The sequence below is a fragment of the Rhododendron vialii genome, chromosome 7a (assembly GCF_030253575.1).
Source record: "Rhododendron vialii isolate Sample 1 chromosome 7a, ASM3025357v1".
Lineage (NCBI taxonomy): Eukaryota > Viridiplantae > Streptophyta > Magnoliopsida > Ericales > Ericaceae > Rhododendron > Rhododendron vialii.
In genome coordinates, this window is record NC_080563.1 from 20,886,868 (window position 1) to 21,030,082 (window position 143,215).

At 38.5% G+C, this 143,215-nt stretch overlaps 11 protein-coding genes, 3 long non-coding RNA genes, 1 other non-coding gene and 1 pseudogene across 18 annotated transcripts; 9 read left to right on the plus strand and 7 right to left on the minus strand.

The window, feature by feature from the left end:
• Positions 1–11,355: 11,355 nt before the first annotated feature.
• LOC131332782 (protein ANTAGONIST OF LIKE HETEROCHROMATIN PROTEIN 1-like) lies at positions 11,356–15,298 on the plus strand. The gene is made up of 5 exons (XM_058367079.1): positions 11,356–11,766; positions 13,380–13,475; positions 13,558–13,783; positions 13,866–14,926; positions 15,005–15,298. The coding sequence occupies exons 1-4, from the start codon at positions 11,356–11,358 to the stop codon at positions 14,330–14,332; spliced, it is 1,200 nt and encodes a 399-aa protein (XP_058223062.1). The 3' UTR covers positions 14,333–14,926; positions 15,005–15,298.
• On the plus strand, positions 14,582–15,427 carry LOC131332783 (uncharacterized). Its single transcript, XM_058367080.1, has 2 exons — positions 14,582–14,926; positions 15,005–15,427. The coding sequence occupies exons 1-2, from the start codon at positions 14,582–14,584 to the stop codon at positions 15,425–15,427; spliced, it is 768 nt and encodes a 255-aa protein (XP_058223063.1).
• A 2,884-nt stretch (positions 15,428–18,311) lies between these two features.
• On the plus strand, positions 18,312–20,740 carry LOC131332276 (uncharacterized). Its single transcript, XM_058366408.1, has one exon. It carries the CDS (start codon positions 18,647–18,649, stop codon positions 20,543–20,545), a length of 1,899 nt encoding a protein of 632 aa, XP_058222391.1. The 5' UTR covers positions 18,312–18,646; the 3' UTR covers positions 20,546–20,740.
• Positions 20,741–25,678: 4,938 nt separating this feature from the next.
• Positions 25,679–30,533, minus strand: LOC131332277 (uncharacterized). Its single transcript, XM_058366409.1, has 4 exons — positions 30,280–30,533; positions 28,539–28,590; positions 26,477–26,638; positions 25,679–25,991 (listed from the first exon to the last, which is right to left on the minus strand). Coding segments are annotated over exons 1-4 (297 nt in total). The 5' UTR covers positions 30,362–30,533; the 3' UTR covers positions 25,679–25,990.
• Positions 30,534–33,377: 2,844 nt separating this feature from the next.
• On the plus strand, positions 33,378–35,176 carry LOC131332784 (protein FAR1-RELATED SEQUENCE 5-like). Its single transcript, XM_058367081.1, has 2 exons — positions 33,378–33,507; positions 34,221–35,176. Exon 2 carries the CDS (start codon positions 34,229–34,231, stop codon positions 35,174–35,176), a length of 948 nt encoding a protein of 315 aa, XP_058223064.1. The 5' UTR covers positions 33,378–33,507; positions 34,221–34,228.
• Positions 35,177–35,191: 15 nt separating this feature from the next.
• LOC131332785 (protein FAR1-RELATED SEQUENCE 7-like) lies at positions 35,192–36,017 on the plus strand. The gene is made up of 3 exons (XM_058367083.1): positions 35,192–35,332; positions 35,493–35,642; positions 35,700–36,017. Exons 1-3 carry the CDS (start codon positions 35,192–35,194, stop codon positions 36,015–36,017), a joined length of 609 nt encoding a protein of 202 aa, XP_058223066.1.
• An 8-nt stretch (positions 36,018–36,025) lies between these two features.
• On the plus strand, positions 36,026–36,980 carry LOC131333320 (uncharacterized). The gene is made up of 3 exons (XR_009201773.1): positions 36,026–36,494; positions 36,588–36,647; positions 36,743–36,980. It is a non-coding gene; the product is annotated as an uncharacterized LOC131333320 (long non-coding RNA).
• A 2,075-nt stretch (positions 36,981–39,055) lies between these two features.
• On the minus strand, positions 39,056–40,070 carry LOC131332442 (uncharacterized). The gene is made up of 3 exons (XR_009201665.1): positions 39,939–40,070; positions 39,490–39,710; positions 39,056–39,387 (listed from the first exon to the last, which is right to left on the minus strand). It is a non-coding gene; the product is annotated as an uncharacterized LOC131332442 (long non-coding RNA).
• Positions 40,071–49,937: 9,867 nt separating this feature from the next.
• Positions 49,938–82,269, minus strand: LOC131332443 (receptor-like kinase LIP2). Of its 3 annotated transcripts, XM_058366662.1 has the most exons (12): positions 81,876–82,269; positions 74,474–74,613; positions 74,255–74,381; positions 71,012–71,179; positions 69,769–69,821; positions 69,372–69,406; positions 68,259–68,349; positions 66,307–66,412; positions 66,145–66,214; positions 64,592–64,661; positions 63,964–64,026; positions 63,209–63,280 (listed from the first exon to the last, which is right to left on the minus strand). In XM_058366662.1, the coding sequence occupies exons 2-10, from the start codon at positions 74,602–74,604 to the stop codon at positions 64,636–64,638; spliced, it is 807 nt and encodes a 268-aa protein (XP_058222645.1). In that variant the 5' UTR covers positions 74,605–74,613; positions 81,876–82,269; the 3' UTR covers positions 63,209–63,280; positions 63,964–64,026; positions 64,592–64,635. The 3 variants fall into 3 exon arrangements, with proteins under 3 accessions (XP_058222648.1, XP_058222646.1, XP_058222645.1); XM_058366665.1 differs by lacking the exons at positions 68,259–68,349; positions 69,372–69,406; positions 69,769–69,821; ... (2 more) ...; positions 74,474–74,613; positions 81,876–82,269 and adding exons at positions 49,938–50,227; positions 52,939–53,058; positions 55,019–55,093; positions 63,003–63,104 and having other exon boundaries at positions 66,307–66,376; XM_058366663.1 differs by lacking the exons at positions 68,259–68,349; positions 69,372–69,406; positions 69,769–69,821; ... (2 more) ...; positions 74,474–74,613; positions 81,876–82,269 and adding exons at positions 52,686–53,058; positions 55,019–55,093; positions 63,003–63,104 and having other exon boundaries at positions 66,307–66,376.
• On the plus strand, positions 55,100–63,074 carry LOC131332445 (uncharacterized). The gene is made up of 2 exons (XR_009201666.1): positions 55,100–55,400; positions 62,650–63,074. It is a non-coding gene; the product is annotated as an uncharacterized LOC131332445 (long non-coding RNA).
• LOC131334920 (small nucleolar RNA snoR100) lies at positions 61,347–61,454 on the minus strand. The gene has a single exon (XR_009202324.1). It is a non-coding gene; the product is annotated as a small nucleolar RNA snoR100 (small nucleolar RNA).
• A 133-nt stretch (positions 82,270–82,402) lies between the features above and the next one.
• Positions 82,403–84,174, minus strand: LOC131332444 (uncharacterized). The gene is made up of 3 exons (XM_058366666.1): positions 83,847–84,174; positions 83,547–83,580; positions 82,403–82,492 (listed from the first exon to the last, which is right to left on the minus strand). The coding sequence occupies exons 1-3, from the start codon at positions 84,136–84,138 to the stop codon at positions 82,453–82,455; spliced, it is 366 nt and encodes a 121-aa protein (XP_058222649.1). The 5' UTR covers positions 84,139–84,174; the 3' UTR covers positions 82,403–82,452.
• A 5,464-nt stretch (positions 84,175–89,638) lies between these two features.
• Positions 89,639–99,619, minus strand: LOC131333068 (probable protein phosphatase 2C 22). 2 transcript variants are annotated; one of them, XM_058367393.1, is made up of 5 exons: positions 99,213–99,269; positions 98,913–98,995; positions 94,217–94,417; positions 91,581–91,792; positions 89,639–90,445 (listed from the first exon to the last, which is right to left on the minus strand). In XM_058367393.1, exons 2-5 carry the CDS (start codon positions 98,928–98,930, stop codon positions 89,878–89,880), a joined length of 999 nt encoding a protein of 332 aa, XP_058223376.1. In that variant the 5' UTR covers positions 98,931–98,995; positions 99,213–99,269; the 3' UTR covers positions 89,639–89,877. The 2 variants fall into 2 exon arrangements, with proteins under 2 accessions (XP_058223376.1, XP_058223375.1); XM_058367392.1 differs by lacking the exon at positions 98,913–98,995 and having other exon boundaries at positions 99,213–99,619.
• Positions 99,620–102,960: 3,341 nt separating this feature from the next.
• On the plus strand, positions 102,961–103,947 carry LOC131332786 (uncharacterized). The gene has a single exon (XM_058367084.1). It carries the CDS (start codon positions 102,961–102,963, stop codon positions 103,945–103,947), a length of 987 nt encoding a protein of 328 aa, XP_058223067.1.
• Positions 103,948–114,908: 10,961 nt separating this feature from the next.
• Positions 114,909–120,733, plus strand: LOC131332787 (probable indole-3-pyruvate monooxygenase YUCCA4; annotated as a pseudogene).
• Positions 120,734–126,774: 6,041 nt separating this feature from the next.
• On the minus strand, positions 126,775–131,224 carry LOC131333295 (pentatricopeptide repeat-containing protein At4g31850, chloroplastic). Its single transcript, XM_058367749.1, has 2 exons — positions 127,587–131,224; positions 126,775–127,242 (listed from the first exon to the last, which is right to left on the minus strand). The coding sequence occupies exon 1, from the start codon at positions 130,932–130,934 to the stop codon at positions 127,602–127,604; it is 3,333 nt and encodes a 1,110-aa protein (XP_058223732.1). The 5' UTR covers positions 130,935–131,224; the 3' UTR covers positions 126,775–127,242; positions 127,587–127,601.
• Between the last annotated feature and the right edge of the window lie 11,991 nt (positions 131,225–143,215).

Sequence of the window (143,215 nt, forward strand, 5' to 3'; positions counted from 1 at the left end):
TCAGTGCTCCATATTTTGCAAAGAGATTGTTGACACATACTGCCAATTTTCTGGTAACTCGATCAATCTGTTCTGGAGAAGTGAAGATTATCTGCCTAAGGAATCCATAATCTAGTAGGGTCATTGGACTGACTTGGATAATCTTCCCCTTATATAAAAGAACAAGGTATTGAAAATACTGCATGTCAATACAAGCTTTAGGGACACTAAAGATTAACTGACACGGGCAATCCATTCTTTCTAATGGGATTTCTTGGCATAATGGATTAGCTTTAGGGCAACTGACTCTATCTTGGTCTTTATAATAGTGGGTTTCCCAAATGATGGATAATCTTAGAGGTGGTTGACTGGCTATTTTAGTAAGAGTTTCAAATAAATTTTTTTGAAAATGGTGACCATCCTGTCTAGCTAAATGTTGAATATGGTTTACTATTTCTAATGGTAGTGAATCAGGAATGATGGATAAGGATTTTGATAAAGCTAGGGTTTTGGAGGCCTTCTTTGAAAGGTTTCAAGTACACTGGATGACTGCTTTTTTTGTACTTTTACCAGTAGGGTAAAAGAGGTCTTCTTTTTTACTCTTTTTGATTGGTGCTGTAATATATAGACTTCTGCTTTGTGCTATCTTGGTCTTTATAATAGTGGGTTTCCCAAGTGATGGATAATCCTAGAGGTGGTTGATTGACTATTTTAGTAAGAGTTTCAAATAAATTTTTTTTGAAAATGGTGACCATCCTGTCTAGCTAAATGTTGAATATGGTTTACTATTTCTGATGGTAGTGAATCAGGAATGATGGATAAAGATTTTGGTAAAGCTAGGGTTTTGGAGGCCTTCTTTTGAAAGGTTTCAAGTACACTGGATGACTGTTTTTTCTCTACTTTTACCAGTGGGGTAAAAGAGGTATTCTTTTTTACTCTTTTTGACTGGTGCTGTAATATATAGACTTCTGCTCTGAGCTAGTTATTCTCATTCAGCTTATGGTGATACCTGTAATTTAAATCTATGAAATTGCGAGCCATTGTTTCACAATTCTCACAAGAAGAGAAGTTAGTATATGAACTATTGCTGGTGCTGACTAGGGATGAGTTTAAGGAAACTCCACCCAAAAAACTAAGGAAAACAATTCCACTAGTGTATTATTCTTATTTTGCTGATTAAAATAAATACTCAAGCTATTTAGGCTGTCTAGAAATCTGCAATTATCCCCACGCGTGTTTCAGAGGTTATCTAGGAGACATTGCTGGGTTTCATCAATACTGTCTAAGTAATTTAGCTTCTTAAACTTTGTATTTGCTCCATCAGGAATCACTGACAGGATGATTTTCCCAAATGGGATGACTTTCTGTTGATTTTGGGACATCTATAAAACAATCAAATAAATCATTAGTAGGATAAATAGAACAGTTTTTTAATTGAATTAATTCACATTGTTCTGGTGTGGATAAAAATTCAAAATTTATTTGTTGACCAAAAGATGTAGTGGTAATTTTATCATCAGTGGCTGTGAACGGATAAAGCAAGTAAATAAAGGGTATTCCTAAGATTACTTTGTCAGTTAAGTTTTGGACTAAAACAAATGAGGTTTTGAAACAAACTTTATTTTAACAAAAACTAACTTCAGGTAATTTATATCTAATTCGCATTTTACTACCATTTGCAGAACTCAATCGTTTAGTTGTTTTTTTGATAATATTGACTTGGTATTATCCCTTCTTGGATACAATTTAGATTTGCTCCTATATCGATAAGAGCAGTAACTTCAATTTCATAATTTCCTATTATTAATTTGACACGAGCATGCCATTTTTGTATATTTATCCGATTTATTTTGTTTAATCTTTTACTTTCTAGATCACTATTTGGGTGATTGATGAGCACCCAATATTGTAGATATTTGGTACAACTAGTCCCACTTTATATTGTTTTATCTTGCTTTTATTTAGTCTTTATAGCGATATTGCACGTAAGGTAAGTTTTTAGTGTTTTCAGGTAAACCATGCAAATAAGGCATGTTTTGATGCCAAGAAATGCTCCGGATGCTTCCAAGTACCCGAAGACCCTGTCGGCTCCTTAAAATCTGTCTAAGTATGGAAAAATGACATTTCTGAAAAAGTATCGATTTTCAAGATAAAAAATGACAGTAATTGATCCTTGAATTTTTCTTAGAGTACCTACAAAGTTGCAAGGTTTTATTTGAAAAGTAAGGTCATGTTTTGATCCATTTTCTCTTGAGAAAAATGTGCAATTTTCCATTTTACACTAAAAATGGGGGGTTGACATTTTGATTTAATTGGAATTTTGAAATTCTGGTAATGCCATTGTTTCCAAATGGGGGGTACTTTCTTATTTTCATTAAATAAATTAAAGTAAAGAAAGTCTTTACTTTACTTTAGAGAATGAAAATAAGGTGATGTGGAGCTGTGGAAGCTGCTGGGAGCTGTCTGCTAAAGCTGAAGGCAGGACTGGAGATAACCTCCTCGTATCGATACAGCCTTATTCTGTATCGATACGCATTACCTTCGTGGAGTTCCAGTGATTGTTGTATCGATACGGATTAAGGTCGTATCGATACGGGAGCGTTACGGGAAAATGGTCATTTCAAACTTAGCAGTGTGGTATCGATACTTTCCATAATTATACCACGAGCCTTCGGCCAGATATTTGCTGCTTTTTGGACTTTTCATTTATGGAATAGTTGCTACTTATAGTATGTTTATAGGATATTTGTTGGGAGAGAAGTTGAGTTGTATAAATAGTCTTCTCCCTCACTTTAGTTAATAATCTACTTTATGCTCTAGGTTAGTTTTCTTTCTAGTCTTTTTGCCATTGTTGTTCTTAGTTACAAGCTTCAATACTTGTAAGTTTAATTCCTAGTTTGATGTTTTCTCATTCATTAATGTTGTAGCTACGGACTAGATTCTCCTTAATATCAAGTTTATTTTCGTTTCTATCGCTTAAACATGTTTTCCAATTTTAGCATGCTTTCTAGTCTTTTAATTATGTGGGAGTAGTCAACTAGGCTTGGCCATTGGATGATTAATGTCTCGTGACTTACGTTAATCTTGTTTTTCTCAATCTTAGAACTTGAGGTTTGGTTTGTAAATGTGCGTGGTTCACCTTTTATGTAACAAAACTTGTCGATGTTAACCTCCGGTGATCATGTGCTCGCTCACATAGTTCTGTGAGCTATGTCTCGCCTCGTGTTTGCCAAAAGAACCAAAGAACTTACTCGCTTTCCAAACTATGCTTTTAGTTCATGACCTTGATATTTAGTTTGAATGCGAGTGTTGGCGTTGTTAACCTCCGGTGATCATGTACTCGCTCACATGGTTCTGGGAGCGATGTCACGCCTTGTGTTTAGCTTGTTATTCAAACTCTATATCAAGTCTAACCATTTTCATAGCTAAATCTTTCGGTTGATAGCCTATGCCGTGCGATTCAACCGTGTTTTCGTTGAGAATTGTTAGATGGCTTAAGTTACGGGCGTTAGTAACTCCATTGCCTTGCCGCTTTTAATTCTTAGTTAAAACTCATTTCTAATCTTTTCCATATGAGTGTTTCTCCACCTTTCAAAGGAAAACCAAAAGTTGGCCGCCTAAACGCCACAAACCCTTATATCTACAATCCGAACAAGCAATATTCGAGCTCCCTGTGGATCAACTCGGACTTCCTCGCTATACTATGCAAATCTTTAGTTGTGGTCCGATTAATAAATAATTGAATTTGACGGCCGTTTGGTAAATTTCAACAACTATTGGGATCATCAGTGATCAATATCTTTTTCTTGACCAGAATATTGTTCTTGATTACTGGTTTCATTATCTTCTAAGAATTCATCTGAAGATGAACAGTCCATTTTAAATTTAACAAATCTTTTACTTGGTTGTGGAAGTTGATCTTTGATTTTTGTAATTTTTTTTTAATAAGATCTATCTCTTACTGTAGATCTTGTAAAGTAATTTCTTTCTGAATTTTACTAAATCGTTCTATAGTAGCATTAAGACTTACTATTGCTTTATTATATTGGGTTTTTTTTACCTTATTGTACTAGGAGTTCTTTGAGTTTTTTAAGATATTATTGTTTTAACTCTGAATCCTCTATCCTACTGATTAGATCAATTAATAATTCTTCTTCTGGTAATTCTTTGGTAAGTACATTTATTTTTTTGCAGCAGTTATCAGTACATCAAATCTCAATTTGATCGTCACTTGAACTATCATTAAGAGAATGGTATTCTGAAGATTTAATAATTTCTTCTCCATCGTCTGAATTACTTAGATTTTCTATCCTAAAAATTTCTAAAATTTGTTGTTTATCAGTATCAGATATATTAAGTTGATTGATTTTTGCTTTAACTTTACATTCATTTTTATAATGTCCTTTCTTACCACAGTTGTGACATGTAATATTACTTTTGTCATACTTTACATCACTGGTTGAATTTTTCTTTTTATTCTTTTGACTTTTAAGTTTTTCGTAATATTTATCTTTAGAGGATTATGATTTATTATTCCTAGAATACTTGTAATTTTTACTTGTATTCTCAACTTTCTTATGATGTTTATGTTTTCTTCATGATGGTGCTACCGGAGGTAGACCGTATTGTTTACCAAAGTTTTCTAACTCATATTTGGCTTTATTTTTATCTTTCTAGGCTTATTTACTAATTTTCATATCAATACACATTCTTAATCCTTCTTTCTGAATGGTACTAATAATGTCACCATATGTGAACTTATCATATTCAATAACTCCTGTAGGTTGACTGAGGACATCTCTAATTTTGTGGGCAAATAAATTTGAGAGTCCGTTAATAAATTTTTCTTTCCAAAATGACTTTGTACAATCATCTCTAAGCATTACTCTAGATATAAAAATATCTTTGTACCATCTAAAATCACTTAGTGTTGGACAATGTAAATTACTTAACTGATCATGTATTCTAGAAGTAATGTTACTAGGTTTTCCAATAAAAATGTTTAATTATGGTATAGATAAGAGTATTAACTCCATCCGGTACTCCTGTGCCGACATCATTATCAAAAATTGGGAGACCATTTTCATCGATTTGGACGGCATGTTTTATCTCTTCATGTGACTCATTGGTGAGGTATTTATCCCACCATGCTTTTAACATTCCAATAAACCCAGAAGTTAATAAATCAACAATTTGTGATTGATTAAGGTTAGTATTACCCAAGTAACTATTGGCAACCATTGATATGTGATTTAACTTTTCTAATATTTGGTGTTCACTTAGATCATCAATATTCCACTCAAATAACTTATTTGAGGAAACAGAAAATTGATTAGTAAATTATTTTCTTCATACTGTAGGTTAGAGGGGGTTGGCCTAGAGTACCAATTTTTGGTGAGACTGGTAGGATTTGTTGAGTGATTAAAAAGACAATCTATTTCTTGACCAGAGAATTGTCTTTGTAGTTGTGAAATTTCTTCATCAGACGAAGTGGGTGAACTTTGACTAGAAGTACTAGTACCATGATTCTTTGTAATTGTGGTAACTTGAAGTGTTTCTGGTTGATTTAAAAAAAAAAAGTGTTTCTGGTTCCGATTTGATAGCCAACTTTGTCAATATTTTTTCAATTTTTTGAATATTTTGATTCTGATTTATACTAATTCTTGATCTTTTTTCAGGAAGGTGTATAAGGGGTTTTTTTGTTTTACTAGACGAGGGGATGCTGCTAGATGATTCTTCCTCAATTTTAGTTTCTATTTTATCTAATTGTTTACTTATAGTCTTGAGACATTGATTAGTGTAGTTAATTTGTTCAACTATTCGTTTGCACTCAACTCTCTCATTTGGCAGTTTGAATGGAGATGCCGTTATAGATGATCCTTTGTAGGGGGGTTGGCCTAGAGTACCAATTTTTGGTGAGACTGGTAGGATTTGTTGAGTGATTAAAAAAACAATTTATTTCTTGACCAGAGAATTGTCTTTGTAGTTGTGAAATTTCTTCATCAGAAGAAGTGGGTGAACTTTGACTAGAAGTACTAGTACCATGATTCTTTGTAATTGTGGTAACTTGAAGTGTTTCTGGTTGATTTTTTTTAAAAAAAAAAGTGTTTCTGATTCCGATTTGATAGTCAACTTTGTTAGTATTTCTTCAATTTTTTGAGGATTTTGATTCTGATTTATACTAATTCTTGATCTTTTTTCAGGAAGGTGTATAAGGGGTTTTTCTGTTTTACTAGACGAGGGGATGCTGCTAGATGATTCTTTCTCAATTTTAGTTTCTATTTTATCTAATTGTAAACACTTATAGTCTTGAGACACTGATTAGTGTAGTTAATTTGTTCAACTATTTGTTTGCACTCAGCTCTCTCATTTGGCAGTTTGAATGGACATGTTGTTATAGATGATCCTTTGTAATCAATAATTATTGAATCTAAAGGAGGATGACTAGAAGTTATGATAGTGTTGTCCGACTTTTTCCATTTCATTTTTGTAATAGTGTTGACTTTTTTTTATAGTAATGCTCTAAATAATCGAAAAAATAAACTTCCGCTCTTGTGTCTTCCATAAATCTTTCCCAATGAGCTATTATTTTCTCTTATTGACAAGGTGTATATTTATTAGCATATTCTTTTCTTTTTTGCTTATTTTCTTTTGACTTAAATTCTAAGAATAATTTGTCAATATAAATATTAAAATCTTTATTTAAGACAAATAAAGACGAATCAACAGGGTTTGAGGTTACCTCTTCAAAATCAGTTTGAGTTGGAGACCCTTGGGAGGTGCCTTCTTCAAATTTTGACTGTGTAGAATAACAAGGTTTACTGATTTGTGAACTTGATTCAACACCTTTTAGTTTAACTCTAGGATCAAGTAAATTTCTATCTTGCTTAGGTATAGCAATTGAACTATTTGATCTGCTTAGTTCTTTAATTCTAAGAAGATGATTTATTCTTTGTTGATCAAAACTTATCTTTAACTGTACCATCTAGGTATTGTTGAATATAGTCTAGATCAATAGTATTATTTTGCATTTTTTGTAGGTAACTTTCATTTTCACTAAGCCAACTGGCTGGTAGCTGGATATCACTCCAGGAGATAGTTTTGGGTACTTGTATATTAGCATTAGTGCTACTTTGTATGAGTACAGTTTTATCCTTTGGACTTTCGACTATGGCATGAATATTCAAATTAGTTTTCATACATTTATAATAAATACGGTAAATCAAGGCAATTGATTGACTTCCTTCGAGCATTTGAGTAATTGCTCCGGCAGTTTGAATATTTAAAGTTAAGGCTTTCAAAATATTCTTGTCTTTTAGACTAAGAGGTAAATCAGGGTAACAGTTAAAATAAACTGGACCATTATGTAAGCTTGACTCCATTAATCCTAACAGACTATCACTGTAGACTGTGAATCTACTATCTCTTAAGGATAATAAGACTGAAGAGTTTAGTCCTTTTCTTGTAAGGGGTTTAATGAATACTTGTACTAATCCTACATGAATATAGCTATATCCTCTTTCGAAGTGTCGTTTGACTGATTCGTTACTAAAAAGTGTGCTTATTTCTTCTTGTTTAGTAATAGCATAAACATGTTCTACAGTTTTTACTGCTTGATTAGTTCTAAAAGTATCTTCTAAAAAACTTGTTTTGTAAATTTCTTTTACTGGGGTTTTGGGTATATTCTAATTTTCTAATTCTGTATTTAAATCTTGGTACTCATGTTCTTCTTGATTGACTATGTCTGAAAATTCAAATAACAAAACCATTGAGGAGCTAGCTGAAGAACTACACTTGAATAATCTATTTATTGTGCTTAATCCTAGAGATTTTTCTTTCAATATTTTAATCTTAGATTACCAAGTTTAAGACCTATCCTGTACACACTCATACCCTAGTTTTAATCCTATTATTCTCGACTGCCTCACAATAGGACTTACACATACTGATAGATAACAACTTAGGTGACCATTGACAGAATGCTCAAACGATGATAGCAAAATTAAAATACTAATTGAAAATTCAATAGGAATAAAAACAACTTACAGATATATATATATATATATATATATATATATATATATATATATATATATATATATATATATAAACACACACACACACACACACACACACACACACACACGGCTAATGATTTTGTCACTCATTTTTTTGTTAACGTCACTCCTCAAGTGTATTTTTGTACCAAAAATACATTTACAGGAGAGTGACGTTAACCAAAAAAAAGGAGTGACTATATATATAGACACACACACACACACACTACGGATCCTATAAAGGATCCCTTATTTTAATAAAATGCGGATCTTTCCTTTCCCGATCGAAGTTCGATAATCCGAACCACTCAATGTGTTTAGATTGTGATTTTAAGGATTCTCGTGAGAAATCACCAAAAAAAAAAAATCTAGAAAGTGCTTCATTCGAGTAGTTTTTATTGAACGGTTCAATGAAAAACTGTTCGAATGAAATACTTCCCTTTTTTTTTTTTTCTAATTTCTCGTGGAAACTTTTAAAATCATGTTTTGAACACATTGAACGGTTCGGATCATCGAAATTTGATCTAAAAAAGGGAAGTCCGCATTTTAATAAAATAAGGGATCCCTCATAAGATATATATATATATATATATATACAGTCAGGTTCCGGTGAGGGATCCCTTACTTTTTTAAAATGCGGGACTTTCCTTCCCGATTGAATTTCGATGATCCGAGCCGCTCAAAGTGATCAGAACGTGATTTTAAGGGTCCCCGCGAGAAATCAGCAAAAAAAAAGACCGGGAAGGGCTTCATCCGAGCAGTTTTCATTGAACGGTTCAAAAAAAACTGCTCGGATGAAGCCCTTCCCGGTCATTTTTTTTGCTGATTTCTCGCGGGGACCCTTAAAATCACGTTCTGCACACATTGAACGGTTCGGATTTTCAAAATTTGATCGGAAAATGAAAGTCCCTCATTTTAAAAAAATGAGGGATCCCTCACTTGATAATTTGTGTATATATATATATATATATATATATATATATATATATATATATATATATATATATATGATCAGAACACACCATAGATATGATATGTATATATATATACGGGGCGGTTCCGGGGACACTAAAAAAAACACCTAAAAAAACACCCCATAGCTCCCGATCAAATTTTGATGATCCGAGCCATTCAATGTGATCAGAACGTGATTTTAAGGGTACCCGTGAGAAATCAACAAAAAAAATGACCGGAAAGGGCTTGATCCGAACAGTTTCGAACAGTTTTTTATTGAACGGTTTAAATAAAAACTGCTCAAATCAAGCCTTTCCGTGTCATATTTTTTGCTAATTTCTCGCGGGCACCCTTAAAATCACATTCTGCACACATTGAACGGTTCGGATCATAAAAATTTGATCGGAAACTATGAGATTGAGATTTGGGGTGTTTTTTTAGGTGTTTTTTGGGGTGTCCCTTGAACCGTCCCGATACATACATACATACATATATATATATATATATATATATATATATATTCTTCCGTTTTTCATGAGAGGTCCTCATTTTAGTTAAAATACGAATTTCCCCATTTCTTCTATTTTCCAATCGAATTTCGATGATCCAAGCCGCTTAATGTGATCAGAACATGATTTAAGGGTACTCATTAGAAATCAGTAAAAAAAAAAAAACCGAAAAAGGCTTCATCCGAACAGTTTTTTATTAAATAGTTCAATAAAAAATTGCTCAAATCAAGCTCTTTCCAGTAATATGTTTTATCGATTTCTCGCGAATACCTTTAAAAAATACCTTTAAAATTTTATTCTGAACACATTGAACGGCTTGGATGATTGAAATTCGATCGGAAAAGGGGGTCCGCATTTTAAGAGGTCATCTCTTAAAATGTGGACCTCTCAATTTCTTCTAATTTTTTGATCAAATTTTGTTGATCCAAGCCGCTCAATGTGTTCAGAATGTGATTTTAAAGTTTTTTTTTAGAAATCGACAAAAATAATGACTGGAAAGGGCTTAATTTGAGTAATTTTTTATTGAACCATTCAATAAAAACTACTCAAATCAAGCCCTTCCCAATCATTATTTTTGCCGATTTCTCTCAAGTACCCTTAAAATCACGTTATAAATACATTGAGCGGCTCAGATTATCGAAATTAAATCGGTAAAAGGGAGCCCACATTTTAAGAGGTACTCATTTCAAACTTTCCCTATATATATAAGGGATCCCTGATTTTGTTACCGTCCGGACCTTGTGCAGAAGTCCACTTTTTCGATCAAATTTCAATGATTCAAACCGTTCAATGTGTTTAAAATGTGTTTTTTAGGGTACCCGCAAGAAATTAGCAAAAAATATGTCCGGGAAGGCTTGATCTGAGCAGTTTTTCCTAAAAAACGCATTTTATGAAAAACTACTCAGATCAAGCTCTTCCCAGTCATATTGTTTGTCAATTTCTCCTGGGTACCTTTAGGGCCCATTTGATAACTGGCTTGTGGGTTGGGTTGGGATTATGAATCCCATGGGTCTCACAATTCTTTGTTTTGTTACACATTTGAGGTTAGGATTGGAAAGCCCAAGGGACTACCAGTCCAGTCATTTGGGGGTATTGGGAATCCTCTCATGGACTTGGTATTGGTAGTCCAATCCACACTTCTCCAATGTGAAAGACAAAGATAGCCTTGCTTAGTCCAGTCCACACTCCTGCAGCTTATAAGCACAAACCCTAGCCCCCATCCTTTTCTCTCACGATCAGACAAAAACAATAGCTACTGGTAACATACGACATACGACACCATCTTGGCTGGAAATTCGAAATACCTAGCTCCAACAAGTAAGAAAACCTAGTTATTTTTCTAGAGAAAAAGATCACAGATTTTAGTTCTTGTTTTGAGTTCCATTAAACACGAAAAAAATAGCTGAAACTCTTCCCTTTATTATTTTTCTGAAGAATGTTTGAACGATGATTTCTGCTTTTTAAGTTGTTAAAATTTGGACTTGTACTATATACCTTTGGAGAATGCATGCTGTGAATGTTTTTTTTAGATCGGCAAAAAAATTTATCTTAAAAACCTTGATAGGGTACATTAAGAAAAAGAAGCGAGAAAGAGAATCAAGCCAAACTTCATAATGTTGTGAATGTTTGTGATTCAAAATCATACTCCTCTAAAGTTCACAAAATTTTTAATTGCTCATTCCATTTTTTATCTTATATTTCACAAATTGCTAATCAACTGACTTTTGAATACCCATAGTTATTCTCACTTTGTTTTCATAGTACTGGATTTGATTGACCTACTCACATGTTCTGTTATATGTGTATGAAAGTATACCTGTAGTCTATTCCTTTTCACTGTATTCATCGTTGTATAGATGGACAATGACGAGGAGGAAGTTGAGCAGATGGAACTAATGCATGCATTCTTGGCACTACAATATCTTGTCGCTTCCATAAACTTTGTGTGTGCTCTATTTGTGGTCTTCATGCATGTTGCATTGGAAAACCCCCGACCTAGGTTTACTATCGCTAGGTCTCCGCATCCATTCCGAATTCAATTAGACAATTTGAATAAATTGTTTAAAGGTAATGAATCATATTGTTTTGACCAACTTCGATTGACAAAAGCGGCATTCATGACGTTATGCACAATGACAAGAAGTGTAGGGTTATCTGATTCAAGGTATGTTGTATTGGAGGAGAAGTTAGCAATGTTTATGTCAACCCTAGCCCATCACAAAAAGAATCGGGTCATCAAGTATGACTTCACAAGAAGTGGTCATACTGTTAGTAAGTACTTCTGCTTAGGTTCCGAACCTCGCCTTCCAATAAGGTTGAAACACCCCAAGCGTAGGGCTAGGTCGTCGATAGCATAATATCCGGAAGTCCGAGATCGTACCCACAGAGAATCGAAATATAGCTAGTTTGGATTGTAGGTTTATATGGTAGAGTCTGGCGTTCAAGACGGCCAACTTGATTTTGCTTTAAAAGTGAAAACTAAGGAAAAGACTAGAAATGAGCTTAATTAACTTAAAAGAGGCAAGTCGAGGGATCATCCATCCCTTGACAAAGGCCGCTACCGGTTCTCGATTATAACTCAAGCGAGAGTCACGATCACGTGCTCACACCCGGAACATTTAACTTTAATGACTACGTTTGTCAAAAGATGTGATTAAACGGAACTAAACAAACCTATTTTTGCTAATGTATCTAACACGTAGGAGGCCACGAGCCCTCGGTACGTCGCTTGCCAAGACCGCTTGACTAAACTTCATACCAAGGAGTTAACACCCCTCGCTTAGACCAAAATGACTAGGTTAATCCAATTCCAAAAACCATGATTTTAAGCCCGAAGTTTCGAGAACCAAATAACTGCCTAGATCTTTAGGATAGATTAGCCCAAGACTTAGCCAAAATACTACTCACACATAGCTAAAAGACTAGACATGGTAAGAAAATGGAGCGAAAGATTTAACCGAAGAAAACAAAACTAAACTTGATTTATGCAAAGATCCGAAGCGTAGCTACAACATTAATAAACGAGAAATTAACATAAGACAAATACTTACTTGAGTTCTTGAAGAAATTAACACAAAAGCTTGAAGAACAACAATGGAGTTCTCTAGGAAAAAAGAAAGACTTAGGCCTAAATCTAACTAAAATGGCCCTCCCTACCATATATGGCATATAAGCCTATTTATAGGGCCCTAAAGTTAAGTTACAAAGGACTAAAAAGTCCCCAAAATATTCCAAAAATATTCCATAAATGGAAAGTAGAAAAAGTAGCAAAAACGTGAATATTTTCTACAGGATGAACCGGTGCTGGCCAAATCCCAGTACCGGTACAAGGCCTTCAATAATGCTAAAAAACACCAACTCTGGACAGCATGAACCGGTACTGGGCAATCCCCAGTACCGGTACAAGATTGACAGATTTTTTGGGCAACTTCGCAGGTTCACTCCGGACACTCCCAAACTCGGATTTAGGCGTTCTTTGAACCGTTGGAAAGCTCGTCAAGCCTACTTTCTAACCCAAGTGGTTTGGATCAAAAGTAATTTTTACATCAAAAGTTATGACAATTCTACCCTCAGCACGTCGGAAGATGAGTAGCTTTAGTAAAATCCTCACTTCTTCTTCAATTCCCTTGACTCTTGAGCGACCCGAGCAACCTCCAAACCATTTTTCGAGCACCACAATGGGCCTTGAGTACTTGGGTGCACCTGGAGCATTTCTTGGCGTTCAAACGCGCCTTATTTATACGAATTACCTGAAACACACAAAAACCTACCTTACGTGCAATATCACTATAAAAGCTAAATAAATGCGAGATAAAACAACGCAAAATGGGACTAGTCACACCAAATATCTACAATATTGGGTGCTCATCAACTTCATGAGGTACTTCTGGCTCTAATACGCCTCCACGGCGTTCTTTTTAAGGCACCAAAGCCTATTCCAGCTAATTGTACGGATGAAAGGTGGAAGTGGTTTCAGGTAATTGTCTGAAAATCGTGTCAGTTACAAATTAGCCTTAGTTCAATAGTTGGTTTACATATTTTTTTCCCCATTTTGATAGAATTGTCTTGGAGCACTGGATGGGACATACATTAACGTCCGCGTTGCAGCTACGGATAAACCCAGGTATAGAACAAGAAAGGGGGAAATAGCCACCAATGTTTTGGGTGTTTGTGCCCCAGACACCCAATTTATTTATGTATTGCCGGGGTGGGAAGGTTCTGCATCAGATTCTAGGATACTTAGAGATGACGTCACTAGACAACATGGCTTGAGAGTGCCTACTGGTATGATTTTTTCATTGTCAACATTATAAAAAGTGACATTCCAAAACTAGTTCTATATTCTAAGTATAACATGTGTTCACAGGTCACTACTATCTGGTAGATGCGGGGTACACAAATGGGGAGGGTTTCCTAGCACCGTATAGAGGTCAACGATATCACTTGTCCACATGGAGACACGGGCGTACCCCTACTTCTCCCCAAGAGTTTTTCAACATGAAACACGCTTCTGCTCGTAATGTGGTTGAGAGAACATTTGGCATTCTTAAAGCGAGGTGGGCAATTTTGAGGTCTCATTCTTACTTTCCTATCTGGACTCAATGTCATATAATCACTGCATGTTGCCTTCTCCACAACTTCATAACACGCGAAATGCCCAATGATCCATTTGCACAAGTAAATGATAACCAACAAGAGGCACATGAAACCGAAGAAGATGAGTTCATTGATGTTGTGGAACCCACCAACCAATGGAGTGAATGGAGGACCACATTGGCCACTCAGATGTTTAATGAGTGGCAGGCCAACAGGGCTCATGGGAATTTTACTTAGCCTTAGTTCAATAGTTGGTTTTTAATTACTGTACCGTATCACGTGGCTTGTATTTGACATTCTTAAGGCTTTGCCATTTGTATTCTATGTGTGAGTTGGAATTTTTCTTATTGTAATGAATTATGTGCTTTGTATTATTTTAATTTTCGTTTTCCTCTTAGACATTTGTATTCTATTTATGTGCGAGAGGTGAAAATTTTTATAGGGTAATGAATCATTTTATACTTGTGTATTCGAAACCACATAGGAATGCCTAAGAAGAGTGATGGAAAAGCAGCTAGGAGGTTTTGGAATAAGCGTGAAGAGGAATTCCTCCTGAATACTATGAAAGATTTGGTCATTGAGAATGCTATGTGGAAGCTTGATTGTGGAATGTTTAAGGGAGGCTTCTTCAAAGAGTGTGAGAAAAAAATCATACTCCGTTTTCCTGGCACTGACCTGAGGGCAAGTCCTCACATTGATTCGAAGATCAAGACGTGGAGGAAACAATATAATCTACTGCAAGACATGATCCAATCCAGTGGCTTTGGGTGGGACGATAGTGAGAAAATGGTACTTGTAGACAGTGATGATGTATGGGAGAATTATGTCAGGGTATATACCTAAACTTTAACTTTATTTTATATACTTTTTGAACTCATTTACATACACTAAATGAAAAATATTGTGTAGAGGGTCTCTGATGCCAAGGGAATGAGGAACAAGCCCTTCCCATACTATGATGACTGGCTCACTCTCTTTGGCAAGGATAGAGCCAATAGAAATCTTGCTAAGGCACTGGCGGAGACCGTTGCTGCTATGGTGGGGGAGCCATCTACTACCGAGCAAGGGTACTATTCCCCTGTTATGGACTTCTCCTTGGGTGGTGACACAGAATTTCCTCTGGGTCGTGGTACGGAGTTTTCTGTCCCCCATAATACTCCTCAATCAGCTGCACCTAGCTCCTCTAACATGGTGGGAAAGAAAAGAGCAAGAGCAGATGACGAAATATCAAAGGGGCTCTCTAACATGGCTGAAGCTTTTGGAACTTTTTTTCAGGATGTGAACAATACGATGGCTGAAATTGCACATAGGGTAGGCTATGCTCACGACTAGTCCAAAACAAGGGGGCTAGTGAATGACGCACTCACAAAATTGCCACTTGATGTCAGCGATAGGTTGAAGGCTGCATCCATGATTGTGGACAAACCCCAACGTGTGGACTTGTTCTTCAGCTTCAAAAAGGAGGAGGATAAGGTGGAGTGGGTGAACTTGTTCTTGATCGGGCTTGTTTGAGAAAGGTAACAAGTGGTCCTATGAAAAACTTATATATTTTGTATATGTTGTAGTTAGGGAATGTTTTTGGCTAAATATTCGCGCCCACCCCACCCCCCCCCCCCCCCCCCCGCGGGTTAACTTATATATTTTGTATATGTTGTAGTTGGGGTATGTTTTTGGCTTATTATCCCCCCTCCCCCCGCCCGGGTTATGGCTCTTGTGCATGATTGGCATAGTCTTTGCCAATTTTTTTGACTTTTAATTGTTGCTATGATGAAATTGTGATGGAACTTATGCTGAATCCAGACTTAGTATTCTGCTGATGGACATGGAAAGATAAAGGATATGCTTTTGCCATTTATTGGAATGCTTTTAGCCGTTTCATGTTGTGAATGTTTTCTTGAATTCACCTGGGTTTTTTTTCCTGGGTCTGGATTTGATGTTAGGAAAGGTTAATCTTTTATTGGGTATTTCTACTCATTGTCCCTAGAAAAATTATTTAACATACTAGATGTGCTTGTGGTGAGATCTAGAGAGGCCTTTCTCTCCTCCATGCGATATCCCCAATTCGACAGTTGGGGCATTTGCTTCGGGCGTGGCTAAGTCAAGAAGACGGAAGTTTGAGAGAATAAAATGCTAGTTATGAACTTTTGTGGCATTCCTAATGTATTTCAAATAAATAATTATATTTATTTGAGCGTGTACTTAATTTTCTCTGTTATGTTTGTTATGGAACATGAATAAAAAGCTTATGTTTGCTATATTTTAATATTTTGTGCACATGAATAATCAAATCAACCACTCTTAAATTAAAGTAATCAAAATTTTCATCTAGATATTAAATTTTTTTCAAAAGTATTTGTTTTTCATTTTTTGATTATTTTCTAAAAAATTGGTTTGATCCAGAAAATATCCATCCAAAAATTAAATCAGTTTTGCATAAGGGCAAAAGCGGAAATGTATACTATCAATCCAATCCTATCCCATGTGAAACAAACATGATATTAATAATCCTATCATCTAATCCCATCTCAATCAAACATACTCATCACCAATCTCATCTCCTTACCAATCCCTTCTCATTACCAATCCCAACCATCTATCACTGTTATCAAACGGAGCCTTAAAAAATGTTTTAAATACATTGAACGGTTCAGATCATCATCAAGAACAATAAGGTGCAGATCGTAACAAAATCAAGATTCCCTGATTTGAACCAGACTATGTGTGTGTGTGTGTGTGTGTGTGTGTGTGTGTATACATATATTGTAGTGGTGAATTTTTAATTGCTATTGTAAGGGGGAAAATCCTCTTAATATAGTGATGAGTTTTTAATTGCTATATATATAATTTAAAATATATAGATGACCTCATGTACAAGAATCATCGTAGTCGCCACTGGTCAAACATTTGACATTTGACACTAACCTTCTTGAATGTAGAATGTCACAACAGATACACCTTTGAATTCAGAAAGACATCTTTTAGTTTCACCTAATGAAATAAAGAGCCCTTAATTGGAACCCTCAAAATAAGGTTTGCCTGGCTAGTCTAGCTAATGGTACCAAGAAGCTAGTAGCAACATCCTTCAGATATTCATTTTGGAGGACTAAAATACTATTTTATAATTAAAAGTAGTAGATTCCATCTAGCCGCCTTAGGATGACACAGGTTCTAAATCAAGGGGACGACAAAAAAACAGAACCGATGGAAACAAGCATGAAACAAGCAGAAACTGGAAAACTGCACCTTCGACTGCTCCAATAAGCACGCCGGCCAACTCTGGTTGAGGAGGGATGCGCTGACGACAAAGCCCAAGCGGATCCTTGAACCAAAGCGGCGGGGATGAACTCCGGCAAGCCCCCGTTGACACTACAGGCTCCGGGCGTGGAGACTGAAATAGAAATTCAATGTGGGCTAGGGTTCCGATCAAAGCGACCACGACGATCGATGATAGCCCTCCCTTCTCGGCCTGATCAAATCCCAAGGCTAACCAAACCAAACCCATGACCAAACTAGAGAAAAAAATAGATTAAGTGCGAAGCCCTGATCCTATTAACCCACCACTGCAACCCGTCGGATTTGGGGGAAGCCTAGATTAGAAACAAAACCGAATCTGGGAAAAATCCAGATCGGTGACAGAGCTGAACTAGGGAAAGCCAACCGGACCAACAGAGAAAGAAAACAAACGAAAAAAAACCTTCACCAAACCGCACACCTTATTACCTCGTCGCCAGTCCAAAAACATCAGATCTGAAGATGCCGAACGTGAAAACTAGCCTAGAAAATCACCACATGCTGAAACGCGCCGCCAATGATAAGTTCTCACCGTTCAACAAGTATTGCCGCCTCAAAATTGGGGAGTTTGGAAGCTCAGTCGGTGAGAAAAAAGAAAGGCAAGGAGGGACAAGAAGGGAAGCTCAGTCGGTGAGAAAAAAAAAAACAGAAGGCAAGGAGGGACAAGAAGGGAAAGCGGGAGGGGGGGGGGGGGGGGGGGGGGGGGGGGGTTTGTGGGGGAGTTTAGGGTTTTTCCTTCTAGAGAGATCTGTTACGCTGCGTGGGAAATTTTTGAAGTTGGGCTAGACCTGGAAGGAAGGTAGGCCTATTTTTCGTACCGACCCATCAATAGCCCGAGACTCTAACCATTAGAGCAGGTATTTATCTCGGGTCGCCCGAGCCCGGCCCACAGTCAAATGGACTGTCCATGAGCTCTTTCTATGGAGAGGCCTTCAGGCCTTGATTCCTTCTCTCTCTGTCTCTCTCTCTCCCTCTCTCTCTGTAACAACGATCGTTCTACCAGAGATTCTGACCTTCCATTTCCATTATTACTTTGGGACCGTCAAGTAAGTATTCTCACTCCTCTCTCTCATCATATTCTTCTCAATTTCTGTTCAATTATCCTCAATTCACAGTTTCAATCTCACACCAGAGATCCATCTTCACAACACAACCTTGTAAGAAAATCCCAGAAAACAGGAACAAAACCCTAGATCCAACCAAAACCTAGATCAAACTCGAAACCCTAACCCTTGATCCAGCAAAACCCAAGGGTTAGCGATGTCCTGTTTAGCTCTCTCTCTCCAACCCACCAATGGATCCGACATTCTGCTCCAAACCCGTGAATGGTTCCCTCCAGCCCGAGCCCTCGTCGCCCTCTCCGCTTTCCGCCACACCCGTATGGCTTTTGCCACCGGGAAACACCAATCAGCCGAGGACGGTGACACCTCCCTTGGCGATGACCCACTCGCCGCCTCCAGCGGCCAGTTGATCGTGGGCGTCGAGAGCCGCTATCGTGTCGTATACCGGTTGGTCAATTCCATATATGTATTGGGAATCACCACAGCGGATCAAGATGATAGTATGAACAATGTGTTTGAATGTATAAGCATAGTGAACCAGGCAGTTAGCGTGGTCGTTACTGCATGTCGTGGAGTTGACGTGACGCCGGAAAAGCTTAGTAGGAAATATGCGGAGGTATATTTGGCGTTGGATATAGTTCTGAGAGGCGTTAGTAACATTAGGCTGGCAGCAATGCTTGCTACAATGCACGGCGATAGTATTGCCAAGATGGTGCATTCGGCATTTGATATGGAGAATAAGGTTAGGGGAGCTGATAGTTGGAGCATTGTGGAAATGCAAGCAGCGGAGCAACAGGCGGGAGTGGAGTCATTTTCTAACGCTAGCTTTGAATTACCGCCGGAGACGTTGGAGGCAGGCGATGAGGTGGCGGTGGCGCTCGCTCCAAATGTTAGTAGCACATTAAGTGAACAACAGGATAAGGAGGTGAAGTCTGAGGAGGGGGAGGGGGAGAAAGACCCATTTGCAGCCAGCAATGCTCTTGGAAAGCCTGAGGAGCTTTTGGGTGGATTTAAGAAAGATAAGGGTCAATCGGGTACTGATTTGACCCTGGCATTGGCTGGTCTTGAGGTTACTTCACTACCGCCTCCGGCGGCAACAGAATCTACCCACATTGGTGTTGAGGGTTTTGAAGGGGAATACGGTGGTATAGAATTTAGCAATGATGGGTCGACATTGGCTGAAGATTTTGAAGGGATGAATCAAGCTTGGGGTGGTGGGTTGGATGCTTCAGAATTTGTGGGTCCCAAGAAAGTTCCCAAGTCCCAGGGACTTGGTGGGCTTGAATTGTTGCAAACTGGGAGTGATGCACCACCAACCGTGCCAGCTGGAGGTGCCACTCCTCTTGAAAACCTTTTGGTGAAGAAAACTGAAATGAAAGGTCCTGAGATGTACATTTCAGAAGAGATTAGTGCAGAGTTCAGGGAATCGTTGCTCACTAGAGTTGGCTTAATGGGTGTAGTCTATTTAAGAACGCTGCCCCCAAAATCTTCTGGTGATAAAGAAACTGAGTTTTCTTTTAAGATTGAGGGCACAAGTGGGGTTAAGAGAGTGGTTATGCAAAGCTCTCGCGTTAGTAGCCTGGGAAATGGGATGTTTCATGTTAGGACTGCTCCCTCAGAGAAACCTATACCCATATTGAAGTATAGTTTTCTACCCCGTTTGACTCCACTGCCTTTGAGAGTTCGTCTCATTAAACGGCATAGTGGAACTTTACTTTCAGTGATGGTGCAGTATGTCTCGAACCCTGATTTGCCGGCACCCTTGACTGATGTAACATTTGTTGTGAAACTGCCGGTGGATCCAACTTTATTGAAGGTTTCACCGAAAGCTGTACTGAACCGGTCTGAGAGAGAACTGAAATGGCACATTGAAGAAATTCCTCTGAAGGGTTCCCCTGGAAGGCTGAGGGCACGGATGCCTGTAGACTCGAGTGAAGAAGATGGTGGAGAAGAAATTGAAGTTGTTGGTTATGTGAAGTTTTCCATCCAAGGAACTCAATCGTTTTCTGGGATTTCTCTATGGCCTGCTTCGGAGGGTAAGACAGACTTTTATCAGATTAACCACAGGTATGAGAGTGGGGTTTATACGTGCAATTGAAAACTTGAAGTGCTTTCTGTTGAGTTTCTTTCTTTTTCTGGTTGTTTGTTGGATGAGTGTGGTTTGGAGTTGTCTGTAGTATTCTTTGAACTGTACCCTGGAACTTTGCCTTCACTGTGATGTGAAAGTTTTGTAATTTTCAGTTACCACTTACCAGCCAATGGCTTTGCAATAGATGGTAAATTTTGCTTTATACATACTTGTTTCTATTCTAAACTTGCAACTTTGTACTCAGCAGATGGGAAAAAAGCTACTACTTCATCCAGGAGTCTGAATTTGGCACTTTAAAATCTGCAAAAATAGTAGTTTTAGTAAAGGTAGACGCTTGAAAAATGACCACCATGGTGTTGGTATAGCTAGCATATCATTTGAGCATGTGTAAGCATAAGACTAAGGTGATGCTATGCTGCTATGGGCTTTGCGTTGCAGGCATTATAGTGCTTTCAATCAGGAAGATTGGAAGGTGCTTTTTCCTTTTTGTATGAATTCAGTTTTAGTTAGGTCATGATTGCATGAACTTTATGTCGTGCTTTATGTGATGATTCTGATTGTACTATTATACGAAACCTACTAAAGGTGTGGGAGTGGTGTTTTAATTGATGGACCTTCTTGGGAAGTTTTATGGGGTTGATTCCATTTGGTGAGGGGATAGAGAGGATACATTGAGATCGAGGTTGGTCTAGTAGGGGGCTTCTTGATGCGAAATCTTATTATGTAGGTGATTTAGAATTTAGAAGCCTCTTCTTCTTGAAAGGGGTTTGGGTCCAATAGGCACCTGGAAGTTTTCTTTTTCCCGAACTCCAGCACATGAAGGCATGACTACTTTCAACAATTTGCTTCACAGGTACATACATTTTTGTTAAGAACCACAGCGGATTTCAGATGCATTTGAATGGAAGATGTATAGATTGTTTTGATGTAGCTTCTCTTCTGTTGGTGTGAATTTACTCCTAATGCTCCTGTACTATATGTACGTCCATCTTGACACTACAAAGCGTGAATTATGACATACTGTTTATCGTCTTTCGTCCGGATCCCTGATCTCTTATTGTGTGCGCTTCAATTTGATCAACAACTTTTGGGAAATAAGAGAACTTATTCAAAAGCATGTCTGCTCTGCCGCGTCTGGTGCTTCCACGTTCTCTCTCTCTCTCTCTCTCTCTCTCTCTCTCTCTCTCTCTCTCTCTCTCTCTCTCTCTCTCTCTCTCTCTCAGAGAAGCCATCATCACACCAACTGCAAAGCCACCATTTAGGATATGATGGATTCAGCAGAAGCATTATGTTTGTAGAAGTATGTTCTTTGGCACTTTTCCATCTTTTCATGGGGTTTTTTTTCCTGGTTTTTGGATCCGTGGTTCACGATTCTTAGGGTTATCCTGTGGGATAGAAGCACCCTTCTTTGTTCTTTACTACTCTGGAATGGGCAGATGGTTTTCCAGCTTTTTATTCGGCAAACAAATTTCTGGGGTAATCTATCTCTCTCATGCTCCATAGTTCTACACTCCTATTTGGTTCTTAAAGTACAGAACTGCCAAAAGTTAGGGCTTTTTAATTTTTCATGTAGGGTCTTATTAAACTGTAGTTTTGGTTCTATTTAGGTATTTGAAATGCTCTTGCGTTTGTGCAATTTTTTTTTTGTCCGGGAAGCCCTAATGTTTCAAGCTAGATGCATTTTTTAATTGTTGGTGATTAGAACATATAGTCTATCAATATAGGTTAGTGGAGACTGGGCATATTTTATGAGGCGATTAATAATTAGCCCTTAAATTATATGATTCTGCAAAGGGTTTGGTTTATTTTTCGATTTCCTGTCAATTTTAGTCATCCGAATATAGTATAGGATAACTTATGTTAGATGACAAAATGCCATTTAGTTCTTAATTTGATAAAATATCGCACCTGGTTAGAATATTTTTGGAACTGTTTAGTTTTTCTTTGCCAGTTTTTAGATGAGAATAATGGAGTTAATGGTAGGTGCTAAGTGGATCGATAATTTCAGAAACCATCCAAAGCTGCATGTATAAGTAGTGGTGATCTAAGAGGCACGAATATGGACACGGTACATAGATACGACATGATAGGGACAAACTGATATGTTATTTCTCTAAACAATATAGTACACAGACATGTTGGGGATACGATGAATTATGCGTATCAGTGTATCCATTATCCAAATTTATGGTTATGCTTGTAGCCTGTAGATACATGTTACCAAGTCTTCAAGATTGAAGGAAACAAGGTAACCTCAAGAACGAAGGTTGTCCCTTCTTCTTATGTGGGAATGTAGATGCATTTATGTATTCATAACAATCTTACGGAAGATAACAGAAACTAGGAATGTTTGAACAAATTATGAATGGGTGATAGGAGAACCAAGATGGTCTTAGTGTGTGCAACTACTGCTAATAACAATATCTTGGGGAGGTTTTACACCACCACCAAGGATAATGTTTGGAAGAGGAAGGGGAAGTTGAAAATCAAGAAGGTTGTACACTTTCAAGGATTGGGTTTAAGTTGAAATGTCAGCAACACAGTGATGTGGTGGAATAAGATCCATGTATCCAACAATATTTAGTTCCGCAAATAATGATGAGATTATAGAAGGAAAGTAAACCAGTAGCTAAAAATATTCTTGTACTCCTTTTATAGAGAAAAATGCCGGACTCATTGGACCTCAAGATCTTGTCAAGTTTTGCAGATCTTGTCCTGTTTTACTATAGTAAGCCTTTTCCCTTCAAATTTCACATGTTGTAGCTGTAGTGTGTAACTGTGTTAAATGGTTATCTATGATAACAATTATCTTTAAATTCTTTTGGCTTGGAGAGTGCTAAGCATACACTTATAGGAATACCGGAGGAGAGGTATTGCATGGAATCATTCATTGGTTGAAGAATCCTGATTTTCCTAATGGGTGCATGCCAATGAGGCATAGCGATGAAGTTAATAGTAGTATTTGTAAGGAGTACCCTGAAATGGGCATTGTTAGCTGAAATCCTATTGAAACTGAGCAGCTTTGCTTTACGGGCTACTGATTCTGGGAGTTTTTGTTTTTGTTTTTTGGCTGTGCGTGTGGACAAATTTATCTTTTAAAGATTAATAAAATTCGTTTTCGCCGTTCAAAAACATAGTGATGTTTTTCCCACTAACCACGTGAATTTTTCTATCTTCAGAAGAGCCCCAAAGTAAATCCCGATTGATTTTGTCTTAATAGACTCGACCACATTTTTAGGGAGAAATTTACACTGCCAAGGGTAAGATGGAGTGGTTGCATTGACAGAGTTGATGAGATTCACTCGCCCCACCATGGAAAGACCCTGTTTGCATGCCGGAGATGAGGGTGGATTTGGCAAGAGCCCTGATTTGCAATCCTGGCCCTACACCATCTCCGGTCTTTGGCATCTCTTGTGCGCAAGTGGATTTGCGTAATCTTCTCCGGTTGGAAGGTGGATTTGTAACGATGGGGGTTACCTCTTTCGTTGCTAATCCGGGTGGTTTTGGGACGATTTTGCCCTCACAAATATGGGTGAGGTGTATTCCTCTCTTCATCTCCCCATATCGATATGTAACGAGAGAGAGAGAGAGAGAGAGAGAGAGCCGGGGGGGGGGGGGGGGGGGGGGGGGGGGATACTATTCGTCTCCGCCGCCCTTGTTGCTGGTAGTAGGGGCAGAGATGTACTTACATGTGGGCATAAGGGGGGCCACGGTTCCCATGTTGTTTCGGGGGTTTTTTTTTTAAATTTAATATTAGTCACTTTTTTATTTGTTAAGAATTATATTTTGTATTGGGTGTTATTTAGACATTTAAATGTTTAAGAATGTCTTTGTTTTGGGTCCCAAAATCCAATTTTCTCTCTCTGCCTCATGGTCTCCCATAAGTTTTTTTTTCAATTATTAATCTTATTTCTCTTTCTATCCCCTCTGATTTTCCAAAAAATCTCCCTCAAAATCTAAACTAAACAAACTATTAGATTTCCTAATCTTGAAAGTTCAAAATCTTGTTATTCATAATCCGGCCTCTGGGTCTATGCAATCTTGGCTCCGTCCCTAAGTAGGGGAATCAGTAAAATTTTTGGAGAAGTGGATGGAGAGAGGTAGAAGGAGTAGTGATGATCGGAGCAAGAGGCTTACGGCCGGAGTGGTGATGATCGACGGCGGCGGTGGCAGCGGCGGATGGAGAAGACGAGGCATTGCAGAGGATGGGGTTGAAAAGGGGCGTGGGTGGGTTTCGTACACTGTTCTAGATCTATATTGACATACACATATATACGTTATTTTAATTTTTTAGAGAAATAATATTTTTTCTAATAAATTATGGTTTACTTTTAATTTGTTTCGGATAAAATATTTTTCTAAAATGAAATTAAGTTCAAACATTTGTGGGGGCAATTCAATCATTTAACATATAATCCCATCAAATCCACCCTCTAAATCCCCCTTCCCAACAAAATCATCCAAACACTGGATTACAAATCCACCATTCTTAGGAGGTAGGTCCACCCTTCTACATATCCACCCTCCTCTTATATCCACCAAAAATCAAATCCTCCATCCAAGTGGGCCGTAGTGATCTTCCATCCCTCAAGTTTAATGTGAAGTTCATCACTGATGAATGGAATGGAAAACTCTCTATAGAAGGTCTGCCATGATGCAACGGAAATCCCAGGAACGTACTTGCTCAAGTTATTGGCGTGGCTATTATTAAGGATGCGTGAAAGATGATCCCGGCAGCCCTCCTGCTGCTACATTAATTCCTAGAGAAGAAACCTTTGGACTTGTCAAATTGAACTTCATACCAAAGCACTCACAAAAATCCCTCAAGCTCATCGTTGCCATAATCTACGTTATTAGGACTTGTGAGTGGGCGGGCCACCTTTGGAGGAGCTTTCGGCAAATTTGACATTAGGTGAGCAGAATGCAACGAACTGTGGGAAACCATAAAACTGTAAATATATTTTTTGTCATCATAAATCAAATTTTTAGACTCCGAATAATTCTGTTTCGGTTGCACAACAGGTCCCACAAATCCATATTGCCAATAGTGAGTAAATATCCATGGAAGCATCAAACAAAGGCGGTTACCTCAGGAGGAGCTTTGGAACAAATTTCACTTAAGGTGAGCAGAATGCAATGAAATTGCCAGAAACCCTAAGAAAGCTTCATGTAATGGTTAGAAACCTCATGAGAAGTCCACCTAATATCCCAGAAAATAGCTAGCATCCATGTAAAAATCACAATATGTGGAAATTATACTAGAATACCCTATATTCAACTAAGGGAGGTGCGAGATGATCATAGGAGACATGAATGAAGAAATTCTCGATCATTGACGAAAAATAATGAAACCCTACAATTATAATATCAACTAGGCATCTCACGACTCCCACTGTGTGCAATCTCATCCTCGTGCCATAATAAACTGATTGCTTGTCCTTATTCCAGTAAGATCCTGCATTAGAAAACATGTTTAAATATGGGAGAAGATTACGTTATGTTAAAGTTGTGTCTCAATCATGGATTCGCAGAGGAATTTTTTTAGAGCAAGAAAATGATAAAGATGACGATAAAGAAGATAATGAACTGAAGAACTTAACTTCTACGTATCCATGGATAACAAAACAATGATGAGTTTTCCTGAAAAATACAGGTTCATTTTTTTTTTTTCTCATTTTCCTTTCTTATCCAAAATTTTCTTTGAATAGCACATTTTTATCTTTGGATAGCACACAAACATCGTGTGAATATCAGTTGAAAGTACTCGGTCATCTAATTATGTACAATTATGATACGTGTGACAATGCAAAACAATTTATAGTTTTTATAAACAAAGCTAAGAGAGCCATGAAAATACCATTCTAGTTACTGCTATACTATCACAAGTGAGTTTTGCATTTCAAACAATGAAGCCTAGCAAAGGAAAATGGTAGACCTTACTAATTGTATCCAATATCCTTGTTGTTGAGCATGTCTAAAACACTGAATGCAGCTTTCTGAAAACTTTCTTTCTGTTCCTCTAGAGTTCTCTTCCTCTCCAGAGCTTTGTTTTTGCAATTCTCTATGTCTTCCATGATTTCAGTGGAGTTCTCATCAATTTCACTGAGGAGATTTTCAGTAAGGTTTAGATTACAAGGGACCATGAAAGATAGAAAGTGGCATAAACATAACAATCTCAGAACTACAATCAACCTTAGGTGCATATAAACTTATTCCACCCGCCAAAATGACAGTGTGTGTGGAAGAGCGCACGTGTCGGAGTGTGCAGTTAAACAGCAATTTAAATCTACGGTTGACTAAAGCAAGGGCAAAAAGGGTATTAAAGGAGAATCAATGGGACTGCAACTGACAAATGGAGGAGGTACTGCAAATTTTGGAAAATAAAATAAAATAAAAAACTTTACAAGTTCTGAAGCCAGAACAAGGGCAATGTCTTCGATAAGACAGGAAGGAGAGGATATTGATAGTGATTGTGAGAACAAAAACAAATAGACTTGCATTTAGTGAAGAACATAAAGAAATAAAATTAATAATCAGATACTCTATGGCAGGAGGTTGGTGTTCAATATAGGAAGGTCCTTGGCTGCAAAGGTGAGTTCACCATAGACGGGGGAGGTTGGAGATGGCCTAGGGCTAGGAACCCTGTTATTCAAGAGATTAGAGACAATATTCCTCCTGCCTTGGTTCCTGATGTTTTCAAAGAGGACGAGGTTAGATGGAATCATTCTGGGACTGGTCAGTACTCATCAAAATCTTCATGGGTGAATGTTAATAATACCTCTTGTGTGCTTTGTGAGGGAGGTGATGAGATCATGAGCGATGTTTTCGAAGGCAATTCTGGGGGTCGCCTCAAGGCACGGCACAGCAGAAACGCCTTTGGGTGTTAATTTTAAGGCAGAGAACCACAAAAACGTTCGCCCATTCATCAAGGCATACAGAGGAGTACGCTTTTCATGCCTTTTTTGCCCAAATGACGGAGGTGAATGGCACCTCAGAAGAGTCGGTTCTTTTTCTTTTTGTAAGGCAAAAGTTGGTTCATTTAGGGTTGTTAGGGCAAAGACGCCATCTTTTTGCCTATTTGCGAGACAATTTAGAGTGCTTTTAGAAGTTGGATCTGTTAATGCACTATGTTTTTACGCCTTAACATGTTTTTTTTTTTTCTTTGTGAATTCTACCTACCTTTTTCTTGTTTTGTTTTGTGGCACCTTCGTATGGCGCAAACACTATTCCCTTTCTCTCTTTTTTTATGGTATCTTTAGTTAATTTTATTTTCTATAAATAATAAGTAAAAGCTTCAAAGGCTTATGCTTCAATGCCATGTGGCTTACGCCTCACCTTGCGCTTTCACCTCTCAAAACTTTGATCATGAGAGTCATTCTCACTTGTTTATCGTTTGTCCTTTCTCCAGCTGGGTAGGGCAGTATCTTCTTGTTCAATGTCGGGTGACAAGGAGTTCTATGGGTTTCTATGAAGAATTAGAGTGGATGATCGAGAGGGGCTACCAAGGGGGTCTGAAATGAATTCTATGTTTTATCTCCTGCTTTCTGCAGCTATGTACCACTTATGTGGGGAAAGGAATTCAAAGATTTTCCAAGCTAAGAAGGGAGACAGGGAGAACTGCATTTGCAGGGATATTAAAGCCTGCCTTAGCTCCTGGAAAAGTGCCAGTAGTTCTGTTTTACAGCAGCAGATAAGGGTAATGCGGGCAATCTAAGACCATTGTCAGTTTTTTCCTAGTTGCAGTTTGCTGATGTAGTCTGACCTTCTTTGTAGCTGGTTTTCTTATTGCTTTTGTTGGGGTACAAGGCTATCCCCTTGCCTTCTTTTTTGGTGTGTTTCTATAAACAAATTACTTACCAGAAAATAGTTAATAATCAGATATTCATATTAACATTCTGGTAGAAAACATCATCCCTTAATCTCCATTACAATATAGCAGATTCGCATCAGTAGCTAACAAAACAAAATTTGAACCCTAAGTTAACAAAGCATATCAACTCACTTAATCATCTTAAGCATGTTCACCATTGCTGTTTGTACCTGCTGCGAGAGATCTGCAATGGTGAAAAGAATGAACTCACTTCTTATACCAGCTGAAACAAAATGAATAAAGCAAACAAAAATCCTCACAGATCTGGACTTCAACAATACTCATCAGAAACTATTTGCATAGCCACATAACTAGAACTATTCGATACACTCAGCATAAGATGGAAATATTGTATCAGTGAATTCAAATTTTTACATGACATACCAAATAAGAAAGATACAAGTGACAAACTCTCACTGCAATATCCATGACTTTGTGATTATTATAACAAGCATGTCTTAAACATTCAACAAAACCTCACATGGAACTTATCACTGGCAGTCTGTTACCTGTGAATGATAGTTCTTTGCAAAGTACAAAATGGGGTGACAAAAGTCACAAAACTGATCAAATGGGATAGGCAACTGATGAGTGATTTCAGAGAAGTCTCATCATATATCGTCTTTCTTTTACCAATGGGTCAGGTGGATACATTAACCAAATTTGCAATAACAAGATCATGATGAGCCAGGGCAAGGGTGGAGCCAGGATGTTTAGTCGAGGATGGCCAAACTGAGAAGTAAATTTATATATACAACATTTCCCAATAACTTTTATATAATTGATTTTCTATAACAGACATTGTATATCTCATAATCATATCCCCGAACTCGGATCTTTTTAATAAGGTTTCGTCATCTGTGAGCATTAGCCATTCAATTGAATAAATAAGTACCTTCAACATAAAAGAAATACATTAGCACGGATCCTATTCCAATGACTCTGGAGTTGGTGTCACCAAATCAGTCTTGCAAGGTAGCATAAGTTAACTACCTCAAGAGATATCAAATCTCCTAGCTTATGACATTTCTAACCATTCGAAATCAAACGACAACATGTCCCACCAACCTTACATCATCTGACAGTTTTAATTCTCTAGCAGTAATCACATGCCTTGCTGGCTACCTTGGGGGCACCAGAAAATTGTCAATCGACAGCAATTTCACCACGTCTCGTAGGCCGACCCCCCAAGCTCTAATGGCAACCCAAATGAAGGCCACCTTCTCTTGTTCTCTTAAAATTCGCAGAATTACACATTTTCTGAACGTATTTTAGTTGGTGAAAAAGTACTTACCAGATCTACGTATTTACAATGAACCATTATTTACAGAGTTCATAGAGGAAAATGTTGAACGGAAACCATACTCAAAACAAACAAAAAAAAGAAAAGAAAAGAAACATTCGTCAGTAACACAACAAAATCCCTTATAAGTTATACCACCATTATAGGGAAAAGAGTCTCACCACGAGGAGAACTGACAGTTAACAAATGAATTTACCAAATACGATGATGAAAACATAGAGGACCGGAGATTCACCAAAAATCATACAACTACTGTTTGAGAGTTGTTGATTAATCATGGAGTTGGAATAATTCTCACTCTCATAGATTGTGTAACCGAGCATTCGTAGATAAATCTCTCACGTCGTCAACAAATAATAGCTTGTTTCGTACCAAATTAACACTTCGTAGTACTATGAACAGCGCATTTCAGGTTTATCTGATTTTGTCGCGGTCACATTAAGGTAATACAGGCTACAGCTAGATGCGTATACACAACCAAATAAATAAATAAATAAATAAATATATATATATATATATATATATGTATGTATGTATGTATGTATGCAGAGAGAGAGAGAGAGAGAGTACCGAAGACGAGAGACGAGAGCTGAGAATCAACTTCTGAACGCGGAATGAGCTGGTTTTCGGAAGGAGAAGGTGAAGACGCCATTGTAAATTTTAAAGGTTGGAGAGAGAAGAGATTCGAGAGAGAGATTCGAGAGATTAGTCCACTGGAGACAAGTAGCTAATGGCCCATACAAAAAGCCTGGGTTTCCCCAACTGAGTGGAACTCTCGCAAAAGCAGAAGGAACAAAAGCAACAAAACACAAAACAAAGGGAAATATAAAATTAAAGGAAAATTAGCTATAAGTATGATAAAATAATTTTTATTTAGAGGAATAATGCCAGCAAAATAGTTTTCAGTGGAAGTCCTTTAACTTTTTAAGTTTTTAACCATAACACCAAAACATGTTTTCACATATAAACAACTTTAGGGTACTCTACAAACGAAAGGTACCTTAGGGTTGTATGGTACCCTAGGGTTTAGACTTGTTTATAGGATTTTAGTGTGCACTTTACTATTATAGAGTTTTGACACTTTCATAAATATGGTACCCTAGGATTTTAAACACTTTCATTTTCATAGGGTACCTAGGGTTGTAGGTAGTTTCATAAGGCACATTTGTCCTTATGTTTGATTGCAAAAGGTTCTTGTCCTTGAGCTCAAAAAATGTAAATATGAATGATTTTGGCTAAGTCTCCCTATAATTATTTTGACACTCTTTTTTTTTTAATAAATGCACTCCAGTCTTCTTGTCTTTTAATAAAAAAAATTACACATAAAAGTTTAAGTAAAGTACAAAAAATAGAGTGCATTTATCAAAAAAAATAGAGTGTGAAAATCACTATCCAAAGCAAATTGGAAGTCATTGAATTAATCAAAAGAGGAGAAAGTATTTGAGCACGACTACCTGCACAGATTTATGTGGCACATTCAAAAATAGAAACCACTTTCCAAGAAGATTCCAGTGGTGCAGCCAGAAATATGTATCAATGAGGATGTAGTGGGCCAAATAATACAGCTTGGTCAGGTCAAGTGGCTCAACGACCAGGCTAGCTAACTGGGCTCAAATCAATTGGGCTGGACCCCACAATTTGAGTTGCAAGATTCAACTATGGCACTGGCTATCAAATCAAATCTGAGTAATCAAACCTGAATCGTGTAACTCGGAGGATGTGTCTTATCGCGTTTGACAGTTATGATCCAAGGGATTTACGAATGACGGCTCGGTCACATGCACCTGGTAGGACCTGGATCCTCTCCACACCTCTCTCTCCAAAGATCTATCCCATCTTTTCACAGGAAGCTGACAACGCATTAATAAGACCATTGAACGGTTCAGATCAAGCCAGTGTTTCAGCCTTCCAACCCTTTAAGCCATGCGACGTCGTCTCCCTCTTTTCCTCAAACGGTAGATTAACCCCCATTTTTTCCGTTTCGAATCTCCACTCACAGCCATCCATCTCTCTCTCTCTTAAATCCAAACCAGAAAAATTTGTTGGGAATGTAAAATCAAAGGTAGTCTGTCCATGGAAAAAAAGTTAATTCGTGGATTTAAATCCTCAGTAAATAGATCAGCCCTCCAATGTAAAAATTCATCAACATCCAGTGTAATTTCAAAACAAATCTTGCTCCTTGATTGCATGTTGAAAAATCGAAGCAAAGGCCATTTATCAAGAATCAAAACGAAACCAAATATAGTTAAAAAAAAAACAAAACCAAATCAACAAAACCCTAATCTTCTTTTTATGGAAAAAAAAAACCTCAAATCAACCACAAAGCCGAGAGATCAATGAATTAAGTTACCGAGATGAAGAACCAGAGTGAAACATTCGTAGTCGCCGTAGAATTGTAGTCGCCGGATCAATTGGTAGTGAAGCTCTATTCCTGTACCCTCATAACCCTCTACTCGACAGAAGCACTAAAATGGATGCAAACGGGAGTGTCAATCTGCCGTTTGGTGAAAAGAGGGGAAATCGGTGTCGCATAGCTTAAGGGTTGTGAGGCTGAAATGCTGGCTTGATCTGAACCGTTCAATGGCTTCATTAATGCGCTGTCAGCTTCCTGTGAAAAGATGGGGTAGATCTTTGGAGAGAGAGGTGTGGAGAGGATTCGGGTCCCACCTGGCAGTATGGCTCCGCCATTTCTTGTAATCCTAATTGCTTTGTGTTTTCCTCTACACTTGCAACTACTTATTTAACCATCAGACTGCCTTGCCGATTGCCAGCCGATTGCAACCGGTTAGGACTGTCACACCTTCGATTTTAAATATAAATAAATATAATTTTTCATAATTAAAGAGTCAACACCTCTTTATATAATTACCCATAATCGTCCTACCATGTCAATACCACAAACCAACATCTTTCATACTACGAGTCCACTTAATTACAACCCGACCTTTCATAGTAATGCAAAAGAGAAAGTTATAAAATCCATTGCATTCCTCCAAAGTCAAAAGATTCATAATAAAAATTACATCCAAATATAATCAAACTAGATGATAAAGAAACTCCGTCAATATAAGCCTTTAAAGACATCCGGTAATGCATCCCCACACTCCATGCTATACACATAGATTTGTACCTGAAAAAGAAAGGGTTGAGTACACACTCGTCCAGTAGGAAAATCTCCACTAACTCTAAATGCATATGAGGTGATAAGTGCAAGGGTATCTATGACATGAACGATGACAGTTTAAATAAACAAGAACTTGAGGCACCATTTTGAATTTAAAACCATGACTCACACACACGAGTCAATTCTTCCAATGTCAAGTTAACATCTATCGTATCCCCCTAACATTACCCTTACTATCATATTTTTCATTTCAACATCAACTTATCATGAGTGACTCACATTCACACGCACACAAGTCTTTCATTTGAGTCTCAAGTTTATCATCTACCCAAAATCCCTTTTTATCAAGTTTCCATTATAAGTCTATATATATATAGGGGCCGGATCCTCCCACACAAAATTTAACACAAAAGTTGACACTCCATCTCAGCCATTAAAATTGAGGGCTGATATTAAAACTTAAACACCCCCTCTCTCTCCTCCCTCTAACGTCGTTCCTTCTCCTGGTTAAAGAAAATTAACACCGTTCTCCCTTCTCCTCAACCCCTCACGCCTGTTCTCTCTCTCTCTCTCTCCCTCACGCCTTTTCATCTTCGTCAAGCCACATTGCCACTGCCGTACGACGACTCCCTCACATAATCAACCCAAAAGCTCCACTCCAGTACATTCAACAGGTATTCTTAAACATCCGTGTACATAACTCTCTCTCTCTCTCTCTCTCTCTCTCTCTCTCTCTCTCTGTACATGTACATGTACAGTTTAAGTGCATAGCACTGTAACAGAGATGAATAGTTCCAGCCGAGTAAAGATATTTGATTTATGCGTAGGGTTTAAATGATTGGGTCTTGGATTTTTGTTGGGGGTTTAAACAATTTTGGGTTTTGCATCAAACACATTGCCATGCATACCGGTCTTTGTTCACATTGATTTTTTCGAACATTTGGACTACTTGACGTAGCTCCCCTATTTCCAACTCTTATTTATCCTAAACCCCTAAAAAAAATACACGAGTTCTGCACAGAAAGCATTGGTTTGATTAGCACTATTATATAATGAATGGGTTTGATTCGGTGTGATTTATGAGTTTTCTTTGTTTTTTCAATCATTGATTCATTGCACAGAAATCAATAAATTGACATAAGCTATAGTTTATTGGGATTACATTGCATTGATATCAATAATCTAGTTAGCGAATCAAAAACAAAATCTAGTTTATTGCGAGTACATTCAAAAAGTTAATTGGGATTACATAGAAAGCAATAATGTATACCTCTGGGGTGTCTTAGTTTGAATTTTTTTTTTAAGTTTTTACCCTATATGTGTTGTATATTGAATAATTTGTTTTGGGCTGAAATTTCACTATAATAAATGTTTGTCCCTTGTCAAGGGTGAGCAATGGAAGAACATTTTGATTTAGATGATTTCGAAGTAGAAGATTTTCAGGCTCCAAATAACGATGTGGAAGTTTTAGAATCGCCATCAAGTGAGATGTCTTTTGTGACAATTGATGAAGCACGAAAGTATTATGAAGATTATGGTCGACAAAATGGTTTTTGGATTCGTACTCGAACTTCATCCAAAGGACAAAATCGGTCAAATGAAGTGACTAGTATGCTATTTGTTTGCGCAAAAGAAGGAAAATATTGTGCCAGGCCAAAGAACGATGGTGTCGTGGAGGGGGATGATAAGAGAGAGGAAGATGAGGAAGTGAAAACGAAGAAAAGATTTAGAAATCGTTCAACTGTTAGATGTGATTGCAAGGCTCATTTGCGGATTAGATATGACAAATGGAGTAGTAAGTGGAAAGTAACAGTTTTCAATGACACTCACAATCACCAGTTAGTGACTCCATCTAAGAGGATGAAAATGAGGTCAAATCGATACATGCCCAAACCAATTAAGGATTTGACCGAAGTATTTCAAAAAGAAAATTTGGAAGTTTCTAAAGTTGCTTCAATTTTCGGTGGCGAATACATGGGCTTTGATAATAGAGACTGCTACAATCACTTGAGAAATGTGAGGCATAGAGAGCTAGATGGCGGGGATGCACAATCAGTCCTCACCTACTTCAAGAACAAACAAACACAGAATCCACAATTTTTCTATGCAATTCAATGTGATGAAAGTGGGAGAGCAGTGAATTTTTTTTGGGTGGACTCTCGATCTCGCATGGCGTACCAATATTTTGGGGATGTAGTCACATTTGACACAACATATCGAACCAACAAATATGATATGCCTTTCGCACCATTTACTGGAGTAAACCACCACATGCAGTCAATACATTTTGGATGTGCACTTTTACAGGACGAGACTGAGGTAACATTTATATGGTTGTTTTAGACATGGCTTGAAGCTATGGGAGGACGTCCTCCAACTTCTATCATTACGGACCAAGACTTGGCAATGAAAGGAGCGATTGCCCAAGTCTTTCCTAATACCCGTCATCGTCTATGCCTTTGGCACATTAAGAAGAAATTTGTTGAGAAGTTGTCACAAGTATACTATAAGAAATCAAAATTCAAGAAAGATGTGAAAAAATGTATTTGGTTGACATATAAGAAAGAGGATTTTGAAGAGAGATGGATGGCATTGATGAAGGAAAATGGGTTAGAACATAATGAATGGCTTCAACAATTGTATGAAATTCGTGATTCAGGTACCCGTTTACAATCGTGGGACATTCTTTGCCGGTATGAATACTACCGGACGTAGTAAGGGTGTCAATTCATTTTTTGATGCTTTTGTTACTTCCACAACAAATCTTAAAGAATTTGTTGTCAAGTATGACCAAGCCTTGAAAAGGATTGTGAAAAGGGAAAGTGATGAAGATTTCGAGTCTGAGCATAAGTTTTGAATTGTGAAGGACAATGAATTTTTGTTGAAGCATGCGGCAAAAGTTTATACTAGAAACATCTTCAACAAGTTCAAGGATGAAATTAGTGAAGCCTTTAATTACAAAGTTGAAGAGATGACAAATGCCGATGGATTTCAATCGTTTGTGGTGAAGTCCAAAGTTAATGAACTTCAAAAGTTCACCGTGACATTGGATTCGCAAACCTACGAAGGTATGTGTGAATGCCAATACTTTGAGTTTGTTGGTATATTGTGCAGGCACATTTTTAAAGTGTTTGTCCGACTTGACATTGATGCAATACCGGATCATTTTATTCTTCCACGATAGAGGCAAAAGGCCAACAAATTTAGGATAATAAATTCTGAAGGTTTGGTGCATGACGATGGGAAAGAAGAATCCGAGGCGTTAAGACTTAGTCATATGTGTCAAGAATCTACCAAATTGGCTTGTTTGGCTGCCCTATCATATGAGAGTTACAAAATTTACATTGAAGCTATGAATGATCTATCCGAGAAGCTCCTAAAAATTTCATCTTATGTGCCTCCTCCAATCATTGTTTGCCATGAAAAGGATGATTTACATTCCACCGAGCAAACTCAAGTGTTGCTTTTGGATCCGAACATCTCGCAAACTAAGGGTAGGAAAAAGGATGTGAAGGGAAAAGATGCTACTATACACTCCGGAAGATTGAAAAGCGGTATAGAGTTGGGATTAAACAAGAAGAAAAGAAAGTGTAACTTGTGCAAAGGATCGGACATGATAAGAGAACTTGTCCTGAGAATCCGATGAGTAAAGCTAACAAAGGTAAGTGAATTACAATTTTTTTTGTGTAAAATGTTCTTATTTACTTGTCATAAATATCCTTACTTATTCCTTATTCGCAATTTGCTTCCACAGCCTTAGAAACGGAAGCACAATCGTCTGATAGTGACCAAGAGATGACGTAATGAGAATATGGTAATCGAAAACTTGCTTAACCTTCTTGATGTTTTCGCTAATTATGTTTCATGCACAATCTTTACTTAATTAAAGTAACCTTGTGTTTTGTACAGGGCAAAGCATCTTGATGCCAAAGGATTGCTTTGAATGATCATGGAGTCTTTTTGGATATTTGCTCATGGAGTTTATGTACCTTTTTTTAATTTAATGATGGAAAACTCAATTTTTGGGAACTTTTGGATGTTATTTTTGTGTAGTAAGGGTGGACCAACGCTAGATCTATTTTGCCAAATCATGTTTTTGTTTGCATAGTTGACTTTGTTGTTAACGTACAGGATTGTTCAAGTTGAATTGTTTTTTTGAAGGGTTGTTATGCTTCCAAAAGTTGTGTATGACCCTTGTTTGTAGTTGAATTGGAGTTTTTTTTTCAATTCATGGGATTATGTACTATGCTGTTGAATCATGAGTTTTTTTTTGGCATATTTGAATCGGAGGTTGCCTTTACAAAATCGTTTGCTATATATGTAACAGAATTGTTCAGGTTCAATTGTAGAATTGTTTGCCTAGGTTGGATCTCAACCATATGAAAAAAAATAGGGCTAATTTTTTTACACAATAAAAATAGGGGAGGAGAGATGGTGTTCTTCGGAAAAAAGGTGGAGAGAGACAAGAATAATTCAACTCCAAAAGATGGGGAAGAGAGAAGCTGCAAATCTTGCAAATCTTTGCTTGGGAACACGAATAATGTTTGGATTCATTCACAATTCAAGTAGGCAATTGTCGAGCAAAAGTATAAATCATAAGAGACATACAAACTGTGCAAAATATAAATTGCGCGAATAAATGAAGCTACATAATTCAACTCCAAAAGCACCATAACTCTCATTTTATTACATCATCAGTCAATCTAACAAAAGCACACAATTGCAAAGTTAGATACAACACAAAAAAAAAAATTTCAAAAGCTTGAACTAGCCTGGTTCAAGCTAGTTCAAGCACACAATTGCACTGATGATTGGTTCTTGCATGAGCTTTTATCACAATAGTATCAGTCAATCACAATGGGGAGTTGGACTTCAAAAACTTGAATGTATGAGAAAAGTACTCCTTGCACAGACCCTGACCCACCCTGCAAAAGTATATTAGAACTAGGTGAGAATGTCGGGTTGAGTTAGTAAAAAAATGGCTTTTTTAGGTGAACTTCTATGATATAGTACAAACTCCATATCGTCTGAAAACTTAATTTTACTTGAGTCTTTTTAGCGATTTCTATTGGTGAACAATTGGTTGCTTGGATTTGAGACTTTTTTGGTACTATGAAATCGTATCTGTTATCTCAAATTCGTTTTCAATCAGATGAGTTCCAGATGGAATCTTTACCTACCATGTCTTTATCCTGACACCATTCATTGTGTTATGCATATTGATATCACGAACAGTAATGTTCGAGACACATGCCATACTCGCATCCTTTCCTAGCCCGACAATGTTGATTCCATGTCCGGATCCACAGTTCACATTGTGTATGTACACATTTGTGCATCCAGTTTGTATAAAAACACAGTCATCTCCTGCACAAAAGCATTAAAACTTGAGATCCTAGCATACCATTTACTTGATGCACTGACATTTTTTCATTGCCTATGACTGTTGTAAACTAGTTTTGTTGCGAGTTGTTAGCAAAAGAACACAAGGAGAAAAGGGAAGAAAGCATGTTCTTATTTGTAGTGAAGACAAAAATAAAATTTTAATGACCGAAAAAAAGAAAAATGTCTTCCTGTGAATCCTGTCTGTGGGGCACGTGGGTTCAAACCTAATCTCTCTCAAGGCTTGACGCGTGTTCGGCCGGCCACAGCAAGCTTATACTGGACAAGGATTATATGACAGATGACTTGGTGCCATGTGTCTCAATATTAGTGGTTGAAAATTCAGTTATGTGTTTGGTATATATGGTGGCTTTTAAAAGGATAAGTTTGGGGCATGATTTGGACGAATTTATCCCAGATGTCTTATCTCAATTTACCTAGGGCTCGTGTCAGTTAAGCTAATAGTGACATTTATTGGACACTAGTTCATATCAGATAACCTTGATTTTGGACTCTAGAAGTCTTTTCAAGACGAGTAACAGAGTTTAATGAAAAAACTAAATAGGGCTGGCTTAGTTGGCTAGAATTTTGGTGAGGCCAACGGTTCGAATTCTACCATAGGCAAGATTCCCTCCTCCATGCTACAGATAGCCTCCTGATGTACGAAAAAAAGGGGTTTTTTACTAGTTCACTAACAGAGTACAATGCTTTCTATTCAAAACAGGACCCAAATTGGCATAAATTCCAAATTTTTTGCTTTGATCACAACATCCATGCACACGATCTCATGCTGTAGTGCTTTTATCTATTATGAGCATAGTGAATTTTGCTTATGAGGAATGCACAACATAGGAGAGCTGACGATAGTGGATATACAAACAGACGTGAATTCCCAGTCGGAATCCATCAAACTTATGTTTACCTAAATTAAACTCCAGAAAGATAGATGGAACACATTCAGTTTCAAAAGAAAAAAATTAAGCAATGGTTCCAATTTTGCATCTGCATTTTCTGAAGACTAATTTTACTGTTGAACCAAAATAAGGAGACCTTAACACTTACAATGTCAAGAGCAAAATGATAGAAAAAAGCGTAAGTACTCAAACACAAAAGGCCAAAACCACAAAAGCATACTTCTTGTATGCAATAAGTTTGGCCAATGCAATATTTTCCTGGTTCATAAATCCAAAACATGACACATTAGTAAAGCTAATATGACCATTACAAGAAAACCCACCACATGAAATTTGGAAAAGACCCAAATAAGATTATACCTTGACAAGATGATCAATGTGTTCCTTCGCCGAGGAATCGGTCTGTGAGAGCTTTTTATCGGGGAAAGGGGACTTGGGTTGTGGAATTAAGTTGGTTATATCTGATAGCCTATTCCTTACTACACTCCCAATCCCAAAAGAAGACCTCTTCGCCATTCTTTCCCCTTTCAGCATTATACCCAGTAGCCCAATAAAACCCTAAGTAAAACCCACAACCCAAACTGGGAAAATTGGCAAAAGAGGTTCAGATAGAAAACCCTAGAAATATGGGGGAAAGAAAGCAATGTCTACAAAAGATATGGGGGTAGAAACTTGTTTAGATTTAAAAGAAATTAAAAGGGTTACTCGGTTGAAACTATTCATCTCTGTTATAGTGCTATGCACATAAACTGTACATGTCCAGAGAGAGAGAGAGAGAGAGAGTTATGTACATGGATGTTTAAGAATACTTGTTGAATGTACTGGAGTGGAGCTTTTGGGCTGATTATGTGAGGGAGTTGTCGTACGGCGGTGGCAGTGTGGCTTGACGAAGATGAAAAGGCTTGAGGGAGAGAGAGAGAGAGAGAGAACAGGCGTGAGGGGTTGAGGAGAAGGGAGAACGATGTTATTTTCTTTAACCAGGAGAAGGAACGACGTTAGAGGGAGGAGAGAGAAGGGGTGTTTAATTTTTAATCTCAGCCCTCGATTTTAATGGCTGAGATGGAGTGTCAACTTTTGTGTGGGAGGATCCGGCCCCATATATATATATACATATATATATATATATATAGAGGAATTTTCAAGTGAGGGATCACTCATTTTTTTAAAATGAGGGACTTTCATTTCCCGATCAAATTTTGAAAATCCAAACCGTTCAATGTGTGCAAAATGTAATTTTAAGGGTCCCCGCGAGAAATCAGCAAAAAAAATGACCGGGAAGGGCGTCATCCGAGCAGTTTTTTTTGAACCGTTCAATGAAAACTGCTCGGATGAAGCCCTTCCCGGTCATTTTTTTTGCTAATTTCTCACGGGGACCCTTAAAATCACGTTCTGATCACTTTGAGCGGCTCGGATCATCGAAATTCAATCGGGAAGGGGAGTCCCTCATTTTAATAAAATAACCATACCAAACAAGCTACCAAATAGAGATCAGGACAACATACCACCATAATAAGGAAGTCCAAGCCTCCAAAAGAAAACCATTATTTCCAATCAGAATTCCAATTGTTTTATCAATACTTAGCTTGTCACATGAATTTTCTAGCGACACACCGAATGGTGGACTTAGAAACATTCTGGATACTCAAGACCCCGTATATCCATTCCATGTTCCGAGTGGTTGGGACCCTGTATATTCGTTTCACGTTCCAATTTCGTCGAATAAAAAATAACCATCTACTTCACATTTCTCATTTCATCTCCACAATTAATCATCAATCAATTTATTGTACCAACGTTAACCATCATCCATACCTCGCAACACATTATGTCAAAAATGCTCCTATAATTCAAATAAGTCAAAACAATCAAAGTCTAAGGGAACCATCCATTTTACAACTCATAATCTCATACTGCCATTAAACTTATTTCATTGTATAACTACGTAGCAAATAGTTGTTCAAGAGTCCAATTTCATATGATAAAGTACAAAACAATATTGTACATTCGAACCATGACCTTAGAATCTGCACCACAGGAGTTTTCAAAAATTTCCAGATTGGTACTGGTACCGTGGTACGCAGACTTCTAGATCCAAAAATGTTAGGACTAGTGCCAGTACCGCTATAAAGAACCGGTACCACCTGGGTTTTTGACTGCACGATTTTCAATTTCAACAGATTTCACCCAACTCGAAAAGAGATGATCCAACACTAAAATCTACACTCAGTCAATACATAAACAAGTAAAGAAAAAGGAGGAATCCTTACCTCATGGATTTTAAGCAAAACCCAAGATATGAACAAGCCCTAGATGATTCCAACTTGAATTCCACCAAGAACGACTCCCTCCAACCTCTGCTACACGATTCAAAGTCTAGATCATTAGGTGTGATGGATTTCGTGTGGATCCTCAAAGATTCAAGTGTTGGAGGTGGATCCATGTGAGAGGGAGTGAGAGACCGAGAGAGAGAGAGAGAGAGAGAGAGAGAAACGTGAGGGAGAAGAGAGCCTCCAGCTGTGATGCCCCAAAGTGGTATTGGGGCATCATGTCCCCAAGTGTTACCAGCCATTAGATTAAAGTAAAAACATCACAACCATTCAGGGAAAAGTAAGAAAAACTTGTCCAGCCGGTGAAAACTCAAAAGTGTACTCTCTTTTTCTTTTCTTTTTTTTATCTCGACTCAAAAGTGTATTTGAAAACCCAAACTCCTATTCACAAAATCATCTCCTCCATATTACGCCCTTGTGCTCTCTCTTACAGCGGAAGGCACAAAAATTATGGTGAAAAAAGTAAGTTCATTTACACTGTTTATGGTGAAAAAATTAACTTTTTTTAGACTGTTTATATATTAAAAAATATGGTGAAAAAATTAGGTGCTCTAATTTTTAATTTGTTTGAATCGGTACGAAAATTTTATTTTTGATTATAAGAGTCGTGAAGACAAAAATTATGACCCTTTAGGATAAAATAATTAAAAAATTAGATCTTCACATAGGTTTAAACATATTGAAAATGGAAGCACTTAAATTTTAATCATATTTTTTAGTACATAAATAGTCTAAAAAAATTAAGTGCTCTAATTTTCAATCCGTTTGATCCGGTACGAAGATTTTATTTTTCTGATCACTTATCCTAAAAGGTCATAATTAATTTTTATCTTTAAAACTCTCATAATTAAGTTTCTACTCTATATGGTCCCAAATAAAGTGCAGATACTTAATTATGAGAGTCCTACAGATAAAAATTAATTACGACCATTTAGGATAAAATGATCACAAAAATAAGATTTTCGTAAAAGTTCAAAAGGATTGAAAATTGGAGTGCTTAATTTTTAATCATATTAAGTGCTCCAAAAAAATTAAGTATGATTAAAAAATTAATGATTTGAATATATAGATAGCTATCGTATCAACGAGATAGCTTGGATGATTTTTTGCTAAACAAAATCCATTGTGTTCAAAACTTAGCATCACCGCATCTGTTGCCGCTACGAAGATAAGTAAGCAAGACTCTAGACTTGTTGCACCTAAATTGAATTGGCAAATACGCCTAAACATGTAGTCTGTATTTCCTTTCAAAAAGGCAAGTACTAGCAAAAGTCATGGTATGTTTGCATGAAGAAGTAATGGTTGAATGTTATAGTAATAATGATCAAGTTTTGTGGTATGCGTAGCCTTATTCTATAGTAAGTATGGTATTAACAATGATCAAGCTCTCTGATGTATGGAACGTGAGGCAAGGTGATTGATGACTTTCATACAGGAGTTAGAATTGGTTATGGGACGTGGGAAAATAACTAATGCTGGCTATCATTTTTCAAGTTTAGTGAACTCGTTATTCAATTCAAGATGTTGAGTTATCAGACTAATTAGTTTTTTTTTTTTTTTGTTGAATTGAACAAACCAATTTTATTAACTATAATGAGTTTATTGGATCTAAGATGTGGTAAAAACGTCGTTTCTTAGAACAAACCGATTATCGTCATTTCCATCATCATCGCTAGTGTCATCACTAATGTCTATCATTACATTCTTTCCTTTTGAACGAACGTTGTCATCCATCTCTCCAAATCTGGTCAACTACGACCACAATCAATGGCAAGTGTTTTCTTATATAGTGGTATAAAATGCAATACATTATGGTCAACATGATCTAAACAAACAAAAAAGGTAATCATAGAGATAAATTCAGATTATGGTCAAATACGACCATAGTTTGTGGTAAGTAATTTCATATATCGTGGTAATCGATTGATATATATTATGGTAATTGTTATCTATACAAACAAAAAACGTAAGCATTGATCTTTTGTGGCAAGTGTATCCTTTTCAAAAGGTAAGTACTAACATAAACCGTGGTATGTACACATCATGAAGTAATAGTCGAGTATTATGGTTGTAATAATGATCAGGTAGTGTGGTATGCATAGCCTTATTTTGTGGTAAGTATGACATTAATGACGTGTAGATACACATTTTTCTAACATAATTAATGTACCATAATAATGGTAGTTAATAAGCTAACTACCACAACAAAATTTGATGTCACTTAGTTCTACTTAATTTGTGTTACCTTGTAATTAAAACATCATACCTAACGATTAATGAAACTAAATGATTTATTGAATGTGGCATTAGGGATCAATAGTTAGCGGTTACTTTTACATTAACCAATTGTATCAGTCACTCATTGATCGCAATCAACACTATAGTTAACTACTACATCTACTAATGACTTTGACCACTATCAACCTACATTAACCATTTCATTTTAGTCAATTATTAATGCTCAATCATCACTATAGCATTATTACAATTGGCCAATGACTCGACTACTATAGTCAATCATCACTCATTATATATGATCAATTAATTAAGCTTTTAGTCAAATGACTCTAACTACTATAGTCGATTATAGCGATTAATCGTTACACTACCACGAATTGAATAGTATAATGTCATATTATAGCTACTAATCGTTATAATATCACGTCAATCAATTGCAGAAATTATTTCAAATAAATTTTAAATATAATTTGGAGATTATTACAATTATATGGTTTATATTTTTAATTTTTAAAAATTTGTTATAAGAAACATATATACACAAAGTAAAAATTTAATGAAATACATTAACATTAATGGTAAGTTATTCAAAACAATAAATGAATAATTATTTTTACAATAATATTTGTTAAATACGTAATTATAAATAATTTAATAGAATATATTGAAAATTGAATATAAAATAAAGGAAATTTTTTGGCTTAAATAATTAGTTTCAAATGGTTTACAAATTAAATATTATTAAGTTATAGTTATATTTTCACCAAATATTTGGTAGTATATTACACAAATGATTAGAAAATGTCAAAAAGTAGGGGGAATAGGACAAAAAGTGGTGTCAATTTATAAATTTTTAATAATTAAAAAAATTTCTGCAGAAAGGTTCATTTTCCCGCCGAAAAAAAAAATTTTCCTGCCAAACCGGCTACCTGGAGAACTGGTCAAAGAGAGAAAGGGAAAAAAACGTTGAAGTGTAGCCTTTAGTTGTGGTAAGTATACAATATTTGTGTGGTAAGTATCAGTATAAAATATGGTAAGAAGAGTCCCTTTTCATGGTAAGTATAATTACGTTTTTTAACTGAAAAAATGCAAAACCACTTCACTTTTTGGGGGTGGTTTTGATCCAAGGGCTTAGATTCACCTAAAATTTGATCTAAAGGTCCATATTAAATGGGGGCATCATGCCCCAATACCACATTGGGGCATCATAGAAAAATTGGAGAAGAGAGGAAAGGGAAAGTGATTTTTCCTGACCTGATATTTTGGCATCCGGCTGTGATGCCCCACAGTGGTTTTGGGGCATCATGCCCCAATTGTCAAGAGTCGTTGGATCTTCTAATTTAATAACAACCATTGATTGAGTCATCTTCTCTCCTGTTAACCTCTTCTACTGGTTGAAAAAAAAAAAAACTAAAACTCACGTTTCATATTCCAGAGTCCAGACCTAATGTCCAGAGAGAGAAAGGAGGAACGATCGCCCGAGCCAACACCGGCGGCGCCGACCATCACCACCACCGCCGGAAGCGCCTCAACTCCAGCGCCGGCAACCACCGACGCAACACTTTTCGAAGATCGCCTCCCTCGGGCGCAACTGTTCACCGACGCCAAACCCACCCACCGGCCACCACCAAGGGGTCTCTCTCTCTCTCTCTCTCTCTCTCTCTCTCTCTCTCTCTCTCTCTCTCTCTCTCTCTCTCTTTCTTTATCTATATATATATATATATGCTCTCCTCCTCAACTTCAATTTTCACACACAAACTTGTTCTGACCAAAAAAAATTAGGGTTCCATGTTGAGGTGAAATTGGGGATTTCGTTTTTTGTCTTAATTAATTTTCTGGTCCGAAGTTTAGTTGATTAGGTAATGGATTCTCATTCTATTAAGCCAAAAAAAATTAGTTGATTCTGCTCCGTGCCGTGTAGTGTGTCTTGATTTGCTATATAGCAATGCTGGAGATGCTTATTTTGTTAACTTCCAATATGCAAAAATGAGTTGAAACCACTTCGTTTAGTTGTTTAGGTTTTGTAGCAAACATCGGCATTGTGAGACTGACCAGTCTTTTTTTGTTTGCTAGATTAAATAATGATGCATGTTCTAAATTTCCAAACATAGCCTAAACAAATGCCCTTGGTAGTTCTAAATTTTCAATTATGCATGTTCATGTTTTCCTGGCAGAATTTTTTTTCAATATGAAGTCATTCAAGATGTTTACTTCCACATAGAAGTGGTTTGAAATGAAATAATGAATTGAACTGATATAACATCTGTTAGATGACCAAATTGCTTTGCTCGGTGTCTCAAGTTCACTTCTTTGCTGTGAAAGAAAGGAAAAACTAATGAATACTCTTTTCTGTTTTGCACTGCAAATCTAATGTTGTTTCTGGTGCAATTTTGGCAGGTCATCCACATAGACCCCACCAACGAAGAAGAGTCGCAATTTTAGGAAGAAAATAATGGTCACATAACCGCCATGGCAACGAATACTTTTGCAGTTAGTTGATGAGGACAGAAGTATCATTTTGATGATGCTGGTTTTGATACGCCATGGCAAGATCTTATTCGAATGGTTCAACTAAAATATTCAAACACTAGAAGGAAAAACTAATGGCGCTATTTTGTTGTATGGTTCATGGAGGATAAACAATGATAGATGTGTGTATTATTTCGGATGTAAATTGCACCCACTTTTTTGTTAATCTGACTCATGCAGATTGCAACCATTGTGAACCTTTTGCTTATCTGGATCATGTAAACTATATCCACTATTACTAATAGATGTTTGGTGGCTCTTTTTATTTTGTCAATGTTGATAAATGTGATACCTTGGTGGCTCTTCTTTGATTTGATAAATGTTATGCCTTCGTAGGTTTTGATGGTGTGTCAGCTGATTGTGAAATCCGGAAGACTCAACAGAAATATCTCGACACTGGAAGAAAAAACTAATGACATTGTGGCTAATTTTGTTGTATTGTTGATGGATGTAAATTGCACCCACCTTGTTGGTAATCTGGGTCATGTAGATTGCATCAATTGTGACTTGATCCTTTTTGCTAGCCTTGGTGGCTCTTTTTGTTAATAGATTTCATGCTTCACTGGCTCTTTTTGTTTGATCAATATTGGTACTTACCATGTCAATGAACATACTTACAGCAAATGTTGTATGTATTTACTTGAAATTGGACATACTTTACACAGACTTGGAAAGAAATTCTTGGCAACTAAAGCTACTTACCATATCAATGAACATACTTACCATGGATGTATTGACTTCAAACTGGACATACTTAATGGATAAGGTTGATAAGCTTGAAGGATATAGTTGAAGAGACTATGGTAGTTCTGAATGGATAAGGTTAAAGAGTTTAAGGTAGGTAGAGAGAAATTTAGTACCATTAATGCCAATATGTATGGTAGGCAAGCAAAACTCCATGTAATGCCAATATGTGTGGTAGGTAAGCAAAACTCCATGCTTATTGCACCTAAGAAGTTGCCAAAATGTCTAAGTATGTAGTCAGTAGATCCTTTTAGAATGGTAAGTAGTAGCAAAAATCGTGGCATGATCGCATCAAGAGATAATAGCCGAAATTTTATTATTTCAAAATAGAGATACTACTCTTCGAAATATTGATATAATTAACTAGAGGTATATACTATCCAAAACCACAATATATTTTTCCAATTTATTTTGGTAAGTAATTGTTACTAATTGGTAAGTTTGATCATACTTTGTGGTAAGCGTGACCTTATAATATGGTAAGTATGGTAAGTAAGACTTCAAACTTGTTGCACCTAAGAAGTTGGCAAAAAAATCTGAATATGTAGTAAGGGTATCATTTTCAAAAGGTAAGTACTAGCATAAACCGTGGGATGTTTACATCATGAAGTAACAACCGAATGTCATGGTGGTAACAATGATCAGGTATTGTGGTATGTATAGCCTTATTCTATGATAAATATGACATTAATGACGGATAGGTACCCATTTATATAACGTAACTAATGTATCATAACAAGGGTCGTTAAAAAGATGACTATCACAATAAATTTAATGTCACTTAGTTCTACTTAATTTGTATTACCTCGTAATTAAAGTATAATACCTTGATGGTTAATAAAACTAAATAATTTTTTGAATGAACATTGGGAATCAATAGTTAGTCGTTACTCTTACATTAGCCAATTGTAGCATTCACTCATTGATCGCAACCAACAGTACTGTTAACTAATACATTTACTATTGACATGACCACTATTAACTTACATTAACCAATTCATTTTAGCCAATTGTATTAATGCTTTACAATCATTATAGTGTTAATACAATTGGCCAAGAACTCTGGCTACTATAGTCAATCATCACTCATTGAATATGACATGATAGTGATCATGTCATCTAGTAATGACATGATCACTATCAACCTACAGTAACCAATTTATTTAAGCCAATTGTATTAATGCTCAATCATCACTATATTATTAATACAATTAAGCAATGACTTTGGCTACGATAGTCAATCATCACTTATTGAACATGATCAATCAATTAAGCTCTTAGTCAAATGATTATGACTACTATAGTTGATTATAGAGATTAATCGTCACTCTACCACTAATTGAATAGTCTAATGTCAATTATAGCTACTAATCTTTATATCACGTTAATCGATTGCGCAAACTATTTTAAATAAATTATTTAAATATAATTAGGAGATTATTACAATTATATGGTTTATATTTATTGTTTTTTAAAATTTGTTATAAGAAACATATATATGCAAAGTAAAAATTAATGGAATATATTAACAACATTAATTGTAAGTTATTCAAAACAATAAATGAATAATATTTTCTCAATAATATTTGTAAAATACTTTTTAATTAAAATAATTAAATGAAATATATTAACAACATGAAAAGTTTGTTTACAAATTAAATATTATTAAATTAAATTTATATTTTCACCCAATATTTGATAGTTTGATAGTCTATTACACAAATGATTAAGAAAATGATAAAAAGTAGGGTGAATATGACAAAAAGTGGTGTGAACTTATAAATTTTCAATAATTAAAAAAATTCTTGTAAAAAGGTACATTTTTCCGCCAAAAAAATTATTTTCCTGCCAAACCGACTACCTAGAGAACAAGTTAGAGAGAGAAAGGGAAAAACCGTTGAAGTGTAGTCTTTTGTTGTGGTAAGTATATAATATTTTATGGTAAGTGTCAGCATAAACTATGGTAAGTAGAGCCAGTGTTCATCGTAAGTATAATGACATATTTTTCTAAAAAAAAAGGGCAAAACCACCATACTTTTTTGGGGGTGGTTTTGATCCAACGGCTCAGATTCACCTAAAATCTAATCTAAAAGCCCATATTAAATGGGGGCATCATGCCCCAATACCACATTGGGGCATCATAGAAAAATTGAGGAATAAGAGAAGAGGAATGAACACGTCCGGCTATGATGCCCCAGAGCGATTTTGGGGCATCATGCCCCCAAATGTTTTTGGCCGTTGAATTGCTCATTTAGTTTCCAGCCATTGATTTCAGAAAAACTCTTACCGGCTGTAACAGTTAATCTCTCTCTCTCTCTCTCTCTCTCTCTCTCTCTCTCTATTTTCAACCCATGTTTACCTCTATCAGCTCTCACGTTGTCTTCTCTTTCTCTCTCTACTCCATTCCGACTCTAAATCCGGTAGCAACTCCAACAACGGCAACTCCCTCAATTTCGACAACACCGTGGGTTCAATTCATAGTCTATGCAAGAACTCGAAGGATTTTAGTGCAAAAAGGTTAAGGATCTCAATAGTAATCAAACTTGGAAATGGAGTTATAAAATGGGGTTTTGCAATTTCTTGGAAGTTGCAGAAACAAAATAAGTTTAATAAATTTGATATTCAGTTCAAGATCTTTAATTCCAAACTAATAAGTGAAAAGTTTGGACATTTGGGAAATAAGTTGTCGACATGTTCATCGAGCAAAGCTTATATTGGCATTCAAAATTTAGAATGTTGTAAATTTGTAATTTGGGATTTTTCTCACATTAGAAATTTTGAACTTTTGGAATTTTTTTGTTTAATGAATGATGTTTACGGTAAGCGAACGATTTGAGTTAGTGCAACTTGATTTGCAGACTAGGGTGTATGTTTAACTTTGCATTCTCTGTTGTCTGGTATTCTACGATGAGCTTGAAGCTTCGACCAGCCATGGATGGACCTCCCATCCATTTTATACGAGGAACATACTTACCACGAATAATGGGCATACTTAACAAAAACTGGACATTCCTACCACAGTTGTGAAAAAACAAATCGCAACTGAAGATACTTACCATGTCGAGGAACATACTCACCGCGAATTAAGGACATATTAAACTTAAATTGGACATTCTTACCACAGTCGTGAGTCTCCCCACTAAAATTGGGGGATTCCTACTAATATGCGGATGAGTCTCTCCAGTAAATCATCGCTACCGTCATCAAAAATGTCACTACATTCTTATCTTTCAAACAAACACTATCATCCATCTCTGAATCTGGTCAAATACGATCACAATTACTGATAAGTATTTTCATATATCATGGTATAAAAAGCCATAAAAAGATGGTAAGCATGTCCATAACAGAAAGTAAATACACATTCTTACAAGAGTAAAAACTAAATGAGTTTTTATGGTATGTATTATCCTAACTAGTGGTATGTAGTTCCCTACAAGATGGTAATCATGGCAAAAAGAAACTGTACAACAAATTTTTTTACTCAAATCCAATCATTTTGTTAAAGAGCAGATAATCGCAATTAAAATTAGTTTCTTGTTGTGGAGAACGTACTTGTTTAACTTCTTCAACTTATTGTCTTGGAAAGTTAGGAAGCTTCTTCATTAGTCATATCTTGAGAGAAGGAAGGAGATGCATGAGATAGTGAAAAAATTGGTAAAGTATATATTTTTTTGGATAAAATTGAAGATTTTAAGCTAGGTATGGAGAAATCTAATAAAATTAATACTACAATTTGAGGTAGGTAAGCTTGAAAATTTGTCAAATAAGTGGTTCAATTATAGTCATTGTTTCGTTTCAACAGGGTAAGTATTGACAAACAACATGGTAAGTATTACCAAAAACCATGGTAAACTTGAGTCCTATAGTAATACATTGGGTAAGAATAACCCCAATTTTTAGTATTTGTAGCCTTATTGCGTGGTAAGTAAGACACTAATTACGGGTGGGTAAGTATTTTATGAATCTTCATTAATGCACTACTATAAGTAAGACACTAATTACGGGTAGGTAAGTATTTTATGAATCTTTATTAATGCACTACTATAATGAGGTACGGAGTAGTTAATAAGACACCTACCATAATAAATTGCTTTATGGTTAATTGAATAAAAGTGTATTACCTTCTTAATAAATGAAAAACATAATTGATTGAATGAGTTATTTCAACTAAACAAACTAAGCAATTCACTTTAATTAATTTTGTCGATTCTCATTGGTCACTTCTACCAACATCATTGTTAACTACCACATCTGCTAATTATGTCATATTGACCGAATCAAATGGTTCAATCACTTGATTAAATTCTTTTAGTCCTTTGTATCTATGATCAATGATCATTGTCAATCACATATATTATTAAGTATTAGTATATCTATATTCATCCTTATTAATTGATCAATATCTAGTTACCTGACTCATAACTACCAATCGTATCGATGCTCAATAGTTGGTGGTTACTCTTACATTAGCCATGATCAGTATCTAGTGCCTTAGACATGGATAAACACTAGTCATCACTATATTATTAGTACAATTAGCCAATGACTTTGGCTACTATAGTCAACCATCACTTATTGAATATGATCAATCAATTAAACTCTCCGTCAAATGATTCTGACTACTATAGCCAATTATAGAGATTAATCATCACTCTACCACTAATTGAATAGTCTAATGTCAATTATAGCTACTAATCATTACAATATCACGTTAATCGATTGCATAATTTATTTAAATATAATTAGGAGATTATTACAATTATTATTACAATTATATGGTTTATATTTATTATTTTTTATATATTTGTTATAAGAAACATATACACACAAAGTAAAAATTTAATGGAATTTCTTAACAACATTAATTGTAAGTTATTCAAAATAGTAAATGAATAATTGTTTTCACAATAATATTTGTAAAATATTTTTTAATTAAAAATAATTTAATGAAATATATTAACAACATGAATCTAAAATCAAGGCAATTTTTTGGCTTAAATATTTAGTTTCCAAAATTTGTTATAAAAATTTGTTTATACATTAAATATTATTAAATTATATTTATATTTCCACCCAATATTTGATAGTCTATTACACAAATGATTAGAAAAATGACAAAAAATAGGATGAATATGGAAAAAAGTGGTGTGAACTTATAAATTTTCAATAATTAAAAAATTTATTGCAAAAAGGTACATTTTTCCGCCAAAAAAAATTTATTTTCCTGCCAAACCGGCTACCTAGAGAACAAGTTAGAGAGAGAAAGGGCAAAAATGTTGAAGTGTAGTCTTTTGTTATGGTAAGTATATAATATTTTGTGGTAAGTGTCAGCATAAACTATGGTAAGTAGAGCTAGTATTCATGGTAAGTATAATGACGTTTTTTTTGAAAAAAAGGGGCAAAACTATCATACTTTTTAGGGGTGGTTTTGATCCAACGGCTCATATTCACTTAAAACCTAATCTAAAGGCCCATATTAAATGGGGGCATCATGCCCCAATACCACATTGGGGCATCATAGAAAAGTTGTCTTGATATACTCCATATTGAAAGTACCCCTTTTTTTAAACTTGCTTTGGTTTAACCTCACTGTAAATTACTATATTTATTGTCAGAGGGTATAAAAGGTGTAATCCTATCTCATCCAGACCTAAACAAACATGGCATTAATAATCATATCGTCCAATCCCGTGCAAAACAAATATGAAAGAGTCATTTAACATCACTATTAATCCCATCTCATTATGAATCTCATCCATATCCCATCTTATTACGAATCTCACCCCATCTATCACAGTTATCAAACGAGGCCTCAGAGTTTTCTAAGACGCAGTCAATCACTTGTGCATGATTGATTGCTCGCAGCATTAACTGTCAAGGGCACATAACTTAAGGAATAGAACTTGTAGGGACAAGTCCACTCTATATATGCTAAATTCAATAAATACTGCCAGTAACAATTACTCACTTGGATTGGATCCACCAACTGCGACTCTTTCTCCGATGAATCACCATCAGTAGTAATAGTAAGGTCATTTGACATTTCTGCTATCAAGCACTCACAAGAGGCCAGAAGGACCTGAACAGCCTGAATATAAAGAACACAGAAATAAGGGTTTGCAACATAAGCAAAAATAACGAAAACTTGTTCGGGATGATAAGCTAATGGGCGGATAGAAAATAAACAACACTCATAAAACACCCATTTAACAAAGGCCAAACTTTGAAGAGTCAGAATCATCACAGGAATAGTCGACAATTATCCTACACGGTCAAAGGTCAAAATTACAAAAGTGAACCGTTTATTACAATAGTAACATGTTTTACAAACTGGAGAGCCAACTCGGCAATAAAAGTTAAAAGGAAAATACAAAGTCCAAAAGGATAGCATCGCGGACCCCAAGGAAGACCTTCCCGACAGCAATTGGGGCTTTTTTGAGGAACATCAGTGGAGTTCTGTTACCGGCCAGATGCAGCCGAACGATGCTTCCAAGGCCTCCCCATAACCCGAGCTGGAATTGGCGATGGGTAGGGGCGGTGAGTATCCACCTCTAGTCATGTCAAGTCCCTGTCACCCGAAGAGGAAAAGGTGAAATAACACCCAACCTCTACTGGCTAGAGGAGACCAAGACAATCCCTACCCTACAGGGTCAGGGGAGATCCAGTGGCTGCCCACCTGACTCTGCTTGATGACCTTGGCGAATTGCATGACTCTGCTGGATGACCTTAAGGCATTCCCAAACCCCCAAGCCAGAGGTGGGTACTCCATGGCTGATAGACAACAACATTATGTAAAGTGGAAATACCCCTCCTGGATGCTCAACTGACAAATGCAAGATAGATGAAGCCAGTGGCTCGAGCAGAAGTGGAGAGGCCCCTCAGAATGAATAAATATGGAAACAACGATACCCAAACACCTCTATTTATAGGAGGAGTGGGTCCATAATACATGCACCCAGAGGAGGACTGAAGTAGTCAAAAGTAAAAATTGACAAGACAAATCACAAATCAAAATGACGGGTCACTGACAGATCACGTGGATGTACTATACCGACCGGCAAATCACAAATCAAAATGACGGGTCACTGACAGATCACGTGGATGTACTATACCGACCGGCAATAGCAGCATCCGGGAATCGGGAGTATAATGGATTTCTGATGCGAATAGGGAGTCTCAGCAGTCAGTGCACAGCTTGGAAAAGAGTTGGAAGGTTATGCGCACCGATTATTTCATTGTACGGAAAAAGAGGATACACAGAAACCTTTCACTATCCTAGTGCATTCCACAAAACTTGGGAGTTCGGTTACTGACTTGATCGCATGAGGGCATTCCTGGTCAACAGCACTGGCCAGAATGTCGCTAACGATTTTCTCTCTTGCAGTTCGAAAGTCAATGGTCAAAGCTTTCATCTTCTAAGCGGAATTGAAGGAAAAGCCTTGTACAAAACAAAGTCCTAAACCCAGCCTCCATAGCTAAGGTGCAACATTAACTAATGGGAAATTTATAGAAATGGTCCTCCTAGTTTCATTCAAGTCTCATTTTCGTCCTCCAAGTGCCAATTGCAACTCTTTTGACCTTCAAATTTGGTTTCGTACCAAATCGGTCCGATTGATAACTTCTATCAGACAAATTTGACGAAAAAAATTAAATTGATCGCAGTTTGTACATTGCAGTTCATATCAAGTTGGTCCAATTGATAACGTCTGCCCTCAATCTCAATTGGACCAACTTGGTACGAAAACCAAACTTGGAGGTCAAAAGAGTTGCAATTGATACTTGGAGGACGAAAATAAAACTTGGATGAAACTAAGAGGACCATTTCTATGAATTTCCCTTAACTAATACAACCATAAAGAGTAAATTGATCCATGTTAAGGGTGCAGTGAAATAGAGGAAGACCAAGGTGAATGTGGGTTGAGGCTATAAGAAATAACAACTGCCTTATACTTAATTGAGGATAGGCCCTTGATAAAATCGAGTACATATTATGCATTGCTTAGGAATTAAACCATCTGGGAATGTAGGGTTTCATTGAAATAACCAACCTCATCTGGTTTCTTTACAACAAGCAATGCATTTGTAAGGCCCCGAAGAACGTCAAAATTAATGGTTTTAGATACCTGCAGGTAATGAAGAAAATAGTCATGGACAACTAATACAAACAAACAACTAAAAACTTGCGGACATCAGTTGTAAACCTTCAGCTAGAGCTAAAGAAAAAGAGAGTGAAAATAAACAAAACAAGTACTAACAGAAGTATACTTGCAAACCTATTACTCAACGACTAAAATTGTTCATAAATATATTATCAGCTTCTAATATTTTGGATACATGGTACAATGAATTCAGGCAGCAACCCCATCACAGTAGAAATATTTACAGTTATTCTGCATGCATACCACAAATCACTCGTTATGCAGAACTAGTGTCATGATTCGTGCTACGCACAAAATCACGTGCTCAGTACAATTGTTCGCATTTGGGTTCTAATAATTTGTCTGGAATGCATTGTATAGACATTAAAGATGGCTTAAGCAAATGCTGCAGTGCAGAGCGAGGAGATGTTATACTGTCAAAATTTACTAAAGATATGAAGTTATATTTGCCAATTTTGTGTTGGCAGTTGAATGAATGCCAAAGCTAAGCTGACAATTAAAGAGCTACTACATACCAGCTCATAATCCTTACGCAGTCCATACTAATTTGACCGAATTCAAAAAATATAAATGCAACTGATCAGTCCAAATATCAATACTAAGAGTGATACATTCGCAATCATTTGGACCAAAACCAAGGTGTCCAATTCTACATTAATGTTAGGATTCAGCAATAATGTGTGGTAGGTTAATATGCTGCGTTCACGAACAAATCATCACCATTGGCAACGAAAAATCTAGCAGCAAAATGAACAGTCCATCCTTTTCCTTTTGAAACAAGACTCATGTTGTTCACACGATGATCTTCGCCCAGGCGGCTTCTGAAAATGACAAATACAAGAATTAAGCATCAATACCAATCTTATCAAATCGGTGTATCTGAGCAGTAGAATGCACCTTAGTTATGCATGATTCAAACAAAGCATGAAAATAGATTGGAAAACAAAAACAAAAAGCAAAGAAACAAAAAATGACCTACCATAGGCTCCAAAAAGCACGGTAATACCAACAATCTTCCAAGGAATATACTGTATACAAAAGCACTTATAGCAGTATTTCCAACTTCCCTAATCAAAGAATATGAGAAACCAAAATTCAAAGGAGCATTCGATCCAACCTATTTTTGTGGCCTAAAAGCAAGCCATCCCTTGACTTCCCCACGAATTTCTAGAATAAACCATCAGTTTTCAATGCCTACTTTCTCTTGTATTAAAAAAGACTCACTATTTATAAATTTGTGCGTACTTTCCCCTCCCATGACTTTCTATTGTATGACCATAAGAGGGAGAAAAGATTCAGCATTCAACAAAGAAACAACTTTGATGTGGCCGTTGGGTGGCACTAAAACTACTGGAATAGTTATGTGAAACAACCACCTTAGTCATGGCAGCAACAATCAACTCTCACACCCATTGGCCCATTACCATTTTAAAAAAACAAAAGAAGCACAGAGTGAGCGCATATCTAAGTCATGGGAGGTGAAACAACAATGAACAACTCCAAGTAGTATTTCTGCTTGAGGGAACATGAAATCAGTAAGATAGCAATCCAAAAACAAAATACCACTATATCATAAAATACTACTAATCATCATCGTCAATATTTGCAAAATGTAAATGGATCAATGCCCATACATGTTTTCCCTCTCTCAAGGGTCCCCTATTAAACCCATTTGCATTCAAAAGTGAAATAAAATAAAGCCTAATTAATATATCACAGGTTCCTATTTTTAAAAAAGTCAACACTCCGAAACTGAGGTAAGTGACAAAGGTCCAAGATGATAGACCAAATGGACGATGGGATGTAGCAAAATTTCTTCATGAGAATAGATGTCCCCGGACCTATGAAGCACCATCACTCCAAAAGGGCACCATGTCCGCGTATTGGACACGAGGACACGGCGAGGACACGCGGGGACACAGCCAATAAAAAAATAATAATAATTGATAGAGGACGCGCAGGGGACACGGTTGGGGGTCAAAATATAATATTTTTAATTTTGGGGGGTTAATATAAAATTATTCAAAATATTTGGGTTAAACTGTAATTATGTCTTTGAAAGAAAATTACACAATCTGTGAATTTATTCATATGCAATGGTTCATAAAAAAATTATATTTTTTATATTTTTTATTGATTTATACACATGACGTGTCTCCCGCCGTGTCCATATCCTCTTTTGTTTAGAATTGCCGTATCCCGTGTCTCTATCCGTGTCCATGGCCATGCTACATAGCCCTGGACCAAGGATCTAGATCCCACCTATTCCAGTCCAGCAATCAAACATTTACATTGCTTAAATCGCCAAATATTGAAGAGCAAAGGTTTAGGGACTCAACTTCTCTCTACAAAGCTAATCTAGAGCCAAGAGAAAGGAGGATCGTCGTATTAGTCAAGCAAGAAACTACCAATATGTGTATATAATTACCAAAAAATAAAGCAAAAGCAAAAGCAGCAGCAGCACTACAACTGATGCCACCAACCTACTGGATTAGTCAAGAATGTCGCAGCAAAGTACTACCTGAAAATTACAGTCAGTTCACGTAAATTACCCACTACTTTCAACCATATCATGCGATTCCTAATGCCGACAGCCTCTTTTACTTCCAGCTTACTCAAGACCTTTTAGCAATCATGGCAAACCGATAATAGCCAAAATATGTTCTTTCAACGGGGATCTATGTTCGACAGCGGGTCCAACCTGATAGAAAACAATAATGAGGACATTTTCTAATTACTTATCAAAAAAAAAAAGGGACATTTTCTAATCAACTTACCCAGAGATCAACAACCTAGTGTCATTCTAGAATAGATAGTAAACTTCGCCAACCAACAAAAATGGAGTATAAGTGTATAACCTAGTTTCATTCTTTGCTTTTGATCAGTCATCTTATCAACAAGTTATGTAAATGGATTGTGGTCCACTTCTAAGCCAAACAAATTACACGTCTTTATCTTGATACAAGCTCAATTCGACTTTGTTTCCTTATATACTATGTCATACACCGAATCCAAAGCTTTCCACAAGTCTCCAAACCGAACAAATGATTTTTTCCTTTCCTTGTAACAAATGAAGTTTTCAAACAAACATTCTGCTCTTGCTCTAGACCTAAGGACATGGAGTATAACAACAATTATAGACGCACAAAAATATATCAACTAATAAACGTCTTAAAGCGAAAAGATGGGGAATTCTTGGGTGGCAAGCATATGGATTACTTCCTCTTTATCACTCAAGTTTTCACTATCATGCACACAACTATACAACCCACAATTACATCATCCAACAAAATGCATGAACATTATTAGGCCAAACACCATAGGTAGTTCAATTTCCGAACTAACCATTATGCCTTCGATCCTTCTAACAAACACAACTAATCACAACATGATCATAGATTGAATACATACATCATTGAAAACTGAAATAATAAACCAACATTAGAACTACATTACCATAGCACACAAACCACAGAAGCTGAAAACCAAAGCAGATTTACCTCTGCAAAATAGAAACTCCAAAACAGACCAAAGCACGCGATTTCTATCTTGGAGCACTAATGAACACAGAAATGAAGCAATAAGTAATGGGCCGTCTCCTCTGAAGGATGACAAAAGCCGCTACAATAGTTGATCTGGAAGGAGTGCATAAAGGTTTGTTGATAAAAAATTTCTTAGCCTTTGATTCATCATCAGGCCAAGACTCCGCCTTCATTTTACCCTTTATCTTTATAGTTCAACATAAACGACAATCATGAACAAGTTTGGGAAAACTACCGTGATGTTGGCTATCTAAAACCATATACAAGAAAATTAAAAGGAAACATGCATACAAGAAGTAAGAAACATGAAAGCTTATTCGGAACGACAAAATAAAAACCTCTCCGCAATCATAACAAAAACCCTAAAATACCACACTGAAATTGGAGTTGAATGCCTTGCTGTAAGAAGAAAAAACCCAGAAACAGTAAGCACAACTCATCATATTAGACCACTGCAATTTTAAAGGAATTTTCCACAACTATGCCATCTAATACAAATCACAAGATACATGATTTGAGCATACTTTGTTGTAGCTTTTTCATATGCTATACGTCCTGGTCAATAGGCTCCGCAACCCCACCCCATTCCAAAGCTGATAGTGAAATCAATCCAATGTAACCCTTCCCCAAACGAACCAGCCAGGTATAATCCTCCCTACATCAAGATTTACGTCCTATGGTATATAATGTATATCTATTGCCAAACTAAAGAGGGGATTATGCCCACATTTGATAGTGGCAATAACTCTCACAGGATAAGAAGTTTTGAAATGGTTTAGCATTTTGTTAAAATACTAACTCTGGAAACCGAATTAATCCCAAAATGGTGTCTAAGCCTTAATTTTTTGAGATGATAGACCAAATCGATGATGGAATGGAGCCAAATTTCTTCATGAGATTAGCTGTTTATGAATGTCTCCACGGTGGATTTTATTTTACCAAAGATGATGAGAACGTCAACCATTTATGTGTTGGAGAGACCGTTTCTTATTTTGTGCCAAAGCAATTTATAAAGAAACATGTGGAAATAGGCGAAATCAAAGGGCATTACTTAAATGCTACTGCAGGTACATGTGACAAAATGATCAAAAGAGTTGTATTTGCTAGAGAATTAGGAGTTCCTATCCTAATGCAGCTCTCAAACATTTACAGTGCTTAAACCTCCAAATATTGAACATCAAAGATTTAGGGACTCAACCTCTCTCTACAAAGTCAATACAAAGCCAAGGGAAAGGAGGATCGCCGTATTAGTCAAGCAAGAAGCCACCAATATGTGAGTACATTTACCAAATTACCCAAAAATAGATCAAAAGAAATAGTAGCACTACCACTGGTGCCACCAACCTACAGAATTAGTCAAGAACGTCGCAGCAAAGTAGTACCTGGAAATAAAAGTAGGTTCAAGTTAGTTGTCCAATTCTTTCAGCCATATCATGCGATTCCTAACGCCGAGAGCCTCTCTTGCTTCCAGCTTGCTCAAGACCTTTTAGCTATCTTGGCAACTCTAACTGATAATACGCAAAATTACATCCCTTCAACAGTGGCCAGTGGGCCAACCTGATAGAAAACAATAATGAAGACATTTACTAATTTAGTTACTTAGAGATCATGAAATTCAATACTTGGAAAAATCATGAATAACTGAAGAGAAGGATCTTTTTAGTCCTAGATTTTCTTTGACCATCACAACCAAAGTTGTGACGCAGTAAGATAGTCATTGTTGCGAACTAATCCATATAGGCACACCAGCATACTTATTGATGGAAATAGATACCTTATTCACACATAGGGAGAGAAAGAGATACTTGCAACATAATCAATTCAAACATCTATGGGCAATGTAGTTGCTGCTACTGTAGAGAGTTCCGAAGTATTCTCTAGACGATTAAGAAATTGAGCAATACATTCCTGCAATATTTCCACTTCAAGACCAATAATTCAAGAATTCACACTCCAAACATAGCCTAGGGAAAATAAGAACTCAAGGGCATAAGGAAAATATGACACGAGAAACTATAAAAAGGTAAGTAACAAATCACTTCATTCTACTTGAATCTCTCTCAATTTTTAAGTTAAGCTAATCACTTCCCCAATTGATTGACGAATCACTTCATTCTATATGAATTCCTCTCAGTTTTAAGTTAAGCTAATCACTTCCCCAATTGATTGGGACAGGCTCGGTTTGGTTTTGTTTGGTTTAACCTATAAAAAAACATCACGGGCACACACCGATCCATGCAACTTTACTTGTAAAATAGACTTGCTTGTTGCAAAATAGGAATAAGAACTCCAAGAAACTTGTTCGTTCACATACAAAAGAAGGAACTGTCTTTCCATTCATCAATAAATTCTTCCCGGTGAAACAGAAAAAATGAAGGCCTTGTTCGTTTCACATTTTAGTTTTGTTTTAGTTTTGTTTTCTAATCATTATCCTATTTTCTTCCAATCATTACCCTATTCCTCCAATTATTACTTTCATTTCTCTCTCTACTCATTATCCCTTCTCCAATCATTACCCTATTTCTCTCTCCACCCACTACAACAACAACAGAACTCATGTAGTCCCCAATCATTGGGGGTACGGGCTGGGAAGGATTGGAGACAGGCCTAACCTTTGGCAATATGCACAAAGTGGCTGCTCTCAGAATACCATTGAAACAGTGGCTTCCTATACCTATTTTGCTGCAGAACCATGCTCCCAAATCAAAGCCAAATGGCATCAGAGAAGGCAGGCCTAGCGACCCAATTCAATTTATGTGCACATTACCATGCTTCCTTCACCTCAATTAGTTATTGTTCCAGGTTAGTACAGAGAACTGAATTTTGAACTCTTCTGCCTTAAAGAGGTCAGAGTTCTAATTTATTACCCTAGAAACATGGTATGGCATGAATGAAATGACTAAAGTACTAAAGTACCCCAATCGATAACCGAATAGGAAACAAGGGAAAAAGGACTCACAGGATTTGGTGAGTTTGAAGGAATTGGCGGCTTTGTCGAACAAATCGGCGGCGTCTTCGTAAACCGAAGAGGCCCCAACCGCTGAGCTACTCCGGGAAATTTCAACATGTAATCAAACCAAACCAAACTAAAACTTACGTTCCAACATACAATCAAACCAAACAAAACTAAAACTTACGTTCCAACATATAATCAAACCAATTCAAACTGTACATTCTAATCAATTGCCGTCGACCATCATTTTTCGGCAGTCAGCTTCTCAAGAACCTCAACATCACATTAGAAAAAATGTGACCCCTAAGGTGTTCTATCTTCATATTAGGGTAAGGAATCCATTGCTGACATGGGTGTTGGTGGTAGGCCCGGCCAATCGGTCTGAGCCAAATGCTGGTGGTAGGCCCGGCCGATCGATCTGAGCCAAATGCTGGATGAAGTCTTCGAGGCCGCTGTCGTCGTTGGGTTGGGTAGGATCGGTGGGCGGAGAAAGCGGGTTTTCCAGTGGGGAGATCATGGGTGGTGGGCCAACAATCAGCAATTAATATTAGATTCCAATAGATTTGTCATCGATAGTATTGACAGTAGATGAAGCGCTAAAAAGAAAAAAAGAAAAAAGGTGATGTTTAAGCCAGGCAAAGAGAAAATAAGTAATGAAGATCGGGAGGGACGGAAAAAGAGTAGTACCTTTGATGTAAATTGTTGCACATCGAAAGTCCGAAAACCCGTTAAAGTAATTCAAAAATAACCTAAATAGTGTCTCTGGCCCACCACTTTTGAGTGTGAAATCACCAAAACGCCCAAAACCTAGAAGAAGTAAATTCAGCCAGCCAGTTTCCGAGATCAGAGGCATTTTCGTTCGGAGCTGGCAAAAGTGTAAGCCTTAGAGGAGGGCAAGAGGGTAATTCCACATACCAACTCACCTAGGCAATTGCAAACTAGGGAGAGGCATAATGGACCCTTTAAACACACACACAATACCATTCCTTGAATCTATGTTCCTTTATAGCCCCTTGTGGAAAAAGTTACACAGCTTAGTGAGACCAGAAACAGAACGAAGAAAGCAGCAAATCATCCATAATTAAACCAGTAGAAAGGTCTACGGCACGTCAACATCATGGCATTGTCTAAGTTATGTATCAACTTTTATAACATGAGATACCATGTAGGATGTATTAGGGGTGAAGTTTCTCCCAGAGAAAAGAATAAAGAAAAGGAAAAACTTGTTCTTTTTGCAAAATTTCCTACGCAAATAAAGCTAGACCTATTTTAACTTCTTCATTGCTAAATTGGTATGAAATACATAGAATGTGGACAGCCTCTTAGCAAACGGATAAATAAGACTTTACAGTTTACCCTATAACTCGGGCATACCAACCATTGCAGACCTCCTATACGCAGCAGCACTCCCTTCATAATCTCTGAGTTGATATTTGATTTCTCCCAGCAAGCGGAAAGCATCAGGATCATTTGGTTTCTTCTGTAAAACAAGATTGATTCAGGGAATCAGTTATCACCATACGAAACTTCTGAAAGCTTGACCTTTTTAATCTTACATCATATGCAAGGTGAATCAATGCAAACCATTATCAAATCCTCCAGCAAAGAGGCAGCCCGAGTAAACTCACCTAGTTCTGCTAACGTTACTGCCGCACCCTGCAAGCACACTTGAATAAATCCTAATCATTGCAAAGGTATATACATTGGGGACACATTATAATAGCAGTGACAAGTTAGAGGACTAAGGAATAAATAATGCTTTACAAGTAGATAAAGTGTAGAGCTCTTTGACTGCTACTGACAATTGCATCTCAATTGTCATGCCAGAATAAACCAAAACTAAGTGAAATATGAAACAAGACAAGGAATGATAAATTCACTAGATGGTGCTTTTATGTTCTCAAGCTTCGTATAAATGGGGAAGAGTTAGTAGACATAGTACTATACTGTTTAACTGTACTTCCAAATTATACTCGAACACTTTATTGAGGTATAGTCTTAGACCTCAAACATGTTCAATGGTTTTATAACTAAGCTTGAATAAATCGAATTTTATTAATTCCAGCACTTCTGTCTGTCCTTTCGTACTTAACCTTTCTCTGACATTTCAGTTTCCAAGGAAAACCAAAACAACAATGAAATTCTGAGGTTGGCTTCTCCCATTGTACTTATAAAGAGTGATCGACTAATTTGGACAGCTTTTCTGAACACATGCAAACTTGAAAAACAACAACTCATAACAAAAAGATCCAATTAAGCATCAAAAGTGAGCATTAAGGTATGCAACAAATAATGACAGGAGAACAACATCAATCTTATCATAACGAATCACGACTCACTTCAAGAGAATTGGAATCTTGTGGAGAGGCACTAAGCATTGCCTTGTATTCTCCAAGCCTAGCCTGCCACAAATCCCCAAATCATGCTCAATCTTGTTAGAAAAGTTCGCCATGAAGCTCTCAGCACAACAGCAATGGTAAGTACTGAAGGACATTATACAAGCATTTCTCGAAGTGTGCACATTTCTCCTAATTAGGAATAACATAACATAAAGAAACTCTCTGCACAACAGCAATGGTAAAATTAAACTGGCATGAATATAACAGAACTAGAACAAAATATTTAAGCACTGAAGGATATTATACTAGCATTTCTTGAAGCGTGCACGTTTCCTAATTAGGAATAACATAACATAAAAGTGGTATCTGTAGAATCAATACGCCTTCAGGAAGTTTTCACAAAAGCAAGCCCAGGAGAGTTAAAGCACAGAAAATGCTGCAAGGTTTTCTTCCAAGGAATAATAACTAAGTAGACTAGGAGAAGAAAGCACAAACGTGAAAACAGGTCGAGCAAGGATGGGAGCTACATGCTGGTTAGTATCACAATGATAATGATGTAATATGTAGATTTTGCAGCAAGAACCCATATTTAAGTCAAAGACGGATTTATTTATACTTCTTAAGTTACCTGAAGATTCTGTTTCGCATCTTCTGAGAGTTTACTGTTGACAATCACGGCCTCCTCAGTGGGAATCTCACTATAGAACAGAAATCATTATCATATCAGATTCTTCCTTTCACAATTGCAAGAGATGCAATGTTCAAATCAGACAAGATAGACAGCAAATGAACCCCTAGCAATTCATGGTTTCACTGAGGTGCATTGATTAGCATATTAATTTACATATATGCATTCAGTTTAGAGTCAAACTCATGATAAACACGTTCAATGCAAATAAGGAAAAAAAAATACATTTATATTATATCAACCCAACCCCCCAACATGTTGTATCCCCCAACGTGTCGCAACCCCCCCCCCCCCCCCCCCCCCCCCCCAAGCATGTCGGGGTCATGTCCCATGTCTGTGTCGGTGCTACATACGATACGACATTACTCTCTCTCTCTCTCTCTCTCTCTCTCTCTCTCTCTCTCTCTCTCTCTCACACACACACACACACAATCTGTCCTCAAAAGCAACACACTGTACCACTCACCATTGTCAACGGCAGGAAATACGCTACAACATTGGTTGCGTCGGCAGCATGGTCTATCTTCCTCTCTTTAAAATTTGTATGCATTCTCACACAGATCCATGCATGAATTGAATCTGACTGGATTAACTGACCAACCAAACGTGTCAGCTCAGTCAAGTTAAAACTTGAAGATCGGTCAACAACGGTTGGGCGCTTTGAGAACCCGACATATTCAGTATGCATGGCGGGTTGAGGCTAAACCCGACCCAAACTGACCTGTAATCACCCCAACACCCAATAACATGAATGAGCTAACAACCTCCAACAATAACAGAAACAGTCCTTGATCAAGTTGGGCAGAAGGAGAAGGAAGGAAGAAAGAAAGAAAGAAAGAGAAAGAACAACCAGAGGGATCACGTTACATTTTTTAAACTCTGCGTCTACGTAGCACGAACACTTCACATGAGGTCGCATATTGTGGTCGGGCATTTTCGCACACCTTTACATATCTGACTCTAAAATCAGAAGTGTCCCATACTTTTCCCAACTTTTCCATTTGGACACTCTAGAACATGCTAGGACACACTATGGACACTCGTGGGGTCTTCTTTTCGTGTGGTAGATGATGGTTAATGCCTTATGGAATATAAAAGCCACATGTGAATGATATGACAACTTTTTACGTAACACTTGCGTAAATTATGTACCGATAAACATGGCAGATGACATATATGGTCTTTTGATTTTAAATAGAGGCTTGTTTTTTGTTATGTATTTATATAATAAAACAGACACAGTTTCCTAAGTGTGTCTGACGCATCCTAGGACACATACATGAGAAAGATAAGTCAAGCTTGGACACACACCCACGCCTAAGACACATACAGAATCCATGTATCACAGTTGAGGGGCAAATGTTTTGTTCTGTACTGTTTTGTGAAAATAAAAAAATGAAACTAATATTAAGCAATCATGTACAAATGGGAAAAGAAACAGCAAAAGAAGAATCAACTGCATTGGACGAAACGTTGAGTATCCAGTACCATACCTTCCCATGGGAACAAAATCTCCAGAGCAAAAACCAACCCGAAGACTGCAATTGCACCTCCTATTCCAATCTATCAAAAAAGTTTGAATTACTGCTCCTATATGAAAGGCATTCCCAACTTGCAGTCAAGGTATTGAAGTACATGTCAATGCAGGGAATTACCTTAGTTCCAAGTCCAACTGTACTACGGTCTGATTCAACCAGCGCATCATAGTCAATTGATTCATATTCTTTACTTTCATCAATCTTTTTCTGCTCAAGTGCAGACCTGAGCAGCATACAGCACAACTAAAACTCATGAAAAAATTGCATAAAGACTAAAGAGAAAAATAAGAAGAAAATATAGCAAGATTCAAAGATAGATAATCAAGTCCTTTGTGATGTTTATCCCTTCATCTCTTGAAGCTCCAGTGATGCCCAAGTAAAATTGCAGAAAAGCTGAAAAAATAACTGCAAATGGGCAGCATACATACTATAAAAGGAAACTTCTTTGGCTCTAAATGTACTTTTATTAATTGAAACCCGTTCTAAACCTACAACGGATATTGTTTGTGAACAAAGCTATAATTGGAATTTGAATGATCAACATTTGTCGGTTAACTACTGTTCCAAAACTTCCATAGCCTCAATTAGTTAATGGTATTACATCTGACAAACAAATTACAATTGCAAAAGGACAGCTGCATTAACAGACAAACTCTTTTGGAGAACACTAGTGCCTTGCCAGTCACTATCTCTGCCCAGCAGAAATGAATAGACACAACGCATCTAACCTAAACAACCATTCGTCGAAATTTTCAAACCAAATGGACTTATCGCCAGAGTATGAAGACTATCAAACCACAAATGACTAGTACGCAAAAAAAAATATGTTTTCGGAATGATATCTGCCTAACATTTTCACCTAGAAAAAAATGAGAAACTGCCTCTGAGGCTGTACATTAGTTGGTTAAGAAAAGTTGTTCTAGGAAATAAAATCACTCTCTCAAATGTTAGCTTCTTTATCACACAAGTTTGCCACAAGCAGCAAGATGCACGTGCTTTTGAAAATAGTATTCTCATCTCTGTGACCCTAGTTCAACCAAATTAACTAAACGCCGGAGACTATTAATCAAGTAAAAAACTTAATGAGACATTTACAAGATTACGAAAACGAAAGGATGTCTAGCGCCCAGTGAGAATCAAAATTAAATTTGTTCATATAAAACATAGAAATGGAAATCCTCACTTCATCTGCAATTAACTGATCAACAAAGTAAATCTACAGAATTGTAATGACGACTGGGAAGAAGAGAAGAGTGTAAGGTCATTTAGGTTATCAATTGGTCACATTATAATTAATATGTGCAGGCATACTGCATACCTGAAGGATACAGGTTTATGGGTGCCTACGCATATAGGTTTGTGTGCAGTGTTCTAAATGGCCGCCTACGCGGCACCTAGGCGCTCGGCGGCAGCTCGGCATCATGATTTCACCCTCGGCGGCTCGTTCGGTGGACAGAGAGATTTGGCGGAACTTGGCAGGGCTTGGCCAAACTTAGCGGAGCTTGGCAGCTAGGCGGCTAAGGGAGATTTGGCGGAGCTAGGCGGCTGTCTTGGCGGAGCTTATTGCCCTAAAAATATTAAAAAATATATTTTGAAAAAAAACTCGGCGGCGCCTAGGCGCTTGGCGGCGGGTCACCGCCCGACTAGTGCCGAGCGCGATTTAGAACACTGTTTGTGTGTGTGTGGCATTTACATATTACTGAGAGCACCTGCATTTCTGTGTGTGTGTGTGTGTGTGTGTGTGAGAGAGAGAGAGAGAGAGAGAGAGAGAGAGAGAGACTCAAACTATTATCTATGACATCCCAGTCGTCAGTACAAAAGAAAATACAAAGACCAACCCACAAATGCGCTTAAGACAACGTTGGAGTGTGGATGGAGTCCTAATCTATACAAAAGCCATTTCTTCCTTAGAAAACAATTTCATGAACCATAAGAAAACTGTTCCTAAGAACATGCAATATACAGAAAAATAGTCAAAACATTTCTTTCTTAGAAACCAATTTCATGAACCATAAGAAAACCATTCCTAAGAACATGCAGTATACGAAATAGTAGTCAAAACATAACACCTTTTAACAGCCTTCAGCCGCTCTTCAAACTCAAGATCCATGGCAATATTGCTTGATTTTCCATCACTTTGAAAGCTTAACCCAGGTGCCCCTAGAAGGAAAAACCACCTTCATAATAAGTCCAAGAAACCAGAACAGGACCTAAATAGAAAATCCTAAAGTTATTGGAAATAAATAATGATGGAAAAATGGCCCTAGAAACCACAGGGATCACCTTGGTTACACTATTCATTGGATTAAAACTGTCGGAAACCTAACCTCAGATGCCAAACATTGGGAAAATCAGGCACAAACAAGTTGGAGCAGTATAGATCAGTACCTCTCACCACACGTCCCATTGAAATCAACCCATAATACAAAGAAACTTTCAACTCCATAAACTTTTGAACCAATCTCTTGGGTCGCCAACATGGGTGCATAATGTCTATCCTGTAGATCCCTAATGTCTTCATATTTGTTCTCCAACCCTAGAATACATTCCAAACAAATAATCCACAACACTGCATAAACTCCACATCTCCAAAAACTCAAGCTTTGGGAGTTGGCTCTAGAACCAAACTCCCTAAATCCATGGGAAGCATATCAGTATACACATAGGGCACTAGCCAATCCACCTCTGACAGGGGAGCAACCTCCAATGTAAGGTAAAAGCAATAGGGCAAAATAGGTAATCCCAGCTCTCCGCATCCATTGTACACATGACACTCCAATGAGAGCATAAATATAATCTGGTCTTCAACTACTGAGTCTTCTACAAGAAGACTTCAAACACAACTGAAATAGAAAACATAAAGCACCTACTTCACTTGTTTGGCTTACGCAGTAAAAGATGCTGATTTTACCCCTCAGTCATATCATTTATCCATTTGAAGAAACAAGAATATGGAAAAGGGGATACAATAAAGAGGAAGGCGAAGCAACTATTATCTTTTTATCATCATCTGGATGTGTTGAAAAACAGTAATTTTGAAAAAGCTTAAAGGACAATGCCCTTGCTTCGGACATATTTGGGCAATACTCAAACATGGATCCATCATATAAAGAATCTAGGTAACTACATGCATGAGACATAAAAGACAATAATCCAAATGACAAAGTGAATGATTGCCTTACTGTTTATGGAGCCCGGCTGTCCAGTAGATGTTTTCCTGCAACAAGTGACAACAATGACAAAAAAGCCATAAGAATTAAACAAGTTTAGTACACTGCAGACGCATTAGATAGTAGAGATACCAAAGGAAGATTGCACAAATAAAGGAAAGAAAAGAAGGCAGTCTCTTTCGAACTGGAACCTAATTGTACTAAGAAACTAGGTAGCCATATCAGGACTTTATTTTTTTGGTTACTTTCCTCTCTTTCTCAGATCTTTTATTAGTGCTTCTATATTAACCACAAGCATTTTGCTTGATGCTAATCCAACTAAAAATGAAGTTTTGAAACACAAAATAGAATAAGAAATGGTTACATCACGAAAATTCTGTTTGAAAATTCAAAGTTTCTGGTTGAATACCTTGCTTCTAATACTGCATCCTGCTCCGCAAGGGAGGTTGTCACTTTGTGTGCCTGAAAATTAAAATGAGAAGGCAATGAAACTTCAACAGTGACAACTTTCAATCTGGCTACAATCTATTCAATCAATAACATCATTAAACCTACCATCGAATGTAATTGGTATTTACATCAAGAGACATTTCCCCTCCAATTTTTTGACATAATTCTTTTTGGAGGGGAGATGTCTCTTACACCAAATGAACAAGTGCGTAAAATTAACATCAATCCACAACATCATTAAAGTTAATAGAGAGGGTTGAATATTTCTTATATAAATAAACAGAGACAGCAGAAGGAATTAATTGTGCTGATACTTCTGCATTCTGTGGGAACAACAAATGCCACATACGATTCAAAGGTGAATGCACAAGTGGCAACTAGTTGGGACCCTAATGTAATAACGCTAAAAAAATCCACACAAAACCCCAACCTATCAATCAATTCTCGCAGAGTAAAGTAGTACTCCCTCCGTCCCTTTTTAAATGTCCTACTTCGTAACTCCAACTTATTAAAAAAACATAATCATTATACCTTTCACATCAACTTTTTCCTCCACTTTCCCTACTTACCCATCATCATTACACTTTTTACTCACTACCTTTTTAAAATAGAATCTACTTTTAGGGACAAAATAGACAATGTACCAACTTTTACCCACTAATTTTACCAAATGGACACTTATTAAGGGACAACCCAAAATGGAACACTGGACTATAATAAGGGGACGGAGGGAGTATTAGTTTACAACCATATAGAGATAAGCACATACCTCCTATGAAAGCTGGGTTGTGAACTTGTTACCAACAATCAAAAGAAATTTTAAGCAGGCAATCATATACCCAGAACCAGAACCATTTAATTTCTGTTTCAGCAATAGACACTTATTTTTTATGTACTCCCTCCGTCCCAAAATGGATGACAATTTTTGAAACTCGTGTCATTTTTCATCGCTTATATCTTTCAATCTATAATATTTTTCATGAGTTTGAAAACTTTGTATAATAGAACTAATCAAGAACTATCAAACAAGATCCATATTGCATACATTTTGAGATCCATATTGAAAGATATAAGTAATTGAAATTGGCACAGATATCAAAAATTGACATCCAATTTGGGACGGAGGGAGTAACTTTTTTGTATATGCAGATAAAAGGCGGTTACGCAATAAATAAAGGAGACATTACAAGAACAGTCGTTACCTTCTTGTCCTTATTCTTTGCAATAGGTTGACGCCCAAAGCCGCGCCTCCGATTTGAATCAGAGGACGAGCAGCATATAGTAAACAAACTATAGAAGTGCTGGCGATGCCATATTACTGAGTATAATCTGCTAGTTGTTGTTGCTGGAGTTCCAATGGACATGTTTGCCTGAAACGGAGAAAGTTGAGCATCATCCAATCCAACATATCAAAATCAAATTGACCTTCCTCATGCATATTGGATTCCATATAGAATTGGGCTTCAGTCAATAACCCCTCTCCCACCCGCTTATTTGCTAATAACCAAAAGTTTTATAGAGATAGACGCTTTTGCATGCAGTTAACTTATTCACAACTGCTTGCGTTGCATTTCAGTAACAACGGAGCATGCGTGATGCAAATCTGGATCGAAAGGATATTCAAACTTGTTGTCAAGCATCCAATGGCAACCCATCGCTTAAAAAATGTCACGCACTGTGTACCTCATGGAAATTTTGGGCCAAAACACTAAAAACTTCAAGTTACAAATGAGCACCAGCATCCACTGTTAATAAACCCTAGTTTGCAATGTTAGGAAACCCCACCTTGTCTACATTACACACTACTCAGGCATCCAATGCTTGAAGAAAATGTCTAATTAAAGGATTCAACATTTCATTGACCGTGCAATTGAATACATTGCATCCAATCAGTTGCAATATGAAATACAAGCCAACGCGCCCTGACATTGATGTATTGTATGATCTTGACAAAATCATTCAAAGCCAATCCCATGATAGGCAAATAATACAAGCCAGAGTGCGCTGACATTTGTAATGTATAATCTTGACAAAATCATTCAAAGCCAATCCCATGATAGGGAATTTTGACAAGTCTCAGTTGATAACCCACTGACCGTCCTTTTGACATTTCTGTCGTCGCATGGCTTGGATTTACATTGCTTTTACTAGTTAGAATATTAACTTTGAGTAGTTATCAATAATTAAATGCTCTCTCCAAAGGATATACAAGCTGGATTGCATTATGGAGCCTAAGGCTTGAATGTTGAATCATTTTAGGAGCTGGGTTGTTTGGAGAAAAATGATAATATCTCATGAGAATATATCAATACAGTTTGGTATAGCTTTGCATTTGATGACTGGATGCTTGTTATAAATTCCATGTTTCCCATAACTATAAATTAGGAAAAAAGTTGGGTATTTTTCCTTCGCATTCCTATTCACAATGAAAACTTAAGCCTAGTCCCAGCTTGTGTTAGGTTGGCACCCAGTAAAACACAGCAGCGTGAGCAAACCAAGCTTACCAAGTTGGTAAGCTCACCCTCCTCCCTCAGTGGAGGCAGGAGTTCGAGCCCCGCGAGGGGTGAGGGTGGGGTTCAGGGCTATGGATAGCCTCTGGACCCCCTGTGAAATAACCTACTAACTTCCCCATACCCCGTTGATGTATAAACTATGACAAAAACACAAACAAACACAGCAGCGTCAATAAATGGTCAAGTGGCCTTTTCTTGTTTCTTAGTTTAAGAGACATCTCCCCTCCAATTTTTTACACAGCCGAGAGACACAAGTTCCACATTATGTGTATATTTTCAATGTTTTCATTCTTGAAATGCCAAGCAAACAAACATACCAAGAAAAAATCCAAGGACAAGATAAAGAATCTACACCATACAGTTCACTTGTTTGGTAATTGGTATTTACACCGTTTATATATTAAAAAATATAGTTAAAAAATTCAGTATTCCAATTTTCAATCTAATTGAACCGGTGCGAAGATCTTATTTTTCTGATCATTTTATCTTAAATGGACATAATGGATTTTTGGCTCTAAGGCCTTTCAATGAGCACCCTATGAGAGCCCTAAAACTAAATAAGGAGTTTGCGAGTGCTCGTTGAAAGGCCTTAGAGCCAAAAATTCATTACGACCATCTAAGATAAAATGATCAAAAAAATAAAATCTTCGCACCCGTTCAATCGGATTGAAAATTGGAGCACTTAATTTTTTAATCATATTTTTCCGTTAGTTTCATTAACGGTGTTAACGATTTTACCAATTTGGAACGTAAAACAAACTACAGGGACGAAATTGAGACAATTGAAACTAGAGGGACGAAATTGAGACAACCATAAAACTAGAGGGACAACTACGAAATTTTGCCCTAATAGAGTGGAAGTCCCATTTCCCTATCAAATACATTCATGAATTTTCGAATGCATTTCTTGCTATATTTTTTGGGTTCTTGAGCTTGCATTCTCAAGAGTGGTTATTTTTAATTAGTAGTACTTTTGCTTTGTTAAGTGGATGTGAGTTATATATCATTCGTCTACACAAAAAGAATGCGAGATATCATCTCTAAATTTCAAAAAGTTCGTCTCTTTTCCCTTGCTCATAACTTACAACTTTTGTGTTGCACTTATTGAAGAACTAAAATTTGAATAGCTCAAATGGATAATCAAGGAATGTCTAGGAGAAGTCACTTTTGAAACTATTTTGAATACCCACCCAACTCTGATGGATAAAGCGGGTATGTGTCAAACGGAAGGACCTATTGAATGGATCACTTTCGTTGTTATCTACTGCAGATGTTTCCCCAGTCCCGACCTCATGCATGATAAAGGAGAGTGATTCCTCTATTTCAGCTATTGGGGGTCAGAATTCCTTTTCAGGCTGTCACAAATTCTAGATGCAGTCACACAAAAAAAAAAAGGGTGGCATGCTCAGTTTTTCCTTATCAATATAAGGAAAGGTGGTTTCCATGAAACACATTTTTCTTTATTCACATATGCAGGTCAAGCTGTGTTCATGTGAAATCTCAGGTATACGAATCACAACTAAAATCAATTTCTGTCAGTATCTACATCAGATCCATTTAGAAACTATAGGCTGGATTTCAAACTTGAAGTTGGTTGGGGAGAAAGAAGAAAAGTGAGAAGGAGAACCATTCTTGTTAGTGTTTCCCCTTGGAATTTTTGTTAGAATTTTTCTTGATATGATGAAAGATCATGAAAGTGGAAGTATAGAAGGAAAAAAAAAGATATTCAAGATATAATTTTCTTACTTTCACCATATCCTGTTTTCTTCAGCAATAACCAAATAGATCAACAGAATGAAGTATTGGGGACTAATTGATGGAAGTATTCTCAAAGGTGCAAGGTAACATCCAAACAAGCTCTATAGCAGATGGGGTTGGATGTACAATATCAAAAGCTGAGGCCTGACCGCCTGAGAGTGCAAATGGTAATACCTGGACACAGAGGGAGACAATATCAGGAAACCGAGAGAGCCCTAGAGGAGAGTAATTTGTTGATGTTTGGATCCACCATATTTTCCAAGACTCATTTACCAGTGATTGCTCTTCCCTTGGTCTAAAACTATTTATCAAAGGAACCAAAAAGCTGAGTAAGGAAATGATAGAACAAAAGGCTACTAGGCTAGATCAAGGACAGAACAAAAAGCATCATACCCGTCGAAAGGCCTCTTTCCTGTTAACAGCTCCAAAAGAAGCACCCCAAAAGCAGATATGTCCCCTTTTACATTGTCAAATCCGTTTTGGATGTGTTCACGTGCAACGTAGCCAGTATTGCTGTAAGCCATTTCAGAAGCCTGCCCCATTGATAATGGATGATGCTTGTTAGCCTTGGCATAAATGGAGAGAGTTTCCCAAATTTATGTGGTCCGTGTCTATGCTTCTGATATATTAAAAAATGTGTTTAAGTTTACCTTCTGATTAGAATGATTTCAAAACCAGTTTTCCAACACTAAAGATTTGTCTCTAATCACACTACCTAAAAACCGATATGATTCTTCTTCTAAGTTGTAGCAAATAGCTGGATTTAGTTATTCTGTACCGTGAGTTTAACACTGTTGCTTGTGAGGGGCCTCCAAAACAGCCAACCCACAGTCGGAGAGAAGAGGCATAAGTTCTTCGTCGAGTAAGATATTAGCACTTAGCAGATTTTAAGTTGCTGTGACCAACAGGAGGCAAGCACATGGAATGCAAATAGCTGAAAGTATAGATTAATCACATTACTTTTTCTTCCTCGTAGTCACAGGAAAAGAAGCATATGTGGAGTAATGGAGGTATACACATTCCCTACTGTGAAACGTTACAGCATTCTAAAAGCACATTGAGTTGTATCAACTGATAGGATACTCTTGGTGGATTTTCTAGCAGCCATTGGTCTGTTTTCCACGGTTTTATTGAAAATAGATTCTCTCATGCTTGTTTTCAAATCAGTTTCTAAAACTCAATGCAACTGTTTATGAAAAATAAACACCATCATTTTCATATCTTATTATTTTTGATGAAAAATTAAACTGAGAATGGGAAAACATCTAAAAAATTATGCATTGAGCTCTTTCCCAAAAAACAAGTTTCGATAGACATCAAAACAAGCTAGGTTTTCTGTTGTTCTTCCAGAAAACACAAATATCCAAGCAAGTCTTACTCCAAATCTAAGTTTGAAATGAACACTGCATTGAGTACACTGTAATTATGATGTAGTATGTAGGAAGGGTATTTATGTCTTTTGTATTGAGTCTATATATATAGGTGTTGGAGTCCTTTCTTTTGGAACTTTTTATCATTTTGAACAAATATTATCAAGAGCTAGTCTTTTTTGTATCCCATTTGGGAGTTTCTCTCTCTACATTATCTCTGGGTATCTTTGGTTGCATCATTTGGTATCAGAGCTTCTAGGCTCGATCCCCACCGTTCATCTCGCCGGAGATTTCACCGGAAACCTAAACCTCGCCGGAAACCTAAAACGGAGCCAGAAAATCTCACCGGAGCCTCCAAATCACTCCAAATCCTCAAATCTATCCAACCCAACACCCTATACTTCGATTTCAACCCTATTTAGCCCTGAATCGAACCCAAAACCCTTTGGATCTGACCTGTTCGAACTTGAATCAGCCATTTCGGCACTGTTCAAGCTCGATCTACCCATTTCGGCACTGTTTGGACCTGTTTGAACAAGACCTAGCCTTGTTCGAGCTCAAATTTGCAATTTTGGAACTCAAATCGAAGATTCAAACCCAGATCTGCCTGTTTCGGACCATTTCGGAGCTGTTTCGGAGCTGCTACAGTGATTCCGAGTCTGCTACAGTGATTTCGGAACTGCTACAGTGATTTCAAGACTGCTACAGTGATTTCGGAGCTTGCTACAGTAATTTCAAGTCAGATCCGTGGGTTGAGAGTTTTCGGACTGATTTTTGCTGATTTCGGACAAGATCTAAGGTGGGTAAGTGTCGATTCCTTATTTTCTTTGCTGGGTTGTTGCTAGATTGCTCCGTAGTTGTTGATTCGAGTATGATTATTGGTGATTACGTGTTTTTGGGGTTGTTCTGTTGAAATTGATGGCTGAGTTGACTAGGTTTTCATTATTTGGGGTGGATTTACTTGTTTGGAGTTGAATTTGGGTATTGTAATGGCTTATCGGGCTAGAGGTAGAAGAGGAGGTAGAGGTAGAGGCTTTGTGGTGAACAATGGTGAGGAGAATGAGTTTGGCAACCAAAATCATGAGATTCAAGAGTTGAGACAACAAGTTGCTACCCTAACGGCGATGGTGCAAGACTTGCAAGTGTCGCGTGTGGGTAGTGGAGGGTCCGAGGACTCTCAAAGTCACTTTGACAATCCTTTTGGTGATCCGAATTGGCGTAGGCCACCTTCCACTCACTCTCCTTATAGGTGGGAGAAGAACATCAAGATTGAACTTCCCGAGTTCAATGGAAGTTTTAACCCGGATGAGTTTGTTGATTGGATTAATACAGTTGAAAGAGTGTTTGATTATGGAGACGTCTCCGAGGAGAAGAAGGTGAAGTTAGTGGCTATCCGCCTCAAAGGAAGAGCTTCCGCTTGGTGGGAGCAATTGCAAGGAACTAGGCTACAAAGAGGAAAGGGAAAGATTAGAGAATGGGAGAAAATGAAGAAGAAACTCAATGAACAATTCTTGTCTTTCAACTATATGCAAAATCTCTACAAGAATTTGCATAATCTCAAACAAGTTGGAAGTGTTGATGAGTACACGGAGGCTTTCCATCAACTTGTTGCTAGAGTTGATTTGAATGAAAGTGAAGATCAAATGGTTGCAAGGTCCATAAGTGGGTTGACGATCACAATCCAAGATGCCCTCGCTATGCAAACTTTGTGGACGGTTTCAGAAGCTTACAATCGGCCTTGGTGGCCGAAAAGCAAGAAAAGAGGAAGTTTTCGAGATCCAGGCAACAATATCAAGGCGATTCCAAGTCCGGGCAGCCCTTTTACTCTTATGCTAGAGGTAGTTCTTCCTCTAGTGGTGGCCAATGTGCTTCTTCCGGAGTTGGTACTCAAAACCGAGCGGATAAAGCTTCAACACCAGCTCAAAATCAGTCTCAATCCGGTGCTTCGGGGGCTCGAAATCAATTCCTAAGTGGGGGTTTCAAGTGCTTCAAGTGTGCAGAACCGGGTCACAAGTCTTCAGATTGTCGTAAGACTTCCGGAGGTCGTAACAAGGCACTTTTCATTGAGGAGGTTACGGAACAAGGTTGTGAGGATGATATTCCCGTTTATGACGAAGAAATATGTGAAGAAATTGGAGCTGATAATGAGGAAGAAGAAGGCTATGCGTTGATGATAAAAAAGACTCTCCTTACTCCTAAGGATGTTGGTAATGAAGATTGGTTGTGTACCAATATCTTTTACACCACTTGCAATGTTGGTGATAGAGTTTGCAACATGATTATTGATAGCAGAAGTTGTGAGAATATAGTCTCTCAAGAGGTGGTGGACAAGTTACAACTCAAAGTGGAGGAGCATCCCCATCCTTATATCCTTCTTGGTTCAAGAAGGGTAATGAAATCAAGGTGACTAAAAGGTGCTTGGTATCTTTCTCCATTCGACAAAAGTACTTTGATGAAGTTTGGTGCGATGTGGTACCTATGGATGCTTGTCATATACTACTTGGTCGCCCGTGGCAATATGATAGGCATTCCATCCATGATGGAAAGAAGAATACCTACACCATCCTTAAGGAGAAGCGACAATTCACTTTGTTACCTATGAAGGAGAAGGTGACTACGAAGCCTCCTCCCACTACGTTGCTTGCTTCTAAAGGATTTCTCAAGGAAAGTCATGAAACCGGGTATGTTCTAGTGTTGGTTCCTATGGCGGATATGGGTGTGTCGGATGTTCCCGAGGCGATTTCTAAACTTTGAAGAAGTATGTTGATGTGTTTCCTCAAGAGTTGCCTCCCGACTTGCCTCCTTTGCGAGATATTCAACATTGTATCGACTTGGTACCCGCGGCGCCCCTTCCGAACAAGCCTGCATATAGAATGTCTCCAAGGGAGAGGGAAGAGATTCAAAAGCAAGTTAAGGATCTTCTAGAGAAAGACTACATAAGGGCAAGCCTTAGCCCTTGTGCGGTGCCGGCTCTTTTGACTCCGAAGAAGGATGGTTCGTGGAGGATGTGTGTGGATAGTAGAGCTATCAACAAGATCACTATCAAGTACCGCTTTCCCATTCCAAGGCTAGATGATATGTTGGATTGCCTTGCCGGTTCAAAGGTCTTCTCAAAGATTGATCTAAGAAGTGGTTATCATCAAATTCAAGTTCGCCCGGGAGATGAATGGAAAACGGCTTTCAAGACCCCTCATGGCCTCTTTGAATGGCTTGTGATGCCTTTTGGTCTTACCAATGCTCCAAGCACTTTTATGCGGGTAATGACTCAAATGCTTCAACCTCTCTTGGGTATATGTGTAGTTGTGTACTTTGATGATATATTGGTGTATAGTCGGTGTTTTGAAGATCACTCATCCCACCTCCAACAAGTGTTTGAAATCTTGAGAAAAGAGAAGTTTTATGGGAACTTGAAGAAGTGTAATTTTGATGTTGATAAGGTGGTATTTTTGGGGTATGTTGTGTCTTCAAAGGGGGTTCACATGGATGAAGACAAGATTAAGGCCATTGTGGAATGGCCAACGCCTACAAGTGTTCATGAAGTGAGGAGTTTTCATGGGTTAGCTACCTTCTATCGGAGGTTCATTGCCAACTTTAGTAGTATCGCGGCTCCTCTTACCGATTGCCTCAAGCAAAGGGTGTTTATATGGTCCCAAGAAGCCGCCAAGAGTTTTAAATTGTTGAAGTCCAAGCTTACGGAAGCTCTTATCTTGGTCTTACCCGACTTTGACAAAACTTTTGGACTTGATTGTGATGCTTCGGGAGTGGGAATTGGTGGAGTCTTAAGCCAAGGTGGTCAACCTATTGCTTTCTTTAGCGAGAAGTTGAACGGTGCTAAACTTAAGTACTCTACTTATGACTTGGAATTCTATGCCATTGTCCAAGCCATCAAGCATTGGAGTTACTACCTTGCCTACAAGGAATTTGTCCTCAACACCGATCATGAAGCTCTTAAGTACATCAATAGCCAACAACACCTCAATAAACGGCATGCCAAGTGGGTGGCTTATCTACAACAATTCACGTTCTCTTTGAGGCACAAATTGGGGATTCTCAACAAAGTGGCCGATGGTTTGAGTAGAAGAGTGGCTCTCTTGGTGGAAATGAAGAACAAGGTTGTTGGGTTTGAAGAATTTCGCACTTTCTATGCCGAAGATCCTTATTTTAGTAAGATATTCGATGCTTTGCAAAGGGGTAATAAGGTTGTCGATCCATGTTTCATGTTGAAGGATGGATTTCTCTTCAAAGAACTTAAATTGTGTGTCCCTACATGCTCTTTAAGGGAGCAATTGTTGGCTGAAAGTCACAAGTTGGGTCATTTTGGCAAGGATAAGACTCTAGCATTGCTTCAAGATGCATACTATTGGCCGGGAATGAGTAAAGATGTGGGGGGCTATGTGCAAAGGTGCCAAACTTGCCAACGGAGTGAGGGAACAGCCACTAATGCAGGATTGTATTTGCCTTTACCGGTGCCAGAAAGTCCTTGGAAATGCGTGAGTATGGATTTTGTCTTGGGGCTTCCTCCTACGCAAAAGCGGAGTGATTCTATCATGGTGGTAGTGGATCGGTTTTCAAAAATGGCTCATTTTATTCCTTGTAAGAAGACAATGGATGCGACTAACATTGCCAATCTCTATTTCAAGGAGGTCTACAAGTTGCATGGCGTCCCTATTTCTATTGTCTCCGATAGAGATGCTAAGTTTCTTGCCCACTTTTGGAGGACCTTGTGGAGGAAGATTGTCACCAACTTATGCTTTGGTACTTCTTTTCACCCTCAAACCGATGGTCAAACGGAAGTGGTAAACCGGAGTCTTGGGAATTTGTTGCGATGCTTAGTTGGTGAACATCCAAAAAGTTGGGATGGAATTCTTCCTTTGGCGGAGTTTGCTTACAATTCTTCTCTAAACCGCACCATCCACACTTCCCCATTTGAAGCGATTTACGGGTTGAAACCTTCTAGTGTGGTTGACCTCATTCCTTTGCCAATCCCTAAGAGGGGACACTCCAAGGCGGAAGATATGGCTACGTTTATGAAGAATATCCACTCTCAAGTTAAGCTCAACATTGAGAAGTCTAATGCGAAGTATAAGGCGGCCGTTGATGCACACAAAAGGGAGGTTTTGTTCAAAGAAGGGGATCTTGTTTGGGTTATCTTGAGCAAGGATAGGCATCCTCATGGTGCTTACATGAAGCTGAACGATCGGAAAGTGGGTCCTTGTGAAGTCTTGCGGAAGATCAATGACAACGCTTATCAAGTCCGCTTACCCTCTCACTTGAGCATCTCCAACACATTCAATGTGCAACACTTGGTGCCCTATTTGCCGGAGGACACTACCGTAACTTGAGGACAAGTTTCTTTTAGTAGGGGAGTATGATGTAGAATGTAGGAAGGGTATTTATGTCTTTTGTATTGAGTCTATATATATAGTTGTTGGAGTCCTTTCTTTTGGAACTTTTTATCATTTTGAACAAATATTATCAAGAGCTAGTCTCTTTTGTATCCCATTTGGGAGTTTCTCTCTCTACATTATCTATGGGTATCTTTGGTTGCATCAACTTACTCCAAAGCTCGTGCTACGCCAAGAGCAATTCTGAGACGTTGGCCCCAAGAGAGAGTCATAAATACATCAGAGTGTAAAGCATCATCTAGAGTCAGATTTCTGACATACTCATAAACAAGTAGATGTTGTCTGTGCTCTAAACAGTAACCTAGAAGTGTCACAATGTTCGGGTGTCTCAACCGGGCTGCATTCCAAATCACTTCCAAGAATTGTTCTTCTTCTTTGTGAGCCAGCGCTACTGTATTGATATTATCTACAGGTAAGATATTGAGAGAGAGAGAGAGAGAGAGAGAGAGAAATTCCAATAAATTCTACATCTCTTTTTATAGCTTGGAAGGGAGATGTAAGTTTTGAATTCTTACCTGCACATTGGGAAGATCTGCTTTGTAAACAGAACCAAGAGATCCCTCTCCAAGGAAGTTCTCCTCACTTAAATTATTTGTTGCTGATTGAAGCTCTCCCATAGTGTAAACTTTTGCACTGATTGGGATTTTCCATTTCTTAGAGAAACTTCTCCTAGACATTTTGTCCTTTGTGGACGAGGATACCTCACCCAAACCAAAACATGACCATGAAACTACTACGATGTCTAGGAGTACTAAAGACCAAACTGCATAACCTGGTACCTATATTTCACGTCATAATGACACATAGAATATGACAACCAAAATGCAGAGTGGAAATCCCAATTCCCTATCAAATACATTTACAAATTTTCTCTTAATTTGTCAAATTTCCTACCGAAGTTTAATGTATTCTCTTCCAAATCCTCAATGCTACTTTAGTCAGGAAAGTACTAACATGCATAAAAATATAAAACCAGATCGGTTACAAGTACAGAATTAAAGATTGGGTAGAAGGACTTACAGAGATGATGTAGTCAAGAAGAGCGGCGTTAGCTTCACCGTCCTTTGCAGGAGCTTCATACAGGATCTATCAACCACCGCCACCATCTGTCTGATCATGCAAGATAAATCGTCCAACGTTATAATTAACAAATCTTTCCTCGCCTTGGAGTATCAACTAATACATCGGATACCAAAACATCCCTTTGATGCCCTCTAGGTCAGGTTCAAAAACCAGATTCCGATAGAATTCCACAAATGCAATGACATTGTACAGAACCAAGTGAAAAACAAAGCAGGAGAAATCAAAATTATCATGATGAGGAACTGTGCAACAAGGGAACCAGAGTTGACATGGACATTTCTTGTGCTATTTATCAATGAAGTTTATACAAGCTTAAGTTGCCACATTAATAGGAAAAAACATTATGATACACAGCTTCAGAATCTCCTGAAGAACGAGATAGATAATTGTTCTGATATTAAAACATATAGGACCCCGACTATCATCCAATCAAGACTCCAAAAATGCAACAATGGTGGCTATACCTTGACTATCTGCAAAGAGTTACTGTCAATGACCCTTCGTAAAATAACCCTTATGAGCTTTTCAACAAGAGCCTTTCCAATACCTTGGCCCTGCATGGGATAGATCACAGAAGTCTTAAAGCAGTGATTTTGCAGTTTACGTTAATTCCAAGGAATGTAATTTTAGTTTCGACGAGCGCCAAGTATTTAGGCGCAACACGTCCTAAGAGCTCTTATGTTCTCTCTAATCCATTCGACAAAGATGTGTGCTATCTGAAGGACCGAAACCATGCCTAGATCAACAAAACTTCAAATGAATCTGTCAAACTTCAAAGCACACTAAAAAAGAATGGACGCAATGAACACGGGAAAAAATAACTTCCATGTGAGGAAATAAAAGACAAAATGTAGACTACAGGCCAAAATATAAATCTGTCAAATTTTAGAAGTGGAAGTGACATAATCAGCATAAATAACCACAAATGTTAAAAGTAAACTAGAAGTCAGGACAATTAGGAATGTCAAACCTAAGTTCCAACGATACATGATATTTATTAATCGAAGTTCTGCCATCCTTTTATTTTCCCTTCTATATTTCATTTACTAGGTTCATATGTAAATGGACAAGCACATTTTTTAAGTGACTTTCCCTCAATGTCAAGAGTGTTATTTGTATGAGGTTTAACAGAATTTAAGTGATATTTACTCATGTTTATTTGGTTATCCACTAACTTTAGTAGATCCGTCCAACATATTCTAGATCCATCCTTCATCAGAGAGCAAAAATATGACGAGGAAGAGGTGAAGGACCATCGTTGACTAAAAAATTTCCACATTAAACAAAACAATGAGAGGTATGTGACAACGAAACCAAAACTCTGGAACATATCGTCACCAAAAACCCATCATTATTAACAAAAAACAATCATAACTCCTAGCCAAATTTGGTGTACAGCAAACAAAACAAAAATAAACAAACATTCAACAAGAAGAATCACATAACTGAATAGAATCAGGCAGGGAGAGAAAGGCCCAGCGTTTGACATTAAATCAAAATCCAACCAGTTACCAACTGAAACCCAATTCGGAAGTTCAGAAATCAAAATACGGAATAGACTTTCAAGGGAAGAGAGAGCCCTAGCCCTCGAGATGAAATAAATCAAACCTGGAAAATCCCAATTCGCGGTGTTGCTCCATACCTACATTCATAACGTTGCCCACTTGATTTGAATTTTTGTTGTAGGCTTAGATATTAGGAAAAATTCATACAGCAAAAACCAACAACCTATGAAGCACAGATACGCCGGAAAAAGTCGCCGTATGTGTACAACTGCTACGCGTACCGTACCGTACGGCCCATTACGGTCTGCCGTACCGGGTACGATGCAGTATTTGAGGACATCGTTGGGAAACCATGGGGACGACATCGGGTACAGGCGAATAAATGTTCTGTTCATGTGTTTACCTGAATCGATGGGTCTGCAAAGATGGTGATTAGATAGTCGATGATAGATGGAGATGCTGAGTCGAGGCTTGAAGGTTCGATCGAGAGACGAATCACCGGTCTTCTTCGCTGAATCGAGGCTTGAAGGTTCTGTTCGTGTGTATGTGTAATGACGATTCAGAACTGCAGCTAGCACACAGGGATTTCCATATTTTAGTTCTAAGGAAACATAAAACCCTAGTTCGAACAATACATGTAGAGAGAGAGAGAGAGAGAGAGAGAAAGAGAGGACGGTGTAGTTTGAACAATACATTCAGAACCGCGCGACTTAAACGTCGCGGAGAGAGAGAGAGAGAGAGAGAGTGTTTGCACACCTAATTTGTTGGCGCTCCCCCTTGTTCAACTGGAACTGCGTTGTACCGTTGCTACGGCACGTGTGGCGGTGTAGGGTCTGGTTCAAAAGAGAATTAAATTACCTCCTCATCAATTACACCCTAATTGCTCCTTCGAGATAATCTTTTCACTAACCAGGGTTAATCCTACTTAAGCCGACAATTCACCTAAATCTGGAAGATAAGGCTTTTAATAAGTTTTCTTAAGAAAAAGTCATTGGGTTTTTGTTTTGTTTTTATTCAAAACAAATTGTACGGAGTATTTTTTAATTTTATACCAAACTTTTGTAAATTAGTGATCTCGGAAAAGTAAAAAATTACTATCCAAACCCAAACTTTTTCGAAAAAATTCAAGAAAAAGCCTAGAAAGTCAATAATCCAAACAAGTTTGACGCAAAAGTAACAAACTCATATTATTTTAATAAAGGCAACAAAAAATTGGCTTTTTAAGGAAAAGTCAACCTAAATAGCGGTCAGGAATCGTCCATATCTGTCGCTCGTAGTAGGCGAGGAAAAAAATTATTCACAAAAAATTCCTTAAAAAATATTCCAAAAAAATGTTCTTGGTGACCATTTTTTTTTAACGTCTTGGTGACTGTTTGTCATTACTTTTTTCCATTGAACTTTTCTTGTAAAATTGGCTCCAAATCTCCCATTTTCTTTTTAACTTTTCTTGGTTATCTTGTTCATACAGCCCAAAAAATAATAAACTTTGGTCATTTTGCTATAAAAATAGTACTGACATTAAGGATTCGCCCAAAAAAAGAGAGAAAAATATTCAGTACACATCCCCTTTACAAATTTTCGTTACTCATTTTATGAATTTTTTTGGCCTCATTTATAAACTTTTGTGGGTCATTTTATTGTTTGATGTACTGCACACACTTTACGATTTATTTGTGTGAGACCCAAAAGTGGCTCCCATGGCACATGTACATTTTCGGTACCCCACTACTCGCTTTCCAATAGTTGGACTCAAATTTTTGTTGCAACGCCCCCACATAGCTAGTTTTTTTTCAAAAAATGTGTTTTCAAAACTCTTATTGCAAAACAAACTAAATTCAAAGACTATTTTTCAAAAAATGTTTTTCAGAAAGTAGTTTTTGTCAAAAAATATCTCTTTCCAAAAAATTCGTAATAAAACTTTTTCCATTAAATATTTTTGGAAAACTATTTTTTTCAAAAAAAAATAATTCACTTTTTAGTTATTTTTTTTAAATTGCTTTAAAAAAAAACTATTTCTTATCCCATGTGTAATCTCATCCGAATCAAACATGGGATCCCGTAGAATTATACTATATGAAATTAATCCAAGAGAAATAGTTTAGGGACTAACAATATCAAGACTGTTAATCTCATAGGTTTTAATCTGCGAAAATCTACAAATCAAACTAGACTTTTTAATATTAGCAACACCCCTACTTTTTCCGGGTAGATGAGGGCTTGATGTGATTGTTTTTGCTGGGTTTGGCTGTCAAAAATCCCCCTCCATATTTCTCTCCTTTTATCTGGCTTAAGGCCTGTTTGGATGGAGTAAAAATGAGAGGGAAAAAATAAGATGGGGTATATGCAGAGGGATCCCCTCCTTTTCCCTTGCTTGGCATTCCAATTCTCTTCCCCTGTTATTTTTAACCCTCTCTTCGTTTTCACCGGTTTAAAAGATTGTCCGGGATTAATTTTGAGCTCCTCTTGAGGTCCCCAAAAATAATCCGGCTATGGAGGGATATTTTGTGGACAAAAATACCCCTTGTTATCCCCTTTCTCCATCCACCTGATTCAACCAACTTCTACTCTCCATTCTACCCAAAATCATAAGATCTTCGTACAGGTTCAAACAGATTGAAAATTGGAACACTTAATTTTTAACTATATTTTTTAATATATAAACGGTGTAAAAAAATAATTGTTTCAATTTTTAATCCGTTTAAACCGGTGCGAAGATCTTAGTTTTCTGATCATTTTATCCTAAATGGTCATAATTAAATTTTGACTCTATGGCTCTCGTTGATTAGCCCTAAAAGATATTTGATTCTACGATTTTCTTAGGGCTAATCAACGAGAGCCCTCGAATTAAAATTTAATTATGATCATTTAGGATAAAATGATCACAAAATTAAAATCTTTTCACCTGTTCAAACGAATTGAAATTTAGAATTATTAATTTTTTTAACCATATTTTTTAATATATAAACTGTTTAAAGATGTTGAAAAATTAAGTATTCCAAATTTCAATCCGTTTGAACCGGTGGAAAGATTTTAGTTTTTTGATCATTTTATCCTAATGGTCATAATTAAATTTTGACTATATGGCTCTCGTTGATTAACTCTAAGAGGTATTTGATTCTACGACTTTCTTAGGGCTAATCAACGAGAGCATTAGAGTCAAAATTTAATTATGACCATTTAGGATAAAATGATCAGAAAACTAAAATCTTTTCACCGGTTCAAATAGATTGAAATTTGAAATACTTAATTTTTTTAAAAAAACCAAATTTTATAAAAAATTATTTAATAATAATACTAAATTCGTTAATTTGTTAGTAGAAATAAGGTCCCGTTCCGGAACACAATATAAGTACTTATTTTTTAAGAAGACAATTTTAAGCTCAAAAATAATGTATTTACGCAAATAATTTTCCTACCAATATGGATCTTATTTAATAGATCTTATCGAGATCTTTTATACGGTGCAAAAAAAATTAAAAAATTATTTTTCATTTACATTATTTTTTAGTTTGAAAATATGAAATACGTACTTATTTTTTTTAAGAAGATGTTCTGGAACAGAGCCTAAATATTACGACTTAAATTGTGAAAGAATATTTAAATTTGCAATTATACATATAAAACGTACACCGTCCGTCCCTTTTTAAGTGTTCTGCTTCGTAACTCCAACTTATTAAAAAGACATCATCATTATACCTTTCACATCAACTTTTTCCTCCACTTTCCTTACTTATCCATCATCATTACACTTTTACTCTCTTACTTTTCAAAATGAAATCTATTTTTAAGGACAAAATAGACAATGCACCAATTTTTACCCATTAACTTTACAAAATGAACACTTATTAAAGGACAACCCAAAATTGAATACTGGACACAAAATAAGGAACGGAGGGAGTAATACACGGAGGGAGTAATACATAAATTAATTTAGGGACTGCACAAGGACAAAATGGTCATTTGACAGCTTTGTATATCATTCATCCTTCCTTATACCCCATATTAATCTTTCATCCAAACCAAATATTATTTAATTTCCCTTCTCTTATACCTCATCCAAACAACCTACTATTCAATCTCTCCTCCATAAATATCACATCAATATGGGTCACCCCATACTATCTTATCCCCTTATTAATTAATACCCCCAATTTTTTGTTCATGTCCAAACGGGCCCTTAGGGGGAATATTTTTGGATGGGGTTTGAGGTGGACATAATTAGTCTGGCTTTATCTCCTAGGGTCTGTTTGGATGCAGCGATGTGAAGGGAGATTATGATATCCCCCTCCTAATACGTCGGCCCGTGTATATGGCGTGGTTTGGGAAGTCCAAAACTATGGTGGATAACTTAATACCCCTGCTCCATAATCCTCCCTAATACCCCCTGAGGGGAGCTTACACATGGCTAGGATGGGAGCCGGCTATATGGAATCCCCCCTTATAATACATCCTCTCTCTTTCATTTAACTACAAAACAATTTTATCCCTCCATTTTATATCTCATCCAAACCATGTATTATTTAATCTCCCTGTCACATCAATGTGGACCCACCTTTTTTACATAATACCCCGTACTATCCAACCCCCCTTCTTGTATAATACCTCCAAACCTAATACTTCATCCAAACGAGCCCCTAAGTTTTTGACCAATTTGGCCCTCCTCATCCGTCTTTGATCAGTAGAAATCTCAATCACAAACTCGACCCAAAAACAACAATCTATGAAGAACTCGACCCAAAAACAAATCTCAGTCACAAAACAAATCGTACTACATATTGGGTTTGTTTCATTCAGTACAAATCTCAGTCACAAACGTATCACTGACGCCAACGCTGGAAAAAAAGTCGTGTACTGCGAACCTCAATATCTCCCTTGTCTGATTCTGGCGACTCAAACACACCCACCGATTCAAAATAGATCTTTTACTCCAACAAAGGATTCGAACACAAATGGATCTTTTACTCCAACAAAGGGATCTGGGGTGCATGCTGCCCCTCAAAAGTTCAAAACGGCAGCACCGTAATTCCCCCCACGAGCGGGCGCCTGCTTCGGTCTTACTCCGATGATAGAAAATGTTCACCTTGTAGAGCTCATCATATAAAACAAATATTCGAAATTTCAGCTTGATCAAATATTATTAAGTGCAAAAAGATATTACACAGAGATGATGGGTTCCAATGGATTTGATCTAGTATTTCGAATCTATTGTTTAAAGATAAAAAAAGTGTTTCGATGAGGTACTTAATGATATTCGATCGAGCTGACTTTCTGCATATTTATTCACCTCGACGAGCTCTACAACGTGAATATTTTTGATTATCGGGTGAAATGGGAGTGGACCCCCACTCACGGGGGTAGCACGGTCTGCCCTTTTGAAGGGTAGCACGCACCCCTAGATACCCAACAAAGGCACTAGATTTTCCTCCAAGGCTCCTCCAATCCTCGTCGAAATAGGAAACAAAATGAAAAAGAATCTGGCTTGTCTACAGTTTAACAAGTTTGGAGAGGTACAGTCCAAGTGATTGTAACCATCGGATAATATTTTTAATGGTGCATATTTCTTTTCAATCTTTGATCGATAAAAGATTCAACAAATCTGAAGCATTGATTGTCAATATAAACTGTCCAGATTGAATCTTGTTCGCAGTTAACTACAGAAAGGTCGGATCCAAGAAAATAAGGAAACAAAGATAAACAAGACTTTCTACCCAATCTGGAAATCTCCAACATTGATCTTCACAGTTATGACACGTCGTTCAAGAATGACTACTTCTTGAAAAATAGAATCGTAGAAACGGGAAAAGTTGAAAGATACTCACTTCAACTCCAAGCTTCAATCCATGAAACCCAATTCCAAAGTCCAAGTTTGTTATTAAAAATATTTTGGACTCACGGTTGACGTCAATTCCAAACTAATCTAGGCCAGGCCACGGACCACAAACCTCAGATCACAAACCACGAGACCATGAATCCTGGTCCCGGCCCCAACCTCGTCCAGGCACTTGGTGACGGCGAGTGCGTCCCTTGGCTTTTTCAATTTCTATGATATAATGAGACAATTCTCATTCATAAAAGTACTCATTTCAAATAAAAAAAAATCATTCTGTCTATAAAAATAGTAGTTAAATCAAATCAAAACTTAATCGAGCATGAATGTCAATCACTAGAAAGATGTTACAAGGTGCCTGCACAAGATTTAAGATCCAAAAAAGAACAAGGTCGTCAATAAAATAACAGATTCGAGTAAAACAACAAAATGTGCTGCTACCGCCGCATATGTTACAGTTTGAACAATGGCTCTCGAAAACATCTTATAACGTACAGGATGCAATTTCTCCAAAAACAGAGCAAAGAAAACAAAATCAAAAATGAAAAATCTACGGAACCTAGATTTAACAAAGCAGGTAGAAGAAGAATAAGCATTTGTCACCATCTCAAGTTTCCAAGCTATCCAAGAAGCTCTGCAATTCCTTCAAACCCTCCGCAGAAAAGCTCCGGTGCACTTTGGATCTCGGCACCACCAAGTTAGGCGGTGGTTGGGGTTGGAAGCAGACCACCACCACTGCCAAATTGTCGCCACTCTTCCTCTTCAAAGCCTCCTCAACCACATCCTTGCTACACATGACGGGATCATTGTGTTCCTGAAGCCGCCTTCGTGCAAAATCCACCGCGTTTTGGCTCATAAACACATCCCAGATTCCATCACATCCAATGATGAGAAATTCATCTTCTTCTGTTAATCTTGTGGTCTTAAGTTCGGGCTCCGCACTGAGCGGGCCACCACCTCTACTGCCCTTTAGTCCTTCCATGTGCCAATCTCCTAAAGCACGAGCGACATTGAGTTGGCCGTTGAGGTAACCGTCGGACACGTATCCTCCCAAAGCTTCAATGCGCTTCCGTTCATGGGAGCAACCGGGTTTGTGATCCCTCGACATCTCAATTGCTTTGCCTCGGCGACAGAGCACTGCTCGGCAATCTCCGGCATTTGCTACAATCAATGAACTGCCATCGGATACAAAAGATCAGCAAAAGGAAGGGAAAATCTCAAAGTGAACGAACACAAACACCCTTATAAAAAATAGTATTTATTTATTTTGGATAAGGCAAAAAAAATAGTATTTATTTATATCAGTAAAACAATTTTTTCACTTGACAGGAATTACGAATTGACGTGTACAAGGACTGACAATAAAAAGATATTTTTAGAAAAAATCTATATTTTGTTGCACACACACGAGCGCGTGTTCCTATAAACACTCCCAACCATAGATTCTTCAGTATCCTCTAGCTCCCCTGCACCTACTCCCGCTTCGTGCAACCAAGGGTTTGGAGGCACACTTGGACAAGCCAAAGAAAAAGAAAGAAATGACAAGATAGCACTGTTTGTTCCCCTCCTTTTGTTTCCTATTTCTGGAGAATCATGAAGTGCTCATTCATGAAACAAAATAAACGTAAATATACACCGCAGAATAAGCCATATCCCAGTCCTAGCTACCAACTCCAATTAGGACTATGTTCTAACGAAAAGAGAATAACTCAAGCTAACAGCCCAAGATTACATGAATAAATGAAGTTATCAAAACAAGAAACGAATCAGAGCTAGTCCCACAGAACAGATTAGTTTATTTATAATCTAAGTCATTTAGGTTATTTGCTTTAATAATGTTGACAAATGGTGTTTGGCAACAACTATGAATAATCATTTATTTAAGTTTTCTAGCTTATTTGACCCAAAAAAGTGAGATTATTTTAAGCTCCAATTTGTAGCTTTTTTTGCTTATTTGAAGTTAGAAAAATACGTTTCATGGAAAAACACTTAATTCAAGAGTGTTTCTATAGAATAATTAAGGTTAATAAACAATTCTACAACTTATTTAACAAAAAGTCTGAACTTTTTTTTTGGTTTATAAAAAATGGCACCAAACACATTAACTTATTTCTTTTTACTTGAACAATCTAAATAATCACAATCCAGTTATCCAACTAACAAGTGATGAAAAACAGGGCCTAAAATATGTTCGTATCATTTACTTTTATGAGCGTGCATCACGATAATATATATAGAACATATACATACACGACAAGTAAAAAAGCTACTAACATATATTCAACATATGTGGATATGGAGAACCCTGACCTTCCAACAACAAGAGCTGCCAATGCCGTAGTACCAGAAGCAAGGGCGGCATCCAACAAGCAAGCTTCTGCAAATGCAGTGTCCGTTTGTAGAAAGGCTGAAGCAACAGCTCTCTCAATTTCCATTGGGAAGTCTTCATCCTCAACTATGAATCTTGGCAAATGGTTGCACGCAAAGTTAGCTGCATCCTTTCCTCCATGTCCATCAAAAACCTGCACCAACCAAGGACGTTTTACTGTTGCACCTCAATAGAATAAAGAGGCAGGTGCAAGGTATGTCAAACTACCACTCTCTAATCAAATACCCTAATTCATTATCCTACTTAATATCTGCCCTAGGGCTGTCCAAATTTCCCAACAACCCGACCAGAGAAAAACACAACGGACAGTTCTGATCGTGTAAATCGGACAGTTTCGGGCCCAGAAATTGAGATTATTGTATTTATCGGGCAGGTGTCGGGTGCAGCAGATTATTCGCAAACCCTACCCGACCTGACCAATTATATATACAAGGAAAAAAACCCCTAATTTCTATTCCTACCCTATCCTCTCCCTTTCTCTCAGATGATCGCGGATCGGCGCCTCCTCTCTCTCACTAGTTGACCGGCAACCTATGATGCACGGACACAAACACGGATATAAGGACAAGGGAATTCTAAAAAAGGAAAACACGGACACAACGGGGGACACACCATGTGCATATTTATTTATTTATTTCTATATTTATGTAATAACAGTTTGACCCCCAAAAATTTGTAAAAAATTACAGTTTGACCCCCAAATTTTTAAAAAAAATTTGAGTTCCCCCAATTTTTTAAAGAAAAATAGAGTTTGACCCCTGTCCTGACCCTATCGGTGTCCCCCCGTGTCCCCCTAAAAAATTTAAATTAAATTATTGGACACGCCACATGGCGTGTCCCCCACGTGTCTCCATGTCCAAACACTGCAACACTCTGACCTCTAGAGGTGTCGGTGCTTCATAGTCGGCGAGTCTCTCTCTCTCTGACAATCAGCGCCTCCTCTCTCTCTCTCTCACGAGACGATTAGCGACTTGGCCCCTCATCTCTCTCTCAGACGATCATACCCCACATCTCTCTCAGTCGATCGGCGATTGGACCCCTCCTCTCTCACTCCCCAGCAATGTTCTAAAAATCGCTAGGTGCTAATCGGGCGGTTAGCCACCTTCGAACGATTGATCAGATTAATCGATGCATATTAATTAGTAATCGGCAATTAATCGTTAGTCGGACCTAATCGGATATGCCTTGCATCACCGATTAATTCCTTGTTTTAGAACACTGCTCACTAGTAACCAGTCAACCCCCTCCTCCTCTCTCTCCCTCCGTCTCAAACCTCCTCTCTTTCTCGGTCTCAAACAGTCAGACCTCGTCTCAGTGACTTTGGCGAATCGGCGATCTCTCTCTCCAAGTCTCCATTAACGCTGGCTCCATCGATCTGCCTGTGTGTAATGTGTATGTAGGTTTTCTAATGTTCAATTTCTGTTCGTCGATGACTGTGTAATGGGTTTTCTCATTTGTGTGAACAGTGAATGATTGTTCCACGACTGCATGTGGTTTTGTGGACAGCCCTAGTAATGGGTTTTGTGGGATTGACTGATTGTGGTTCTCTCTCTCTCTCTCTCTCTCCCCATTTTTTCTGTTTGTGAACTGTGTATTTTCTGATCCGGGAACCCGACCTGACCAACCCAAAATACCCTTTCGGTCGAAACCGACCACCCATTCGGTTGGTCTTGGGTCCCCCTTTTGACAATCCCGATGGAAATTTGGTCGGGTCAAACCCGAACCCGATGAAATCCAACCAGTGGACAACCCTAATCTGCACGTGCAATTCTCAGCATTTGACCAAGAAATAATAAACCATTTAGATGGTGTCGTGGACGAATATTTCTTGCTTTAAGCGAAAAAGCAAAAAAATTAGGTTTCCAGTACATATTCTAGAGGAAACTTTCTGAAATAAACAAAAAAACATCATTAAAATGGAAAAAACTCTCTTCCAGTAAATCTCTGTTAGACTGACCTTCCCTTACCTTACAAAAGAACAATTGTTGAAAGGCACAAAGCTTAAAGGATAGCCATAAACATCAACTGTGTGCAAGAATGCTGCAATAATTAGCTCGGGGTGCCTTATAGTCATGCGAAAATTCAAATGCATTCTATCTATAAACTAGGTAAAATATCATGAATACTTTTAAGATTTCCAAGCAATAAGCTAGCAAGCTTACTCCTTTTGAAAAGTGATACATCAAAAGAAAATAGCAACTAGGTGTTTTCTCATAAAGAAGAACAAACCAAACCAAACCGAGCCTTATGTCTCAATCACTTGGGGTCGGCTACATGAATCCTTTTCCTCCATTGAGCTTGGTCAAGGGTCACTTGTTCACACAAACCCATTAGAGATGAAAGAGAACACCTTCAATTGACATATTGAAGGTAAACAAACCGAACAAAATTAGTCACCTGTTCACTGCCTACAAGGACCATAAACGCTTACAAAATTCTAGTAAACGTGCACTAAAAGACTGGTCCTGATCATTATACCAGCTATAGTTTCAACAATTCAAGACATTAAATTTTAAACATGACGAGCCACAAGTACAACAAGAGAAGAAAAGTGTACCCCATAGAAGGCATTGGGCCCATCACTAACATTCTTGAGCCCATAATCATGTATAAAATCATCCACACAAACATAGGCATCCTCCATGCTTGAGCGAAATCCAATGTCCCCCCATGCACCAGAGCGAAGTATAGGAACGTAATCAGTTGCACGATCTTCTATGTTCAGTCTTGGCTCAATAGAAATGCTTGCCGTATTTGACTTCACCAGTTAAAGCTCAAGTTAGAACATCAGACAACAAGAATACTTAACTAGGAAAAAACAAAAGGGACCACATATGCATATGCAAAAAGATGACAAGCACCAAAAGTTCACAGGGAATCAAAATAACTTACGACAGAGAAACAGACGTGTTATTGACGTAGTAGTACCAAAGTTTTTCCTTTTTCGATAACAAATACAAAAAACAACTAAAGGTTAAATTGACAACATTTATTGCTATAGAGATAAAGGATAGTGTTTAGGGTATTGAATTAACCCTCACACCCATAAGGTTAACACCCATGTATATAACATATGAAAGACTAACTACCCTCACTCAATATTTATAAACTCAAATTCCTAACGGATATCATGAATGTACCCATACCTAGGTATTGTCTCATAAAGAATTCAAGTTATTCAACTCTCCATTGATGGGAAAAACATAAAGTGAAGTTTAAAAGAAAAAAACATACAGACTATTCCGAGAACTCAATGTTTCCTACTTTAATCATCTAAAAGTGCAATAAAAGGGAGCTCAAAAACTAGAAACCAGTATTCAACAAAAGAATACAATATCTAGTAACCACTCCCAAGATTATAAGGCATCAATGTTTACATAATACTAGAATTGCAGTAGTTAAACAATAAAGGGACAGGAGGACATTTCACAAAGGGTGACTATGAGGCGATTTCTCAAAGGTGTGAAAAAGGAATGCCAGTTCCTCGAAGTAGTGAACTGGCAATAGAGAGTTGTCTAATGCTAAACATTTGGAATGTTCAGAGGTGGCAAATTTGTGTTATAATCTTTGTCTAATCCTCACCATGTGCCTACAAGATTAAGTAGACAAGATAGTAGGATTTTATCCATGACACCTAAAGCAGGAGAAAAACCTCAACATAACAGTGGTCATAAACAATAAAACAAAACATGTTAAACTCATGTAACTATCATTGCACATGGTGAGGATTGGATATCAAAGAACCGCTCCAATTGCGCTCAACCCAAATTAATCACACAAGGCCAACCAGGGGCAGAACCAGGATTTTGTTTTGCACCAAGAGTAAAAGGCCTATCTAGAGCCATATACCAAGCTTTTTTCGTATAAATATGAGAATACACAAAGCTCAAGAAAGAAACGTGTAGCTTGCTTGAATTTCCGCATCCACAGTGTTGTCTAGAAAGACTTGTAAGCTATGTTTTTGGACCAGCTTAAATTTCAGCATCCACAGTGTTGTCTGGAAAGACTTGTAAGAGCATCTCCAACCCATCCTCTATTCCTCCATTTCTTCCTCTATTTCTCTATTTTGGAGGAAATCTCCACTCCAACCCATCCTCTATTTCCTCCTCTATTTTGGAGGATAAAATTTCATACTCCATCTATAGAGTATAGGAAAAAGAGATAAGAGGATCCTCCAAAATCACTTTTTGAATATAAAATGCAAAAAGTATTAGACTTGCATTGAGATTGAATAATGATTGGAGAAAAAGTGGGAAAGTTTTTGAAATAGAGATGAATATAGAGATATAGAGGTTTGTGATTGGAGTTTGTATGAATAGTAAACTTCTCTATATCCACTTTTTGATTGAAAAATATTAATTTCATCCTCTCAAATGGAGCAATAGAAGATGTTGGGTTGGAGATGCTCTAAGCTATGTTTTTGGACCAAACATTTAGGGACTCAAGAAACGTGAGACCTAGACAATGCACTCTTAGCTAGAAAAGATGTCAATGCTCGATTAACCGAAATCAATAAAACAGTAATTAACCAAAAAATTTGAGAAGACTTTAAATGGTCTCACACAGTTGCGAACCTACCACAATTCATCAGTCATGAACTTCTTTCAACCCAAATTTTGGAGGAAAAACAACATGAAGATTAGATTAATTAAAAGCCAAATAAGACACCCACAACCTAACGCATACCACATAATCACAAAGAATAAAAACCTCCAATTCATTGCCTCTGACCTATGTTACACTGATACGGGGGCGATTATTGGGTGCAGGAGCATATCTAGGTGTTGGATAGCTAAAGTTTAAAAATTGGGGATACGGGGAATTGGGGATATGGATCTAGATTTAGACACAGCTGCAGGGATGCATTAAATAATATTTTTTAAATATATGTTTATATATTTCTAAAATTTAATATGGTAAGGATTATTAAGACTTAAGAGCACATTGATTCTATTGTTTTTGTCATAATGGATAATAAAAGCCTACAAAGACTATTTTGAAGCCTATAAAAAATTTTGAAATTCACTTTAATCATAATTGCCCAAATGTATAAGCCCATTAGTAGCCCAAAAAGAATGAATGTGCCCATTCCATCATACAAACCCAACTTGGACCGTAAAAATAAATAGGCCCGTTACATCATACAAATCCAACTTGGCAGCACAATAGAATAAAAAACCATATGTCTAAAAGGAGAACTTTGCTTCTTCTTCACGCAGCCTAACACTCTCTCTCTCTCTCTCTCTCTCTCTCTCTCTCTCTCTCTCTCTCTCTCTCTCTGTCTCTCTCTCTCTCTCTCTCTCTCTCTCTCTCTCTCTCTCTCTCTCTCTCTCATCCCGTACGGTATCCGGCACCCACACCCGTGTCGTGTCGACATGGGTACTTCGCCCAAAAATGGGGATCCGTGTATGCCTCTGACAAAACCAGAATTATGCTTAATCTAGAGCAATATTTCCAATCAATTTTTTTGAGTCTTTTTTTTGTTAGTCTTTCTTTCTTCATTATTTTGTTGGGTGTAAACATGTCCCATTTCTTTGGTGCCTAGTTAATGATAGGCTCCTTATGAAAAAAATAACTATACGCCTAACTAGCAACCACTTCAATCAAAAATATCAACCACTTGAAAGCATAATAGGCTCCTTATGAAAAAAATAACTATACACCTAACTAGCAACCACTTCAATCAAAAATATCAACCACTTGAAAGCTCACTTATAGCATCAAAACCAAGATTGATATTTGGCCTTTTTAGGAAAACTAATAATTAAACCTCCAAATTTGGATTTTGATCAATTTTGCTTCCACTTGTGCTGTGCAAATCGACTTTGACACAGTTCCTCTTCTGAAGTGACGAGGCACTTTGACGTAGGACAATAAAGTTAGTTTAGGGTTTTCGTAAGTTGAGGGTTTTCGTGACTAATGGAAGGATTAGGGTTAGGGCACGGCTAAATAGGAGAAACATAATCAAAACAAGCCTGTTCTGGGAGCTGTGGACAGTACCCATGGACACTAATTCGAGTTTATGTAGAAAGTACCAAGAAGAAGAAGAAGAAGAAAGCTCTAGGAATTACTCCTAGAAGGTTTAGGCATCAAACTAGGGCTTGATTGCATCACACAATCCGTAAAAGAGACTTCCTAAACCAACTATACCTATGACTTCCATGAAAAAGGAAACTACTAATTCTTTAGACTTCCAAATCTAAAACGGCTCACAATAAATAAATCAAATGAGTAAAAAATAACCGATGGGCGACCCCTACAACCCATGTACATAAGACTAAATTACCAATATACCACAATCGGAAAAATTGCCCAACGACCTAATCAATATTAACATAAATAAGAATCTACTTTTGATTATTTGTTAGACTCTAAAATAGAACGGAAACTTTTGAGATATAATTCGCCCTAAATTTTGTGGAGGCTAGTACGGATGCTCACCAAAACACTCGAAAGGAACCCTCTAACAAACTCAATCTCAACGAATCTTGGTCAATGCCGCAACGGTACTCCAATGATAGAATAATTGCATTAGAAACAACATTGACGAGGCTATTACAAAACTCTCGGATCCCTTGAATACCATGAACACCTACAAACCAGGCACAGATTGACCTACACATTGTGTTATGCCACCACAGTCCACAAGCTAGTTACAATTGTAACAATTCTGGGGCAACCTAATATCCATCACATAAGGCAGGTTGTTTCAACATTGTGAAAACTCTAATACATACATACATATACACACACACACACAAAAGCAATAAATAGATGGATATCATCATAGTAATGATGCTAGAGTGATATAATCATTAGTCTGAACATTATCCAAAGTGTTGTATTCAAAAACTAACAAAACAAAACACAATTCCTCATAACATATACCACCAAAACATAGAAAACAACAATAAGGCTATGTTTCGAATGTCGACGAACCCCAGCAATTATTCGTAAATGTTTTCCAACTTTAGCGGACCATATTTCTTTAGTGGGACCATATTTTCAACTTCTCCTCAAACGAAAGTAACTCGAAAACTGCTAAGAGCATATCTCAATAACTATTTGGCAAGAAATTATTGGACTAGTTAAGAGTGTAAGGATTACTGAGTTGGAAGCAGCCAAGATTGCTAGATTACTGCCGGAATGTAAGTTAGGATTAGCGCTATAAAAGAGGGCAATAGAGAAGCCCAAGGTGTCAGAATGATTTTATTGTATCTCTCCTTTTGTCACTTGTTCTCTCTTTTATTTACCTCAGTCAAACATTCCATTGGAACTCCGTTATATCAGTCTTCTCGTTTCCATTTCAGTACTTTACCAAAAACAAGGAACAAAGCTGAACAGAGAACAAATAAACAAAATCAAATTTCCTTTGGTGAACCTTTTATCAGATTCTCGTCAATAAAAATCTTATTTTTCCGGGCTATTAATCTTATTAGCCGTAGAAGTCGAGAAAACAAAACTATTTTGAAGAAAAATTCGAAAAAAATGAAGTTTTTATAGGCATCGCAACAACAGATCTTTCAACCAAAGAGATAATGGAGACTACTGACCAGAGATGCGTGCCGAACCAGGGACTTCTTCTTACACGGCGCCACAGCGGCGGCGACACGTGGACCGCTGAAACACTGGCGGTAGGCGGCGGCAAGAGGGTTGGGAGGCCGCCCCTCGCCCGAGCTCCCATTCTCCAAACAATTTACTACTTCACCACTTGCCTCCATTCTCACTCTCAACCATCACACCCTTCTGCTTCCAAGCCCTAAATTTCCAAAACAATGACCCCCCCCACCCCGATTCAGAGAGAAAGGAACTAGGGTTTTACGGGGCGGAAATAGTAGATGCTAGCAAAACATAAGCATACATGTTAATGTAGAGATTTTGAGAGAGAGAGAGAGAAATATCTATGGAAGTGGTTTAAGTTAGGATAAAAATTCGGGGTTCAAACGATTTAGATAAGCTCTAGGGTTCGATTTTGTGGTGCGAATTATTCTATATGGTTTTAGTTGGGCTAAACAGCAGATGAAATAGAAACACAAGCGTGTATATTTGAATACGAAGTACAGTGTAGACTTAGAGAGAGAGAGAGAGAGAGAGAGAGAGGGGTGTTTGAGGAGATTTTGGAGTATGATCTGTGTCTGAATGCGGTGGCCAGTGGGGTTTTCTATCGATCCAAGGGGTGAAGGACCCGAAAAACTGGTTGCCGTTTCGATTGTGTTGATAAGAAGCGTATTCTTAACGGACAAAAGAGAGAACGGCGTCGTGTCAAGATGGAAGCGTGGTATCTGGTCGCGTGGCCTTCCCTAGAGGAAAGAGAACTAACCCTAAATCCTTTAGGTCCGTTTGGACGCGGAATTAGGATTTTGACTAGTATTAGTATTTATAAAGGAGGGCTAAGATAAATAATGTACAATGAAATGAATACTCAGCCTAAAACCAATCGAACATTCAATCACAAACCCAAGTACAACTCATCAAACCACATGCTACACTATAGGTAAAATGTTAGTCTTGATGCAATATATTTTTGTTGTTGCAAAACTTTGATATACTAATTACTTATGCTTGCGGCACTTTGAACAAAAAGTTTTATTTGTTAAGCCCCTACCTGTGTGTACATCACTACCAATGATAATCTCAATCACATATATCGAGTTAATTGCATTGATAGGATACACATTGAACTATATTAATCCAAACCATAAAACTTAAAACCAATACCATGTTGCATTCATAGAATCCAATTTTAACATGCATAAAAAATCTAAAAATCTATATAGAGTCAAATCAGATACACAAATGTAGGAGGAAAAAAAAGGTGTTCAACATAGGTCTTACTGTCTTGAAATTTGTCTCTCCATCTGCCTCCCAAGAGTTTTTGTACCAACGCATATCTACTTCTTCCAAAAAGCACAATTAGGAACATGAATAACTACCAAAAAAATAATTATTGAGCAAGAATCCCTTCTTGTAAAAGTAAAATGGTGACTAATAATAGTTATCTTAATTCTAGATCTCGTTTATTCGTCTCTCAACACTATCGTTTATTCGTCTCTCAACACTATCGTTTATTCGTCTCTCAACACTATCATGATACGATCATGACCTTGGTAGATGTACTTGTGGATATACTTAATAGATCTTATTCCAAGACAAACTTTCACGTTGATATGAAAATTATATTTTCTCGAAAGGTCTATATTGTATGGCACCACATTCCTTTTATCAATTCGTTGACCTTTTACAGTACAAAGGGAGTAAAGTAATAATGGCATTGTTAGGCACACCCCATGCATAAAAATACAAGTAACTTCTTGCTCATCATGAATCACCACAATTACATTTTTTTCTCGAAGACACATAACCTTTGTACTGAAAAAATAAAACAAAGCAAATATGAATCAAATATATAAATTCAGATTAAGCAATGCAATTGAGCAAACAGTTACTCCGTATTACATTTTCTGTAAGTCACTGTCGAGCTACATAATAAAATAAAGAATTCACCGAATGCATAGGAAACAATTAATTTGATTATTACGACTAAGATATAAAATGTAACGCCCCTGAATTTTGGTCAATAAAAATTTCGTTAAATATTTGAATTTTATTTAATTTACTTATTTTCTTTTGAGTGGCTATATGTTTTCTTGTAAATTTCGTTGTAGTTAGATTTTGGTCTCGACTAGAAACCCTACGTGACCAATTTAGTTAGTTTCCAATCGACTACTTGGAGGAACCAAGCAACCAACTCACCTAGTTACTAGATGAACCTTTTGGAGCTATTGAACCTTTTGAACCGTTTTCATTACCCATTGGTCCATAATAGTTAGGGTAATTTTTGTCCATTGGATAATAAACTTTTTATTATAAAAGTACATGTAGTCTTTTTAAAATCTTGTTTTTAAAATAAAAATTACTTGTACTCTTTTGTCCATTGGTTATTAACCGCAAGGGAATTATTATCCATTGGGTAATAACCGCTAGGAAAGTTAGTAACCCTTGGGTAATAGAGTCTTTTTGACCAAATAAAGTACCGATGTGACTAGGAACCTTCCAATAAAATTGATTTGACTAGTCAACCTTTTCAAACCCTAGAAATTTCTTATTTATTTCCTTTTATTAATTTGGTTTTATTCTTTGTCCTTTGGACAATAAATGTTAGGGGAACTATTATCCATTGAATAATAGAAACCCAATTCTTTATATTAAAGGGGTTTTGAGCAAAAGTACTTGAATAGACTTTTATAATTGCTTTAAAGTACTTTTTGATTATTTTATTATAAAAAGTTTCCTAGTTATTATTGTCCATTGGATAATAAAAGTTAGGGTATTTATTATCCATTGGGTAATAGAGTTATTCTTTCATCAAGTACATGGGCTTATTAAACTAGTCATTTTTCCTAAAATTCCCATGTGATGTAGTACCCATATTTTATTATGTAGCCTTTTAAAGCCTAAGATTTTCCAAAGTACTTTTATACTCCCTCCGTCCCAATTTAGTTGTCACTTTTGGGGATTCGCGCTTTATAAGGGAACATAATTATTACATGTTTGATCACTTGAATTTCCTATTTTACCCTTCATTCTTTTATTGAGTACTCCTAATTTGATGGTACACAAAACTTCCATTTTTTTGAAAATTAGGCGCCAAAATAGAAAACTGAAACAGAGTAGGAGTAAAATTTGTGGAGTACTTACTCTGCAAAAGAAACTGCCAGAAGACACATGAAAAGGAAAAAAGCGCTAGTTTTGGAATTCAAATCTTCCTCAAAATTAAAATTCCCTCCGTCCGTCCCAAAACTCTTCCAATAAAAACAACCCACTCCTACCTTCTCTTCAGGGTCTTTCCCGCCAACTGTTGTCAAAAACCCTTTACCCAATCTTTTCCTCTCCTCTCTCTCTCTCTCTCAACTTCTACTCTAAACTTCTACTCCTACTCTAAATTTCTATCCACAACTAATGGGTTCTACTAGTCAAAACTTCTACTTTCATTGTAGACCCAACCACGACCTTACAAATGAGCAAAGAGAAGAAATTTTTCAAGCTCTGTTGCTCCGATGTGTTGATGGAAAATTGAAAAGGGGTAGTGTGCCAGAAGTTGCTGCAATGTACTTTGTCTCCAAAAGAACAGTACATCGAATTTGGAGCAGAGCAGAAGCTTGTGTTGCCAGTGGTTTGAGGGCTAATGTATCAAGCAAAAAGCGTGGAAGAGCTGGCTGAAAGCGACGCCAAATTGACTGGAACAAAGTCAAGGAAATCCCTCGTCATCGCCGTACAAATATCCGTTCCTTGTCCGAGGCTATGGAAGTCCCAAAATCAACACTCCATCCACGAATTAAGGAAGGTAAAATTAGGCCTCATTCAAATGCTCTTAAGCCGTACCTTTCTGATGAACATAAGATAGCAAGGTTGCACTTTTGTCTTTCCATGCTTGAGCCAAATAGTCTTCAAACCCAGCCATTGTTCAAGGATATGTACAATTATGTTCACATAGATAAGAAGTGGTTTTATATGACCAAAGAATCGGAAAGGTATTATCTACTTCCCGAAGAAGATCAACCACATAGAACTTGCAAAAACAAACGATTCATCACAAAGGTTATGTTTTTAGCTGCGGTAGCTCGACCACGATTCGGTGCTAATGGAGGCGAAGAGTTTTCGGGTAAGATAGGTATTTTTCCATTCACATTCAAAGAACCAGCCAAACGAACAAGTAAAAATCGTGTGGCCGGTACAATGGAGACAAAGGCAATTGCAACGGTGACTAAAGATGTTATTCGCTCGTGTTTGATTGACAAAGTTATACCTGCTATTCAATCAAAATGGCCTCGGTCTAGCGTGGGTGAAACTATTTATATTCAACAAGATAATGCAAGGCCCCACATCCAACCATCTGATGCTCAGTTTCGTGACGTCGCAACAAAGAATGGATTTGATATTCGTTTATCATTTCAACCCCCAAATAGTCCAGACTTGAATGTTCTTGATCTCGGATTTTTTACAGCAATTCAATCCTTGCAATATCAAGAGGCGCCTAGAACAATCGATGAACTTTTGAATGCCGTGGAAAAATCTTTTGATAAATTACCATTGCACGATCTCGATTCTGTTTTTTTATCTCTACAAGCTTGTATGGTTGAAGTGATGAAGGTTAATGGGGGGAATAATTACAAATTGCCGCACATTAAGAAACCCCAATTAATGAGAGATGGTGTTCTTCCTTCTCATCTTGAATGTGGCCAAGATGTTGTGGAGAATGTGCTAATTCATCTACAGAATCAAGTTTGAATCAAGGTGAGTTATCCTTTTAATCCTATGAATAACTGGTCCTTTTATTGCTGCTTTTTGCTTTCCTTTTAATCCTAACCAGCTCTTTTCTTTCCTTTTGTTGTTCCACATGAGAAGGTTTACTGGTTTCAGTAGTTAACCATGGAGAACATCTGTCTAATTTTGCTGCTCATGAATACTGCAACTGGGAGGAATCTGTTTACTGCTGCTTATATTTTCTGCTATAGATGTTGCTGCTACACTGCCTTTGCAATGCTGTTATGAATGGTGCTTTGAAATTTGCCGTGGAGAAATGACATTCTGATGCTACATGTTTTGGAACGGGGTAGTGCTGCCTTACGGTTCGCGGGAGTTTTCTTTTGCTGACTGAATGGTTCCACATTCCACTTGTGTTTTGTTAAATTTTTGCAGAAGTGTTTTGGAAATTTGTGATGGTTAAGTGTATAAGTGAAAAAAAGAAAAAAGAACTGGATCTTTGTTTGGTGTTTAATCTCAATGTAAATCTCATTTTGGATGTTCCAGTAATCCAATGCATATTCTAGTCCGGACTAGTAGTATTCATTTTGTCAAATTTCCCTCTCTTTTTTTACTGTATCATTTTGGTAGCAATGATTGAAGAATAGAAGGATAAAATTGGAAATTTGTTAATCATTACCCATCTAGTTTTGAAGTGGGACAATTATTTTGGGACGGCAAAAAGTGTTAATTGAGACAAGTAAATTGGGACGGAGGGAGTATTATTTTATATTGGGGTTTTGTACCCAATTGGATTTGTTTAATGGGAGGTGTGATATACCTAGATTACAAAGTACCCTAGTTTATTTATTTAAAGGGGCATGCTCCTAATTGGATTTCTTTAATGGGTATTTGATTTTGAAAATCTTGTACTTTGTACCTTTCTTATTCTTTCTTGCATTTGTATATATATATATACATGTGTGTGTGTGTGCTTGAGAGAGAGAGAGAGAGAGAGAGAGAGAGGAGGAGGAAGGAGAGAGGAAGGTTGGTTGTACCATACTTGATCTTTCCTTGATCTTTCTTCATCCTTGGAGAATCTTTCTCCTAACCAAACTTAACTCCCTATTTGTACTTCTATACTTTGTTTAAAACCAAATCTTGTACCATTGTCTCCAAATCTTCCAACAAATCTCTCATAGTTCAATCCAAGGACTAATCTTAGCCATGCAAGCCTAGGTTAGGCTTTGATCTTTCAAAGATTGCATGCCATGTGTCAAAATTTGAGGTAGAGAGAGAGAGAGGGGGGGGGGGCGGCCTTGGGAGAGAGGAGAGGGCATGCCTTGGCCTATAAATAGTAAGCCATCCCAAGCATTCAACTCACACCTTCTCACTTTGCTCCAACTTCTCTCTAGAAATTCTTGTTCTTTCTTTTGTTCTTCATGTTCTTGAGTAGTTTTTGAGTTCTTCAAGAAACTCAACCTAGGCCGCCACTAGACCGCCACTCGACCACCCTCTCGATCCAAAAGTAGTAGTGGTAATAGTCAAGTAGAAGTTTCGAGAGAAACCTTTCTCTTTCGAAGCTACCGGAGACCACCGTAGGAAGTTACTCCGCCCGACCACCGACGTATTTTCCGTAGCCGACTAACCTTCCGTAGCCGACTACCGCCTAGAAGAACTGTAAGGAAATCCTTACTTGCTCCCTATTTATTTTACTTACTCAAGTATAAAGTAGATTATCTTTATTTACGTACTTATCGTTTGATTAGAAGTATTCGTATTTTGATCTTTAAGATAGTTATGAGTATGCGTATATGAGTTGCTTGTATTACTTGTGGTATGTGATAAAGCATAAGTGATTTCACTCCAAAGACGTCCGTACATGTGGCGTTGTGCTTTGAATAAAGCATAAGTGATACACTCCAAAGGCGTCCGTACATGTGGCGTTATGCTATAAGTAGTAATTGAGCGTGATGAGTAATATAGAATTGGATGATCTTGTTAGGATGATTCTTGCTTACGTTTGTCCTACCGCGGAGTCTTTACATGTAAACGAGACACGAGAACCGAGAAAGTAGGAACATGACACCTAAGGTGTGGTTAAAGAAAGGAAATATTTTTCGAGAAAGAAAATATTTTGAAACTACATAATGACTGGTTTTGGGTGGCATTATGTGAGTTGTATGCGTGTGTAAAAGAAACATTTGAAAAGGTTTTGAATTTTCGAAAATCGCAATGTGGCCGGACGTGGTAGCCCATTGTGTGGTGTGTGTTGAAAAACTCAATGAGAACCCGGAGCAGCGGAATCATTGTGGGATACTCGGGAACTCGGAGCGGCGGAACCGAGGGTTTTGAAATGTGTGCGTTCCCATGGGAACCCGGAGCGGCGGAACCATGGTGAGGTATAGCTTGGTTATTCGCGGTACGGAGCCAATGCAAATATTTTTGTGTGCCAATGGGAACCCGGCACGGCGGAACCATTGTGAGGATACTCAGGAATCCGACGCGGCGGAACCGAGGTTGGGTGTGTAGCTTGGTTATCCACGGTACGGAGCCAATGCAAATATTTTTGTTTGCCAATGGGAACCCGGCGCGGCGGAACCATTGTGAGGATACTTGGGAACCCGGCGCGGCGGAACCAAGGTTGGGTGTGTGTAGCTTGGTTATCCGCGATACGGAGCCAATGCAAATGTTTTTAAAAAGGTTGAGTGTGTAGCTTGGTTATCCGCGGTACGGAGCCAATGCAAATGTTTTTAAAAAGGTTAGGTGTGTAGCTTGGTTATCCGCGATACGGAGCCAATGCAAAACGATTTTTGAAAGGTTGTTTTGTAAATGAAATTGTTGACACAGTCTACGATGAGTCGCGTAGGAGAAACCCGAAAATCTTGGACACCAACGATAGATGATTAATGAGTGTGGATGTGTCATTGATTAACTGTGTATATACTTATCATGTGGAAATTGATGTTGTATTATAGCTTAGTTTGTAAGTTATGGGTTAGCGGGTATGGGATTACTCTGCTGAACTTTGTAGCTCACGGTGTTACCTTTTGGTGACCCTGACATATTATATGGGTGGCGACGCCGGTATAATGTGTCAGATTTTGTAGATGATCAGGGTAAGCAGATCACCGTGGAGGCTTTTGGAGCTGAGGAGCTGGCTAGGATGGAGAAGAAGGAGGAGCTGTAGTTAGGAACCTTAGGACCCCCTTCATTGTGTAAATATTGAACTCTTGTGAGAGTATTTGTTGTAATAAGAGCCAGACTCCATTTGATGATAACAATAAAATTGTCTTTTTAACGTACCCAAAATTCGGGGCGTTACATAAAATGAAACAGTTCAACTCACATAACCATAGACGCTTAGATTGTCTATGATTATTAAAGTCCCAAGAAATTATCTGAAATTTGAAAGAGAGTAATAGTCAAAAATTATCATGAGAATAATAACAAAAAACGTTTTCAAGATATATATAGAAACCCATAATATTAAATGAGCGAAAAAAAAAAAAGAACACAAAACTCCAGTTTGTAGTGTGTTTGGTTAATATCATAATATTATCATCGATGCATATATGGTAACGTTTAAAAGAGTGTCAATAACTATTGTTCTAATGAAACAAAGTTTATAAAAATGAAAAAAAAGGTTTTACAATTACTTCATGTTTTAATTATGCAAAAAAATGTTGGTTCGACAACTATCAAGAAAAAAAAGAATAGGGTATTGCCGTTAAAAAAAAGAAAGAATAGGGTGGTAATTAGTTTTACACACTTTCTTTTCCTATGTCAGTAGATATTAAAAGACTTAAAAAAAATGCCCCTAGCCTCAAGTAAACACCCCAATCGCTTACAATTTTCTGTAAACATGCCTCTCATCGTTCTCTTCTCTGTCATTTTGATTTCAGACTTTCTAGACATCCAATTTTATAACAGAGGCTCCACAATTTTTAAACACATAAAAGAAGAATAGAATCGGAAGGAGTGGCACATAATTCTTTCGCGTTTTTCAATAATAAAGAAAACACATGTAACAAAAAAAAGAAGAGTAAACGCCATACTCTTAAAAAAGAGTAAATATCATAATCTTAATGAAAATGAAATGAGTAGCAAATATACATAAAATAATGGAAGAACTCACCTCGGTGATTTCGGTGAAATAGATTTTGGTGGTATTGGACTTTCCAAGAGAGACTGTTAAAAAAAAAAAAAATTCCCAAGAAAAAGAGAGGAGGGGAGAGGTAGAGAATAGGGGTGTACACGGTTCGGATTGGTCCGGTTCTCCAAAAAATCAGTAACCGGACCATTTCAAACGGTTCTAGAAAATTGGGAACTAAAACCTAACCAATATATGCATGGAACCTAACTAGAACCAAACCACAAGACCGGTCCGATTTTGGTTTGATTCCGGTTCTATCCAATAAGTATCTAAACACTTATTCACAAAATATGAACTCATAAAATTAAAGACATATGAAGATAATCTGCTGGAATAGGGAAGGAAGGAAGAAAATAAAAGCTTTCCTAATAAATGAAATTTCATCTCTAAATAAATTAAGTTTAGCAAACAAAAGATTAACCTACTGAATTCAAATACATATTTAATTACACACACATATGTATATCTATATTTATCTTAGTTTTAAACAGTCTGGTTCGGTTCAACCACGGTTCATTAATTGAGAACTAGTAACAGAACCAAAATTAACGGTTCTTATTTTTTTGGAACCATAACCTGACCGTAAAACCGCAGAAATGGACCAAATAGGATAGTTCGGACCAGATCGGACCGGTTTTACGGTTCGGGCGATTTTCTTGAACACTCCTAGTAGAGAAAGTATAGAAGAAAAATGTGAAAATCATATGAACGATGTATATAAAATTTTATTTTCGGTAATTCCGTGATGTACGTTTCACAGCCTAGAAATAGGAAAAGAAATGTTGGTTGGTTTTGATTTCGGTGATTTCATACAAAAGTTATGATTTTGCTCTTCATTTGAAAAATGCCTTAATGAGTACCGATCAAAAAATAATTAATGCCTTAATGGGGTAAAAAGTAATTGACTTGGATAAGATATTATAGAGGGAAGATAAAATAGTACTCCAATTGGTTTAGATTGGGGATAAAATGGGGGATAAGAAATGGTGACTGATGTAAAAAGATGTTAAATGACTCTTTTGCCCTTTGTGCAATAATAAATTAGATTATTCATTAAGTTAAATATAAAATTACAAAAGTCAATAAAATTAATTACTTTTTCATAATTAAGAAATAGTTAATTAATTAATTTAATAAGTAAAAAAAATTAAAATCCATTTTTAAAGTGTTTTTTTTTTATAATTTCGTATTGTTTTAAGTATGGATGAGTTGGTTTTTTTTGGCAAATGTATGAAACACATGGGCACAATGACACCATAAATTTCCTTAGTTCTTTTATTCTCTTTTGTTCGTATTGCCGTAAAAGAGAGAGCGAGTGGGGGGGGGGGGGGGAAGAAGAAGAAGAAAAAATCCAGGTCACACACAAACAGAGCTTCACGTTCGTTGTCAATGTCAGAGCCGTCCTTCTTCCAGGTCACACACAAACAGAGCTTCACGTTCGTTGTCAATGTCAAAGCCGTCTTAGGTACAACCCCCCCTCCCCTCTTCTCTTTATCTCTCTCTTTTTCCATTTTTCTCAATTTGTCTGGGTGATGAAGATGGCGTTGAAGAGGGGTAGGGGGATAAAGAGGAGTGAAATTGTCCAATTTTGTAAAAACCCGTATATTATTCTATTTTCTTTAATCGTAATATGTGGAAGATCATATTTTGATTAAATTATGTGCCTATTAATGTGGTATAAGGATATGCCTATAGTTGTGTACCGAACATTCGGAGAATATTTGAACTATTAGTTTTAATGTTGTAAAGATGTTTGGAGGTGTTGGTAGCAAGCGGACTTCGATTTGATGACCGTTGGTGAAATTTCTTTTTTTTCCAGCTAGTATCGGTATTGCGTTTTGCCCAGTACTGGTACCCATTGTCCAGAAGTCGGGTTATTTTGGCATTTTGGGGTGTTAGTACTGGTACTGTAAATTGCCCAATACTGGTACCAACTAAGAAATTTCAGAAATTTTAGCACGCATTTCAGCTCACTATAAATACACCATTTTACCATTTTTTACACCCAAACCCACAAAATAAGCCTAGAAACACCCTTTCTCACCTACCCCACTTCAATCTCACTTAAATCCCTTGATTTCTACCTCAAATTTTCAAGATCCAAGTGATTTCTACCTTAAACTCACTTGATTCTCGCATTTGATGAATAATGGATAAGTTTTGTATTCTTGCTTTCATTCCTTGACTCTACATGGTTATGAATTGCTCCAAGCCAACACCCCTATTCCCCTCTAATTAACACAAACAACTTTCCCTTGTGCCATTTTAGCCTGAAATAAACATGAAACTCATCAACCAGAGCTCGTGATTGACACGCACTCTAATGTGGAATACTAATTTGGGGCGTGGTTTTACTGCTGAGAGTTGCGAGTGGGGATTCCAAATCCTCCGGTTTGAATACTTTCACAGCCAAACCTCATTTGTATTTCTATCTTCTTTTTACCCATTTGCCCAAAATCTGCAGGGAGGAAATAATAGCCTTGAGAAGGAAACCCAAATCATTTCCTTCACCTTCACGCCTCCATTACTCTCGCGCTCTCTCTCTCTCTCTCTCTCTCTCTCTCTCTCTCTCTCTCTCAAAGTGTCTTATCTTCGCCAGTCGCCACCTCTCACTCCAGTCCCCATAAAACCACTGTTTGTTTACTTTCACTCCACATCTCCACTTGGCTTGTCTTTTTTTTTATTTTTATTTTATCCGCAACACTTGGCTTGTCATTAATAAATTTTTACCCTTAAATATTTCCTCTCCTTTAAATTAACAACACCCTTCCTCGGTAAATCTGAAGAGCCGAACAAAGTTGGAGTTTTACATGCAGTACAGGGTAAAAGAAGCACAGGAATTCCTTGTCTCTCAGTAATTTTCTTCGCATCTACTGTATTTCTCTAGATCGAGCTTTTCTCAAATGGGTTCTTGAAACCAGAAAAACAAGTGGGTGAACTATCTGTAAGGGGCCGGAAAATCCACAATTTTGGAACGTCCAGAGGGGTCGCGAACCAATTCAGTGTTTGCTATGAACACGTTACTCTATGGACTCATTCACATCAAGAGCTATAAGAGGCATTTTCGGCGACGTTTCCCTAACGTTAGGTGGTCTTTCCCTAACGTTAGGTGGTCTTTCCCTAACGTTAGCCGGTCTTTCCCTAACGTTAGATGGTCTTTCCCTAATGTTAGCCGGTCTTTTCCCTAACGCTAGGTGGTCATTTCCTTAACGTTATGTTAGCTGGTCGTTTCCCTAACGTTAGCTGGTCTTTCCCTAACGTTAGGTGGTCGTTTCCCTAACGTTAACTAGTCTTTCCCTAACGTTGGGTGGTTATTTTTCTAACGTTAGCAGGTCTTTCCTTAACGTAAGCTAGTGTTTCCCTAACGTTAGCAGGTCTTTCTCTAACGTTAACCGGTATTTCCCTAACGTTAGCAGGTCTTTCCCTAATGTTAGCCGGTTTTCCCCTAACGTTAGCCGTTGTTTCCTTAACGTTAGGTGGTCCTTTCCCTAACGTAGGGTGGTCATTTCCTTAATGTTTCGCTGGTCTTTCCCTAACGTTAGCAGGTCTTTCCCTAAGGTTAGCTGGTTTTTCCCTAACGTTAGGCAGTCTTTCCCTAACGTTAGCAAGTCTTTCCCTAACGTTAGGTGGTCTTTCCTTAACGTTAGGTGGTCTTTCCCTAAACGTTAGGTGGTCGTTTTCCTAACGTTAGCTAGTCTTTTCGTAACGTTAGCTGGTCTTTCCCTAATGCTAAATGGTCTTTTCCTAACGTTTGACAGTCATTTTCCTAACATTCAACACTTGTTGTAACGTTCGGCTTAATTATGCTCCCAAAAGATCTAACAAATATCCAAAGATCGATTTAGAAGCTTCTGGAAGCTTTCGTGAACAGGTGGAGGATAGAGCAAATCTTATGACATATGACGTCACCCAAATGGGACAGGTGGGGGACAGGTGTATTGGGGCATGGGCCGCATGCCTAACTTGCTCAGTACTCCAAGTCATGTTTATAAATACAAGACCACCCCCTCATGTGAAAAGGTTTAGAAAAAGAGAAAAGGAACACGTTTCTCTCTCTCCATACTTTCTTACTAAACTTCTCCTTTCTCCACTTACTGACTTATTCATTGGAGCTTTTCCCCGGAGGAACACCCCCCTCTGATTTGCAGGTATCAGGTTTGGTGGCCAAGCTCGGTAGAGACCTCCCTACCTCGGTGGAGACCTCCCCAAGCTCGGTAGAGACCTCCCAGGCTCAGTAGAGATCTCTCAGGCTCGACAAGCTCCTATCTTAGGCTCGGTGGCAACCTTCCCGGGCTCATTGGCGACCTCCCTAAGCTTGGTGTCAACCTCCTCAAGCTCAGCGGCAACCTCCTCAGGCTCGGCAACCTCCTATCTCAAGCTCGGTGGCGACCTCCCTAAACTCGGTGGCAATCTCCCCAGTCTCAGTAGCAACCTCCCCAGGCTCAATGGAAACCTTCCCGGGCTCGATAGAAACCTCTATAGACTCGGCGAGCACCCTCACTAGTCAACAAGGGGAAGAAATGTCAAGGGTGATTTCAGCCCCCCACAATTGGCGACTCCGTTGGGGACACTTTCTCCTAACTCTCTATGTTGTGAAATTGAACACCATACCTATCTTCCCCTTTTTACTCAACTTACAAGCGTTTGGGGCTTACCCCGAACCAACTCCACTCCACACTGCTACAACTCCTCTCATCAGCTTCACGGGCTCCTCTACTTTGCTGATTGGCTTGATTACCTTCCCCGTGCGCGCCTGATCCCAAGTGATGATTGTAGTGGCAGCTCGTAGTTGAAAATTCCCCGAGCTCGTACAATATCCTCCTCGGTCGAGCTTGGTTGCATAGCATGAAGGCATCGCCATGAGCGACTTTCGAGCGTCCATGAAGCCAACGTATTGAAAATTGTAAATGAAGAAAGGAAGCATGCCGAAAAGGAAACTCTTCCTGATGATACTAACCCCCAACTTGAACCCTTTGGGGCTCGGTACACCTTAGGAATGAGAACCCTAAGAGGGAGTGGTAGCTGTTCTCAAAAGAAGCCTGGAGGTTGAACAAGGATGGGGCTACCAACAACAATGGCACTGGGGCTTGTATTCTGCTCGTCCTTTTCACCCCTAGTTTCGGCGTCCCTATGCGATGCTAGGGTTCAGATATTTTCACCCCTAGCGTTCAGCGTGCCTACGCGACGCTAGGATTCAGGCACTTTCACCCCTAGCGTTTGGCGTCCCTACGCAACGCTAGGGTTCAGATACTTTCAACCCTAGCGTTTGGCGTCTCTACGCAAAGTTAGGGTTCAAGCACTTTTACCCCTAGCGTTCGGCGTGCCTACGTGACGCTGGGGTTCAGATACTTTCACCCCTAGTGTTCAGCGTCCCTACGTGACACTAAGGTTCAGATATTTTCACCCCTAGCGTTCAGCGTCCCTATGTAACGCTAGGATTCAAGCATTTTCACCCTTAGCGTTTGGCGTCCTTATGCGAAGCTAGGGTTCAAGCATTTTCACCCCTAGCGTTCGGCATGCATACGCGACACTAGGGTTCAGGCACTTTCACCCCTAGCATTCGACTAGTATGCTTAGGGAAATCCGACAGGATTGTCTATTGTTTAGCCCCCACATTTCAACTCCTCCTTCAACTTTGATCGCTGGAAGAAGGAGTTGAGGGGCTATTGTAGGGGGCCAAAAAATCCATAATTTTGGAACGTCTAAAAGGGTCACGAACCAATTTAGTATTTGCTATGAACACTTCACTTTGTGGACCCATTCACATCGAGAGCTATAGGAGGCGTAACATTCGGCGATGTTTCCCTAACGTTAGGTGGTCTTTCCCTAACGTTAGTCGGTCTTTCCCTAACATTAGATGGTCTTTCCCTAACGTTAGCCGGTCGTTTCCCTAACGTTAGGTGGTCGTTTCCCTAACGTTAGCTGGTCTTTCCTTAACGTTAGGTGGTCGTTTCTCTAATGTTAGCAGGTCTTTCCCTAACGTTAGCCGGTTGTCTCTCTAACGTTAGCAGGTCTTTCCCTAAAGTTAGCCGGTATTTCCCTAATGTTAGCAGGTCTTTTCCTAACGTTAGTCAGTCTTTCCCTAATGTTAGCTGGTATTTCCCTAACGCTGGTCTTTACCTAACGTTAGGTGGTCCTTCCCTAAAGTTAGGTGGTCTTTTCCCTAACGTAGAGTGGTCGTTTCCCTAACGTTGGCTGGTTTTTCCTTAATGTTAACAGGTCTTTCCCTAACGTTAGGTGGTCATTCCCTAACGTTAGCAGGTCTTTCCATAACGGTAGGTGGTCTTCCCTAATGTTAGCTGGTCTTTCCCTAAACGTTAGATGGTCGTTTTCCTAACGTTAGATGGTCGTTTTCCTAACGTTAGCTGGTCTTTCCCTAACACTAAGTGGTGTTTTCCTAACGTTTGACGGTCATTTTCCTAACATTCAACACTTGTTGTAACGTTCGGCTGATTTATGCTCCCAAAAGATCTAACAAATAGCCAAAGATCAATTTAGAAGCTTCTGCAAGCTCCTCTCCATAGCTCGGCAAGTTCCTATCTCAGGCTCGATGGCAACCTTCCCGGGCTCGGTGGCGACCTCCCCAAGCTCGGTGGCAATCTCCCCAGGCTCGGCAGCAACCTCCCTAGGCTCGGTGGAAACCTTCCCGGGCTCGGTAGAAACCTCTTTAGACTCGGCGAGCACCCTCACTAGTCAACAAGGGGAAGAAGGGTCAAGGGTGATTTCAGGGCCCCCCCCCCACTATCCATTTTCAAGTTACTACAAAAGAAATAGAGGACTCCATTTCGCTTAGGTATTTCTTTCCTTTTCTTGGTGATTTTCCGAATGGGTTCTTAATTTCAAAAATCAAATGGATAATCAACCAAATTTCTTGATTGTTCAAGGACCAATCCTAGTAGGAGCTGGACCATCTGGACTAGCAGTTTCAGCTTGCCTAAAAAGCAATGGAATACCCTCACTGATTCTAGAAAGAAGTGATTGTTTGGCTTCTCTGTGGCAACAAAGAACATATGATCGTCTCAAACTCCACATCCCCAAACACTTCTGTCAACTACCCTTGTTTGGGTTCCCAACACATTTCCCCAAATATCTAACCAAACGCCAGTTCATATCTTACCTTGAGTCATATGCAGAGCATTTCTCCATTGAGCCAAGGTTCAAGCAAGCAGTGGAAAAAGCAGGGTTTGATTCTAGAATTGGATTTTAGAGGGTTTGAACTCAAGATTGTGAGTATTTTTCACAGTGGCTTATAGTTGCTACCAGCGAAAATGCAGAGCCTTTTGAGCCAGATATTCAAGGGATTGACAAGTTTGAAGGGATTATTTACCAAAAAAAAAAAAGTTTGAAGGGATAGGTGCATACAAGTGGGTATATCTCTGGATGTGAGTTTAGAAATCAGAGGGTTTTGGTTGTTGGATGTGGGAATTCTGGTATGGAGGTTAGTTTGGACGTATGCAGGCACAATGCTACCCCTCATTTGGTGGTTAGAAGCACTGTAAGTCATTTAATTTTTGAAGTACATTTGGCTTTTTGTATTTTTTTCCGGAACTAAAAATAAGTACTTATTTTTTAAGAAGGCAATTTCAAGCTCAAAAATAATGTGTTTATGCAAATAATTTTTCTAGCAATATGAATCTTGTTTGATAGATCTTATCGATATCTTTTATACGATGCAAAAAAAAATATTGTTTTTTATTTACATTATTTTTTAGTTTAAAAATGTGAAATAAGTACTTATTTTTTAAGAAGATGTTCTGGAACGGGGCCTCTCATTGTCCTGATCAATTTTTATTCATATGTGTATGCATTCAAATCATGCTTGGGCTAAGTTAAAAACAAGTAAAATCTATTTTCTTCATCACTTTTTCTAAGGGCAATGCTTTACAAACAAGATGCTTTCAACACAAAACATGTTATGTGGCTAGTCACAAAACATCTATGGAGGACGGTAGTGATTTTTTGCACTCAACTTTTTACCATTTGAATTCTCCTTTTTTGTTCTTAGTCATGTGAATTTATACTGACACCCTTCCATTGGTTCACTTTTTCACATATGAAACGGTAATGTAGATTCACATGTTTACTGACAAAAGAGAGTGTGAAAATCAATTTCCCTCTAATCGAAACTGGGTAAGATTTCACCATTCTTGCTCTCTTCTAAGACTCTACTTTAGCTAGAGTCTCGGGCACTGAGTAGCCATTTTCATCATGCATTAGATGTAGGTAAATTGACATATGTAGATAGTCCCTTTTGATTGCTGTATATGTCTAACAAAATTTGGATCCTATCAGGTACATATCCTTCCTAGGGAAATGTTTGGCTTCTCAACTTTTGGAATAGCAATGGCACTTCTCAAATGGCTACCACTAAGACTAGTTGACAAGCTCCTATTACTCATGGCCAACTTCACCATAGGCAACACAGACAAATTAGGCCTCCGGAGGCCGAAAACTGGCCCCATTGAGCTAAAAAATGCTACCGGAAAGACCCCGGTGCTAGACGTCGGAGCATTGTCACAAATAAAATCTGGTAAAATTAAGGTAATCACCAACCAAACAAACCCCTGTATGGGCTCATATTATACTACTACTTTTAAGTTCCATATTTGCAGTTTTAAAATGGGAGGCTTAATTATTCATCCTAGAAGCCTAACAGAGTTAAGATTTCGTCCTCCCGTTTTGAACTAATTATGATTTCATCCTCGTACTAGTTTTTATGCCATTTTTGCCATTTTGTTATTATCTATAGTAATATATATATATATATATATATATATATATATAGTCTGTCTTCCGTAAGGACCACCTCATTTTAATAAAATGCGGACCTCCTTTTCCGATTGAATTTCGATGATTCGAGCCGCTCAATGTATTCAGAACGTGATTTTAAGGGTACTCGCGAGAAATCAGCAAAAAAAATGACCGGAAAGGGCTTCATCCGAGCAGTTTTTGTTTGTTTTTTATCGAACGGTTCAAACAAAAACTGTTCGGATGAAGCCCTTTCCAGTCATTTTTTTTGCCGATTTCTCGCGGGTACCCTTAAAATCACGTTCTGAACACATTGAGCGGCTCGGATCATCAAAATTCAATTGGAAAATGGGAGAAATGAGGAGGTCCACATTTTAACTAAAATAAAGACTCCCTAAGAGATCCCACACGGCCTTACCGTGCGGGACTCCCCTTTCCCGATCGAATTGCGACGATCGGAGCCGCTCAAAGTGATCAGACGTGATTTTAAGGGTACCTACGAGAAATCAGCAAAAAAAAATGATTGGGAAGGGCTTAATCCGAATAGTTTTTTATTGAACGGTTCAGTAAAAAACTGCTCGGATCAAGCCCTTCCCAATTATTTTTTTTGCTGATTTCTCGCATGTACCCTTAAAATCACGTTCTGCACACTTTGAGCGGCTCGGATCGTCGCAATTTGATCGGAAAAAGGGAGTCCCGCACGGTAAGGCCATGCGGGATCCCTCTTTGGATTCTAAGTGTGTGTGTGTGTGTATAGCGTTGAAATTAGGGATGAAACCTTAATCCCTTTCGTCCTCGCGAGATTTCCGTTCGGCACTGCTACCAGATACGCTAAATTTCTCGCGTCCGCATCCCGTGATTATCGTTTATGATATTAATCGACAATATTCATCTTTACCGGCGATGGATCCCCTAAAATTTTCGCCTCTCAATCCCAAGAATCTTGACATCCCGATAACCAATCCATTTAAATTCTTGCTCCCTATCCTAAAATCCTTCATGTACGGCAGAAATTCATACCAGTCATCTTGGTTGCGAATTCCGGCGATGAACGGTGCCGCCTCCTCCACGGTTCCGCCTCCTCCCTCCTCCTCCGAGCCGTACTCTTGCGGAAGCTCTAGACGAAACTTAGGGCATAGATGCAGTTTTGACTCTCCATTGATCTGTACCCATCGACGACGATGTTCTTCCGGTCGTCAATCAATCACCCATCGTCGTTCTCACATGCAACAGTGGTATTTTTGAGTTTTTGTGTTCTGACGTTTCTTTATGTGGCCGCCGTCAACGAGTGCCGTCGACGTCCTGACAATCCGGCAATTTTGAGGCATTGTTTTCACGATCTGGGTCTGCGATTTGGACCTCAAAATTGGGTTTTAGATAGTTCCAACTCTTGAAAAAAAAAATTCCAATTTTTGCAGTAGACTTGTGTATATTTTTTTTTGTTTTGTTTTGTTTTGATTGCTTCGTTTTCAATCAGCAAGGACTGGGTTGAGTCACCGACTCACCTGTGGTCTGTGAGAGTTAGGCCTGTATCTCGAAATTATGATGGCAATTTAACCATGGTAATACTTGTTTTGATGGTAAACTATTTACTTCTACCATGATTTACTATGAAATATGTTTTCATATGTTTGTCTATATTCTTATCATTTCATAGTTAATTATTTGGATCGTTTACCATGAAACTATTTCATGGTTAATTATTTGAACCGTTTACCATGAAACTCGTCCAGGGAAAATTCACCCCAAACGACAAAAATCCACTCTAGTCCAGCCTCCATTGTTGCGAAGTCCGTGAAAGAAGAATGACGCGGTCACGGTGGTGGCTGCGGTCGGAGTTAATGCCAGAAGGCCACGATCTAGGTTTTTCGATTTTGGTTTTGTTTAGTTTTATTATATTAATTCATGGTAAATTATTTACTTTATTTACCATAAAATATGTTTGTCTATGTTCCTATCATTTCATGGTTAATTATTTGAACCGTTTACCATGAAACTATTTCATGGTTAATTAATTATTTGTCTATGTTCTAAATATTTCACGTTGTAAATGCAGATGGTTTATTTACCATGATATCGGCTTAAACATCGTTTAAAATAATTTGAACATTTGAAATCTTGAAATCCTCCTATGATATCTCATTGAATTGCAAAGATTGATATTCATCAGAATCTCCTTAATTTAGGAAACAATAAATGTATATATCTACTCCTATAGATATCATAGTAAAAGGGTAATAATGGTAATTCACATATTGCAAGGATGAAAACATAAGCATGAAAAAAGGGCGGGATGAATTCTTACATAGCATGGATAAAGAAGATGAATATTTAAATATTCCTTTTAAAAACACTCGCTGGTTAATTTTGTTGAAGCTTTTAGGTGGTGGAAGGTGTGAGGGAGATAACCAGAAATGGCGCCAAGTTCAGGGATGGACAAGAAAAAGAGTATGATTCTATAATCTTAGCAACTGGCCGGGTATAGGAGCAATGTGCCTTGTTGGCTCAAGGTAATATTTGTTTCTTTTTGGTTAGATTAGTACCATTCTTATGTCACTTTCTCTCTGTCACGCATGCATATCCTACAAAACCTTACTTGTCATCATATACGAAAGAGCAAATCTGATGGCATTTGCTTGGATTATTTCCCCAGATTTTGGAAAAACCTGAAAAAAAAATTGTTTGGTGTCAAGAAATATAGCTGTCATTATATATTCTATTTTCTAAGGATGGTTTTTGTTTCTTCCAAGAAAGAAATCTAGAAAGTGCTCTTTTTGCTCTTGCCTATAGATCCAACATGTAGTTCATTTTTTTATGACTCAGGGTATCAAATTCAACTTACACGCGCAATGATTATCTCTAGAAGATCAATCCTACCGTCTACTAGTAGGGAGACCAACAAAGTTTCGTTTGTACTAGCCCCACAAGAGTCTGATAGCTTGTAGGAGGTATTTTTCTATCGGCCTTGTAGGAGGTTTTTGAGAACTTGTAATGAGCAAACCCCTTTAAGAGCATCTTCAACCCAACTCTTTGTTTTGAAGAATCAAAATAATTTATTTTGATCGAAGAAGGTAGTGACTATTCACGCACACACACCCCAATCACTAATTCTTCATTTCTATCCTTACTCTTCAAAATTTCATTCAATTTGTCTCCAAAACTCAAACTTTCCCTCCAAAATTTTAATTTTCAGGTTTCTAAATATATATATATATATATATTCATTCAAATCCTAGTCTTCAACCACCAGGTTTTGCAGGTTTATGGAACAAGTAGTTCAAGCAAATGCTTATCTTCAAACTACTATTCAAGGGTCAAGCCATCCTGCTCCTTGAAAAAAGCTATGGGTACATATGTGCTAGCTAATTAAGGTCCTCTTTACTGTTGGAGACTAGCTAAGGTCCTCTTCCTAGTATTTTATTCTATCCATGTACTATTACACTTTTAATTACCATATGTGCTAGGAATCTTATCCTAAAAGAAAGCGTGAATCTCAATGTCTAATTGCGGGGATGAGAGTGCATCAGAATGCAAAACTTTGGGACAAAGAATAATTATGGAATTTGGCACAAAAAAGTAGTATCACATTACGAAAATGAATGTTGGAACTCAATTACTTTTGTATGGGCGAGACAATTGAAGATATTAAATTTGAACATAAATACATTTATAACCTCACTTGATAAAGACCAAGAAGAATGTAGTTGAAAAGAAAATTAGTGTGTGAAATCATTACCCTTGCTTCTTTGAATGGAAGTATAGATAGAGGGATATATGTAAATATATGCATTTTGGATGAACTACTTGAAATATGATATGACTTTAGCCTTTCTTATCCTTCTCTTTGGAAATGAAATGCAGTGTAGTGATTTCTTTACAGAAGATGGAATGCCCAAGAAGGCCTCTTTTTTAACTCTTCTTCACTAAGCACAAAGCAGGCCCTCTGTTTTTCCTTTCTGTTTTCTGGTTCTTTCCTTTTTGTAAATCGACCAATTTTGCAAGGCTCTGCTTTTTCCTTTCCTTATTTGGTTCTATGTATGTGCTATTTAGCCATGTACTCTGAATGCAATTCTGCAATATATAGAATGCTCTCTTAGTATTTTGCGACAAATTAATGATACAATTCACCAGTTGCAAGAAATATTGATTGTGTGGTGTCATCAATCAATAGGAAATCGAAAACAAATTAGATGAATACCTATCCTACCAATCCGGATTTTTTACATTGACAATGGACACGGAAATTTTAAAATTGAACAGGTTCAAATTATCAAAACGAGATCAGGATCGGAGGTGGACAATCGATATATAATTTTTGGCATAATTAGCGTCCTCAACGAAATCTAACTGTGAACAACTAATGTGCAGAGGTCAACCAAGAAGAATCAACGGTTAGATCATGATCTCCAACGTTGAGAAAAGCTTGGTCCCTCTATTGCTAACTGCCGTGCCAACACCACCAGAATATTGTAGTAGTATCTTCTTCTTCATCAATACCATATCCAAATCTCCAACCATTTCCAAAAGTACTCTTGCCGAGAAAAAAAAAAAGGTTGGGCTGAACGTCCAGTCGAAACATATGAGATCCATCTCGGTTGTTTTGTTACATTCCAGGCGGCAGAGTGTACATCATCCATGAACACTAGTTTTTTAATATATAAGACTTCGGAGATAACTAGTACGTAATTAATAATTGAATCATATTCACGTTCATTTCTGGTTGTTTTATCTTTTGTAGGAAGGTGCGTGATTCGATTAGGTAGTTAATTACCATCCAATCAATTTCCATTTTTTTGTTTGACAATCTACACATAGTGTGACATAGAGACTTAAAAAACTGTTGTGTTTGCCTTTAGTTCTAGCAACCGTCACGGGACGGGATTCACGATCATTCAAACAGTCTTATTAACAAGAACTCGGTTTTTTTTTTGTCCGGACGGTGTGTCATGTTTTTTGCCCTTCTTTAAGTCGGTTTGACCATTGTGGGGATTTTTTCATAAATAGAAATCTTGGGTTTTCCCAAAAAAAAAAAACCAGCTAAAGGCATTCGTGTATATATGCTACCTTCTTCCTCGCCACGCTAGATTTCTGCAACTCCATTCAACCCCGACGCTGATGTGGTGGTGGGCCCACATCAGCAAAACAAAACCCCTAGAAATTAATTTCCACCCCCCCCCCCCCCCCCCCAAAAAAAAAAAACAAAAAACAAAAAAAAACAAAAAAAAAAACAGATCTCTCTCTTACGTATGTATGTGTGTAACTGTGTATAGAGTCTCATTCTCCTCAGGACCACCTTAACTTAATAAAATAAGGACCTTTCTTTCCCGATCGAATTTCGATGATCCAAGCCGCTCAATATGTTCAGAGCGTGATTTTAAGGGTATTTGAGAGAAATTAGCAAAAAAAAGATTGGGAAGGGCTTCATCCGAGCAATTTTTGTTTATTTTTTATCAAACAGTTCTAATTAAAACTGCTCAGATGAAGACCTTCCCGGTCTTTTTTTTTGCCAATTCCTCGCGGATACTCTTAAAATCACATTCTAAACACATTGAGCGGCTTGGATCATCAAAATTCAAACGGAAAATGAGAGAAATGGAGAGGTCCTTATTTTAGTTAAAATAAGAACCACCTTATTTGAAAATGATTGACTGTGTATATATATACACACATATATATCTAGTCATTGACAACCCATAGAGAGAGACCTTGGTGGTCAGTGCTGGGTCCAGGCGATTTTCACTGGTGGTGGTGGTGGTGGTGGTCAGAGGTAGAACTGGAGGGTGAGGCTAGTGGTCATGGATGCTAGTGCTCGTCGTCCTCGTCTCTGTTCAGCAGCTTCGTTCGTCGACCTCCTTGATACGATTGTTTTCCTTTTTGGTATTTTCTTGATTAGCTGACTTTTAGGGATTAATTCGCCCTATGTTTGCACTTCAATTTATGTAAGAAATTTCGTTATTTCCTATCATGGCAACTGCTATAGCTATATAATGTAGCTATATAATGTAGATGCCGTATGGCTATGATCAAGCAATCTATTAAGAATTTGCCTTTGGGTTTGGAGGATTGATCCCCTCGAAGTGATCTACTTCTTCTATTCTTCTTTTCCAACCACAAAATAAAAGTGATAGAGCCCTGGTTCTATCCCCCCCCTCCTCCTCCTCCTCCTCCCTCTCTCTCTCTCTCTCTCTCTCTCTCTCTCCATGGTTTTCTCTCTCTCTCTCCCCATGGTTTTTTAATTTTCCTGATGTGGGGCCTATGCCACGTCAGCATTGAATGTCGGGGTAGGGTTGACTTTGGGTACCATAGACTTATTGCTTTTGGTTATTGTTGTGGAGTTGTTCCCTTTGGATTTCACCAAAGTTTTGGCAACCAATTATTCAATACTCTCGAAGTACCATGTGGTACTTCCTACAAATAAAAAATTGTTCGCATACAATATGAGATATTCTTTGTCTCTCAATCACCTAACAAAGTGAATGATAAGTCAATACCCTAAATTTTTTTCGCAACGTACGTAAATAGTTGAGAGTACCACATAGCGTACGCAACGCCATTCGGTACTCCTAGAGCGCTGAATAATTACTCGGTTTAATTTTGTCCCCTTCGGGTTCTACTGGAGTTTGTGATTTTAATCTTGGGTGGCCGGGTACCTTTGTAATATCCCATCGTCATAGTGAATTATCTCTCGGTCTTGTATGATCAATTACTTATTGGTTTATTTTTGTCGTCTTGATAATTTACATAACAAAAACAAAACCTAGGCTAGGCATCACCAAAGTACGTAGGACCAAAGTGGATTCTACGTGTTTGCAAATTGGAATGGACCATCTAAGTACGTTGTACTTGATTATCGTATGAGAAATTTGTCTGTCAAATTTTTTTTTTATTGACAAAAGATGAAATTTTATTAAAAACGTAGAAAAGAGAACCAACAAAAAGTTGGAATACACCTCATTAGGGCAAAGGCCTAACCACTCAAGGGTCTACATGGGTCCAATAAATAGAAACTATAGAGCCTAACCCAACACTCAAATAAAACAAATAAAGCCCAAACACCCAAATACCGGCCCAACCCTGGACCGCCCCACCCAAGCCAACCCCTAAAACCCTAACCACAGCGGCAACCCCTGCCGAACAAACCACTGGAAAAAGTCTAGCCTCGCCATTAAGCCGATCCGGCCACTCCCAAAAGTAGCAACCGACGGCTAGAATCTGGCCTACGAAAGAGACCGCCAAAGCAACCAGGGCAAGGGTACCCAAACGACCACCAACATCAGCAACAAAAACCCAACAAAAGCCCTCCAAACTTCACAATCTTCAATAGCAGCAGCATCAGACCAGAGAAGACGAACTATCGGTCCCTCGCCCGAATCAGATCTCAAAAAGGCCGCCAACCAGACTTCGGCACATAAAGACGACCAAGAGCAACCCATCCATGGGGACCGCAACCACCTCGTCATCGCCAGAGAGAAACCGAACCAAATCTGACCGCCATCTTTGCCAATCGTTTTCTGAAAAAACCTGCAAAAAACAGAGATTAAAAAGCACTAGCTACACCTCCACCACACCACCGCCCTTCGCCTCCACCCAAAACAAACCAGATCAAAACCCCACCACACCACCACACCACGACCACCGATCAACCGAAACGCCCACCGCCACTAGGCCTCTGGAGGTAGCCAAGGAAATCTCCGATCGGTGGCGGAGTGCATCACACACAGCCGCCACACCCTTCCCGCAAGAGAGGGCGGTGCCCGAGAAACCACTAACGGAAAGAGGGAAAAACGAGAGGAGATCTCGATTAGGAGAGGAGAGGAAGGAGAGAGAGAGAGGAGGAGGAGGAAAAAGAAGCCCGAGGTGAGGAGGGAGGGAGGCGCCACCCCCCAGGCGGCGGCGGCGCCGAATTAGGAAAACCCTAGCTCCAGAGAAGTTGAGAGAGAGAGAGAGAGAAGAGGCGGTATATTTTTTTGTTTGAGGACGAGTTCTTTTTCTATGTTTGGGAGAATGATGCGGATTATAAATGGCTTAGTCGCCAGAGGAAGATTTTTGACTAAGAAATATTATTATGATGATTGTTATTATTGTTATTTTGATTATTAGTTATAGGAGGCACTTAATATTTAATTAGGTTATTTTTAATGTTTCCTTTTACTTCCATTAGGGTTTTGAGTCTATAAATAAGACGTTCAACGATGTAATGTCAGACTTTGATTAATGAGAATTTGAGAATTAGGGCTTGGACCCTTGTGTGTGCCTCTCTCCTCTTCTCCATCTTCCTTGTTCGGTGTCACCAAAGTCTCTGGAGTCAAGTTCTATTAGCCACTGACCAAATGGTATCAATACCGAATAAAATGAAGTATCGGTACCTCCGGGAAATGTTTTTAAAATTTTCCCCTTGCATCGATTCAAACCCTAATCAATCCTAACACATCCACAACATTTATTTTCATTCCTAAAGTTAAGTAAAGACTAGATTTTCAACATTTCTTTTACCTTTTTTTACTTTAATTTATTTAATGAAAATATGAAAGTACCCCCCATTTAAAACTAATGGCAATGACAAAAACTCCAAATGTATAAAAATCTAGATTTTCAGTTTTAGTACAAAGTTTAAAACTGCATATTTTTCTGCGAAGAAAAAGGGACGAAACTCCACCTTGTCCCTTACATATGACTATGAAAACTTACAATTTTGCTGAGGAAAAAAAACTTTCAATTTCTCTTAGAATTGACCAAGGAACAATTACCGGGACTTATTATTCCGTGATTCGATATTTTTGAAAAATACATTTTTTTCTATACTTAAATTTTTGAAGGACAAATAACCGATTTGGACCCGACCAACACTAACACATTCACCATACTCCAAAACACTATCACAACATCGAAACACATAATCCAATTATTCTCCGAACATCCAATACATGTATATCTATACCACGTATTCAAGAAATTTCAACTTGGCTCAAAATACGATTATCCACAATCAAACTATTTAACAAAAAAGAATTTAAAATTGCAAGTCTCTACGGTGCAGGCTAGAAACACGCACCCTACCCATTCTTGGCATACACGGATGGCCGGCTCTTTTTTTTGAACGGCAAAAAAATTTCATTAATCATGAAGATATTACAAGACTAATAGGAGCAAGGAAACAACATCATGTTTAGGGAACAAATCTGCACAATCCAAGACCAAAACCAATGATTGGCGAAAAACCAATCAAAGGACACCCATTTGGGACAAAGCCCACCTGAAAGCCGAAGCCCAACACCCTAAATGAGTCTAAAATACCCAGATCAATACATATTCAGCACATAAAAACAAAAGGCCTAAAAGCCCAAATAAAAAAAATAAAAAAATCAGCTCAATAAATGGGCCAAGCCCAGCCTGAAAGAATTGAGTTCAGCCAAATACCACTTCCAAACCCTAACCCATCCACAGATCTACCCCATGCCGCCACCCCAACTTGCTGCCAACCTTCAAACCCAGGCACAGCACCATAACCAGAACAACCCTAACGGACCACAAAACCAAAACCACCGGAGACCGAAGACGATGATGTACACCGTAGATTGCCTACGCCGCTGAAACCCCATAAACCCCACCAAGAAGCCGCCACTTCGACCCTTACAAACGGTCGGATGACCAGCTCTGATACCATGTTACACGGTCTTGAGTAGAACTCAACCCCCAAAAGCTAGCTATTGAAGTGAAGGTGCCCTCGAGCCAGCGATGTGAGACTTCGCTTCACAATATACACACACGTGGCATGTCCCCCGCCGTGTCTGTATCCCCATTTTTTTTAGAATTCTTGTGTCCCATGCCCGTGTCCGTGTCCACATTCGTATATGTGCTACATAGCTGTAGATACTGCCAGTTTAAGACTAACTATAATCTGCTTACAGTTTGATAGATCATGCAGATGAGTTCTCATTACAGATGATAGTATATGCAAGAACAGGATCGACAATACAATGTGCTTACAGTTTGATAGGTCATGTAGACAAGTTTTCATTACAGATGCTAGTATATGCTTGAACAGAAAGGACTGAGAAGCAATATAGGCAACAGATGCAGAGACCAAGGTTCTGATTCAAGAAGCAAGCTCTTACAAAATGAAATTTTATAGCACATTGAGCAAAACATATTCAGCACGAAATACCAATTGAACAAGGGACAATATATCATTTACACTTTAACCTTCTCTGTTACACTACAGAAGCCAAAGGAAATATATAATAGGCGTGTATTCACAACCCTTGTTAATTACAGTTCTGTGAAATAAAACTTTACCACAAGTATTATGCGGCAGGGTGCATAGAACCTTTTGAATGCATGGTAGTGTTGCTGTATCCAACTCAGCTGACACAAAATTGAAGTGGATTCATCATTTTGCAACCAAAATGGTAAAGGACAATCAGTCTAGAGAATCCCTGAAAAAAACATTTTAAGAGGAAGGTTATATTAAACTACTAATAAAAAAGGCCCTATTTTTCTGACTGGAATAAATCCTATCGGATTAATCATGAGGGGATTAATAAGACCTTATCCCCTGAGGTACTTTATATCCTATGTTTTTCAATACTCATTTCTAATTGCAAAAGTTTCAACCAAATGTAGGATTTGTAACCCCTAGGATTTATAGTCAAACTTGATGCTTCAGTCCAGACAAACAAATGGGCCTAAAGGGATCATGTCACGAATCTTAAGGTTAGTGGAAGAATATATCCTGCAACAACTATAGACGATGTACCATAAATATACATAGAATGAATACCTATTGAGTAGCAATTTAATTAGGTAGCTGTGCAAAAGTCCAAGGGTTCGGGCTGCAGCCTCCAAGCATCATCTTCTCATAGACTGCATATGCATGATCCGGATTCCCAGCCATTGTATATCCCCGAATGAGAGCATTATACGTAAAGACAGTAGGCTCAATGCCTTTAACTAGGAGTTCTTCAAACATCTTCCCGGCTTCCTCTATCATTCCAGTGACCCCAAGATGGAGTATTAAGCAATTATATGTATAAAGGTTAGGAGTAATCCCTCTATTCTTCATTTCATTGAACAGAGAAAGAGCTTCTTCCGTTCTTCTCTCTCTCCCAAGGCCGTTAATCATTTGGTTGTAAAAAATCAAGTCAGGGTCAATGCCAGTTGACTTTAATTCCGCATAGTAGCGCAAAGCATCTTCTGACTTACCGACCATGCAAAGACAATCTACAAGAATGGTATACGACTTCAAATCTGGCCTTATACCCTCTTTTCTCATTCTATCAAACAACTCACAGGCAGTTTCCACATCTCCCGCTTTACCATATCCATTTATAAGAATATTGTAGATAGCACGATTCGGTTTGCATCCATAATCCGTCATCTCCTTTAACAAATTCTTGGCTTCATCCAAATTTCCCATTTTTAAGAGACCATCTACGAGAGGACCATACGTACAAGGAGTAGGGACGAAATCTCCACTAATAAGATCATAATACATATCTATGGCTTTCTGTAACTTATTAGACTTTACAAGACCAGAAATGACTATATTGTGAGTTATGGTGTTAGGTTTACATCTTCTACATAGCATCTCCTCACACATTTCAAAAATTTCATCAACTTTCCCAGACTTCCCAAGATTATCAAGCAACAAGTTGTAAGTGAAAACATCCGGAGCACAACCAGAAGCCTTCATTTCCTTGAAGACATCCCAAGCCATTTCATTGAGATCAACATCTAAAAACCCCTCAATCAGGATATAGTATGCTTCTAGCGATGGTTTAATTCCAAAACTTGTGATGAACTTCACAAAAAGTTGATGAGCATCAAGGGTTTTCTTACGCTTGCACACAACCTTCATTAGAGGTATCAACACCAAGTCATATCTGCAAATCCCTTCAAATACCAGTCTCTCAACTATTAAAATGGATTGATCTAATTCAGCTACCCTGAGAATTCCTCGCGCTAAGTATCCCCAAAAAGAGCTGTATTTCTGATTTCTAACCTGGTTAGCAAAACACTTAGTTATTCTGAAAGCATCCTCAATCCGTCCATCCTTCACAAGACCGGGGATGAGGGTGAGCAAAGTCACATCATCGGGATATAGCATCTTTCTCATTTGATGGAAGAACAAGAATGCATCATTAACCCTGTCCTCACTAATTAAGCCATAAATGATAGTATTGTAAGTAAATACATCAGGGGTGCAATTCATATTTGCCATCTCATTGAGCAATTTCAAGGCCATATCAATCTCATCATTCTTACAAAGGCAATCCAGAAGCGTATTGAAAGTAATTGTGTTTGGATGGCACCCTTGTGAAGTTATGCTCTTAAATAATTCCACAGCCTCCTGAACTTTCCCCTCTCTCCTTAATCCGGCTAATAGCGTATTGTAAGTCACGACAGTAGGAGAAAGTCCCATCTCCTTCATTTTGCAAAACATTGCCCAAGCCTCATCCACCCGACCTTCCTTGTAAAGAACGTCAATTAAGTAATTAATGTTAACCACATCTGGATCACACCCATTTTCCATCATCTGAGAGACTAACTGAATGGCGTCATCTATTTTCCCTGCCTTACTGTAGCACTTCATCATCATGCTATAGGTTATAGAATCCGGAGAAAGCCCACTCTTTAGAAGCTCGCAAAATACATCTTTCGCCTCCCCGAGCCTTCCCATTGCTGCTAAACTATACAAAAATGCATTAGAAGCAACAGTATTAGGGGTAATCCCACGAATTTTCATCTCCTCATAGGCCTCAACTGCTTTTTCAGGCTCTCCCGACTTTCCGTAGTAGTCAATGAAAAGGATGTACGTGTAAGCAGTCTGTTTAATTCCCAAAGATTCCATGCTGTCAAAAAGGGTCAAGGCTTCATTCAATCTATTGACTCTTAAAAGCCCACCAATTAATGTGTTATACGTATGGAGATTTGGGGAGATTGCCTTATTTCTCATGTTATCTAAGGTGTCAAATGCTTCATCCACCTTCCCTATTTTGCACAAACAATCAACAAGTATTGTGAAGGTAACAACATCTGCAGCATATCCATCGGCTTCCATCTGGCTCCAAAGTTGTCTTACAGCATTCAAATCTCCACGTTCACTGAACTTATTCAACAAAGTAATGTAAGTTACTCGATCAGGTTTATGACGGCTGGATTTCATCTTGGTTAACACATCTTTAGCCTTGTCAAGTTTTCCTGCATTACACAGAGCCTCAATCAGAACCGTATAGGTAATTACATCAGGTTCGCAGCCTTCTTCATCCATTCTCTTCAAAATACCGAAAGCCTCGACAATTTTTCCGGTCGTTCCAAGAACTCTAATGCATATATTAAATGTATACGCATTCGGCTGCAACCCCAAGTTCCCCATCTCTTTAAGTAGTCCCATTACTGAATCAGTATCCCTTCTTTTCCCGAAAGCTACCATAAGCGCAGAGTAGGCTTTCAGACTAGGCTTGATCCCTTCAGAGATGGCTCTTCTGTAAACCTCTAGAGCCTCTTTACAATACCCAGACTGAAGAATGAAATGGATTAGCCCATTGTAGGAATAAGCGTTCAAAACAAACCCCGCTACTCTCATCCGTTGAAGAGCAAATGGGGCTTTCCGAATCCCTCCTCTCACATGAAGACTCTTAAATATGGTCAAATAAGTATCCAAACTCCTATATATAATTTGCTTTTGCATCAAGCCAAACACAACTGCCATATCACCTATCCTCCCGTGAGCCTTCAAGAACTCAAGCATGTAATTACAAGTGTCTGTTGTGTGAACAACATAGGGAAGCTCGGCAACTGATTTGAAGAATGCAAATCCCTCATCTGGGTCTGAAATTGACTTTAAAACCCTAATTACTTCCTCTGAAGACAAGGCATTCCCATTCGTTATATTCCCCACCTTCACCCCAAGTGAGCTTTTCATCACAAACCCACAAAAACCCACCTTTTCTCTCGTATGTTTCTTCCAATTTACCACAGAACCACATGGGACAAACTTCTGATATCCTAAAGTTGTCCCTCCAATTAACCCAGTGGTTTTCGAAATGGACTGTTTACTATCAGTTACGGCAGTGCAGTTGACATGACTACAACAAATTCTTGAGAAGCACAATACAGTAACAGCCATTTACAAAATAAACTCGAAAAATTAATGCAATTCAACGATCACAAAAGGAAGCTCAGCAAGTAGAAGTGAAAGAATTTTTGCATGACAGTATTCGTCGAATTGCCTAAGAGAATATAATACAGAAATACAAAAAATTGGCTCCGTTGTTTACCTCATAATTCCCTTTACACAAAGCGAGAGAGCGAAAGGGGGTGTTTGGTGGTGTTATCGGGTTGGATGTAAACTTCGTGGCTCTGAGTTGGCTTGGCTGCTTTCCGACACTCTTCACCGGGTGAGCTTTAAAAAGTATCTCAAATATCTTTGGGTTGAAAAAAAAGGGGAAAAATTAGCCATTATATAGTACAGTAAAATACGGAGTAGTTTATATTTGGAAGAAGGACGCCAGCGACGTCCTTTAAATTTTTAAATTTTTTAGTCATAAAGTCAAAAACATGTTTAGACATTTTTATAGAGTTTTAGAGTGTACTTTCTTATCATAGGGTTTTAGTGGTCTAGGTATTTTTATAGGATACCTTAGAGTTTTAGACACTTTCATGTATAGGGTACTCTATAATTTTAGGCACTTTCCTAGGGTTTTAGGCACATTTGTTTTTATGTTTGATTGCAAAAAATGTTTGTCCCTGCGTTCAAAAAAATATAAATATGAAAGATTTTTAGTTACGTTTCAAAAAAAAAAAACTACGACAAACAATTAAAAAAAAAAAGAAGGTAGATTTTTACATTAAAATGCCCTAAGAAAGATTGAGATTCTAAAAGATCATGTTGCGGAAAAATTCCATCACCTCTCCAGTTTTATTTTTAGAGAATTTTTACTTACACCCAGTACTTTCACTGTTTTCATGATATTGCGTTGTGCCCTCTTTGTAAAGAGGATAGAGAATCGTCATTTCATTTATTTGTTAGATGCTCATTTGCGCAAATATTGTGGCAGTTATCTCCCTTGGGTACTAACATGAACGCTATCTAAGGCGACGAATAATATGCTATAAAGATGGAAGGGAGGGAAATAGAAGAACTAAACCACTCTCCTCTCTCTCTCTCTAAAAATCGAATCCTCCCCCTCCTTTTTCTTCTTCTTCCTCTCTCCTCCTCCCTTTGCCTCTGTCTGTATTTTCTCCCCTTCCTTTCTCATTTGCCGTTTTCCCTTCCCAGTTTCGTCTTCCCCTGTCCCGCCGTTTTTCGTCGGATCTTTCTCTTGGGTGGATTCGGGCGGGGGGCCTAAAGGCTAACCGGAGTTTCGGCGGCAAGTGGTGGTGTTTCGCCTGGATTTTTGGTCCCCTGTCGGTTTCCTTTCCTGGGAGGAACTAGTTCTTACTTAACGGCGTACGATGGTCCTCGCGATGGCTGATGTTGCTTCTTTCTTCTCCAGCTTGAGTCCATCCATTGCTTTGGTTGGTTCAATTAGGGATGGCAATGGGGAGGGTCGGGGGTGGATACCACTATCCCGATCCCCGAACCTAAATCTCTTCCCATCCCCGCCCCGATTCCCATCGGAGATTTATTTTTACCCTCCATTCCTGCTCCAAACGGGGAACGGGGATCCCCGCGGGAAATTGGGGATTCAAAGATTCCAAAACTTACAAAAAAAGAAGAAGAAGTCACCTACCATTAGAAAATACAAACCATGAAACTAAATTAAAAAAAAAATCTAGGCTACCATTACAAACCAAATGCCAAGGAAAATAGCCACAGTTGGTGATCGCATTTCATTCGATTCCACTTGAGTTGACAGCGAGCGAGTTTTCCGAAGTGGTAGATTGTGTTCAAAATGAAAAAACGCATTAAGAAAAGGTGAAACAAAAATACACAAAAAAAGAAAAAAAGTGAAACAAAAATACACAGAAGATGCTCAAATTCGAAAAGAAAACCTCGAACCTTCATTAATTATCAGCCACATTTGTCAGCAATAACATCAGACTACAAGGCGACATACATTACAGTCAGATCCACACCCAATACTCGTTCTATAATTCATCTCACATCAGTTCAAAAATTATATTTAACACCATGCCATAATTTCTCACAATTCTCTACAACCATTTCACTCGCTGTCCATTATCCACAAAGAGTAAATTCAAGAAGTTACTTGCCTTGTAGTATGAAAGAAGATAAATTTATGTTCTTTCCATCACTTTTAGTTACCATCAAAATTCAAACTACAGGGGAAAACAAACTGAGCATTTTACATAATGTAAAATAACAAGTGGGTAAACCCTCACTTATGTATTAATAATTATATATAGTAGGCTAGCGGGGCGGGGCAGGGATCGGGGCGGGTACTAACTCATATCCACCCCTACCCATTCCCCACTTTTTTTAAAAAATTATCCCCATACCCTACCCGATCCCCTAATAATCCCCGAATCCCCTACCCATTTGGGGCGGGGAACGGGGCGGGGCGGCCGAAATTGCCATCCCTAGGTTCAATGGAGGTGTGTGCAACTGCATCTAGGTTTTGCCCAAATCGACGTTGGTGGCGGCTTATGGTGGATGTTGGTGGTTTGTTCGTTCTTGGACGAAGATGCTTTGTTGATTACCAGCATTTCAATTATCGGATGTCAGAAAAATGCCGGTAAAGGATACTATTACTGACATTTATTTCAATCGCCGATAATAATATCTGATTTACTGGCATTAAACAAATGCCGCCAAAGGGTAATAATAGTACCCTTTAATGACATTTGTTTAACGCCGGTAAAGCAAATGCCGATAAAAGATACTATTACCGGCAATAACTAGAAAACGCCGATAATGGTTCTATATACTATAAAACAAAAACAAAAAATCATGATTTTAAACCACAAAATTCATGCTAGCCCAACGGTTAAGTTGTTGGGGGGTTGTCCAAGAGGTTAGGGGTTCGATTCTTGGCAACAACACAACTCAAAATATTAACAAGCCGCCACGTGGCATATTTTCTCCCTAATGATGTGGCATTATTACCAATAGTGGCACTAGTTGTTAATGTGATACCTTTATCGGCATTTTTTTTTATCTTTACCTGCGGCTTTCGACATTACCGACACTTTTGTAGACGGCGTTTCGAAAAATACCGGTAAAGGTCACATTAACGCGGGTAAAACTATTATCGGCATTTTTGACCACTTTTTTCCAACATTTGTTAAGTGAAACTAATGATCATATTTGGCATAGTGGGTCGGCGGCTTGGGCGCGACTGTTGGCATTTGGGAGTTCTTGGAATGGTGTTGACAGCGTCTGGGGTAAGGGTTCTTTTTGGGTTTGGGTTCTTTTTGGGTTTGGGTTCTTTTGGGTTGCTGTAGGTTTTGGTTCTGGTGTTTGGGCCCAGCCCACTTGTTTGAGCTAGGTTCTTTTTGAGAGTTTTTGTTAGTGCCTTACCAATTTTGGGGTGTTTTTTTCTTTTTTGTTTTAAAAGAAAATATGTGAGGTGAGGTGAGGTGTAATGATAGGTAATGTACTATAATTTGTACATGATGATCCTCGGTGTATCACTACAGACTTTATGTTTTGTATCATTTTTATTAATGATATGGAACCTTTCTTTGCTGATTAAAAAAACAAAATGGAAGGGGTGAAGGAAAACAAGGAGGTTTGGGCAGCTTTGGGTTCAACCATTTGGAGAATTTGGAAGTGTAGAAACGATGTTGTGTTCAACAACAAATCTTGGAGACCGGATGTGGCTTGTACGTCGGCAATTTTGGAGGCTAGTGAGTTTTTACGGGCGAACGAGAGGCCAAGACGACTTGTAGTAGGGGTTAGCATAGGGCAAGTGAACAACTAAAACAAGTGGGAGAAACCTCTTGATGGTTGGGTAAAAATAAATTTTGATGATGACCTGGACAATCATAGTAAGTCAAGTAGCTTGGGAATTGTGGTGAGGAATTCTGATGGTTCATTTAGAGTGACAAGAGCCATCCATTTGGATTACTAGTATTTGATGAGCCCGTTGGTGCTAGAGGCAATGGCAGTGAGAGAAATCTTGATTTTCGCAGAAGAACTCGAGGTGTGAAAAATTTGTAGTGGGCCGAAATATCCAAGGGTAAAAGAGTCCTAATGGGTTGTGCCTCATCACGTAGTTGTCTCAGTTCATCTGTGGGTTTAAACGTGAATTGGCATGATACGGTAACCGTCTTCCGAAGGATAAGAAGATCCTCGTGAGCTTCGCCGAACGTCGTAGGGTTATCCGAGCGTATGAAGATTTGATCTTTTTCGGTAAGCTGTTCAGTGCTCGCCAGAACCCTTTTGTTCGGATAAGTTCCTATTGTTCGGTGGACAATGAGTTCGTTCGAATTAACTTTGTTCACCTGGAGATAAGTTTGTCTGGACACCGCCTTAATAGAATCTTCTAGAGGCTACCGGTGATATGTGGGTTGTCATCTCTAATAATTGAAATGACATCTCTGTATGATGTGACTTCTCTGACACTGACAAACGCAGCTCTGCAACCTTCAGAGAAATGATGCCTAATAAATGCACTGACATATGACGTCATCCGAACGTGGCACACCACGTGGGTTGTAAAACCAGCCAGTGCAGCACTCAACATCTTTGGCTATAAATATAGGACCACCTCCAACAGTAAAGAGGTCTAGAAAAATTTATTATTTACTCTCTTCTCTCTCACAGCAAAAATATTCTGACTAAACTTCTTTTTCCTCCTCCATACTAACTTGCTCGTAGGAGCTTCTTCCCGGAGGAACCGTTCCCTCCGGTTCTGCAGGTACACAAGATCACTTCAACACTCCCACAGTCTATAGAAGAAGGCTTAAGAAGATCACGGTAAAATCAGCCCCCCACAACTGGAGACTCTGCTGGGGAATGAGAGCGCACTACTTGTTTACTCTTCCCAAGTAAACAGTGGATCTGATATCGCTCTAGATCGTGCTCTTTCACTTCTCGCTTCTTCTATATAGAACAAATGGCACAGCGGCTCCCACCGCCGGGCCCAAAGAACTTCACCCTTGATTTGGCTGGATTCGGGTCTGTCAATCTCGAACCCAGTCAAACTACTAGGACGATTCCCCCGGTTTATCGTCAACTTTCTTTTCCTCAAACTAAGTTGGACATCGCCTTGGAGGAGCAAAAATGCCTAGCGGCGGTTATAGCCATGCTCCAACAACGACTAGAGGATCGGGATGATGGCGTGGTTGCTACGCCGACTCACATTCATCATGCCGAACCAAGTCAACCGAAGAAGCCACGAAAAAGAAGCAAAATGTCCCGTGCAACAAAAACCACCGAACTTCTCCCATCCGAACGAAGAAACGTGTTCGAGCACCTCGAACCCGGACATTAAACTCCTATGACTACGTGCCCTAGACTTGCGAATGTCATCTATGCCGAAAGCTCAAGGTCATCAACTACGAGTTCCACGGCTAGCACCAATAGGCTGGTGGTATCAAACCAAATGCGTCGCCTCCCACGACAGGATATGGAATCGAAGAAAGAGAAGCAGCTCATGAACCTGAATCACCCACCACGGTATACCCACATTGGGGAATATCCAGAGCGATCCGAGCAGTCAAGATCAATTTTCGAACGCCATCGCAAGGAGCAACGTTCGGTCCATTCCAAGGATCACCACGGAGTGATCAGCAGGGAACGTCATATGAGGCACGATAACACAATAGTCTTATATGATTAGTACACAGGTTTGCTGACCGTGTATCAACCCATCGACAAAGACGCTGTTCGGCACAACGAACATCCACCGGGCTCTAGAGGAGAAGCCCCGGGACCCTCGGGAGAAGGACGTCATCGGTACCGAGGAAGAAGCGAACGCCCTCGGCATCATCACCAAGAGCGTAGGAGGATTTTTGAACCAGGTGTTTCTGCACTACCTTCGGTCGCTCGACCGAATCTCACTCCCGAAGATAATTCCAAGCTCGGAAAGGCGAAGGCTTCCCTGTTCATTGACTCAATTCAACAGGAGAGGCCACCCGAGCGATTCACCATGTTGAAACTCAAGCGTTATGAAGCAAAGGAGGACGCAGTCGCATTCATATGCCGCTTTCGATAAACCATGAGCTTGCACAATTTCTCTAACTCGCTTATGTGTAAGATTTTTTCCCTTACGCTGAGTGAGCCAATCATGCTCTGGTACAATCAATTGAAGCCCAAGTCAATCACGTGCTTTAACAAATTAGAATTGGAATTCACAAAACGATTTGTAACAAGTAACGTCCAGCCGAAGACGTTGTCCATTCTCGTGAACATGAAAAGGGCGGCGGGAGAAACCTTTCGGCTTTACACAGAACTATATTGGGAGGTGTACAACCTAATCCCCGATTGCGACCAAGGCATTGCGGCCGAATCGTTCATGAATGGATTGGACCCTTCTTCAGCTATGTTTCAAGACCTCTCACGCAATCCACCGAAGACGATGGGAGAGCTAATGACGATTATCGAAAAAGACTGCGTGCATGAGGAAGCCATTGCCGAGCGAAACATTCCGAAAGTATTCGACTCTTCCAAAGTATCGCTAGCTGCCAAGAAACAGGTGGCCAACATAAGGGAGAACCAAACCTCCAAGAGAGCGCACAGCAATAAAAACAAGCAGCAATCGATGCGGCAAGACAAGCGGAAGCTACGACCTGATGAATATGTTGCCGAGCATACTGCATTCACGGTACCGATTTATAAACTCCTAAACACCATCGGTAAGTTACCATTTTTTGTTTGCCCCACGGGGTTCTTAGGAACCGCAGGGAGTGGCCCTGGGATGTGTACATTCCATAAGGAGTGGGGACACTACACTACTCAGTGTTGGCCATTCAAAAAATATCTGGAGGAGCTTACCGTGGCTGGGCATCTCAACCCGTGGATCGATACCAGGAAAAACCCGCTGCCTCCTCCCCCACCGCTCATCGGAAACCTTGTGAGCGTCATTTAAGGCATCGTATCCGAAGAAAGAATTCCCGAGCTACAATCCGAAATTGATAGAGCTTTCACTGCTCTCTCAATCTGTAATATTGGTACTTCGGCCAAACGCAAATGGGAGGATCCGAACTGCAATGGGCCCATAACCTTTACGTCCGAGGATTTGAAAGGAGTCTAACTTCCTCACACGGACGCTCTCGTTGTTACCCTGACAATAGACAAATCAACTGTACCAGCGGGTGTTGACTGATCAAGGAAGTTCGACAGACGTAATGTTTTTCTCGACTTTCAAAAGCCTCGGCCTTCCTCCCACGCAGCTCCGAGTGGCATCGACTCCCCTCGTGAGCTTCACCGGTGCCCCGGTTTGGCCACTCGGTTTGGTAACCCTAGCCGTGCGAGCCGGTTCCCGAGTCATTGACCTTTGAATTCGTGGTGGTAAGCTCGCCGAGCCCCTACAATGTCATCCTCGGTCGGGCCTGGCTTCATGGGATACAGGCGGTCGCTTCCACTTTTCACCAAGTTATGAAATTCATAGGGTGGAACGGGCGACAGGAGACCCTCCAAGGAGATCAGATCCAATCCAAAAAATGCTACATCAGTACTGTTACCAACAACCAAGCTTGCTTGGAGGTGCAGTGTGTTGAAACGGCTGACATCCCTGTACTTGACGAAGTGGGACTGTCGGCCAACCAGAGGTCAACCCAGGAACTTATCAAAATGCCAATAACTGAAGACGAAGGGCGATATTTCCTTATCGGCAGCTCTCTTAACGAGACCGAGCGATGGGAACTGTTTGACTTTCTTATGAGAAATATCGAAGTATTTGCTTGGACCCCGCAGGAAATGCCAAGCGTGGATCCCTCGTTTGCATCTCATTCGCTAAACGTTGACCCGAACAGGAAGCCTGTGGTATAGAAGGTTCGACGCTCGGCGGTGACGCATGTTGAAGTAGTAATGACAGAGGTAGACCAGTTGTTGGCAGCTGGAGCAATTCGAGAGGTTTTATATCCAACTTGGCTCGCCAATCCTATCATTGTGCCAAAGAAAAATGGGAAACTGAGGGTCTGCGTCGATTACACGAACCTCAACGATGCGTGCCCGATGGATCGTTTCCCACTTCCTCGAATAGAACAACTGGTGGATGCTACTGCAGGATGTGAGCGACTCAGCTTCATGGATGCGTACCGGGGCTACCATCAGATTGCTTTGGCGGAGGAAGACCAAGAAAAGACTGCTTTCATATCTCCTCGGGGAACCTATTGTTACAAAGTTGTTCCGTTTGGCTTGAAGAATGCTGAGGCTACTTTTCAGCGTACCATAACTAAGATGTTCCCCGGGATGCTCGGACGGATATTGGAAGCTTACATTGATGATTTGGTATATAAAAGTAAATTCGCTTGGGACCACCTTCGGGATTTGGGTGAAGTTTTTGCCGTTTTGAAACGACGAAAGCTGAGCCTCAATGCAGAAAAATGTGCGTTCGGAGTCAGTTCCAGCAAATTCCTTGGTTACATGGTGAGCCGCCGAGGGATCGAAGCTGACCCAATCCAGCTTACGATTGTGCAAAATCTTCGAGCTCCAACCACAATCAAGGAAGTATAACATCTTACCGGAATGGTGGTTGCCTTAAATCGTTTCATTCGACGCTCGGGAGATCTTTGCCGTCCATTCTTCCAAGCCATCAAGACAAGTCGACGACAGTTTGTATGGACTGAAGAATGTGCAGAGGCTTTGCAATCCTTGAAAGAGTACCTTTCCCACGCCTCACTCCTCGTCAAACCATTGCCCGAAGAAGACCTATATTTTTATCTTGTTGTTTCAGACCACGCCACAAGTTCTGTTCTTATTCGGAAAGAGGCGATGGTACATCAATCGATCTTTTATTCCAGCAAGACGATGACGGATTCTCAGACGAGGTACCTGCCTATGGAAAAGTTCGCATTAGCTCTTGTTTCGGCAAAAACGAGTCTTTTGCCTTACTTCCAATGCCATAGGATTGTGGTCCTCACTGAATTTCCTCTCAAAGCTGTACTTCAGAAGACAGACTCGTCCAGTCGAATTCTGAAGTTCTCCCAAGATTTGGTAAATTTCGATATCCAGTTTGAGCCTCGGAATGTAATTAAGGGTCAGGCTTTGGCCGATTTCTTTGCCGAGCTCACACCTGGATTACACGACGAAGCCAACGCCTTGGACATCGCTGCGAAAGGAGCTCGGCTTGCTGACAAGGAAGTTTTGGAAGAACAATATGAACCTTTGCCCGAGCCCTTACGCGCTCGGTATACTTTGGGTGTCAAAAAACCCAAAAGGGAATGGAAGCTTTTCTCGGGCGACGCATGGCGCATAACGGTCGATGGAGCCTCCAATATCAATGGAGCAGGGGCAGGCGTCGTGCTTGTCTCTCCGAGCGGGACGGTGCATGAAAATGTAATTTCGATTGGCTATCCGGCGATGAACAATGAGGCAAAGTATGAAGCCCTCATTGCCGGTCTACAACTCGCCCTTCAGCTTGAAGCGGATTCGGTCCACGTTTTTTGTGACTCACAGCTAATTGTCGGCCAGTTAAACGACGATTATCAGGCAAAAAACTAGTGCATGAACGCCTACGTTAGCCATGTGCTGGCCTTGTTCAAACGATTTGGCCGTGTTGAAGTGGAGTGGATCGCCCGGGAGCACAATGCATATGCCGACGCCCTCGCCGGACTAGCTTCGGTCTACAAGACTTTGGGTCATCGCACCATTGTGTTTGGTGAAGTAGAATCTCCTAGTTTAGAGCCTACTTTCCGTCCGGTGGCGGCGATCACGTTCAGTCCAAGCCAAATGGACCCCATAATTGCATATTTAAAGGATCAAGTCCATCCGGCCAATAAAAGAGAAGCCCACAAGATCCGTTGCCGCGCAGCAAATTACTTCTTGGATCCGAGCAATAACCTTTACCGAAGAACCTTTACTAGGCCCGATTTACGAGTCGTTCACGAAGATCAAGTACAAAGTGTTTTGGACGAGCTTCATTCTAGAAGTTGTGGTGCACACTCGGGTGGACGCACTATGGCTCAACGGGCGCTGACGCAAGGTTATTAGTGGCTAAAGATGGTCAAACAGTCGGAGGATTACGTGAAACGATGTGTTCGGTGTCAGCAGCAAGCGTCGCTCATCCACCAGCCTACCTTTCCTCTTAAAATGATCACTAGTCCGTGGTCGTTCGCGGTCTGGGCTTTTGATATCGTCAGCAATCTGGGCTTTTGATATCGTCAGCAAAATGCCGAAGACACCTGGAGGATTTGAGTACTTGCTCACGTCTACCGACTTGTTCACCAAATGGGTGGAGGCTTCCCCATTGGTCAATACCACGGTAGGAAATGTTGAGCGTTTCATTTGGAAACACATCATTTCTTGGTTCGGCGTGCCATATGCCATCCTTTCCGACAACGGCTCACAATTTGTTGCTGCTGCCATCAAGGTCTTCTATAAAAAATGCCACATCACTATCCACAATTCATCTGTGGCGTATCCTTAGGGGAATGGACAAGCCGAAGCTTCAAATAAGACTATCACTCGGGGGCTCAAGCGTTGTTTAGACCGAAAGCTCGGCAAATGGGTTGAAGAGCTCCCGCACGTTTTATGGGCCTACCGTACTACTCCTCGGCGATCCACTGGCCGCACCCCATTCTCCATGGCCTATGGCATGGAAGCCATACTCCCCTTGTTCACAATGATTCCTACGGTTCGCACGAAAAACTTTAATCCCGTGGATAATAATGCTCTTGTCGATGCCGAGTTAGACTTTGCCGAAGAACTTCGGGATAATGCTAACCTTCAGCATGCAGCGTATCAGCAGGAAGTCGCTCGGGGGTACAACAAAAATGTCCGGGCTCGGCCGTTCAACGTAGGGGATTTGGTTCTTCGAATGGTTATTGAGGCTGCAAAACTCACCAAGCTCAAAGATCCCTATGAAGGTCCCTACCGAGTGACCGAAAAGATTGGCCATGGCGTTTACAAACTTGCAGAGATGGATGGAACGCCAATTGCCAACCCATGGAATGCCCAAAAGCTCAGGAAGTTCCATGGAAAACTTCCTTGCTGTTCCTTTCTTTTCACTTTTGCATTTTTCTCGTTTTTATCAGGATGTAAATTGTAGGGCATGTTGTGAATAAAAATGATATTACTTTCCTCCTTGTTCTTTTCGGCATCACTTTAGTTGGGCATTCCACCTAGCCCGGGTTCTTGCCTTTGGGCCCAGGTACTTCTACCCCATATGCCTTCATTTGTGCTAAAACTACATTTGTTCGGGCGAAATTCTCGTAGCCCTCAATGATACATTTGTTCGGGCGAAATTCTCGTAGCCCTCGGTGATACATTTGTTCGGGCGAAATCCTCATAGCCATTGGTAATTAGTTTGTTCGGGTGTAATTCTCGTAGCCCTCGTAGTCTTCGGCTCGAAAATTCTCCCCTTCGGTATTCACGGATGACGATATTTATTGTGTACCCATTCATTTCCCTTACTGGATTCTCATTTTTACACTATGACGATCCACTAAGACAGGGGGCTTATACTTGGGTACACATGGATTCGAACCGAACAAAAAGACTTGAAAATTTTTAAGACTTGCAAAGTTTTAAATTTTGGGCTATCTGAGTTCCTTCACAATAAAGACGTATGTAGAGAGGAGTTAAAACAAGTAAAGAGACTTGGAAATTTTTAATAAAAGTCATCAGTTACCAAGGCATGGCGGTAGTAAACCGTTCGGCGCCATCCTCAAACCTGTTTTAATTACATCCCATGGTTCGGCAAGGCCCAAACTGTTTGGCGCCGACCATATCAAAAAAAAAAAAACAACAAACCAACCAAAAACAAAACAAATTAAGATCAACTTTCAGAAGGAGCGTCTGAAGGGGCTGGTACGGTAGTAGAGTCGGTAGCATCAACTGTTGTCTCTTCTGCTTCAGCTTCGGCAGGGGCGAGGGGAGACACTTCCACCAAAGTCCTTCTTTCATCGTCAGGCTTAACCCCTGTGTCGTCAAGACCCCTGTTGTATCCGAGCATAAAGCTTTCTTTGTGCTGACCCTCCTTTATCTCAGCTTGAACTTCTAGAATTTGATCCGCCACGTCTTCCTCGGCTTGGGCATACCTTTTATCATACCCCTTATCATAATGTTCCTGCAACTCATTCTCCATCTCCTTTTTCATTTCCTCTCGTCCCAGAGCTCTTCCCTCTATTAGACCCTCGTATTTTCCTTCGGCTCTGGTACGCTCGGCCGAGTCCTGAAGCCCCTTGATCAGGTCATTCAGATTTGAAATCTGAACCTCCTGGCTTTGGCGCACAAGCTCGGATTGCTCCAAGCTCTTCTTGTAGTCCTCGGCAACATTTTTGTTATGCTCAATCGATTGCTTCAGTAGCTTCGACTTCTTGTCATGCTCGGTGAGA

Excerpts from the sequence above, each read along its gene's own strand:
- LOC131332782 (XM_058367079.1), top strand. The coding sequence starts at position 11,356 with ATGGACAATGACGAGGAGGAAGTTGAGCAGATGGAACTAATGCATGCA. Across the intron at positions 11,767-13,379 it reads TCACAAGAAGTGGTCATACT|GTACTTCTGGCTCTAATACG; the intron begins GTTAGTAAGTAC and ends CAACTTCATGAG. Across the intron at positions 13,476-13,557 it reads AAAGGTGGAAGTGGTTTCAG|AATTGTCTTGGAGCACTGGA; the intron begins GTAATTGTCTGA and ends CCATTTTGATAG.
- LOC131332783 (XM_058367080.1), top strand. The coding sequence starts at position 14,582 with ATGCCTAAGAAGAGTGATGGAAAAGCAGCTAGGAGGTTTTGGAATAAG. Across the intron at positions 14,927-15,004 it reads TATGGGAGAATTATGTCAGG|AGGGTCTCTGATGCCAAGGG; the intron begins GTATATACCTAA and ends AATATTGTGTAG.
- LOC131332276 (XM_058366408.1), top strand. The coding sequence starts at position 18,647 with ATGTCCTGTTTAGCTCTCTCTCTCCAACCCACCAATGGATCCGACATT.
- LOC131332277 (XM_058366409.1), bottom strand. The coding sequence starts at position 30,361 with ATGGCGTCTTCACCTTCTCCTTCCGAAAACCAGCTCATTCCGCGTTCA. Across the intron at positions 28,591-30,279 it reads GCTCTCGTCTCTCGTCTTCG|ATCTCTCGCAGCAGGTACAA; the intron begins GTACTCTCTCTC and ends TCACCATTGCAG. Across the intron at positions 26,639-28,538 it reads AACATGCTTAAGATGATTAA|TGAAATTGATGAGAACTCCA; the intron begins GTGAGTTGATAT and ends AAATCTCCTCAG.
- LOC131332784 (XM_058367081.1), top strand. The coding sequence starts at position 34,229 with ATGGAAGAACATTTTGATTTAGATGATTTCGAAGTAGAAGATTTTCAG.
- LOC131332785 (XM_058367083.1), top strand. The coding sequence starts at position 35,192 with ATGGGAGGACGTCCTCCAACTTCTATCATTACGGACCAAGACTTGGCA. Across the intron at positions 35,333-35,492 it reads TTGTTGAGAAGTTGTCACAA|GTACCCGTTTACAATCGTGG; the intron begins GTATACTATAAG and ends TTCGTGATTCAG. Across the intron at positions 35,643-35,699 it reads ACCAAGCCTTGAAAAGGATT|GACAATGAATTTTTGTTGAA; the intron begins GTGAAAAGGGAA and ends TGAATTGTGAAG.
- LOC131332443 (XM_058366662.1), bottom strand. The coding sequence starts at position 74,604 with ATGGCTTACAGCAATACTGGCTACGTTGCACGTGAACACATCCAAAAC. Across the intron at positions 69,407-69,768 it reads GATGCAGTATTAGAAGCAAG|GAAAACATCTACTGGACAGC; the intron begins GTATTCAACCAG and ends CACTTGTTGCAG. Across the intron at positions 68,350-69,371 it reads ACAGCCGGGCTCCATAAACA|GGGCACCTGGGTTAAGCTTT; the intron begins GTAAGGCAATCA and ends TTTTCCTTCTAG.
- LOC131332444 (XM_058366666.1), bottom strand. The coding sequence starts at position 84,138 with ATGTATTGTTCAAACTACACCGTCCTCTCTTTCTCTCTCTCTCTCTCT. Across the intron at positions 83,581-83,846 it reads TTGCAGACCCATCGATTCAG|GTATGGAGCAACACCGCGAA; the intron begins GTAAACACATGA and ends TTATGAATGTAG. Across the intron at positions 82,493-83,546 it reads CGCGAATTGGGATTTTCCAG|GGCCAAGGTATTGGAAAGGC; the intron begins GTTTGATTTATT and ends TATCCCATGCAG.
- LOC131333068 (XM_058367392.1), bottom strand. The coding sequence starts at position 99,380 with ATGGAGGCAAGTGGTGAAGTAGTAAATTGTTTGGAGAATGGGAGCTCG. Across the intron at positions 94,418-99,212 it reads TGGTTCGGCACGCATCTCTG|TCAAATACGGCAAGCATTTC; the intron begins GTCAGTAGTCTC and ends TAACTGGTGAAG. Across the intron at positions 91,793-94,216 it reads GGCCCAATGCCTTCTATGGG|GTTTTTGATGGACATGGAGG; the intron begins GTACACTTTTCT and ends TGGTTGGTGCAG.
- LOC131332786 (XM_058367084.1), top strand. The coding sequence starts at position 102,961 with ATGGAAGTCCCAAAATCAACACTCCATCCACGAATTAAGGAAGGTAAA.
- LOC131333295 (XM_058367749.1), bottom strand. The coding sequence starts at position 130,934 with ATGGCTGTTACTGTATTGTGCTTCTCAAGAATTTGTTGTAGTCATGTC.